The sequence below is a fragment of the Tripterygium wilfordii genome, chromosome 12 (assembly GCF_013401445.1).
Source record: "Tripterygium wilfordii isolate XIE 37 chromosome 12, ASM1340144v1, whole genome shotgun sequence".
Taxonomy (NCBI): Eukaryota; Viridiplantae; Streptophyta; class Magnoliopsida; order Celastrales; family Celastraceae; genus Tripterygium; species Tripterygium wilfordii.
The window spans coordinates 519,538-652,022 of record NC_052243.1 but is presented as its reverse complement, the minus strand read 5'-3'; the positions used below and the strand labels follow the sequence as shown (position 1 = coordinate 652,022).

At 37.3% G+C, this 132,485-nt stretch overlaps 26 protein-coding genes, 2 long non-coding RNA genes and 2 pseudogenes across 49 annotated transcripts in view; 13 read left to right on the top strand and 17 right to left on the bottom strand.

The window, feature by feature from the left end:
• LOC120010303 overlaps positions 1-445 on the bottom strand; it is a 5,689-nt pseudogene extending 5,244 nt beyond the window's left edge.
• Positions 1-1,706, bottom strand: part of LOC120010301 (disease resistance protein RPV1-like) — a 4,891-nt gene extending 3,185 nt beyond the window's left edge. Inside the window, exons 1-4 of one of the 4 annotated variants that reach the window (XM_038861067.1) lie at positions 1,598-1,706; positions 818-1,312; positions 541-719; positions 1-450 (exon numbers count right to left, since the gene is read on the bottom strand). The exon at positions 1-450 is cut by the window's left edge and continues 377 nt beyond it. In XM_038861067.1, the coding sequence (XP_038716995.1) occupies positions 1-450; positions 541-719; positions 818-1,293 (1,105 nt within the window). In that variant the 5' untranslated portion in view covers positions 1,294-1,312; positions 1,598-1,706. The other 3 variants (XM_038861064.1, XM_038861066.1, XM_038861065.1) reach the window with 3 other exon arrangements.
• Positions 1,707-3,791: 2,085 nt separating this feature from the next.
• On the bottom strand, positions 3,792-6,524 carry LOC120011166 (probable WRKY transcription factor 21). The gene is made up of 4 exons (XM_038862234.1): positions 6,369-6,524; positions 5,201-6,249; positions 4,978-5,103; positions 3,792-4,249 (listed from the first exon to the last, which is right to left on the bottom strand). Exons 2-4 carry the CDS (start codon positions 5,968-5,970, stop codon positions 4,105-4,107), a joined length of 1,041 nt encoding a protein of 346 aa, XP_038718162.1. The 5' UTR covers positions 5,971-6,249; positions 6,369-6,524; the 3' UTR covers positions 3,792-4,104.
• A 7,254-nt stretch (positions 6,525-13,778) lies between these two features.
• Positions 13,779-14,937, top strand: LOC120010203 (PRA1 family protein F2-like). Its single transcript, XM_038860925.1, has one exon. It carries the CDS (start codon positions 14,002-14,004, stop codon positions 14,596-14,598), a length of 597 nt encoding a protein of 198 aa, XP_038716853.1. The 5' UTR covers positions 13,779-14,001; the 3' UTR covers positions 14,599-14,937.
• A 1,865-nt stretch (positions 14,938-16,802) lies between these two features.
• Positions 16,803-21,760, bottom strand: LOC120010382 (E3 ubiquitin protein ligase DRIP2-like). The gene is made up of 8 exons (XM_038861162.1): positions 21,565-21,760; positions 21,210-21,371; positions 20,640-20,739; positions 19,772-20,105; positions 19,191-19,633; positions 19,018-19,068; positions 17,847-17,919; positions 16,803-17,343 (listed from the first exon to the last, which is right to left on the bottom strand). The coding sequence occupies exons 2-8, from the start codon at positions 21,322-21,324 to the stop codon at positions 17,167-17,169; spliced, it is 1,293 nt and encodes a 430-aa protein (XP_038717090.1). The 5' UTR covers positions 21,325-21,371; positions 21,565-21,760; the 3' UTR covers positions 16,803-17,166.
• A 2,475-nt stretch (positions 21,761-24,235) lies between these two features.
• LOC120011299 (probable galacturonosyltransferase 6) lies at positions 24,236-31,307 on the top strand. Of its 5 annotated transcripts, none has more exons than XM_038862383.1 (10): positions 24,236-24,640; positions 24,998-25,032; positions 25,500-25,544; positions 25,653-25,803; positions 25,901-25,980; positions 26,971-27,209; positions 27,427-27,784; positions 28,913-29,434; positions 30,343-30,650; positions 30,801-31,307. In XM_038862383.1, the coding sequence occupies exons 1-9, from the start codon at positions 24,529-24,531 to the stop codon at positions 30,616-30,618; spliced, it is 1,818 nt and encodes a 605-aa protein (XP_038718311.1). In that variant the 5' UTR covers positions 24,236-24,528; the 3' UTR covers positions 30,619-30,650; positions 30,801-31,307. The 5 variants fall into 5 exon arrangements, with proteins under 5 accessions (XP_038718311.1, XP_038718310.1, XP_038718312.1 ...); XM_038862382.1 differs by having other exon boundaries at positions 30,750-30,934; XM_038862384.1 differs by having other exon boundaries at positions 25,503-25,544; positions 30,343-30,934.
• A 133-nt stretch (positions 31,308-31,440) lies between these two features.
• LOC120011300 (photosystem II reaction center W protein, chloroplastic-like) lies at positions 31,441-32,109 on the top strand. Its single transcript, XM_038862387.1, has 2 exons — positions 31,441-31,634; positions 31,711-32,109. The coding sequence occupies exons 1-2, from the start codon at positions 31,544-31,546 to the stop codon at positions 32,013-32,015; spliced, it is 396 nt and encodes a 131-aa protein (XP_038718315.1). The 5' UTR covers positions 31,441-31,543; the 3' UTR covers positions 32,016-32,109.
• Positions 32,110-32,521: 412 nt separating this feature from the next.
• LOC120011506 (DNA-directed RNA polymerase III subunit RPC8-like) lies at positions 32,522-35,884 on the top strand. Of its 4 annotated transcripts, XR_005471039.1 has the most exons (9): positions 32,522-32,761; positions 32,889-33,025; positions 33,116-33,211; positions 33,333-33,420; positions 34,001-34,085; positions 34,206-34,269; positions 34,348-34,437; positions 34,624-34,738; positions 35,476-35,671. XR_005471039.1 is itself a non-coding variant. In XM_038862632.1 (8 exons), exons 2-8 carry the CDS (start codon positions 32,915-32,917, stop codon positions 34,678-34,680), a joined length of 591 nt encoding a protein of 196 aa, XP_038718560.1. In that variant the 5' UTR covers positions 32,522-32,761; positions 32,889-32,914; the 3' UTR covers positions 34,681-35,469. The 4 variants fall into 4 exon arrangements, 3 of the variants coding, with proteins under 3 accessions (XP_038718560.1, XP_038718558.1, XP_038718557.1); XM_038862632.1 differs by lacking the exon at positions 35,476-35,671 and having other exon boundaries at positions 34,624-35,469; XM_038862630.1 differs by lacking the exon at positions 34,624-34,738 and having other exon boundaries at positions 32,527-32,761; positions 32,904-33,025; positions 35,476-35,884.
• An 84-nt stretch (positions 35,885-35,968) lies between these two features.
• On the top strand, positions 35,969-40,631 carry LOC120011502 (annotated as a pseudogene).
• A 235-nt stretch (positions 40,632-40,866) lies between these two features.
• Positions 40,867-43,535, top strand: LOC120011504 (phospholipase A1-Igamma1, chloroplastic-like). The gene is made up of 2 exons (XM_038862627.1): positions 40,867-42,382; positions 43,193-43,535. Exons 1-2 carry the CDS (start codon positions 41,094-41,096, stop codon positions 43,434-43,436), a joined length of 1,533 nt encoding a protein of 510 aa, XP_038718555.1. The 5' UTR covers positions 40,867-41,093; the 3' UTR covers positions 43,437-43,535.
• A 993-nt stretch (positions 43,536-44,528) lies between these two features.
• Positions 44,529-49,293, top strand: LOC120011501 (F-box/LRR-repeat protein 17-like). The gene is made up of 11 exons (XM_038862626.1): positions 44,529-45,346; positions 45,910-46,011; positions 46,551-46,695; positions 46,826-47,010; positions 47,233-47,337; positions 47,443-47,540; positions 47,664-47,884; positions 47,976-48,042; positions 48,172-48,257; positions 48,604-48,699; positions 48,945-49,293. The coding sequence occupies exons 1-11, from the start codon at positions 44,739-44,741 to the stop codon at positions 49,008-49,010; spliced, it is 1,779 nt and encodes a 592-aa protein (XP_038718554.1). The 5' UTR covers positions 44,529-44,738; the 3' UTR covers positions 49,011-49,293.
• A 1,154-nt stretch (positions 49,294-50,447) lies between these two features.
• On the bottom strand, positions 50,448-53,165 carry LOC120011505 (auxin-induced protein AUX28-like). Its single transcript, XM_038862628.1, has 5 exons — positions 52,771-53,165; positions 51,491-51,723; positions 51,251-51,386; positions 50,862-50,923; positions 50,448-50,767 (listed from the first exon to the last, which is right to left on the bottom strand). Exons 1-5 carry the CDS (start codon positions 53,013-53,015, stop codon positions 50,730-50,732), a joined length of 714 nt encoding a protein of 237 aa, XP_038718556.1. The 5' UTR covers positions 53,016-53,165; the 3' UTR covers positions 50,448-50,729.
• A 6,778-nt stretch (positions 53,166-59,943) lies between these two features.
• Positions 59,944-61,286, top strand: LOC120011318 (auxin-induced protein 22D-like). The gene is made up of 3 exons (XM_038862404.1): positions 59,944-60,468; positions 60,585-60,881; positions 60,982-61,286. The coding sequence occupies exons 1-3, from the start codon at positions 60,284-60,286 to the stop codon at positions 61,052-61,054; spliced, it is 555 nt and encodes a 184-aa protein (XP_038718332.1). The 5' UTR covers positions 59,944-60,283; the 3' UTR covers positions 61,055-61,286.
• Positions 61,287-62,940: 1,654 nt separating this feature from the next.
• Positions 62,941-68,754, bottom strand: LOC120011118 (transcription factor UNE12-like). The gene is made up of 6 exons (XM_038862174.1): positions 68,244-68,754; positions 66,654-66,773; positions 65,996-66,061; positions 64,662-64,727; positions 63,855-63,932; positions 62,941-63,770 (listed from the first exon to the last, which is right to left on the bottom strand). The coding sequence occupies exons 1-6, from the start codon at positions 68,571-68,573 to the stop codon at positions 63,540-63,542; spliced, it is 891 nt and encodes a 296-aa protein (XP_038718102.1). The 5' UTR covers positions 68,574-68,754; the 3' UTR covers positions 62,941-63,539.
• Positions 68,755-69,100: 346 nt separating this feature from the next.
• Positions 69,101-72,398, bottom strand: LOC120011119 (sec-independent protein translocase protein TatB-like). 2 transcript variants are annotated; one of them, XM_038862175.1, is made up of 8 exons: positions 72,297-72,398; positions 71,872-71,932; positions 71,671-71,792; positions 71,272-71,401; positions 71,107-71,165; positions 70,806-71,004; positions 69,992-70,104; positions 69,101-69,907 (listed from the first exon to the last, which is right to left on the bottom strand). In XM_038862175.1, the coding sequence occupies exons 2-7, from the start codon at positions 71,930-71,932 to the stop codon at positions 69,995-69,997; spliced, it is 681 nt and encodes a 226-aa protein (XP_038718103.1). In that variant the 5' UTR covers positions 72,297-72,398; the 3' UTR covers positions 69,101-69,907; positions 69,992-69,994. The 2 variants fall into 2 exon arrangements, with proteins under 2 accessions (XP_038718103.1, XP_038718104.1); XM_038862176.1 differs by having other exon boundaries at positions 71,872-72,050; positions 72,297-72,390.
• A 172-nt stretch (positions 72,399-72,570) lies between these two features.
• LOC120010138 (tryptophan synthase alpha chain-like) lies at positions 72,571-75,950 on the top strand. The gene is made up of 9 exons (XM_038860844.1): positions 72,571-72,937; positions 73,042-73,188; positions 73,275-73,340; positions 73,857-73,965; positions 74,412-74,488; positions 74,777-74,854; positions 74,988-75,065; positions 75,554-75,613; positions 75,703-75,950. Exons 1-9 carry the CDS (start codon positions 72,749-72,751, stop codon positions 75,835-75,837), a joined length of 939 nt encoding a protein of 312 aa, XP_038716772.1. The 5' UTR covers positions 72,571-72,748; the 3' UTR covers positions 75,838-75,950.
• A 650-nt stretch (positions 75,951-76,600) lies between these two features.
• Positions 76,601-79,142, bottom strand: LOC120010139 (V-type proton ATPase subunit F). Its single transcript, XM_038860845.1, has 5 exons — positions 79,010-79,142; positions 78,652-78,732; positions 78,298-78,379; positions 77,737-77,819; positions 76,601-76,958 (listed from the first exon to the last, which is right to left on the bottom strand). The coding sequence occupies exons 2-5, from the start codon at positions 78,712-78,714 to the stop codon at positions 76,794-76,796; spliced, it is 393 nt and encodes a 130-aa protein (XP_038716773.1). The 5' UTR covers positions 78,715-78,732; positions 79,010-79,142; the 3' UTR covers positions 76,601-76,793.
• Positions 79,143-79,325: 183 nt separating this feature from the next.
• Positions 79,326-84,224, top strand: LOC120010677 (light-inducible protein CPRF2-like). Of its 2 annotated transcripts, none has more exons than XM_038861470.1 (6): positions 79,326-79,766; positions 79,953-80,043; positions 81,464-81,674; positions 82,487-82,562; positions 82,662-82,787; positions 83,927-84,224. In XM_038861470.1, exons 1-6 carry the CDS (start codon positions 79,398-79,400, stop codon positions 84,101-84,103), a joined length of 1,050 nt encoding a protein of 349 aa, XP_038717398.1. In that variant the 5' UTR covers positions 79,326-79,397; the 3' UTR covers positions 84,104-84,224. The 2 variants fall into 2 exon arrangements, with proteins under 2 accessions (XP_038717398.1, XP_038717397.1); XM_038861469.1 differs by having other exon boundaries at positions 79,328-79,766; positions 83,624-84,224.
• Positions 84,225-84,315: 91 nt separating this feature from the next.
• LOC120010675 (histone acetyltransferase GCN5-like) lies at positions 84,316-92,257 on the bottom strand. 2 transcript variants are annotated; one of them, XM_038861467.1, is made up of 13 exons: positions 91,586-92,257; positions 91,231-91,295; positions 90,950-91,030; positions 89,871-89,942; positions 89,398-89,566; positions 88,695-88,738; positions 88,375-88,474; positions 88,055-88,123; positions 86,970-87,063; positions 86,667-86,785; positions 85,015-85,108; positions 84,680-84,821; positions 84,316-84,579 (listed from the first exon to the last, which is right to left on the bottom strand). In XM_038861467.1, the coding sequence occupies exons 1-13, from the start codon at positions 92,216-92,218 to the stop codon at positions 84,513-84,515; spliced, it is 1,749 nt and encodes a 582-aa protein (XP_038717395.1). In that variant the 5' UTR covers positions 92,219-92,257; the 3' UTR covers positions 84,316-84,512. The 2 variants fall into 2 exon arrangements, with proteins under 2 accessions (XP_038717395.1, XP_038717396.1); XM_038861468.1 differs by having other exon boundaries at positions 86,970-87,024; positions 91,586-92,256.
• A 1,557-nt stretch (positions 92,258-93,814) lies between these two features.
• On the bottom strand, positions 93,815-96,072 carry LOC120011282 (DJ-1 protein homolog E-like). The gene is made up of 4 exons (XM_038862360.1): positions 95,764-96,072; positions 95,013-95,474; positions 94,565-94,927; positions 93,815-94,100 (listed from the first exon to the last, which is right to left on the bottom strand). Exons 1-4 carry the CDS (start codon positions 95,941-95,943, stop codon positions 93,915-93,917), a joined length of 1,191 nt encoding a protein of 396 aa, XP_038718288.1. The 5' UTR covers positions 95,944-96,072; the 3' UTR covers positions 93,815-93,914.
• Positions 96,073-98,567: 2,495 nt separating this feature from the next.
• On the bottom strand, positions 98,568-99,773 carry LOC120010954 (protein ELC-like). Its single transcript, XM_038861915.1, has one exon. The coding sequence runs from the start codon at positions 99,616-99,618 to the stop codon at positions 98,638-98,640; it is 981 nt and encodes a 326-aa protein (XP_038717843.1). The 5' UTR covers positions 99,619-99,773; the 3' UTR covers positions 98,568-98,637.
• Positions 99,774-102,177: 2,404 nt separating this feature from the next.
• Positions 102,178-104,526, bottom strand: LOC120010953. Its single transcript, XM_038861914.1, has 3 exons — positions 103,411-104,526; positions 103,120-103,312; positions 102,178-102,913 (listed from the first exon to the last, which is right to left on the bottom strand). Exons 1-3 carry the CDS (start codon positions 103,813-103,815, stop codon positions 102,369-102,371), a joined length of 1,143 nt encoding a protein of 380 aa, XP_038717842.1. The 5' UTR covers positions 103,816-104,526; the 3' UTR covers positions 102,178-102,368.
• Positions 104,527-109,011: 4,485 nt separating this feature from the next.
• On the bottom strand, positions 109,012-112,155 carry LOC120010956. Of its 2 annotated transcripts, none has more exons than XR_005470957.1 (3): positions 111,206-112,155; positions 110,942-111,097; positions 109,012-110,208 (listed from the first exon to the last, which is right to left on the bottom strand). It is a non-coding gene; the product is annotated as an uncharacterized LOC120010956 (long non-coding RNA). The 2 variants fall into 2 exon arrangements; XR_005470958.1 differs by lacking the exon at positions 110,942-111,097 and having other exon boundaries at positions 109,012-109,995; positions 110,114-110,208; positions 111,905-112,155.
• A 163-nt stretch (positions 112,156-112,318) lies between these two features.
• LOC120010926 (histone H2A variant 1) lies at positions 112,319-114,366 on the top strand. Its single transcript, XM_038861857.1, has 3 exons — positions 112,319-112,420; positions 112,765-112,891; positions 113,765-114,366. Exons 2-3 carry the CDS (start codon positions 112,778-112,780, stop codon positions 114,059-114,061), a joined length of 411 nt encoding a protein of 136 aa, XP_038717785.1. The 5' UTR covers positions 112,319-112,420; positions 112,765-112,777; the 3' UTR covers positions 114,062-114,366.
• A 1,111-nt stretch (positions 114,367-115,477) lies between these two features.
• LOC120010929 lies at positions 115,478-120,350 on the bottom strand. 2 transcript variants are annotated; one of them, XR_005470955.1, is made up of 4 exons: positions 120,230-120,350; positions 118,723-118,861; positions 118,215-118,292; positions 115,478-115,796 (listed from the first exon to the last, which is right to left on the bottom strand). It is a non-coding gene; the product is annotated as an uncharacterized LOC120010929 (long non-coding RNA). The 2 variants fall into 2 exon arrangements; XR_005470956.1 differs by lacking the exon at positions 118,215-118,292.
• LOC120010925 (beta-carotene isomerase D27, chloroplastic) lies at positions 115,654-119,422 on the top strand. The gene is made up of 7 exons (XM_038861856.1): positions 115,654-115,937; positions 116,018-116,157; positions 116,821-116,913; positions 117,309-117,370; positions 117,630-117,736; positions 118,737-118,829; positions 119,079-119,422. Exons 1-7 carry the CDS (start codon positions 115,685-115,687, stop codon positions 119,117-119,119), a joined length of 789 nt encoding a protein of 262 aa, XP_038717784.1. The 5' UTR covers positions 115,654-115,684; the 3' UTR covers positions 119,120-119,422.
• Positions 120,351-121,429: 1,079 nt separating the features above from the next.
• LOC120010924 lies at positions 121,430-124,514 on the top strand. The gene is made up of 3 exons (XM_038861855.1): positions 121,430-121,696; positions 122,363-122,786; positions 123,420-124,514. Exons 2-3 carry the CDS (start codon positions 122,388-122,390, stop codon positions 124,155-124,157), a joined length of 1,137 nt encoding a protein of 378 aa, XP_038717783.1. The 5' UTR covers positions 121,430-121,696; positions 122,363-122,387; the 3' UTR covers positions 124,158-124,514.
• A 152-nt stretch (positions 124,515-124,666) lies between these two features.
• On the bottom strand, positions 124,667-127,705 carry LOC120010927 (guanine nucleotide-binding protein subunit gamma 1-like). 3 transcript variants are annotated; one of them, XM_038861859.1, is made up of 5 exons: positions 127,328-127,705; positions 125,592-125,644; positions 125,304-125,348; positions 125,125-125,216; positions 124,667-124,779 (listed from the first exon to the last, which is right to left on the bottom strand). In XM_038861859.1, the coding sequence occupies exons 1-4, from the start codon at positions 127,454-127,456 to the stop codon at positions 125,132-125,134; spliced, it is 312 nt and encodes a 103-aa protein (XP_038717787.1). In that variant the 5' UTR covers positions 127,457-127,705; the 3' UTR covers positions 124,667-124,779; positions 125,125-125,131. The 3 variants fall into 3 exon arrangements, with proteins under 3 accessions (XP_038717787.1, XP_038717788.1, XP_038717786.1); XM_038861860.1 differs by lacking the exon at positions 124,667-124,779 and adding an exon at positions 124,862-125,001; XM_038861858.1 differs by lacking the exon at positions 124,667-124,779 and having other exon boundaries at positions 124,862-125,216.
• A 214-nt stretch (positions 127,706-127,919) lies between these two features.
• LOC120010661 (ammonium transporter 2 member 5-like) lies at positions 127,920-130,908 on the bottom strand. Of its 2 annotated transcripts, XM_038861454.1 has the most exons (3): positions 130,201-130,906; positions 128,687-128,972; positions 127,920-128,608 (listed from the first exon to the last, which is right to left on the bottom strand). In XM_038861454.1, the coding sequence occupies exons 1-3, from the start codon at positions 130,786-130,788 to the stop codon at positions 128,061-128,063; spliced, it is 1,422 nt and encodes a 473-aa protein (XP_038717382.1). In that variant the 5' UTR covers positions 130,789-130,906; the 3' UTR covers positions 127,920-128,060. The 2 variants fall into 2 exon arrangements, with proteins under 2 accessions (XP_038717382.1, XP_038717380.1); XM_038861452.1 differs by having other exon boundaries at positions 127,920-128,972; positions 130,201-130,908.
• A 1,401-nt stretch (positions 130,909-132,309) lies between these two features.
• The window catches only part of LOC120011304 (peptidyl-prolyl cis-trans isomerase CYP63-like), a 5,613-nt gene continuing 5,437 nt past the window's right edge, over positions 132,310-132,485 (bottom strand). For all 4 annotated transcript variants that reach the window (XM_038862390.1, XM_038862392.1, XM_038862393.1 and 1 more), the window contains exon 14: positions 132,310-132,485. This exon is cut by the window's right edge and continues 493 nt beyond it. The gene's annotated coding sequence lies outside the window, so the exon portion shown is untranslated.

The following is a 132,485-nucleotide window of genomic DNA, read 5'->3' as shown; positions in this document are numbered from 1 at the left end:
CCTCACTCTTTCCAAGTAGAAAGGAACCCAAAACTGTCACAGCTAAAGGATTACCATTAGCATACTTTATCACCTTGTCTGATAACCATACATGATTAATGGGAGGACGTTGTTCTCTGCAAGCATATCGGCTAAAAAGACAAAGTGCTTCATGGGAATTCAATCCTCTAACCTCATAGATCTGATCAACTAAATTCTTCAACACTTGCTTATCTCTACTTGTTATGATGAATATACTTCCTGGACCAAACCATTCAAACTTTCCAACTAAATGTTGTATGTGTTGAAAATTGTTCACATCATCAAAAACGACAAGTACCCTTTTGTGCTGCAATCTGTTCCTTACAATAGGAAGTCCTATATGAAGAGCATCGAGATTCAGATTATCATCGTTCAAAATTGCAGAGAGAAGTTCCTTTCGTAAATTTTTTGGACCGCAATTGTGTGATTCTTCTCTAACATTGTCAAGAAAACAATATGCATCAAATTGGGGATACACTTTGTTGAAAAAAGCTTGAGCAAGAGTTGATTTACCCATACCTCCCATCCCCCAGATTCCTATGGTGTGAACGTCTTTGGAAGATTTACTCATTAGCGATTCAATTTCTTGAATGCGTTCATTGATTCCAACAAAACTATCATCATTTCCGCTCGAGGTTAATAAACCAAGTTTGGCTGAGACATCTTTAACAATCTCGTCAACAAGTGTAGCATCAGGGCTGAGAAATATGACAAATAAAATTCCAATTATTTTTCGTGAGAAAGTGAAAACTCTAAGAAAATAGCAAAGGGGATTTGGTTTGCAATGAAAGGTTACCTTGTGACATGGGAATCCCAGCCAGATAAACCAGCTGCTTCTTTGAGTGCATCCTTCCACATTGATATCTTGTGAAAGTTCTTCTCTGAATGTTGAGCAAAAGCCTCCGCAAAGCTTCCTGTTTGGTCACGTACAACTGATGGATTAACATTATAGAAGACTGGTACAACTATTTGCCCAATCATTCTTTTGCAATCGAGTATCTTTACAAGTTCATCCAGACACCATCTCGAATTAGCATAGTTTTCGGTAAAGAGTACTATGGACAGTTGCGATTCCTCAATTGCTGTTGGAAGTGCCTCTGTAATTTTGTCTCCTCTGTTGAGATGATGGTCTATGAAAGTTACAATTTTGGCTCGGGACAAAGCAGCATGAAGATGACTAAGAAAGTTCTGACGAGTGTCATCACCTCTGAAACTAATGAAAACATCAAACTTTGGTTGAGGAGGAGGATGTATGGTAGAAGAAGATGCCATTTAGTAGATTGCTCTTCTCCTGAAAATAAAAATGAAGAGTAACATATAACATGACACAACCAATTCGAATCCAGCGCAGAATATGAAACCCGCCTAATCCGCGAGTCCGATCTCAAAATTAAACCCAATTTCAAATTCCAAAATGGAAGTCACGAATTCAGATCTGAATCGGAAAAGATAGAAGAAAAACACAAATTCAGATCTGAATGGAAGAAGGTGGGAAGAGGCATGATAACAGAGACTCCATGAGAGAAAAGGAGAGAGATGGATAGAGAATAAGATAGAAAGAAGAATCGAGACTTACCAGAACTGGAGTGTAAAGACGATCCTAACAAGGTGATGATGAAATGGAGAGGATTGTTCCAGGGTTTTGAGAGATTTGTTTTGTCAAGACGAAATTTGCGCATAACTGTCATTTACATGGGCCGGGCCGGGCCGTTGTTTTAAACTAATTAAAATTAGTCACCTTTAGGGCTTACCCGTTGAGGTGTTCAGGGGTATTAGGTTGGGAGGTAGTGTTCGTCCCGAACACCTCTCGACCCTTAACCGTTTCAAGCGTTGGGACTGTTGGGACAAAACTTCTCTATTAGGTTATATATAAAAATCCTAACATCTCCCAACCCCTCCCAACCCAACACCTCCCAACCAACACCTCCGAACATCCCAAACGGACAAGCCCTTAGTCACATCCTTTTTTTCTAAAGACACTCCAATCGAAGTTGATCATCTCTTATAAAAATCAATTGATGGGGTGTCTTTAGAAAAAACCGAGGTTTGACTGAAGCTACCTTAAAATTATTATAAACAATTAACAAATGTGTAGTTATGTGGATCCAATTGTGTGGTAAACTTGAAATAACACAAATATTAATATAAGCACGATAAAATGAAAATAATAAATTAATATCACCACCCTCCATTGCTAGTGGTAATTTGAAGTTGTTGAAACTCCCTGTTAAGTATTTTCTATAACGAGAATGGGAGGTAGCCCGTCCAGGATCTTGAGGTTCGGGGTTGCATTCTCATTAGAAATGTTAGGATTTTGGAAGTTTTCATCCGTTGCGATGGTCTTCATGTCCCTCTGACATGGCTTAGTGTGTGTAGCCTATGAGCCTTTAAAAAAAAGTATTTTCTATAACTATTTCAAAAAAGTATTTTCTATAAAAAAAATCACTCGTTATTAAAATAAATTAATTGGTAATATCTATTAATTTATTAACAGTGACAAATAAAAAAACAATTAATATAATATAATATACAAGGGGAAACCGTCATTCTCCCTCAAAATTGGCTAGCTTAACAAAAAAAGAACGAAGATTTGGTCATAGAATTCATCAAGCGCTGGATAGCGCTCTATCAACTTTCAATAATACCAAGTCAAAGATGAACCGAATTAGACAGATAATGAGCTAGTATATAAAGACATTTTGTAATAAAACCAAGAACAAGTATGTATGAGCCGAAGTAAGCAATGTAAAGCTAGTATCAAATTAAGCTTAGCACGTACGGGCCTGACGACTTGAGTTTAGATCCGTATAAGATGTGTCCTTCTCGTTAACTAAAAAAGGTTTTGGTATATCACCTAAAATAACATATAACACGGTGACAAAACCTTAAATAACCAAATTAATTATTGACCAACCAACTCGCAAAGTTTTAACTGCCAATCCAAGGCAAGTATTGCATGATACATTTTCCTTCCTTTTGACCTTATTTCAAATTGTTTCGTTGAAGCATTACTCATGCTTATGGGGCCTGCCACTCAACCTTGGTTGTTGCTTATTAAAGTAGATAACTACAAAAATTCTCATACAGCTAATAGAAGAAGACAACTTAGTCCACAGAGAGAATGTCTTTTGCATGATTGTATTGGAAATCCGGAAAAATGGTAATAGATGGTAATGGAGATCCAATAATGAAGAGATTTGTCAAGGCAATGTTGCCCATGTTTGGTCTCTCTTTGAAGTCACATGCCTTGCTTGCAAAACCCAATTTATGGATCTTCCATGATTTCCAAGTCAAACCAAGAAACAAAAGCAGCAAAAACAACTGTTATTGTAGTAACAGCTTCTACCCCTCCTTTTGAGACCTCAATTTGCCTCTCCACAAGCAAACAAAGAAGATATCAATCAACATTATGCCAGGTAGATCGATTATATACAACCCTACTCAGGCATTACAAAGAAGCATGACGGTAGGGCCAGGAAGTGTGATAAGTTCACAAAATCATATGATTTTAACAAGGAAATATCCCACTTGATTGATTCAAACTCCCGACTTCGGACATAATATATCCAAGTCTGGAGAGATAACCAACTAGGCTTTTGCAGAGTGATTCTATATTCCTATACTCACTTTGTGTTGTGTGTAATGGGTTTCTCAACAGACGGCATTAGATATGAGATCAGATGCAATAGCTAGTGATCAACGCCGGTCAGAGACAAAATGCCAGCAGAAACCGACACCCAAAAAAAACCCTAATTGACAGTTAAAAACGAAATCACATTGGAGGCAGTGAATTAATGAAACCAATCTAATGCTTAAAGCATTGATTTCCATGGACGATCCCTTACAATTCAACACCTCCAAATCCACATTGTTCTTCGGTTCATTGAAAGGCTTTACACCCACTTGCCAAACAGTTCAAAAGGCTTGGGAAAGCAAACTTCCAAAAGCCAAAACGCTCCTACTATATGTCATTCTCCAACTATGCAAAAACAAGTCCAGGAGCCATTCAACCCAATCACAAATAAGGATGACATAAATTGAACAAGGGGGTTGATGTTTTTTTCATGAATCTCTTCTCGAGGTTTATGTTGTTGCAGACTGAGAAGGTAACTTTGGATGGGTATGCTCCCCTTCATAGGTCACAATAAGCATGGACGGGTCTTCCAAGCACCGCTCTACATGCTTCCTTGCAGGACAACCTCTCATGCTGCTACATTTATAATATCCCCTGCAAAAGTTCAGAACCAAATCATCCCCAGAACTTACACGAAAGTCAAGAATAAGTAATTCCATAAAAAAACACCACAGGAAAAATGAGAAATGATAAAGCAGAACTATACAAAAACAAATGTTACTGTTTCGAATCAAATGGGAGACACGGACAATTGCAAACTTATAGCCATCCATGATAAATGGCTGCTAGAGAAAACCAACTTCATCTATTTAACAATTTCTTGCAACTCCACGAAAATAATGGAAAGAACATTCAGCTAGCTCTAATACCACCCAAAAACAATTTTGTCACTCTATGGTAGCAACTATTGCATCATTGATATAGTAGCTAATTACATATCATTGCTCGAAGAGGTTCCCCAATACAAAAACTATTAATAAATTGTCGTACGCATTAAGTTTTAAACTGACTATAATAAAGAAAGGTAATGCCAGCATATTCATCCATTCCAGTGCTTTTGAGAAAGAATGGAAAGTAAACTACACAGTTCACAAAATAAGGAATGTCATCCTGCAATGATTATTCTTATTTGAAATGACTAAATTATTTATGCACGTCAAACTGCAAACATGCACATAAAAAATCTGCAAAGCGAATGAGCAGATCTACAGAAGCAAATATAAGATGATTCTTAATTCTTCAAGCATTATTAACAAACTAGTCAAACATTCTTACACCAGAACAATCTATCAGTGTATCAAGTAGGGAAAACTTAAGGTTACCTGGGGTGAGGAGAACCCTTTATGGGCTTCTGGCCATATTTTCTCCATGAATACTCATCAGGTGGGATATCCGCAAGTTTGTTGCTGATAGCAGGTACCTTGATTGATCTCTTTACCCGATGTTTCCTGTCAAAAAGCATAACCAATTAGAGTTCTTGAAGATGAAAGACCATCACAGTGACAAACCGACAATATGAGCGGTGGACAAGGGAATCCAACCAACCTCTTCTTTGAGCAGTGACATCTACTGCTGCTTCCGCATTTCATGATTCCATCCTCTCCCTTTCCAGAACACTTCCTCTTGTATTGCTGTGAATTCTGGTCAGAGGCACGATGTGCCTCCATCATGTGGAAGGCACTTCCATCCATATTAGCCACACTACCATCTATGCTTAAGGAAGATATGAAGGACCTAGTGGATGACATCGTGGGTGTGCAGCTAGAGCTATCGAAATTCAGGTTTATGCCGCTGTTACTCCTACGAAACATCATCTCAGCTTGTTGTTTCAGCTGCTGCTGGTGAAGTTGCAACCTTTGTTGTAGCTGGTGTTGCTGCTGGAGGAAGTTATACTGTGATGGTGTTGTCTGTTGAGGAAGTTGGAGAGGACTTTTCCCATTTGAGCTCAATTCCAAAGTCGGGTTTCCCAAATACAGAGAGTTCTTAGCATTTGAGCCTAATTCCTGAAGTGGATTCTCTTGAAAACTAGACTGAAGTAACTGCAGAGTTTTGGACGGATGGTCTGTTCTATTCTGTGGATAATCTAAGAGAATACTCTTGGGACATGAGTTTGGTAACTGCTTGAGCTTTCTGACTCTTGCATGACCTAAACCAGTATTGAGAAGAGAAACAACCTTCTTAAACCTAAACACAGCCTCTCCAGTTTCCAGCATTAGATTTCTATACTGAACCTGATCTTGGGGCAAAGTTAACAGACTTAACACTCTGTGGGAGCTCTCCACAGCTGCCTTGTTAGCTTCTTCAACCTCTTCCATCTTACCCCAAAACGCCCAAAGCCCTAACTCCCAAACCCAATACACCCCAAGGCCACACAAACCATAAAACTTGAAATATCTCAGAAAATCTTCTAGCACGAGTATAGATCTTGCAGATAAATCAAAATACACATGCGCTCAAAATCCCGTGTTTCAAAACACCCACAAAATCCAAAAGGGCTTTTTTGTTAAAATTCGAACAAATTCAACATCTCAACATTCAATCTACCAGAAATAGAGCAGACCCAGGAGATCAGACCCAGCTGGGGTATTCTGAAACTGATTGAGAAGGGGGGAAAACCCAATTAAGGATAAGAACAGATAGAGTTATTTCATTACAGAACGATCAAGATTTGGGAAGGGGGTGAGGGGAATTAAAAAATGACTAAGAAACAGACCTCTTCAGACTTTGGAGCTTTCAAGTCCTAAACTTCTTCGTCCACGGTTTGGCGATTGAAAGGCGTGAGATAGAGACTTTAAGCTTGGCTTGAGAATTCACACACCCATAAGAATACAAAGCTCTCACCTTTATTTTATTTTAATATATGTTTTTTTCCAAAGAGAGAGAAACCCACCAAGAATTCAAGAGAGAAACAAAGAGAGAAAAATTATAATAAATGTATTTAAACAAACTGTGAAACAGAAGCAGCTTCAGAAATGAAACTGCCGTCTCTGTCACAGATTTGAGGGGGTGGGTCCCATGTTAAAGACTCTTGTTTTCCACTTTTCCCTTTTTTCTTCCCTCTCTCACTGCTTTAACTAATTAATTAATTAATTAAATCTTTATAATATTTATTTTATAACTAATTATTTACTATTGCCAAATATGCTTATAATAGGTTATTCTTTTCTGTTTAAATTAATTAATTATCTTTGTTGATCTATTTTTGACATGGTAATAGCTATAATTTCGTGTCTTTGATTCTTTTCAAATCGGCATTTGGATTGATATGCTTTCTTTAGACATAAGTTTTTATTTGGTAATAATAGTTGTTATGAGTTTATAAGTTGTAAAATAAACAACTTATAGACGGTGAAATAAGTTGACTTAAAATAACTTATATGATGGGGAAAAATAACCTTGAGGGTATGCTTTTTATTTTAACATTGTTGATCACGTTTGACGTCGATGTTAGCCACTGTATCTTATTTTGGTGTTCTTTTGTGATCGATAAAAACTTAGTAGTCATGTTCTTTTTGTATAATTATAACCTATTATGCCCAAAATTGTACTAGATTAGACACGATATATTTGTTAGACAAATTAGTCGGGGTTACATTTTTTTTTTTAAAAAAAGGTATATTAGATTTTGAAAATTGAATAATTAAAGCATTAAGTTTTTTATTGAGTGATTATTAATGAAAAATTAGGTCATCATAATTTGAAAATAAGTCATTGACCATATGAGATTATAATCATTTTGGTATTGGTGAAATTAATAAAATTAGCATAAGAAATTTAGGTCTAATGTACTCTATTTACATATACAATGTTAATGTACCGAATAAAGCAATACACTCGAGACAACGCGCGCGCTCGATTTTATTCCAATTTATCCAAATTAAAAATAATATTTATGGAATTCTATATATACTTAATAATTCCTTACAAAACATCCAAAAAATCACTTAACCCAAACCCTAACATCGTATTTTTTATGTCATTGTTCCTATTGGATACATTTGACCGTTTAAACAGATTTGAAGAGTATTTAAACTGGCCTTTATTATAGATGATTACTAGAAGATTCAATTTAATGTGATTATATTACTAATTTTAATGAGAAATATTAGCATCTTATACATTGTGCAAGTGACAAGGAATAAACTACTGAACTAGATCACAATGAACATAAATATAATTCCATTAATTTTTTTAAGACTAATTCGTGTTTAAGGTAAAAGAGTCGAGTGTTCGAAAAACTCTGTTATGGGATAGACAATGAAAATACTTGATCAACGAATCATTGAAAGGACAAAATGATACGGGTCTTGAACACAAAGTGTGGATAATATCTTACGTGATTTGTGGTTTGGGCTAAAAACATTTATTTCATCTCTTCCTTCTACTTCTCTCTAAATAGTGAGGCAAAGTTTCTGGGAAAGAAAATGCTGGAATCAACAAGAGATGAACTAAATGGAAAATCGATTAACAATAACCAATCCAATATAATATAATAAAATAAATAATTATTGTTAGAAGAAAAAAACCGAAGAAAGGAAATTAATCAAAGAGACTTGACCAAGGGGTGGGCCCCACACATCGACGACTGAGGAGTATCGAATCCAATATAGCCGTTGTTTCTAGTTATCGAACGAGAAATCGACACGTGGAATGCACGAACATCCTAATGGGACACGTATCCCAATGCGGTGGTGCTTTTGACTGCTAAAGTTCTTGGCAGTAACTGACTATCTTGCGCCGTAGAAACACTGTACAGTCGAGTGACTGACAGATGGTGGGATCCACTGGGTTCCGCTGCCGTTGACCTTTTAGCCACTCTTTTTCTCTAATCTCTATCGGTTTTGTCTGTGTGTGCACTTTTTGGTCCTCATATGTCCAATTAATTTCATTAGTTAACGACAAAGGTTAATGATTTAGGATTAAACATTGGACCAGCAAACTTGAAAATGACCAAAATTCCCTTGTGCATTGTACGTTTAAATATTATGTTTAAGAAGAAAATAAATTTTTAATTTATAAATAATTCAATTAGTCATCATTTCACTCCAAAGAACCTCATTTTTTGGATAAAGTATTTTGACCTATTCCAAATGGTTCTTATTGGGAATTGATAAGATGAACCAAAACAAACTAGATGTGAAACATCATGGTTTGTTCTTTTTTATAATGTTTGTAGCTTCGGATTATAAAGTTGGGTATGAAAGTGAAAAGTTTAATTATAACGACATCGGTATAATTTAACGGTGAATTTTTTTGGGTCAAACCGTGAAGAATCAAAAGGTATTGAGTTTGATTTTTATTGAAATACCGTTGTGGATATGTGTTGAGTTTTGACATAACTTGATAAGTCGTCAAGTGTGTAATTTCTGTACACACGAATCTTACGAACCGAGTTTAAGTCAATATCAAATGTTTAAAAAATAATTTTACATGTTATCATTCTCAGTTTTAAAAGAAATCGTTCTTGTTCATTATTCCCCAATTGAGTGTGATATAAATGTGTCCGCAAAAATCTCCAACATAAGATGCCTTCCAACTCACATTACGCCTTACTAATTAATTAATGAATGCTTTCACTCGTGCAAAAAAGAAGAATGAAATGATACAATCATGAGAATACAAAAGTGGGAAATTAAAGCAAGCATCGAAGGAGTATATTTCATTTATAGAATGTAAAGAATTTTATGCTTTACAATGCATGTGTTTAGCTACCTTTGGAGTTTGGAATATGATGTGTAAAAGTGGGAAAACCCAGCCTCTTTTAACCATAAACATGCATGAGTTCATAAATGCATCATTCTTCTTCTTTCTTCTTTTCTCTATTTTAAGGTCCGTAAATTATATTGCAGGGTTGTGTGGACAGTAAATTATGCCCTGGCTTCACATTCCATGCATAATTGCCTTTTCTTTCCTAAATTTGTCTGTACTTTTAATGATTGAACCCATCATCTCTTTAATGAACTCCAACAAATACTTTTATTTCATGAATTATATGGGCTATCCTACACTACAACTTCCACAGTTCCACTCATATATAAATCATTCCATTTACTTAATTTATTTATTTTTTAAAATTTATAATGTCTTTGTATGTATAGATAGCGTAATAACCCGTAACCCTAGTAATAATTTATCCCTTTGAGTCGGCTCACACTAGTTAGCAAAATTTTATCTTCTCAGATCTAGCATCAACCTATACTAGTTTGGATTCAATAAAAACACTTATTTATTAGTCATGAAATTTAACCTATCATATATCGTATTTCATGTATTCCCCTAAGTGATGTGGAACAAAAGATTTAACTCGTTCGTGACTTGATAGCTCGGCCAATACTACCAAGCTTACACTAGAGCGCCCACTCGAACTGAGTGTTACATATAGTATGTGTGGTTCAAGGACTCCCACGAGGTTTCAATAAATTGAATAAATGATTTTCCAGAAAAAATAAGTGACACGTACTACGAGTAATTTGTGAGGCACAAGTTTGTCTGGAATATATGTATATATGTAGAGTATAAAATCTCCAGATATACCTCCATTAATGAGGGAGTGGTACTGCTGGTTTGATTGATAGAGACATAGAGTTGCCCCACCAACCTAGAACACATGCCTCTTTTGTATTCTCTTCCCTGTTAAATCCCACAACCACAAAACACATTGTCCCAACACCCAACAACTAACAACTGTACCTTCCAATTCGATCTCTTTTTATTCTGAAAGAATATTTGCCCATGCATGTGCCCCTTTTCTTATCGTTTTCAAAATATATATGTTTCTTTTATTTGCCGAGACAAATGTTAAGACTCAATAATGTTTCACATCCGTTGAGTATTGGTAAATTCGTGGGGTTGAGAGAAACAAATCCGTTAGGATAATCCAATGATTTTACGAAAACCGGAATTCTAAAGCAAATTTAAAAGTGGACAATATAGTTAATTACAGGTCTCGAGGTTTGAATTTTTAATAGCAAAAGGTGGTAGAATTGAATTTCAGTTGCTTTTCTAAGGACATGGATTTTAGTATTTTACAATTCAACCTTTTTAATGAGTTAAAACAAAGCAAACCGATTGAACAAGTAGAGTGCCAGTCAAACACACAATAATTACATGTATGGGTTCAGGTAAGAATCAAACCTTCCAACTAGAAAGAGGGGAAAACTCCCTCTCAAGTCTTAAACGTTAATATCATGTATTGATTACTAACTGACCTAATAATTTTGACTGCCGATTAATGTGCCTTCGATCGAGTTTAATTTGGTGAATGAATGAGACCAATTAATTAATACATCTTACATGATTGGTCAATTAATTAAGTTCCCGTAAGGCATCGGACCAACCAAGTAATTAATAGTGCCAATGATGGTGTTGATCTTGTGTTAAGTAATTTGTTAATCATACTCTTCCACCATTGTTAAATCCTCTCCGGAGGCATGAGCCCACACATAAATTTTTTACGAGCTTGCCCGACATGTATGATTTATATAATTGGCAGGCCCTATGGATTTACCTTGTGCACATCTTTAAAGATAGTGATAACTTGTTTCTAAAAAAAGAAAAAAGAAAAAGAAATTAGTAGCGGGTAAATCGAAATAATAATAATAGTGGTGGCTAACTCAACAATATTGTTAAGAACATAAAAGTCTCACATTGGTTAAACATAAATCTATCAATGAGTTTATATGGACAAAGCTCATCATTAACAAACAATTAGACATTTTTTTAGGCTTAATTTGTTGGACTTGAGAGGAATAAACTTATGAAAATAATTCGATGTATATATGCACGGAACTCAGAATTCAAAAACAGACAATATAGTGTACTTTTTAATTATGCATTCAAACACCACTAGTTCACGGGTTACAATTAATTTGACCATTTGGTCATGGGTGTTGAAACTTCAAATGCAGAGGAGAGGAGATAGTATTCTAGTCAAAAAAAGAAAACAACCATTTTGACTTTCGAGTCCATTTTTTTTTTCCTCGAAAATGACATATAATCCATCTATTTGATAGCCCATGAAAGTCCATCATGTTTATTTCCACTCTTTTATCTCAAAATCTATTGTCCAAAATCTATTGTTTTTTAAAACATGATCTATGATTCATTATTTTAGTTTTGAATTCATTGTTTTTGAAAATTCCATTAAAAAAATAATGGAATTAAGATTTACCTAATAAAACTCATATACAATAGATCTTTTTAGAAAGAGTATTATGCGTTAATTTTAAATCTGTAATTTTTTTTAAATTTAACATGTATTTTGAAAATTAAAACTTTTAAAATTTCATTTAAAAGATTTGAACTCTCATATTTTATTACTATTATGGACTACTTAGCAATGCTAGCATTATTGTTTTTTCCCTGGCTTGCGACGACCGGCTTTCAGCCGTTCACATCACTCAAATAATTCCAAAAGGGCCAGGACGGAGTCCCTGATATTGGCCTCTCTGACTCGTCCACGATGGACAATTCTCACTTTTTCTGTTGTAAAGCCCAGAACCAGAAGGAACTCTGTTTTTTAAGTGAGGCCCAAATGAATTAGGCCACAAAACCCAATCATCAATAAAAATTCAGAGGCCTTGTATTTGGACCCAGGCCCAAAAGCCCAATTAAAGCAACTTTGTTTTTTTATTGCCCTAGACCCGAAAATAGGCTGGTTTTTGCCTTCTCTGACAATCAATTCTATATGTGCAGATCTATAATCTATTACAGGCCAACGTATGCCTGGTTTGAAGAAACAACACTCTATCCACAAAAAAAAACTGCCAACCACTCCCCTTTCAGAGACTGCTTTATCCGACTCGTTTTCACCTCCATTTACATTGTTCTAGTCACACCTGTGGCTGCAGCCATGCCATTGTTTGGTGACTTTGTGTCTATCTATCTGTGGAGCAATTGGGTTCGCTGCATTGGGCTTTGTTTTCCTAGCCATGGGCCAAGGCATACCTTAAATCTGGAAGAATGCCCAGCAACACCAAACTTTATGCGCTAATTGCAGCTCCTTAATGTTGCTATAGCTTCTTGGTCCTCCACAGCATTGGCTCAATCAAGACATGAGTTCTTTTATGATATGTAGGAGATCCACAAAAAAAAATTATGGTAACCGAAAACAATACCAAACAAATTTGTCATTTGACTAATTTACACGAGTTTAAACTCGAGTCATTAGTCCCGTATGCATAGAAATTTCCACTTAACGATAAGATAAGTTGGGCCAAAACTCAACGCGTGACATCCCGATTACATACAATTTGGTCATAGAGAGATTCACCAACTATATTATCACCCAAGTGATTGTAGAAGATCAAAAAATTTGTATATTAATATGATACATTTTTGTTAGATACTAATTACTTAAAGCATTCCGTATAAACAAATGATTAAAGTATTAAACATACAAACTTACTTTTTGAACATCCTATATAAGTCTAAATTCATATTGTCAAGTATGTATGTACAGAAATCTCTCAAGTCTCAACGATATAATAAGTTTGGCTAACACTGAATGCGCGCGCACACAAATATCGCTCCCTAAGGTATAAAACACTCTTTTACTTGGTCATCATTTTCATTAATACGAAGATGGGCCGCATGAGAAGCAAACGTGTCAATCACTACAACACAAACATTAAAAGGCTAAAATTAAAAATGTGAGATTGACTTGTATACTATTTAGAAGTCTTGCTTTCACATGGTTTCATTGATTTGCATCCCAAAATACCATTTTTATAGATAAAAATAACAACGCAACTTTTGGTTTTCATGATCACCACTCACAATACCTCACAATCATGACATTTTAATTCATGATTCTTTATAACAAATGGATTATTTTTATTAATTATACAAGATTCTCCAATGAAAAGTCATTAATATGTTTTTTTACGGTATATTTTTGTTTGAAACAAAAATTAAATTGAACGTGAAAATAATATAAAAATTCGTTAAATATAAATTCGAGCTATTTTATATTATATTCAATTTAATTTAATTTTTTTTAATAAAAAATATATACGATACAATTCGCAAATCTGAACAAAAGACATTCATAATCACCATTGTTTTTAAAAGCTCCCTCTGCCCCCGCGGAGTAGCGGACCCAGTTAAACGTCATCGTATTACAGACTTCTGCGGCATTTCCATCAACATAACGAGCGACCTATCAGAGCATGTGAACAGTGAACTGTTAAAAGCTCCCTCTGCCCCCTTTCGCTCTGGCTCTTCAGTTTCAATTTCATACGGAATTGCGTTGGAGATACGCAGAAGCTAGGGTTTGTTTCGAGATTCCACTTGGCTTTGACTTAGATCCTTCAAATCTTGAAAAAACTCTGGGAGTCTAGTCTCCAATGAAATCAACTTCTTCAGCCCCCTACGGCGCCATCCCCTCCTCCACAACTCCTCCAACCACCACCAACTTCCTCACTCGCGCCACCGCCAACACCAGAGCCTACTTCGCCTCTCGCCGCCAATGGACCGAATTCTTCAATCTATCCTCCTTTACGCGTCCTCACTCTTTCGGGGAGGCCACCGTACGATTAAAAAGGAATCTGAACTACTTCCGCGGGAATTACGCCATGATTATCCTTGGCATCCTCTTCCTTAGCCTCCTTTGGCACCCGCTCTCGTTGATCGTCTACATAATAATCTTCGTCGCTTGGTTCTTCCTCTACTTTTTCCGTGACGAACCTCTTGTCATCGTTGGCCGCACTGTCGACGATCGCATCGTGCTCGGCGTGCTTTCCGTGGTGACCGTTGTGGTTCTGGTCTTCACGAGCGTGTGGCTTAATGTGCTGGTTTCCATCCTCATTGGGGCTTTTCTTGTCGTTTTACACGCCGCAATTAGAGGAACAGAGGATTTGTACATGGACGACTTGGAGGGGAGCGATGGAAGGTTGTTCTCGGTTTTGGAAAGCCCTACACGTGCCGGATATTCCCGCGTTTAGTTGATTCTTGAAGCGAGCCTCTTGATGCCCAATTTGGATTTGGTGAATGTGTAAGTAGTTCAGGCTTTTGAGTGATGTATTTGAAGGATCTTCTTGAATAGTTACAGCAATTCACACTGGTAAAATAAGATCCTCTATTTCTCTAATTCACATTTTCCTTCTCTTTTTTTAGCTTATAATTTTGATTTGCTGACACTAAGAGCTTTCTTTTCTTTTCTACAATATGTTTGTTGAAGTGATAGTCTGAGTTGAATCCATACAGGTGCTAGTTTATGGATGAATATCTTGTTCTTGTAATGGCAATTCGAGATTCAAGCATATTGTTTTTTGATTTTGCTCTATATTTGTTTTCAATGAAGCGTGAGTTCATCAAAGTTTATGCTTGAAGAGTTGACTACTACTGTTGGAGTTATGTCTATGATGTGGTTGGTGTCCGTCCTTAGTTTGTTTTTTAGCATTGGTAAAGTTTATAGTTGATTGGCGTGTCCATGATCTCTGATCTAGCACTGGTTCCTTTTGATACCTTGATGTTACTTATCTTGATGGCCTGGTTTTCCTTTCATTCAATTCAAGTTTAAGCAGAAACTTATGCATTCATACAATTTGTTACTGGTGTTTGAAGTCACTTTGGAGAATATAGTGAGGCAATCCATGTAGATGTGGAATAGTGAAATCCAGCCATATCTAGATCCATTCCTTTGACTGTCCCACACATGTGTGGACAATGGTCATGACTGCTCAGAATTTATAGTTGCCTAGTTGGGATGGTCCAATCTAGATGTGCGCATTTGGTTACACCAGTTTCTGTGGATATAAAGTATTAGAACTATATAGCTTATTTTGCTATCCCCCAAAGAATTGAATGGAGAATGGGGTCGTCATTGAAGATAAAGGGAATGCAACCTTTACCCCCATGTGAGGAAAAGACTTTGAAGTGGAAAAAAGAGTAACATAAGATGGAGAGGAGCAAGCATTATTGCTATCACCGGCCATAAAAAATTAAATGCTTTTGTACACTGCCATCCTGTCTGTTGTTTGAGGGCCTACAAAGCTTTAGTTGGTATTTACATGGTACATGAAAACTTTTTCATCTCTAGCAGATCTTTGTAAGTTGGTACTGATTGTAAGGATTTGGTATTGAATCGGTGCAAGCATATTATAACACTTGATTTAAGTTTTTTGGGTTATGATGAGTTGATGACTTCATTTTGTTCTCTGCATATTCCAGACAGAGATTGGAACTATGTGAGCTAGATGAAGGCTTTGTATAATAATTTAAGGATGCTAAAAGGGACACAAAATAAAACAGTAATAACAGTATAATTTTATAAAATTACTGATAGTTCGCTTTCGCCTAGTGGTAGATCTTTCATTTTGTATAATCTAGAGATTGCTGGTTCAGATCGTATAAACAATCTTTCCGCCTTTCATGGATAAGGCTGTGTACATCTTCCTCGTCTGGATTCTGTGGCCATTGTACATATTTTTATACCAAATGTTGTTTTTGTATGCAATAAGTGAGTAGATTTGGTATTGCCTATCTATAACAGAAGCTGTTTATAAGTATAGTTTCTAGTAATCTTCCCATCATTCTTCCAGCAGTAGTGGCAAGTCCTATTTCATTCAATAAAGTTACATTCCAGGTACTATTCCGTGTAATGCAGGCTCACTGGTTTGTGAGAATTGCTTGTACTTCATGATCTGAGATTTTATTCTTATAATTATGTTTAGAACCAAAGGGCAACGGATTATTTGAACTGTATGGAGGAAATGCGTTCTTTTCAAGATTTCTCTGTCCAGAAGTGTTGACAGTTCCATGGCATACATTGTCAGTCAAGAAACTAATGCCTTCTTTGAAAATCGTAACTTTCAGTATTCTGTTGTGAATTTGTTTCATTGCATGCTTGAGTACACGAAGACTGGTTCACCAATCTCTCCGGACTTACGATGTGAAGAATCATTGAGATTGAAAGTTCAATTTTAAACTAATGCACTTATTTTCAAGTGGTTTGCGTTGGACCTTCAAGTGGTTTGCGTTGAACCTTACACCGTTGGTAGACCGTTGTTCTTATCTATCCGTATACGTTATATATGCTCACATCAAGTACGGGTCTATGCTTTCCATCTTTGGGTTACCGACATCGTACCCACTCCCTCAACCTGCAAACTCTTATGGGTTTTCAAACTGAAGAGTACTAACAAAATGAATAATCCAAAGTAATTTATTGTTTTGCTAGGAAAGATAATAATACAACTTGGGCTTGTATACAAGCCGTCTAACCACATGTACCCAAGACATGTGTCTCAATCCAATTCCGGCACATTTACAAAAATTGCAATAGCCAAATCTTCCATGGAAAAGTATTGGAAGATACTACCTTTTATGCCCACAACACAAAACTCCCTGCTTTGCTACAAGGTGTCTGCAATTATTTGTACATGAAACAAATGATCAGTCATAGTCTATATATATGACTATTGTAAAAGTCCCTCTATATCAATAAGGAGTTTTAGAAAACTATAATGGTAACTGAAAAACTTGAGATGGTAGAAATATAGAGGATTTCGTCATTGACTTCCCGGGTTCTTTCGAGCATATGTCAGCACCATCACAAAGTCCCTGGCTGAGGAACCAATAGTTGCTGAGGATCGCTCCGGTGTTGATGTTGCTTGCAACCACAAATCGATTAGATTATGAAGTTGCAGTGAGGGAACTACCGTTTGTCCCATACATTTGATCTCAACCTGCACATTTGTTGATAAGAGACGAAAACTTAGATGTAAATAATGAAATTTTACTCTGATTATACTAAATTTAGTAACAGATGCCAGAGGAAGACAAGTGAGCCCGTTTCAATATTAATATACAAGATGCCTTCTGTTGCGATTTCTAAAATGTGCAAATAAAGGACCAAGCTTTAAAAAATCTTCAGTATGTTCAGGATACCCATATTGCAAGTGAAAAAATCATTAGACGCGACATCATTTCTTGGATGTTTAACAGCTCAGTGAAAACTAGAGGATGGATGCCAAACGAAAAAGAGAGCATTGCGCGTGGACATTAAGGACAAAAGAATTTGCCACTATTAAATGGATTTGATAGCGCAACATCCTTCAACAAGAGCTGATGGAAGTATGGAATCCCAAGGTCATGTATTATGATACATTCCAATCAACACAGCAGCATTTCAAGGAAAAATATTCGCACAAAAAAACTAATTTTGGGGAGAATTATTGATGGATCATACCTCAGCTTCACTGGTGAGATCTAGTTTCTTCATCAGGTACTTTTGGATAAAAGAGACGGGCATATTTCCATCCCTGTAACAGATTGAATTAGATGCAACATAATATATCAAATAAGAAGTCAAAGAATATCTTCCACTTCAACGAGTGACAAAAATATTAGCCTCTCCTACCCTAAATTCTGAATAAGCATAAGTTTTGCATGGTATCAATCGACTAGTTAATAAAGATACTAATTCTGTCACATTCTCATATTTCCAGTGAGCATTTTGAAATAAGTGGCTAGTAATGAGAAATTCCTGCCAGGGATCAACGACCATACAATTTAATTATACAAGAGATAGTTCCTTTCAAGATGCCAAATATAGAAAGTTCAGCTAGCTCTAGCAGATCACATTATCTGGAATAATAACCAAATCAAGGGACATTTAACGTAAATGGCACTAGACAGAAGAAGAGGGGGAAGAACTTGTTGGGACCATAGATCCTCAGCTATTCAACCAGAAAATAAGGAAACAAATCATACCGAGACATGCAGGTTTAACTATTCTGCAAATAAGTTGGTAATGACATTGGCTTATCAGGCCACCTGCCTCATCATGTCCCTAGTTAAAGTTTTCAAGATCAACAAAATAACTTGATCCATCATGACAAGTATGAAGACTGTCGCATCGGACCCAAGATAGGATTGCAACGATGTTAGGTAGAGCCAACATCAGATTGGAATTTCCCCAGCCAAGACCATCCCACTTCAATCATCAAATGGTGTTTTTCAAGCATATACCAATGATGTCCTTCGTCCATTTTAACTGCCTCAAACCATCTCCTTTACAGTACACCGTTTTTTATCACTCATCCACAGGATAACTAGCACTTTTAATAGAAGACCATCTTCGATGGTTGTTTCATAGCCGCACCTGAAATTAGTCTTCCTAACTATTCATATTGCACTGCTTCTGTAACATTCACCGTAATATACTAATATGTTTCAAGCATATTTAGCATGGATCCAGGAAAAAAAATCACATATACAATTAAAGCCAATTTTCATAAATATTTATTTCAAACAATGACTGAAATTAGTGAATAATGTCTAGAAAGTACATTTTTTTAAAAAAAAAATTCAATGGAAAGTCCCTACAAACTAAAAAATTGAAGCAAGAAGAAACATACTTTATTCTTAAGTAGCTTGCTGGAATTTGAGGCAAGAATGCATGTCCTTTCCTGAAATCATTGAAATTAATCGGTATTACAAACAGAGGCAGAGTAAAGCATCTAAAAAAATTCATTCAGTTATCAGAGTTGTTTTCTTTTTAAAGTTGAGAAGTTAAAAATCAAATTCTCACTGATCTTCAGAGGCTACTAGCGAGAACCAAACTGGACCACTTCTTTTTTCCTGCCTTGAACTGGCAGCATCAAGTACAGCTTGAGATGTTATTCCCGGGTCTCCTGGAGCAACTGCCCTTTTCCGGCGAATCCTGCGCAGCTTTTTATGTTCTACAGCTTCAGAAGAGGCAGGAAGAGCATTATTCTTCTCCTCCTCAGCATTTGCATTGTGTTTATTTTCTTTAGTTTTGGTTTTACGAACTCGACCTTCGTTGTCAGGGAGATTCAAAGATTCCAATTTGGTTTCAGGTCCTTGAGAATTAGATTTAAAAGACTTGCTTCTATTTGCGACTTCCACCAAACAATTTAAAGGTTTCCACAAATCCAATTTTGCCTCCGATGAATCATTTTCATCCTCTACTTTAGGGCTTACGAAATCTCTACGTCCAGAAGAGGAAGAACCCTACAACAGTTAAACACAGAGAAAATTGGAGGATGCGCACAACATAAACTACGTGGATCGAAGGATAGAACCTCATCACCAACGAATGTAAAGAAAGGTCTGTCCAAGCACAAAGAGAAACAAGTTAGCTTCTTTTACCTGTCCTTTGTTATGAGTGAACTTTTTAAGAGTTTCGGGTGAGCTAGAGCCCATTACATGTTCTTCTTCTGAATATTCTTCTTTTTTAGGAAACTTATCAATTACAGAACTGGAACCTCGTAAAGCTGCAGCCTTCCTTGTAATAGTTTTTGTTCTTTTACCAGTTGTGGCACCCCGGGATGATACTTTGGGAGTACTGACCACCAAAGATGAGAGTGATCTCTCCTTTCTTCTAGCTGGCAATGTTACTTCAGGTGCAGATTCAGGTGCATTTACCTTCTTTCTATTGTACGGGAAAATTCTGGTCCTCAAATCTTGCAAATTGTGGTCTGGCCTGATTACATATATGAATAGATATGCCTCAGTCCTTGCCAACTTATCAACAGAGTAAATTTTAACGCAATCAAAGTCAAAGCAAATCCTCATAATAGCCGTGCATTTTTCCTGTACCCTCAAATGAGCAGAAATTAATCTGTTTTGGAAGGGTAAATAGAGACTGAATAGCTTTGGGACGGCATAGACCAACATTTTACAGCAGCATTTCTCATGGCCAAGTAAATCCAATGATTATAATTTCAGTTTATCTCACCATGCACAATACTTGGCATAAAATCAATCAAGCTAATACTAGTTATTGAAGATTACAATGGAGTTTCACTCACTATGTGCAATATAGCAAAACTGGACAGTTATAACCCCAATACCCATGCACAGCAAATGCTGTATTAATCATGAAATCTGAACGTCCCTAATGCTAACCTGAAATCTCAATTTCAACAAAAGTAATGCCAAACAAGACCACTTGCTACCATGGCATAAAATATGAAGCACAGACTTGCACAGAAAGATAAAGAGAGGAGGATTTTACCTCAATTTCTCCAATGGCACACAACCCAGATCAATGTTGCACACTGGGCAGGAATCTAATTCCTCATCTGAAAGCCTGTCATATATGCACTTCCTGCAAACTGGATTAACACACATGACAAAACCCATTAGACATATGTCAAGTATAATTGGTTCAAAAATACTTATCAGCAAACCCAGCAAAATTCTACTGTCAAAACCATTATTAACTCTTCAATAGCTATAGCTATGATAAGAGCCATATCTGAAAAGGTATAGAACAAACCGCTCCCCTCACTTCAGCTAGACATCTTCAAGCATGGAAGAGAGAGTGACAGACTGTGCTAACATGATATTTTATGCCTATGCTATCCCAATATTTTAACAAAATGACCAGGTCAATATCAACTAAACCCAGAGAAGAAAACACGATAGAACGACAAATCCGATCGCCATACAAATGCAGAAGCAGTGATGAAATCAAAATTTGAAGTATCTACATCATATAACGAAAGAATTAAAAAAAAAATATACGTCCACGGACAGATTGAAGTGAAATGAAACAGAATTTTATGAGAGCAAGAGTACTCACACGTATGGAGGCATTCAGATATGGTGGTGGCATCTCTAAAGAGTTTATTGCAGAGAGAACAAGTCATGCATGCCGCAATCGTGTCCCTCTTCACCTTCGCCACCAGATTCGACATTTCTCCTTCCCAAACCCTCTACCTTGCTCACGTGTCCCCACACAGTCCTGCATGTCAAAAACACATCATGAACACACACAGAAATTCACGTCCATTCTTGCGTTCTTTGACTGCATTCAACACCGTAACAGACGAATACCACAAAGAAGAACAACACTAGGACAACTCATGTATGTAAGCAATAATCTAATAGTAGATGGTGTGTGTGTATATATTGATGGATAGAAGAGAGGGGAGAACCTGTCGATGATTTCGCGAAGAGTGTAGGAACAAAGCTTCGATTTTGGGAGATGGGTAGTGGAGATTTGTAGGGAATTGACGTGGGTTTTTGCTGGATTGAAGTGGGTAGTCGTGGATGATCCAAATCAAGCCACAGAGAGAGAGAGACAGAGAGTGGGAGAGAGAGGCCTCGACGAAAAAGAGCATGAATCAGGAACACCCCTCCCTTTGTTTTTGTGTTTACTCCATTTCAATATAGTTTTTATTTTTCATTTTTTTAAATATAATTAAAACGACGAGTTCAACTTCGAACAGCTATTAATTAATGAGATTGGAAATATTAAACTAAAATATAATAAAGGAGTTTGCGGACTCAGATCATATGGTTTGAGATAAAGTCCACCAGGGGCGCACACGGAACCAAGATGTGCACCGGGTCAGAGACTTGTGTGTTCGCGACGACTAGACTCTATGGAAAGTGTCTTAACGCGCGCATCCCTGCACTTTAGCACCGCTGTACTTTCTTTTTCTTCCTAAATAACCTACATTCTTGCAATTCCTTAAATAGGTCCACAAATTCCTAAACCCTATATTAAATATTTTTAATATGGACTCAAACCCGGGCTGTTAGACCGACGCACACATGATTTTTTCACCTAACAACATGGTAAGTTAGGTCAAAACACAGCGCATGACCAAAAAAATAATGCTCACAATGAGAATCAAACTCATAATCTCCCGATTATATACAATTTGATCTCATATGGATTCGCCAATTAGACTATCATGTAAGTGATTCAACAACAACTATATACGCTAACACTAAAATCTCAAATCTACACTCATGCAAAGGTAGATCTATATAAACATTGTTCTAAAATGCTTTTTTTTTCAATAAAATAAATAAAATAAAAACGTTTCATTTGGTCAAACGGTCGACCCAAACATTTTGTTGCATGAGATCAATTGACCTTTAATCACTATTATATAATCTCCCCTAATTGCACATGCAAGAGAATTATAAAAATCTAGCATCTAAATATATAAGAACAAGGGGAAGTATAGAAATATATATTTTCATGCATGACCCTATTTTGACTAAAAGATTAATTTGTGTTTTGGACAATATGATCTCAACAAGAAAAGTTCCTAATATTACCAATTTCATAAAAGGGGCAATCTTGATCCTTATACACCTTATTAGTTATTACAAATTATATATACATAATACACAAAATGTTATTACAGTACTTGTTTACATTCAATGTATATATCAAATGCAAAGGATCCACATATGATGACTTCCATAAAAAGAGATACCATAATCCAAACTTCCCCCATTATCAAGTTAATACATTGAATTATTCCACTTGTTCAATTTATACATTTTTATAAAATATGGTCGAGGTTGTTGTCGAAGATAATACTCTGAATCATTTGGATGATAGCTTAGTTAGTGAATCTTTGGGATCGAATCATATAGACTTGGGAAGTCATGAGTTTGATTTTCACTAGGAGCATAATGTGGCCATCCATATGTTGGCCTTTGTCCAAATTACCATGTCGTAAGGTCAAAAATTTATGTGAATCCAGGTTTGATGATCCGAATTTAGGCTCAAGCTATCTAATGGACAAGTTTGTCTTGTATCATTTTTGGATACGAAAAAATAAATAATTGTGATTTTTCTTGACAACGCATTTACTTCGTAAAAGGTCAAAGATATTTTCCTTCTAATTGACTAGGTGGAGTTGGGCCTAGATCTGAGGTCCGGCAGAGAATAAGCTCAAGTCCATCTACTTTCGATACTGGATTTGAGAGCCTCTCCGGGCCCCTCTCCAAAGGCCCAAACTCCTAAAAGAAATTTAAAAAACAGAAGGAAAAAAAACCCACTGAGGCACTAATGCAGTGATGCATCCACCACTCAATGGCACCATGAACAGGGTGTCTTCCAATTTCTAAATGTTATTATAATGACTTTGACTAACAGCAATTAAGAAATTAATACACCACACCACTCCAGTCTTTGTCTTTCCACTTAGAAAATCCACCCAAGCAGCACTTTAAAACCAATTTTTAAACTTAAGCTTTATATCATAGATAGTGAATTAGTAACTGATATACTATCTTTAAAAAAAAACTGATATACTATCTACCCGATCCGATGTAATACATTCGGTGTCCGTTAATGCCGATAGTTTTTAGTTTGATGGGTTTGTCTGAATGAATTTCATCAACCCATTGGATAGGAAAAATTATCGTTGATTGCGGTACTCTGTATTGATTTTTATTAATGCATTCGGGTTTTTTTATGCCACGCGGCACTAAAATGGAAAAGTGGACCATCGGAGGGTGAGTGTCATGAAAATCAACGGCCATTAATGATCGATCTCATCTTCGACTATGTACGTGTTTGGCAGTGCGTTTGCACTGCGTTCAGTTGCAACACACCTCACAGCACCACAGTTTTTTGTGACACGCCAAACAACTTTTGCGTTTCAACTCATCTCACAGCACCACAGCTTTTTACCTCACAGCACCTCACCACACCTCACAGCACTCCCAAACGCTTACATATATATAGTCCAGGCAGCACCTCGCCACGTGTTTCTCTTCTCTGATATCAAAGCGCGTCCATCCTAACGTATATAAATACAGTTCGAAATCTGAAAAAAGCAATAAATTACGAAAAAAAAAAAAAAGAGAAAGAAAGAGAGAAGAAATCCTTAACGTATTCGGATGATGCTCTCTCTAAATCTGTCTCTCTTTCTAAAATTGCCGTTGTCTATCTAGAACTAGTGCAGAGGGCGAAAGGAGAACCTCTGAAACCCTAGCTTGTGATTGCTTGCGTTTTAAGTATCGGATCTATCTCAATTTGATTCCATGCCTTGTGCTTTCTGGAAAACGACTGAGACGAGTGAGTGAGCGAGTGGAAGAACCCTAAGGAGTAAGGATTGATTGATTTAGTTAAACTGTGTACGTTATTGATGAAACAAGTTCTTCGGTGGCAGAGGACTCTGATCCTCTCTATGCTGTCTTTCACCGTGCTTGCTCCTCTCTTCTACGTATCGAATAGGCTCAAAAGCGTCAATTCCATAGGTATATTTTTTTCCATATGCCTCAACGTGTATGCATGTATGGAGTATGGATTCATGTGTTTATCGATTGATGTGTAGCGACAAAGGGAAATTGTATGCGTTATAAAACTTTTTGGATTTATGTGCGAGAATGCCAAGCATAGAGATAGATTGTTTTTTACTGTGATCAATTATCTGAATATCCTTCTAAGTGAGGGATTTTGCTGTGGTCACTGCTTTTGTCATCTGCACTTACCGTTTGTTTGTATTATTGTTTGTAACTTGTAAGTTTGTTTTTGTACTTCATTGTACATATGTTTTCTTTATAGATAGATTGATATCCTATTTCCTTTTGGAATTTTTCTATTTTTTGTTTCAGGCCGGGACGCGCTTGTTGAGGATTTGTCTACTATTGTATGTATTTTTCTCTTCAATATTAATTTTTCTTATTCCCTTTTGGATGGTAGAACTTTAGAGTTGTAGGGTTGGGGGGTGCAACGTAGAGGTCAGAGTTTCAGTTTCTAAAAGGGCCTCTCCACATATTATGTGGGATAAGGTCTGTGAACATCTTGTTTGTCCCGACTAGGCTTTGTGCACAGGTGTTGTTTACCTTTTCTTTTATAGTTTTTTACTCCCTTTTGGATGGTGGGAGAAATTGGGAAAAGAATGGATAACGAAATGGTGATTTTTAATGAATTTTAGTTGTGTTTCTCTCTTTCAAATAGGTGAACTGCTTTCTTTGGCTGAAAAATAGTTATGGGTGGTGCTTGGTTATTTTGGTCGTTTTGTTAAAGCAAAGGTTTAAATATATAACAAGTCATACCTTAGAAGATGTTTGGTTTTTTTATTGGTGATTTGAAATGAATTCTGCCTGTTTGCAGCAGAAATATTGGACCGATGCTGTAAAACTTAAAGCGATTGAGAAGGTAGATTATACATTTATACTTTATTTTGTTTCCCAGGCTTTCCTTGCATTTATTTTGATTCTATTTTGCTATTTATCTGAGTCAAGTGGGGTCTGACTTTTGGTACAGGAGTGGAGTGAACGCTTGAAAGAGCCAAAACCAGTTGTTTATGAAGACAAAGACTTAGGTTCTTCTGTCAGTGACAATTCCCTTGAGGGGAATAGTGATTCTACAAAATCTAGAAATGTCAGGGGCACAGCTAACATTTTGGATATAAATGGTAGTATTATAATGTATATGCAATTCTTTGCGAGTCTCCAATGCTCTTGCAGTTTGTTGACTTCTGATTTTTCTTTTTGTTGTATTTTATTTCAAAGTCTCAGGAGCTAATCATGAAAGAGAACAATATAATCTGAAAATTCAGACCATAGCAGTGCCAACCAATCATCATGAAAAGGTAATCATTTCCATGGATTATTTATAGTCATCCTAATTGTTCTAACGTGGAAGATGGCAAAAGTTGGTTCCAGACTGAGGGGGAAGCTATCATGTCATTGTATTTATGTTAGATAAACCAGTCAGAATGATGCACTATGAGTTATAAGTTGTTTGCTGAAATATTGTCTTACAATCACGCGTCTAAATTAGTCATGCAACGGTGGGGAACTGATGATTGGTCATTCGAAGACAGTTTGGTTTGGCTCTTAACTTTTGCAAAATATCTAGTCTTGTTAATGATAGGTAACATTTGCAAAAATACCATCTTTCAACTATTATGTGGAGTAAGGTCTGCGTACATCCTACCTATCCCCGACCCCACCCACTGTGAGAGCCTTGTGCACGAGAGTTGTATCATCTTACAATTGCATGTAAAACTGAGATTAATCATATGATTGGGCCATTTTTCTAATTGTATTTTGAATCACAGTACTGCTTCATTATTGAGGAGTAAATCTTAGTATGGTAGTGGCACACATTAGTAAATATATAATTAGCTGATTTAGGTAAACTGTTTTGACCTATTACATGAAGGTTGCAGTGCATATTGATAATAAAAGAACAGAAAACCATGGAGTGGTATTTTTATGTGGAGAGGTGACTTGGAACAAATATTACCTGTTGTTATAGACTTATAGTATTAGAAACCGTGACTTGGAACAAATATTACCTGTTGTTATAGACTTATAGTATTAGAAACCACTTACCATTTTAGATAGCATGAGATTTCAATATACATTTTCAGTCTCGCTAGTGGTTGTTTTTTGGTGCGGTGTCTGAATTATGAATATATGTGCTACTTACAAAGTACATTAACGGACTTAAAGGATCCATCAACTTCTTTTTTCCAAAGTACCTTCATTGATTTCTAAAGGCATGTAGCCATTCATATCTTACATTTGCTGGGACTCCTGGTTCCAACTTGTGTGGTTGCTAATATTGGTTTCAGTTGCAGGAGCAATCCAATCAAACAACAGTTCTCCAAAAACACGACACGCAGTCTCAGTTACTGGGAGCGGCGGATGTGAAAGTAAAACAGATTAGGGACCAGCTTATTAGAGCCAAGGCTTACTTACATTTTGCACCACCTGGCAGTAATTCCAATTTTGTTAAAGAGTTAAGAGTGAGACTTAAAGAACTGGATCGAGCTGTTGGTGAAGCTGCCAAAGATTCAGATTTGTCTAGAAGGTACCTGAATCACTCATGTTGTTTATAGTAATACAGATATCTGTGAATTAGGAAAAAGTTGGAAATCAAAATCAAATTCTGTTCAGTTAGTAAGAATATAAGGATAGTTTGTGTATCAGTAAAACTTTTTGAGAATGAAATATATGCCAAGGATTGATTTTAGGGGAAAAGAGCAAAAAGTACTTTTTCTAAATCTTAAGACCAATTGAATTTACAGTGCGCTGCAGAAAATGAGGTCCATGGAGGTTTCCTTATCCAAAGCCAGTCATGTATTCCCAGACTGTTCTGCCATGGTCACCAAGCTCCGCACTATGGCTTACATTGCTGAAGAACAGGTTCAGACCCATAGGAATCAAGCTGCATATCTCCTTCAGCTTGCAGCAAGGACTACTCCAAAAGGTCTTCATTGCCTTTCTATGCGACTGACAGCTGAATACTTGTCCCTGCAGCCCGAAGAGAGGCAGCTGTCTAACCAACAAAAATTCTATGATCCGAATTTTTATCACTATGCTGTCTTCTCTGATAATATTCTGGCTTGTGCAGTTGTTGTGACCTCCACTGTATCATCTGCTATGGTAAGCTGCAAATATAATTATTATTGAATTTATTTCCTGGCTTATTTTGAGGTCCTTATTACTTGCATTTCCTGTGAGAAGATCTGAAAGACACCCTTCTGCACCAGTTATATAGTGTTGCACATTTGTTATCGACCCATACAATTGTCTGGACACAAATTTGCATGCATCATAATTAATATGTATATTAGAAAAATAGGCATCTTGTAAAGCACATGAACATCAAAAGCTTATGCTTATTGGCAACATTATGGGAATGAGAACTGGTATGTTAAAAAAATGTTTTGAGAGAGGATGGAACATTCCTTATACTACGTTTGGCAACCATTTCGTAGCAGGGATGGAATTCTCCATGTGGATTCTTGTTGGCCATAGGTTACGCTCTATTGCTTTACTCGCTACCAATCAAATATTGCCCATAAACTTTTCTTTTTCTTTTTTATATTGTCTCTTCTATCCATGTCGTTTTCTTTGCCTTATCCGAATTGAATTCTATCTCAATTTTTCACATTGGAGCCTCAGCAATTCCACATTGCACATGCCAAACTATCTTACCAATTTTCAAACTTTTTCCTTCTGCGAAATCGAAAAATCTAACTTGGATTCTACTATTTTCCTCATATGATACTCCAACTGTGGACCTCCTCAAGCTAATTCCTCAAAGATTTGTTGTGATCGTGATCTAGGATGACCACTCAGTTTAGTCAATCGCCAATATGCCTCAGAGTTATAAATAAACCCATAATCTTATTGTTATTATTCTGTTGCTTGAAATATGATAATGAGCATTGTTACTGGTGGCATTTTTCTGACTTCATAATGGAAGAAAAGTTCTATGATTTTGTTTGATGACCACACATCTAAATGTCTAAATTTTCTTTGTTAGCCTTTTTGTTTGGAAGTCTTGGGAGAGCTGCTTTACAATTTGGAATTTAGCAGTCTAGGCAGAGGGAAAATCTATAGCTGTTTTATAATCTTGGTGCTCAAAGATTATCCAATTGTTGACACATACTAATCTTCTTGATTGTACACCTTCTGAGTCATGCTTCACAATTTGTTCGTCATTCGATGCATCACTTTTTCAATTGTTCTAAGAAAACCTAATATTTATTTCTTAACTGTTTGCAGGAACCAGAGACAATTGTTTTCCATGTGGTGACTGATGCTCTCAACTATCCGGCATTCTCAATGTGGTTCTTGTTGAATCCCCTTGGCAATGCTACGGTTCAGATTCAGAACATAGAGAATTTTGAAGGGTTGTTGACCAAGCATGATTCCATGCCTAAGAGGCATAACTCCAAAGATCCAAGATATACTTCTGCTCTGAACCACCTGCGCTTCTATCTGCCTGATGTCTTCCCTCTACTGAATAAGATTGTGCTATTTGACCATGATGTGGTAGTGCAAAGGGATCTTTCTGGACTTTGGGGCATTAATATGATGGGAAAAGTAAATGGAGCTGTGGAGACTTGCCGGAAAAGTGAAGCTTCTTTTCGAGGAATGGATATCCTTATTAATTTTTCAGATCCATTGGTGGCTAAGAGGTTTGATGTCAAGGCATGTACATGGGCATTTGGGATGAATATGTTTGATCTGCATGAATGGAGGAAACACAATCTAACTGCAATCTACCATAGATATTTACAACTGGTAATGGAATTTCTTTTCTTTCTTATAGCGGCTTTTGCTGGTTGATTTATCATTATGTGCAATTTTTTTTTATTTGCTCCCTTTCCCTGATGTCACTCATTTTATTATAGCCCTTATTCTTCCTGAAGATGATCATGTACTGGTCAAAATCTGTGGTTGGGAAGGTCATGAATAGCGAAAAATACAAGAATTTGATCGAATATTTATAATAATTCCTTTGGATGGTGAATTTGTGTTAAGGAGGGTGAAGATAGAAAAAAAACTTGGTTGAAAATTTGGAACCACCTTGGTTTTTTCTTCTTTCAAAACATTATCCTGACATTTGAATAATCGAGTCATAGTCTTGTTGACTTATAGGGTTTTACTGTTTGCTACCATTTCTGTTTTTAAAAACCTAATTTGAAGAGCTAAAATAGAAATAGTGTATTATTGGGTGAGATTCTGCTTGATTGACTTATGATAGTTATCCTTTTCTAAGTCTCTTCAGACGTCACAATTCATTGAGAACTGTTGTTAAGCCGCAGAATAGGAAACTCGTTGTCTTGTATCAGAAACACTTGTGTTATGGGCAAAATAATATTTTCAAAAGATATTGACCAGAGAAGGCCATAATAACATGCAATACTCTTGGTACTATAACTAATTCAAGCTGGTTTAATGGTTTTACCTTTCTTTACTTTTTGGTCCGGTAGTGAAAACTCGCCTGGTTTTGTTTTTGGTTATCTTAATCAATACGCCATCCACATAGCTGAATGTGTTAATATGAGAGGCTGCTAGCTACATAGTGTGCCACATTTGTCCTAGTTGTATGGCAGTGGCTACGTGAACTTACAATCTTCAACAATGTCCATGTGTTTTATTTGTAATGAATTTTCTATTTGTTGATGCATTTTGTGGTTTGGCTTCAGGGATATAAGAGGCCGTTGTGGAAAGCTGGGAGCTTGCCATTAGGCTGGGTCACATTCTATAAGCAAACAATTGCTTTGGACAAGAGATGGCATGTTCTGGGCTTAGGTTATGAATCTGGTGTCGGACAGGGTGACATCGAGAAGGCAGCAGTTATACATTACGATGGAGTCATGAAACCGTGGTTGGATATTGGCATTAAGAAATACAAGAGTTACTGGAGCAAACATGTCAATTACAATCACCCTTACTTACGACAGTGCAATATCCATGACTAATCGAAAAATATGGTGCAAAATCATTCATACATGTTAGTTGAATTCTAGGAAGGAGTGTCTTCTCACATGATTCTTTGATAATTTGTCCTGTATATTTCATTAATATTTTCTTCTCGGCCATAATTTTGTAGGAGATGAGTCAATTGATATTAAAAAAAAAAAGGTTTTGATGGATATTGCAGGACTCTCAGTTCAAGTCTGTACATAACTTCTCTGGACTCTTACATCTTGGGACAGTCTCCGGTTACAATTCTCTACTAATTTCTATAGGGAGGCGGTTCAGCTGCTTTCTGTGGACTGTTGCCCTGTTGAACTACTTGAGCGAGACATTTTGTTTGAGTTGAGGCGATGCCTTTCTGGTCGTTAGGCGAGGCATTTTAAAGGCAATTTATCGACATATAGTATTTTTTGACGATGTTGTTTGTTTTCCCAAATAAGGATGTCAATGTATGTACGCCCAAGTACAGTATTATGTGGTTTATTTCCGAAAATAATCTCGTCTTTCTCACTTGAATTCTTGAGCACCCAAGTGAGAATAGATTGTACTTGGGTACTCAGCGTTTCACCTCCAATAGGTTAATTTTTCACCTCCAAGAGGTAAATGATTCAAGTGGGGAGGTGAGATTATCGTGAGATTATTTTCTGAAATAAAATACAAATACAGGATATATTTTGTGCAAATTTCTTACGGTGGGAGGTGTGCTTGTACTTACGGAGTGGATTATATGACACGTGGATTAAACTGGTTGGGCTAGTGTGGATAGAGGATCATCTGGAACTATGACCAACCTATCCTTGTGGTGGTGGTGCATTAGGCAGACTGAAATATCAATCTCCAAAAACACTCCTCTCATTTAGCTCTCAACATATCTGGATCATACAGTCTTCATTTCCAAGTTACCCATCTGCCTGATTGAAGCAAGAGATGGCCTCCATCACTGCCCCCACATCAATAGCTCATGCAGCTCTTCCACTCAAGAGGCCCATGATAGCCACATCATCCTCCCCTGTTCTTGGTAAGATTTTCTCACTTTAGTTAATTGCTGTAAAATTCTCTGAGATTTCATCAACTTATGGGGAATATGGTCACAGGGTTGCCATCAATTGGAAGCAATGGGAGAGTGAGATGTTCAATGGAGGAGAAAAAACCTTGTCTGCAGTCAAAGATTGGGATGAGTGCATCATTGCTTGCTGCAGCTTATGCTGCAACCATGTCTAACCCAGCTATGGCTTTGGTGGATGAGAGGATGAGCACTGAAGGAACTGGACTTCCTTTTGGTTTGAGCAATAACGTTCTTGGGTGGATCCTTTTTGGTGTTTTTGGCCTCATTTGGACTTTCTATACCGTTTACACTTCCTCTCTTGAGGAGGATGAGGAGTCTGGATTGTCTCTTTAATTCAGCAAAATCTGCCTTCTTGTTGATCTTAGACTTTTATGTTTTGAAGGAATGTAATATATGCTTTGGAATTAAACTACCTTCCCTTTCTCCAGTTTGTATGCCCAATCACTTAGCTGCCCCCTTTTCCCTGCTAGGTCTTCTTGAAATTCATTGTGTCCATGGCATCAATGATCACCTTGAAGCAATTTTTATTATTTTGCATATTCTGGTGAGACTTCGATTTTTCGTGGCCAGACAAATTTAAGTGCGCACAAGCCTGTCTGACTATCCGAGAGTTTAGGCATATATCAATGTCAAATGGCAATTTTGCAGGTCTTTTAGTAAAAAAAAATAGAAATAAACATTTCTATCAAATCTTCTCTTCCGAAAATTTGTATTAATTTAAATTTATTTGATTTAAACCTATTTAATAAAATCAAATAAGTTTAAATCAAATATTTGGAATCGCACAATTTATTTTCTCAAAGAGATTCAAAGAATCAAAGTTGAAAGTACCGTTAGTGGGCTTGAGCAGTTTCAATAGTTGGGCTGCACAAAAGGTCCGTCGATTGAAAGATCGTAGGCTGTGAGCCCGCTTGATGTTCTGCGTTCTGGAAAAAAAAGCGCAAAGAAAGAAATAGGAAAAGAAAAATCGTTACGGAAAAACGGAGGAAGCCGAAGGCGACGGAGCTTCGCTTTTACTGTGCCGAGGACAGTGACCGTGCGGCGTGAAGCGTACCGATCATTCGACAAACTCCTAATCGGTGAGTGTCCGGTTTCATGCATTTTCTTATTCATATTTTCCACCGCCGGTAGCTCTCCAGTTCTCTCTCTTATTTCCTTTCATTCTCGTACATTTCTTAAGTCACTGCGATTATGCGTTGTTTTTAGGGTTCTTTATTTTAGGGAAGGTACCGATGTTCAATCTTAGCCTTATTGAGCACAAGCTACGCTTGCCTCCTCATCTTCTTAGCCTTCCACTACAAGATGCCGTCAAGTCAGTGCTTGAAGATCTGTTCTTAGACAAGGTTTGTGTTCGTGCGTGTACATGTGAATATCCTAATTTTGTGTCCTGATGAAGAATGTCTGAGAACTGTTTGATGGTGTTTTTGATGAAGGTTATTGCGAATTTGGGGCTTTGTGTTTCTGTTTATGACATCAGAGACATTAAAGGTGGCATTATCTTTCCTGGAGATGGCGCTTCTACATACACGGTATATTGGAACCATAAATACTTATGCTTGTGTATTTGCCTTATCAAAACTCCATAGCAATTACTGATCAGCCATCAAAATCTTATCATGAATTTGCAATCTAATTATCCTGTTCATGTAGGTGAAGTTCAGGTTGCTTCTGTTTCGTCCATTTGTGGGAGAGATCATAACTGCTAAACTAAAAGAAGCGGATGCTAATGGTTTACGCTGTATGTATCAGAAAAGCTTCTCACTTTGTTTTATCATCGTTTGGCCATTATTATTATCATCAAAGCCTTTATCCAAACAATAATCTGGTCATACTGTAATAATATGTAAACTTTGGCTTTCTCATCTTGTATAAGTATTGTGATTCTCGAAACATCATGGTCCTTGTGCATTCATTTGTGGTTTCATTTAATCCTATTGTTTGATGAGTTTCTCCTGGTCACTTGATTTTGACTATGTATGGTTTGTGATGCTGATGGAGTGAGCCCTGGTTTGATGTAGCTAGTCTCATTGTTCATCAACTCAATAACTTCAATCTGAAACGGGTTCAATGCCTTAGTCTTTGTTCAAAGAAAAAGCCTCATTTTCCCTGTCAAAATGACTCGAGAATGAACAATATGGGCAGAGTTATTGAGCTTCAATTTTTTTGGGGAGATCATTGTGCTTGAAGTTGTTGTATTTCTAAAATGGAAATCTGGAGGTGTTTCTTGATTAGTTAGGTGGTTTAAAGCATTCTTTTTGAGTCAGTTAGTTATATAAACAAAGTGTATGTGAAACTAATGCTGAATCTGTCATTGCCAGTGTCCCTTGGATTTTTTGATGACATTTATGTCCCTGTTCATCTTTTGCCAAATCCATCTCGCTTTGAGCCTGACCCACATAATGGGTAAGTTTCAGCTTCTGGTTTAGTTTACTCCTCTATAATCTTACACCAACTCATTTAACCTAAATACTTTTATACATTTCATTATTAATTTTATTCTTATATTCTTTTCCTATGAGGTAGGTACCAACCTATGTGGACATGGGAATTTGATGGTGAAAAGTTACCCATTGATGAGACAGATGAGGTTTCTGTTATGCTATTCTTAATTGTGCAAACATCTAAATTTACAAACATTTTTTGACTTTAGGTTTTTAAATGCCAGATTAGGTTCAGAGTTCATGGGGTGAACTATCCTTCAATTCCACTTGAGCAACCAGAATCTTCAAAGCCATTTGCACCTATGGTCATTACTGTAAGTCCATCATATGAACTTCAATTTTTGGATTAGTAAAAGGCAATTTAATAGAAAAGACATAGAACAACAGCCTCTGGTACAAAAGATTGATACAGAGACAATATGAACGTTACATGACTTCTTGTGGCCACTGGATACTATATCACCTTGTTTTGATGGGCATACTTATGTTGAGTTCAATAGCAAGGCCCAAGGAGATATCAGCCCCTAAACGTGTTGTTTTTCCAAGATGTGACCTGATGGCTGCACACTTACAAATACTGCTGTAAATCTTTGCATGAGTTCTGCAAATGAAACGGTAAAAGTCCATATGAAGGCAGCATTAGAGCAATTTCCCTTGGTAGAAAATTCTAAATATCTGGTTTTTCATATTTTATAAGGAATATATTTGCACTCATTGTATTCAAATATTGATTTTTATTTTTGTTTGCCATGAGGATATTTCTCCTCCCACAAAAACCACTGTTTGTAGATTTTTTTATTGCACTTTCATCTTATCATGTATGCTCGGATGCTCCTCACTGAAATGCGGACCTCAATTTCCAAGGCTGATTTCACATTATCAGTTTAAAGGTCATTCTAATCGGTTTAAAGGATTGTTTGGCGTTATGATTTTGGTAATCATAAATCTAATCCAAATGTTCTACTTATCAATGGAGTTTTGTAGATAAATTTAGCGAGTCTTATATGATAAGTTTGAAGTTTGGATTGATTGCTTTTGCTCTCATGATCAAGCTTTTTTAGCTGCATAGTTGTGTTGTTGGAGATTAAAAAAAACTCTATTTTCGATATCCTTGAATTTGATTGTTGAATGATTTGTTGGAATTGCTCTATATACAAAATAAAACAATTACAGGTACCCCATTCTGACATCATTGCAGTAGAATAATATTGAGATGGAACTATGGAAGCACTCCTTGCATTTCTATGACATATTCTGCTCGTTTGCTGATAGAATCAAATTACGAGCTTTGTTTGCTGTATTGAGAAGGCAATTGCTTACTCCTTAATAAATTTCTGATTCTGTTACTTCAGGGATCTCTTGATTATGATGGTTTGGGCCCCATGTCATGGTGGCAACAAGCAGAAGAGGTGGATGAAGAAGCTGCATGATCTTCAGCTTTCAAGCTGTTAGGAGAGCCAAAGAAGAAGAGTTTGCAAGTTTTCTAAATAGGAATTGTCATTGTAGCATCACTTTTCAGTCCTTATATTGAAAAGTCCAATGGGGTAATTATGTCCAGTTAATTTCTCTATTCTTCTCAATGGAAACCACCATTACAGGAACTTTTTTGTTATCAAAACCCAATTTGATGTATTCATTGTAGCACCCCATACATCTGTCCGCGTGGGCCAGTTTGAGTATACCTAAGTTCATATCGAATATTCAAAAAGTAGATTTGTACATATTGATATTGTTATCGAATGTTCAAAAAGTAGCTTTATATGTATTGATATTGTTATGGATTTTTTTTTAAAAAGAAAAACCAAATTGAAACTGCATTGCCAAATTTTGAAAATGAATTATTTATTTGTTAATTCATAGACATTTTGTCCACTGTACTTATCTTACTCTTCCTCATCCTCATCCAACGGCCCAGAAGCTTCCAATCCCCCAAAGCAAAAGCTATATATTCAAATTCTCTACCAACCAAACAGAGAAGAAGCCAGAACCCACAAGCCATCACAACCAAGAAAAAGATATGCTCACTCCTGTTAAGACTACGAAGCTCACCTCACCAAGCTTTCACCCTCTCTACGCTCCCACTCCCTGTGTCCTCACCTCTCTCTTCATCGTTTCTCTCTCTAAGTAAAACCGTATACCCTAGCCGCCGCCTTCCTCTATCTCACTCTAGACAGCAGCGCCGCCAATTCGCCGCGGTTCTTGCGGAGTCCGATAATGGCGCTGAGTCTGCCCGAAGATACGATTTTGATCTGTTCACTATTGGCGCTGGCAGCGGTGGCGTCCGTGCGTCCCGCTTTGCCTCCAATTTGGGGGCTTCCGTGGCTGTCTGCGAGTTACCCTTCTCCACAATCTCCTCAGAGACAGCTGGAGGAGTTGGGGGAACGTAAGTCGATTGGGTTTTATATGCTCCTATGTTTCTGTCATTTGCTCTGTTCGCTGCTGTTGATACTCCTATATTTATTCTGGAGTTTGAAAATTATGGCTTCTTGAAGGTTTTTATGCTCCTTATTAACTTATCAAATTCTTTAGCTTCATAAATCCCAGTCCTCATTCAAGATCCATGCCCGTTTTCTTTTCTGTTAGCTGCATTGTGGTGGTCACTTGATTTCTGTTTCTGTTTCTCTGCGATCATGAGAAACATTTCTCTAAGAATTTACTAATGAAGGTGTGTGCTTCGTGGATGTGTCCCAAAAAAACTACTTGTGTATGCATCAAAGTATTCTCATGAATTTGATGAGAGCATTGGTTTCGGATGGAAATATGATACCGAACCAAAACATGATTGGAGCACCTTGATGGCTAACAAAACTGCTGAGTTGCAGCGCCTTACAGGTATCTACAAGAACATTCTAAAGAATGCTGGTGTTACACTCATGGAAGGCCGAGGAAAGGTGGGATAATGCATAATTGTTTATAATTTAGTGTTTTTTCTTCTTGAACTATGTATGCAATGCCCTTATTGGGTTGAGATAAGTTAGCTGAGTTGAGGGAAAACTTCTGCAGATTGTGGACCCACATATTGTTGATGTTGGTGGAAAACTATATTCGGCAAGACACATACTAATTTCAGTTGCAGGACGGCCCTTCATGCCTAATATTCCAGGAATTGAATATGTTGCTGCTCTTGATTTGCCATCAAGGCCTGAAAAAATTGCAATAGTTGGTGGTGGTTACATCGCTTTAGAGTTTGCTGGCATCTTCAATGGTTTGAAAAGCGAGGTCCATGTATTTATTCGACAGAAAAAAGTTTTAAGGGGCTTTGATGAAGAGGTGAAGAAATGTGAAAGTTGCGGATCACTTATTTAATATATTAAGCAGACTAACATTTAAATAATATACAACCTTATGCCTTTTTGTTCATGTAGATCAGAGATTTTGTTGCAGAGCAGATGTCTTTAAGAGGAATAGAGTTCCACACAGAGGAGTCGCCTCAAGCTGTTCTTAAATCATCAGAAGGTTCTCTTTCATTGAAGACGAACAAGGGAACAGTTGAAGGCTTCTCACATGTCATGTTTGCAACTGGACGAAGGCCTAATACTAAGGTTCACATTTATTCCATTTTGGTTGGCTCCGTTCCATAAAAGCTTGTGGCTCAGACACATTTCTTTGGTTCATGTGGATTCTCCATTTCTGGGAGCTCTGGATACCTAATAATACCAACTCTTATAATTTAAAAGCACCTATAGTTTCTGTGCATGAAATAAAAAGGATAAATCAATTGTGAAGTGAATTTAATGAGAACTTCTCTGCAATGCACAATTTGGGGTTGGAGACGGTTGGAGTAAAAATGACCGAGAATGGAGCAATTGAGGTTGTGCCTTCATGTTCCTCCCTTTTTTTGGTTTCCTTTGCTATACTTTTGGTCTTTAATATTTCTTACAAATTCTTTTTTCTTTGCTATCTCCCCAGGTTGATGAATACTCACGCACATCAGTTCCCTCCATTTGGGCAGTTGGAGATGTTACAGATAGAGTGAATTTGACCCCAGTTGCTTTGATGGAGGGAATGGTATTGGCACACACTATTTAAGAATGAGCCAAGAAAACCTGATTATAGGTATGTCACAAATCTTCTGATGATCCCATATTTTTGGTCCATTTGGGGGGGTTTTGGTACATAAAATATGTTGTTACAATATCCATTCACATGGGTGGCATTATCCCAACCAACTGTAGAATCTTGTAGAACCCACATTTTGATAGTCCTGAAGCATCGGTTGACAACTTGTTGTAGATGCAATCCAAGCCTTAAAGTTTAATTCAAAGTTCTAACATAACTATGTAATCGAGCCAAGATCAATTGTGTGGTCTTTGTCCATGCTGTTTTTTACTAATTAATAAAAGTGAATATTCTTAACCAGGCATGTAGCTTACACTCTCTACAATATCAGTAACATGATTGTGTAGCTATCATCTCTGTGAAATTGTGAATTGATATACAATAATACGTGACCTTTATATTCCCTTCCCCCCTCCAAACAGGGCTATCCCGTCTGCTGTATTTTCCCAGCCGCCAATCGGACAAGTTGGTCTTACAGAGGAACAGGTGACAATTCATTTGGCATGATTGCAATTTGGACAAGGGGTATCTTTCATTCATAATTTTTAAAGGTTGTTTGCAGGCTATACAACAATACGGTGACATCGATGTCTATACAGCAAACTTCAGGCCTTTAAAGGCCACTCTCTCGGGGCTTCCAGATCGTGTCTTCATGAAGCTTATAGTCTGTGCAATGACAGACAGAGTTTTGGGATTGCTTATGTGTGGTGAAGATTCGCCAGAAATAGTGCAGGTTTCTGCCTTTGCTTCTCACAGCTTTCATTGAAATTTCTTCCACAAGCTTTCTTATTGTTTATTGTCAATTACATAGGGATTTGCAGTCGTGGTGAAAGCTGGTTTGACCAAGGCAGACTTTGATGCCACAGTTGGGATTCACCCCACGTGAGCTGAAGAGTTTGTCACAATGAGGACTCCCTCTCGGAAGATTCGGAAGTGCCCTGCATCTGAGGTTTGTTGGGAACTTAGAAGCTTTTTGCTGATTCTGATCTCATGAATTGGTTGAAGCAAAATGCAGCCACTTCAGCTCGTTCTCTGTCTTTTGTTTTGCCCCCACTGAAATTCAATGACTTTTATTGGTAGCCTGTCAACATGCCGGCGTTTAAGCCGGGTAATTACATAATGTCTGACCCAAGTAACTGAATTAGTGGAGTATGCCCAGATATATGCATACTACCCGGCCTAATAAGGACCCGTTGAGAGGCCTACTTTATGTAATGCTTATCTTTCTTTTCTTTTTTTTGCTTTGTCATTCATGGCCGCTGCTGGAGTGTCTGTTGACGTGGAGTCTAATGTTTTGCAATAATTTTCTCTGGCTTATTTTAGTCTTAAGACAGCTTACTAAGTATCTAATTGGTTACAATATAAACTAGTTATTTAATGCTTATCTGTTTACGTTGTTAATTATATTTCCCTGTTCCAGGAAACACCAGATCATGAGGTTAAAGCTTCTGCTGGAGTATAGCGCGGATACTGCCTGCTGTGCTGCATTGTCAGTCCTTTAAGGTGCAATCAGCTTCATTTATATATCTTTCAAGTTTCAATACATGCCTGCAACATGCCAATACTGTTAGTAATCATTTTTTATTTTCTTTTCACAAAAGATACCAGAAATCATCATCACTATTCAACTTTAGCTGTAAATGCATCAATTGAAAGCTCGAAAATTTGTGCTTTTTGTAGGCCAAGAGTTGTTATTCAATACATTGTTTATATCTGTATATATCTGAAGCTCTTATTTCCATGCCTGTGCAAGTAAGTCTTACATCACTTCTCTATACTTATTTTCTCAACCAATGGGGCAGGTTTTCAGAAATGTGAAATTTCTGGTAAAACCGGATGTGGAATGGTTGATGGAATACAATGTTTGATACTTGACTCATGACATTGGTTTGAGCTTTTCTTGAGGGATATAGATTAGTATGGCAAAGGTGTCTGATTGAAGCCATCTATAGTCATAACTCATAAGCCTAGTGTGGTGGTGTCAAAACTAATGGTCCTTTTCTTTTGTCCTCTTGTAATTAGTCATGTAGTATTGGGTATGATGATGCTCCCTAGATTAGTGACAGATTTATTGTCAATCATTTTTTTTTTATCTTTAATATCCTCATAATTACTGACACAGAAAGGTTAGAACTTTTGTTTTTGTTTTTACTTTTTTATGGTCCGACCGGACCATCTTTATAAGAATATCTTCTTTTCTTTGAATCAGGTTCTTTCCTTAATACTGCTCTCTACCTCTCAGTTCAATACATGATTATTAGTAAATCTACTTTCGAAAGATTGTCTATATCTATAAACTAATCACATTCCGAGATAGGGATACGATATCGATAGGATGCATCCAACAAACACGTAGGGAAAGCCAATTATTTTTTTCATATGGCTTTCTGTCTACTGTATCTTCTTTTTTTGTGGTTACATGCTATTATGCCTTTGATACGATCCAAGCTTGGTCCATATTTTCTAGTATCGGCATCAAAAATCTCTAGCTATCTAATTCAATTATTCAATCAACAATATATTGTAAAATAACATTTACAGTCTGGATCAAACGAACCTTAAATGATGATTTAAAATGTATTATTGAGTTTTTTGGATGATGTTAATAATGTTAAAATATAATAAATTTTAAGTTAATTAACGTGTTTTATTACAAAAAAAAGTAAATGAAGGCAAATGACGTATTTCCCTCGAAAATGATGACATCAAGTATGAAAGTCGCCATTGCTGACCAAGACCACCCTCACAACCATGAACCAACCCAGACTCGACGATAGTACCTCGAGAATCACATGCACACTAATCTAATATAATTTTTCTGTACATAAAAACGCACGAAAGCTTAGGACTAGCGATTCAGCAGCCTATAACTTTCTAGTTAATTACCTCCTCTTCAATATTCACACAAACCATGGCTATTCCTCTTCCTAACGCCCTCCTTCCTCTCAAACACGAAATATTCCGATCAAATTCTTGTTTACCGGTGACGCCGGTCCGACGATTGGATTCTCTCAACATCTCATCGACGACGAGGAGTATTACAACAGCTGCTCGAGTCTTGTCGAGGACTAGCGAGTCTTTGTCCTCTATTATCACTGAACTCGAAAAGGATCAAAACAATGAAAACCTGGAAAAAGAAGATCATGATGACGATCAAACAGAGAGACAAATTGCTGATGTGTGGAGAGAAATCCATGGACAGGATGATTGGGTCGGGTTGCTTGATCCGATGGACCCGGTTTTGAGATCCGAGTTGATTCGGTATGGCGAGATGGCTCAAACCTGCTACGACGCGTTCGACTTCGATCCGTATTCAAAGTACTGCGGGAGCTGCAGATTCCCTCGCCGGAAGTTCTTCGATTCGCTCGGGATGTCTCATCTCGGATACGACATCACCAGATACCTTTACGCGACTTCGAATATCAACCTCCCTAACTTCTTCAAGAAGTCACGTTGGCCGAAGGTCTGGAGTAGGAACGCGAACTGGATCGGGTACGTTGCGGTATCTAACGATGAGACCTCGAAGCGATTAGGCCGCCGCGATATCACCATTGCTTGGCGGGGCACGGTCACGCGGCTTGAATGGATTGCTGATTTAATGGACTTTCTCAAGCCAATTTCGTCCCTCAAAATCCCCTGCCCGGATCGGACCGTGAAGGTCGAATACGGGTTCGTGGATCTTTATACTGACAAGGACGATTCCTGCCGGTTCTGCAAGTTCTCTGCCAGAGAACAGATCTTGTCGGAGGTCAAAAAACTTCTCGATATGTATCAAAATGAAGAGATCAGCATCACCATCACCGGCCACAGCCTTGGAGCTGCGTTGGCGATTTTGAGTGCGTTTGACATCGCTGAAACGGGCGTTCACGTGTTGAAAGACAGTCGGGCGGTGCCCGTATCCGTGTTTTCGTTCGCGGGTCCTCGGGTCGGGAATGTGAGGTTCAAGGAGCGTATTGAATCACTAGGAGTTAAAGTGCTGAGAGTGGTGAACGTGCATGATATGGTGCCAAAGTCGCCGGGGTTTCTGTTCAACGAGCAAGCGCCGCCGATGGTGATGAAGCTCGCGGAGGGCTTGCCGTGGAGTTACTCGCACGTCGGAGTGGAACTCGCTTTGGATCACAAGAACTCCCCGTTTTTAAAAGAAACGGGTGACCCGGTTGGTGCACATAATTTGGAGGCTCACTTGCATTTACTTGATGGGTTAGTCTTTACTCAAAACTCCTATATTTTATTTTACTAATTCATTTTTTATTAAGGCGGTCATATTTACGCACTTAAAATTTTTCATCAGATTATAAAATAAATTAGGTCAAAATTCAATACGTGTGGGCATACAAATACTATTGTTAATGAAAATCGAACTTAACACCTTTCGAATCTATACAGTTTGTGCCACCCACTCATGCAAATCTTATTTATTTTGAGATTGCATATAATTGTAAATAAGTGTGTTCTACGAGGTAATCAAACTAATTTAGTTGCTAAAGATGACGAGTAGTTGCAACATTAAAGAGAGATAGCTATAAAAGTTGGCATGTCATGTAGCTTGATGAGATGTCCCAGAATTGATAAATTATTTGGTTAGACTTTTTTTGTCACATATAATATAATAATGCACAAAGTTCTCATCAATTGTACATGAGTTGTGTTGATAAATGCGCCCATGTTTGTTATTAGTGAGATGAGCTTTCCCAATAAAAGATGTGAAAACGACTAGCTGGACTTATCTTTAAAACAAGTAGAAGTGTACAACCCATGTTTGGATGATGATGAAGTCAATTGCCAACTATTTTCTTGCTATCCAGTTATTTGATATCACAAAAAATGTACAGTTGCGCAAAATGTTTGGAAGATAAAGCTTTCAAGACATCATGTGTGTTAATCGCAGTGTTTGGAATAATTGTGACAAAAAATATTGCGATCCTTAATATTCTCGTTTTCTTTATTACAAACTGTTGTGCAATGTAGGTTTAGCAGTTTGTTAAGAGGGTTTTTTTTTTTAATGTGCAGATATCATGGAAAAGGGCATAGATTTGTGCTGTCAAGTGGAAGGGACCCAGCATTGGTAAACAAGGGGTCTGATTTCTTGAAAGATCATTACTTGGTCCCTCCATACTGGAGACAAGATGAGAACAAGGGGCTTGTGAGGGGCAATGATGGCCGTTGGATGCAGCCTGAGAGATCTAAACTTGATGATCATCCTTCTGATATGCACCAACACCTCATCAAGTTAGGCCTAGCTTCTCGTCAGTAGAAAGACTTACCCCCTCCTTTCTTGCTTGTATTATATGTTTATAGAATTCACCACAACTATGTGCTATATATATATATTGATGATGTTTGTTCTGCATAAGCCTCGCTTTTACTTCTTTTACTCTTCGGAAGTTCATGAGGAATTCGGTATTTCGCATTATCGTATAATTTTACTTTCAGAACGTCCTCCGGGCCCTGGGGAAACTGATGATTTATGGGCCCATCTTATTTAATTATGGGCTTGTTCATCTGCCTGAACATGCATAGCTAGCTGGCCCAGTTCATAAAAACTATAATATTTTGGGCCTTCGATGAATACAATATATATTATTTATTTAATCCCTTGCTCTCTCCACATCTTTGGTTGTTGGGCAGCAACATTTGCGCTTGGTTGTCTTTTTGACTGGTCATATAAAAATGTTCTATATACACGAATTTATAAATTCGATCAAAACATTTTGTTAACAATTTAATAGCTTTACTTCCCCCTTTTTTTTTTGTTTACCAAATCAATGGTCCAATTTAATTTCAATCTATTATTTATTATTTAGAGGTTCATGTATCAAATAAAATATTCATATTTTTATTTTTTTCATCTCTTTCAAATATGAAAATAGATAGTCATACAAAACAACTTTATTAATTCAATATTAAGACTTGTATTCCACTTCTCTTGATAAATATTTAATCACTATCAATTAATAGGGTCATTTTTCTATGATAAAATCGTGTTGGTCTTAGACCCGGAGCGGACAAATCATTAGAAGTTGTTTGGATTAAATTTATGCTACGCTTTTACGAGTATTAGATTACGTTCATGTATGAAACCAAAATATGATTGTACATATTATTGTAATTTATTTTTATTTGGATTTGAAATATTGTTAAGAATTAAATTTATTTCCGATTACAGTATGTCTAATTCAATAATAATGCATTATTAGAAATACACGTGTGAGTATCCAGAAAATAAAAACAAAAAGAGGAAAACTGGAAAATCAAACAAAAAGGAAAACGCAGATTTGAACACAGACGACATCTTTGTTACCTTCTGACGCGCCAATGAAGGGTTAACCCGGTAATTTCAAACAAACCAGCACGCTCCTCCTCATTATTTTCCTGTTTTCACTTGAAAACCAGGGCGCCAAAGCTGCTCAATCTCCCGCGCCATGGCTACCAAACCCTCCCATCCTCCCTCTATCTATCCCCTTTAATTCTCCGCCTCACATTTCTCGCTCCCTCTCTCCCTCCTCTGCTTCTCTCTATCTTTCTCTCTCAGTCCGTCTTTCTCTACCGTATCAGTATGCACCGCCAGTCCCATCTTTCCCCGTCCGGCGCGGCCTCTCCCATCCCGTTCTTGGACTTCAGGAACTCTAAGAAGAACCGCGGTAGCTATAATTGCGGCAGATGTGGCCTTCCGAAGAAAGGCCACACATGCCACATCGGTACCCCGTCGAACTCCACCACAATCACAACGGCTACGCCAGCTGACTCCTCCGCCGCTATAACATCCTCCGCTTCTTCAGTCCGGCCGCCGCAAGCTCTCCAGCGCCACACAAACTCCAACCTCCGGAGGCGGGCGCTGTCCTTCGACGATATCGATTTCCAGTGTGAGTCCCCGACGACGGACATTGATGAGTTCGCGATCTCGATCCAGGAAACCGATCCGGATCTGTCGAGATTGGGGGGATTACCGATGAACTGCCTTTGGGAAGTTCTGAGGAGGCTTCCTCCGGCGGATCTGTCTTCGGCGGCGAAGGTTTGCACGGGGTGGAGGGAGACGGTGAGGAAGCTGTGGAGAGCGGCTGAGGAACTCAAGCTTAGGGTTCCTGCTCGAGCTCAGCTCGGGTTTTCTGGATTGGTCTTGCAGAAGTGTCCAAACCTTGTTAGGCTCACACTTAGAATGGAAAGGTTAGGATCTCTTTTGACGGACTCTCGCTGTGTGTTGCACTCAGATCTAGGGTTAGATAATTTGACGTGAACGGGGTAAACGAAACACGATCAGGAGATATTAGATCAGATATGGAATATTATTATGATTACTATAATGATATACCAGTTGATCTACGAATAGAATTGAGAGATGAAAGAGCTAGCGTTTGATTTACAATAACCTAGGGAATGGATGGCGGCACTGTTTGATTAGCATATTAAAATTTACTTGAGGTTCAGAATTATATCGGAGCATTTTTGCTTTGAGATCTCACAGAAATAGTGTGGATCTGGGCGATATAATGCCATATATTATCAAAAGAAACAACCGTGTAAGAAGAGTTTAGACTACAAATCAGATCCAACTCTGCAAAAAAATTTAAAATAAAAAGATCATCTTAACATGTAGGATTAAGAACAAAGAATCACAAATCAATTTGTTTCAAATAGTATTTCCGGATCATTGGACAGATCGGAGATGTTGTTGAAATTGATATTTGATATGATCTCAATTTTTTCCTCCTGTTTGTTGATTATTGCAGTGATGTGGATGCTACAATGTTGGCTTGCATTGCATTTTCTTGCCCGAATTTGGAGTTTATGGAGATCTCTACTTCTCATAATTCGGTCAACCGGATCACTGGGTATGATTTATATTTTACTGGTTCCTGTTTGCACAGATGCTATGAGACTCCGTTAGTGTTTATTTTGGGGGATCTGCATTTCTTTCGTGGGCAGATTTGCTAATAAGTATTTTGGTGTAAGTGATGTGCATGTTGTCTATAGAACCCTACAAGATGACTTTGGTTATGATGATGATGATGATGCTGTCAAAATAGGTGTTGATTAATATTTGATGTTATATGAAACTGGTATGGTTGAGAGGAGCACGGCTAATTCAAGTGGTGAAGCTCCTCACCATTCTGCCTAAAGGCAGGGGCTTAAATCCCCATCCCATTGCACAATTAAAACGACAAATAAAAAGAAAAAAAAAACTGGTATAGTTGGTGCAATTCTGAGCCAAGTGAATGACTCTTATTCTGTTTCCTTGTATTTTTGAACTTGTAATTCCCTGGGTGATGTTGGTTTTTGCTATTTATTTGTTTAGTAATCTGTGTGAATGTTGAGAAGAGGTGAAGTTTAGAAATGTTGTTGATTGATTGAGGGTGTCCATTATATGCAGAGATGAACTAGGGCGTTTCGTTGTTGATAAACGATGTCTTGCAAGCCTTAAGATGGAAGGGTGTACAAACTTAGGGGGTTTTGCCCTCTGTTCATCTAGTCTTTCTACACTTTGGCTCGCGGACCTTCATTCTCTCGCTAAGATGGTAGTTATTCTTTTGCCGTTATTACAATGGACTGATATTTCTTTATGTCTATTCACTTTTCTCTCCCTTGTAAAATTCCATTGGAAGCTTAGTGAAGTTCTTTTTGCTTATCTGAGCATTATTTTTGTAGGTTTTTAACTGCCCCAATTTGAAGGAGATTTCTCTAGATTTTTCTCGCCAAGAAAATGATAGTACTGATCTTATTACAATGGTTGATGGTTTGGGAAGGACATGCCCAAGATTGCAAAACATACACATTGCATCAGATCGTCTTTCTCATGCCGCTGTGCTTGCTCTTACAGCTGCAAACCTAAGGTTTGCAACACGGTTTTCTTATCTGGCATTTCCCATCTTGTGCACTTTATGAATGTAAATTGTTTTATGGTTTTGTAAATAAAACATTTCCAAACAGTATTAGCTCATTTCTTTTCTCAAATTGCCCTGCTCTTCTGTTAACCTAAATGATATTATTGAGGGAGACTTGCTGCTGAACCATGATTAGTAAGTTTGATCACTGCTTGAATGCTCCATTTTCAGGGGGTTGCGAATGCTTTCACTTATTCTTGGATCTGAAATCACAGATGCATCTGTTGCTGCCATTGCTTCAAGCTATTCGAAATTGGAATTGCTTGATCTGAGTGGGTATGTTGTTCCTATTTTGTTGGCATGGGATGATTTGATTTGTTTCCCTGCCTGTAGTCTAACCTTTACCATGATCATATTGTTATCTTTACTATCTTGCTTCAGGTCAAGTGTCAGCGACAGTGGTATTGGGATGATATGCAATGTGTTCCCTGCAACATTGTCAAGACTACTAATTGCTCTTTGTCCAAACATCACATCAAGTAAACTCCATACCTGGACTATACATTGACGGCCTTAAATTTTTCAAACTGACTTGAACATGTTCCTAGTCATAGTTTTCTATGAGTTTCTGTTCATTAATTAACCTTTTTTTACCCTCTCAGGTGGCGTTCAGTTTGCTACTGCTCAATTGCCCCTTCTTGAAATCATGGACTGTGGAATGACTATATCGGATCCAAATTCTCAGTATTCTTCAACTGAAGAAAGCAATGAGTCTGAGTTGCAGTTATCATTTAACAAGAAGCTACATCTTATGTACCAGAAGCTCATCATCAAACATGGCCGGTTAAAAAAGCTCAGCTTATGGGGTTGTTCTGGCTTAGACGTGAGAATTTTCTTTACCATAACAGCATAACAGTGTGCCTGTTTGATTGGTCTTTCTCTCATTGTTTTAAGTATTTTTAATCTAAATGCAGGCTCTATATTTGAACTGCCCAGAACTCAATGATCTGAATCTAAACTCCTGTACTAATTTGCATCCTGGTATATGATTTATTTATTTTTCTGCAGTATATGATTCAATATTTCAATTGTTTTATCCTTCGTGATGATTTGTTAGAGCACTCATAAATGTTGTTTTTCCAATGTATTCTACTCTTTCTATTTGCACAGATAGATTGCTCCTACAGTGCCCCAGTTTAGAGAGTGTGCATGCATCAGGGTGTCAAGATTCCTTGATTCTTACCATTCGTAGCCAGGTAAATAGTTTATTCCTGAGTATTCAACTGTTTATATTTTATTGATGTGCTCTGTGGTTGAAGAATTATTAACAATTGCAGAGTTGACGAATTATACAACTGGTAACAATATGAACCATGTCAAATAATATATATCTGTGTTTAACACAAAATATGGTTATCTCGATAGAGCATTCTGTGATCCTTTTAAAGCTATGTTTGCTAGTTCTGGGGCGCTCTTAGGGGAGATTGAGTGGTAATTAAGGGTAACCTGTTCATTCTGTGATTTTAAATAGATTGTGTTATGCAATTTTAGAGTTTCTTGCTCATATCTCTTTCATTTCCATGTGTTTACATATGCTTGCAGGTCAGAAATAGTTTTGACTTGGAAAACCAGTTTCCACGTAAACGTCTCGCTGATGGTTCAAAGAGGGTTCAAGTTCCACATTTTCTTTTTCAGCAGGTAAATTCAACAGTAGACTCTAGTACAACATATTTATGATTTTTTTTAAAAATGCATTAGTAGCTGTATGTGTTGTTTTCGGAGGTTTGATTTGAACAAAGTATGTTAAACACTTTTGTTAATGCACTAATGACTCACATATACATCTTTGTAACTTCGTTAAAAAGAGCTTATGGAAATCTGCTGATGCTCGCTTCACTTTTGAAAATGCAAAAACTATGATTACTGTTTATTCCTCTTTACAGACTTTTGATGAAAATAAGAAGCGAAGAAAGATGGAGACTCGTCACTGTAATGTGCTTGTGGACTGATCAAATGACGCCATTCTTACCTGTATCTTTTCGTGTAAGTTCCCATAGGCTGTGTACCTTGTGGATCCAAAATACTTGTAATTGCCAAGAGGGTGGTAGAATTGCCTTTACCTCAGCAGCATCAGCCAACTGTTGTTCAAGCACAAGAGAAAGCAGAAAGATGTCAAATGTTGTTTTAGTTCATTGCATAAGCAATACTATGATATAAACTATGGACTTTGAAGTCCCGATTAACTATTCTTTTCTTGAATAAAAGGTTCATGTCTTGTGCAATTTCTTCCAATGCTGCTGTTGTGCGGCGGCAAGCCTTCTCAGTGCAGCGACTGATTACAGTACAGAATTCACTCCTGACTCTTGGTAGTGTTGAATTTTTCTGCTTAAGTAAGATTTATCATGTGAAATGTGAGTTATGGTTGATGAATTGGCTTTATTATGTGAAATGGCAGTGTTAGAGCAGTCTGGACTGCATAGAGCATGTTTTTATGAAACTATGCATGAAGCCATTGTAAGGATGGTCCGAAGGAAATCACAAGCAGAAATCTGAAATCTTATCATTGTCTCTTGAAGAGAGTTTGATCAGCGAAGCCCTTGTAATTCGGGGGATCATGCTAACTCCGTTCAAGCCCATATATAGGGTTCCATTCAGAAATTTAAAATATTTGATGACAAATTTACCTTTTGTTTTGAGGAAAAAAATATTCCAAAAAATTTTAGGTGCAATGGTATGGTCATGGGACCAATCCCATGAATAGGGCTTTGCTTTCAGACAGATCAGACACAAGATTTTGAAAGAGAAATGGAGTTAATGTTTAGGCCCATGTTGCTTCATAACCTAGTGACATTATCAATTTCATATTAGCAATTGCCAGCACAAATCATTAATTCACAATTAACACCAATGGGACCTAAATCAATGGTCAAACCCATGAAAGCCCATGTTTGCATATTAAAGAGACTCTCGGTTTTGCTGCCTCCACTAGTTTTTTTCTTCATTCTTCTTTCATTGTCTGCATTAATATAAGGAACTACCAGAATATTATTATTGAATACGATTTGTTTTGGTAAAAATGAAACGGACAAGTTTACCTTGGACAATTGACATAGGCTTAAACTCGGGTCGTAAAACTCGGGCGCATAAAAAATTTTCAACATGGTAAATTAGGTCAAAACTTAGTTCATGGTCATAAAGATATTGCTCATGGTACGAATCGAATTCTCGAGTTGATACGGTTTTCTTTATATATTATTAGATACAAGCAGCAATAATGCCTCTACATCTACAACAGAAACTAACAACAATAAAAATAATCGACCAACCTAAACAAATGGGCATGAGTTAATGCTCCATCAACCAAGCACATGATATTGTTCCTTGTCCTTAACAAGTTCATGGAACATCACCCATACATATCAAAATACACAGCTTGAAACAAAGAATCCGATGAAGAAATAATTAGAAGAAAAACACAACTTTGATTATTACAATTGTTAGAGACAAGCCATTGGCAACTACTAAACAAAGCAAGACATATTGACCAAGTATTGGAACTTATATGAAAGAGTTATTAACTGTTTTACTGTTCTCATATGGTAATAATTACCAAGTATCTCACAATGTGACACATATCATAAAAACATAATACACAAACACCCTGATCAATACATATGCATATACTGTATCGCACATGAAAGAAGCTGCAGGTCTTGCTGTTCATTGCCCTAGCTTCTGTTCTTGCACTTCTCCATAGCTCTTGGAGCTGATCAATTAATCAATGAAGGTAAATAAGTTCCAAGCATTGAGGAAAAATACCATACTAGATTAACAATTTATGCTTCCAAATGTAGACTTACCAAGTCCAATTGCTTCCTTTCCTTTCATAATTCGGAGACGCTTGCATGATTCAACAAACATCCTGGTCCAAATGCAAGAGTATTAGTTAACAGTAATTGGCTTAAAATAAAAAAATAGGATAGCCTAGTTGGCTATCAGCTTCAGCCAAAGACGTATGCTTGTAAGGTTTTCATGGTTCGATTTCCAGTGGGATCTATCCTTATTCTATTTTGCATTGGGTTTTGACCCAATTTATTTATCGGCAAGTTGTGTGTGCGATCTATTCAGTCTAAGTATTTGACTGCCCAAAATAGAAAAGCTCGGTGGTGTCGTTGACAGTTATAAAAAGAGAGTAATTGGCTTAAATTATACTATTAGTTATAAGAGAACAATTAGAGGGAACACTTACTCCCATGGAACATCTCCAACAAGCATCCAATCACCATCTTTGTCTTCATAAGTTGGTACATAATCAGAGCCATTGAGGAGATCCATCAGCTTGCTCTCATTCATGAAATCCTTCATTCCATGTGGTCCACAATTACCTACATCAATTATCAATCCACATAAATTAACCTAATTGAAATCATTATACTTTAGTAATTCAATTAAACAATATTAAATAATTAACAATACATTATACACAAACCTATAGTACTGAAGGAACTGAACATATTTCCTAAGGCATCAGAGAGTTGTTCATAACTCTTGTACATCTTCAAGTCCACCTTGCGAAGATATGGTGCACCGTCCATGCTTACCTTCACGAAAGTCGCTCCTGTGACCTTCTCGGTCTTCTCCTTATGATCTCCGGTGCTCTTTTGGACGGCCATCAGGTTCTTTCGGAATGAACGCACTGGTGGCCAACCCACAACCTGTGCCCTACATTATTATTATTATTATTATTTTATTTGGATAATTAAATCCAAGTTATTTGACCATAAACAAAAGGATATTTTTCTACACATTTCAAGGGTAAAAGAAAATAGTTCAGAAGATTTACAATTCAATAAATTAAGAAAAATTAGAAAGATTGAACAAGATGTGAAGTTAAATTACAATATGTGGGAAAATTCTATTGAAAGTCATGATGCAATCAAAAATGCAACATCAAGGCTAAACCTATGTTTAAGTCGTAAAACACATGAAACTGAAAGTTTGGAATCCACCAGAGAGAGAAACAATCTCAAATATTTTATAAAAGCATAGTATGATCTCTAAGGTGATTATAACCCTAATAAATAAGAAAAACTAAGACAAAAGGAAATTACGAAAGTATCTAAAAATATTAAAACAACTATGTCAAAACAAGTCAATCTATCAAATTTTGTGCAATTCCAGGCTCGTGTTCGATCCTACTAGAATGTATTCTTGTAATTAAGAGAGTATAGTCCTACATCAGATCCAAACGTAGAAGAAACTTACAGAGGATCTAGTTAACAAGCGTGTTTGTTGCCACCCATTTAATTACAATAAGAATCCTAAGTTCGATTTTTTATTTTATCATGTCCTAACAAAGATATATAGAATATTGAAGAGATTACCAAAAAAAAGTAATGTAAGAGAATTTAACAATTGACAACATAAAACCTCAATTTGTTCTTAATTCTCACATATATGCTTGAATCTTGGAAAAAAAATTAACAGCTTAATTTGAACAACAATCAAGTCCCTAGTTTCATTGAAGTTCTTGGCACTCTTAAGTCTTAAGCCAAAAGAGATAGGGAGAGAGAAACATATAATTAAGGACACTAAACTCCCTCCAACTCTTTCTCTTTTTCTCTCTCTCATGAAAAATTATGGTAACCTAACCCTAATCATGCCATCAATATGCACCTCATCATACAACCCAAAGAGACCAAATAAAAAAATCAGAAAAAATCATGACAGAATAACTAGATATAGAAAAAAATATATATGCAAACTTACTTAGCTGGAGGCTTAGCTGGATCAGCTGCAGAGAGAAGGTTCTTCTCCACAACATTCTTTGCCTTCTCATTCAGATCCTCCCCGGACGCCGCGGAGTCCTTGGACGAAAGATTGAGCTTCAGATCAACCGTCTCAGAGAAGCCTCTCTTCCTTGCCATTTCTCCTCCTTCAGTATTAACTTTTCCTGGCAGCCCTAGCCTTAATTCAGTCTCCTCAAACCCCATCTTTGGCTTCGCTATTTCCATGAACTTGTTCTTCTCTTATTCTTCAGTACAGAGAGGGGGAGAGAGAGAGAGGGATTTTTGTTTTGGTGCTTGAAATGGTTTGTAAGAGAGAAAGTGTGCTTATCTTTTGAAATAATAGCAGTAATAATAATGTGAGAGACGTTTGGGGGAAGAGTTTATGTGTTTGGGCTTAGTGGGTATTAATATACGGATTAAGGGGGTACTATTGTATTTTTAATTATTTTTGGGTAAATGGGTTGGCGACACGTGGCAGGTTGTGTGAACTGTATTTTCCAAACTTTGCCTGGATTGGTGACGACATAGTGATGGAATCTTCCTATGATTGTTTTGTGAATAGAGAGAGAGAGAGCTAGTTTTTTGTGGCATCAATTGTGCCCATTTTCAGTATTATCATTGGGCTTGATGACCCACCTGAGTCATTACAAAAAAGGTCACTGAAAATGATTTAGAACATTTTGAAAAAATATAGAAAAGAAAAAAAAGATTAAAAACTTAATTGAATTTATTCTTAAGTGGCAAACCATTTTGATGTAGAATCATGCAAAGTTTATGGTTCAATTTTTTATATCTCCGAAACTCGGGTTTGTCAAGTTTGCATGTACATAAAATTTTCACCTAATAATATAATAAGTTTAGACAAAACTCAGTGTATAACAACAAAAGTATAGCTTTCAATGGAAATTGAATTCAGCACCTTACGGGTCTATTTCAATGTTTGGTTCACGATTATAGTTGTAAATGTGGTTTATAATCGTTTAAAATGTATGTTATGCTATGTACAACTGCTTATAGATCCTAATTAAGTAGCCTTAACATTTGCTTAATTTATAGTTACACAGAATAATCTTGGACGGCGTTCTAATTCCAAGTTTTGCGCTAATTAATTTCCTTGAAAGTTCACAACATTACATTGGATCGGCATGTTTATTAAAGAATGCACTTTCTAGGTGGACTACTTTTGTAGCACAACCAATGTTATCCCAATAATTAATTAGGACTTGATTATGTGAGTGGCTTGTAATAATTACTTGGGATCCTCATATCGATTTTATCAAAATGCTTTGCGACTATCAAATCAAGCCCACTTTTTTTTTTTTGTGGATTGGGGAGAACCAGTACACTATGCGCGGTTCCCCCACCAAAAATTTTAGGAAATTTTTTAAAAATCATAAATGTATAATATTTTATATAATGAATCCGACGAAATCTCAAAACATTCAATGTTTAAATCTAATAATATCTCAAAACGATCGCATTGAATTTGATTTGTTTCGAACGGAAAATATATTATTGAATTCGTTATGTTAAATACTACGTAATTATGATTTTTCTAAAAAAATTTAGTGCATAGTGCACATTGGTCCTCTCGAGATCTGTTTGTGTTAACAAGATTTTGAGTCTCTTAATACAAAATCCGAGAAATATTAAGCCAAATATCCTAGTATTAATACCCCAAATGTTTGTAACTATATTTCCTTTTTGGCAGATAAAAATTTTAAGAAATTTAGGTACGAATATTCTCATAAATATATAGAGACACATATATTGTACAAGAAGGGTTGAATTATGTATGTAGGTATATAGCACCAAAAGTGGTGTTTCTAAAAACATACACAAACACAAAAAGTAAATGTCGAGTTGTGTGTGTAAGGATAGACTACATCCAAAAATAACGTACAAAAGTAGAAACATATTTGTGCAATTATTTGAAAGCCACTGCCAACTCCTGTTTTGACATTTTGTTATTATGGCTATATCTAGCTAGAGAGAGAATAGTCTAATTTGTTATTTTTTGGTACTTAAGGGTTACGATACTCAAAATCAAGAGTTCAAAACAATCACGTGAGAAATTTCTTTGTGAAATCTTGGTTTAATGGACCTGTCCCACTTCCTAGACTCTATCTACATGAGTTTCAATCTAGTCTTAATTACTTATCGTCAGCGTGATACAGACTGTTCTAACATGTTAGAGGTTAAAAAAGAAAATAGATCTTGCTTAAGACATATGGTTTCAAATATGTGTGCGGTTCTAGCTTGCTTGTGTCATGTTGGCCTTGAATTGCATGCACCCACATGCATGCCAAGCTCTTTTCTTCTTTTTTTCTTTCTTTTTTGCAAAACAACAAATTAAGCCATGAAATTATACTATATATACGTGTATATGTGAATTGGTATCTTTATAAAAATATAACGATTATAACTTTGCCTATTTTCGGGTATATTAATTTTATTGCAAACCCATTTACGCAAACATTGAATTGTGCAAAATTTTATAAAATTATATATATTCTTCATTAGTAGCAAATTTTATCATCCTTTTCAACTATACCGATATGTTGGGTATCTATAGCACATTAATTTTTCTCCTTTCACCACTTATTCATAGAAAAATAAGCTGAAAAAGGGAGCTTTGTGTTGCTTAATTGACATTGCAACCATCTTGAAATTCTGCAATAATGGAAATAGCAACTCCAATTGTCATCTTTATATCTGAAATTCTTATTGGATGTATGCATATGGGACATTCAATAACGAGATACATATGTAAGAATGTAAAAAAATAAGTTCGCCCTTCTCTACCCACGATCATAACGTCCCAATTCCACGGTTGGAGATTGCTCCCTCACTCACAAAATCCAACACTTCCACTTGACACCTATGTATGTAATAATAAATAAGTTTTTCCAAGTCTCTCGATAAATCTTCTAATATTTAGGGATTCATTTCTAATCAACTCGATGATTCGGGATGACCCCAAACTGGTTCTAATCATGCACATATATTTCAAAATAAGATACATATATATATATATATAGAAAAAAAATCCTACATTTATAAACAACATGGTCAACTTCCACTTGAAAAAAAAAAAGAGAAGGAAAAGAGCGCCAATGGGGACAAGAAAAAGGAGGTGGGTCCCAACAGTGTAAAGAAAAACACGTGCTAAGATTCATTCGTTCTGGGCATGTGAAGTTGTTTGGTTTGGGGTTGGTTCCGTGTCTCCTCCGTGTCAAACCTCTGCCCATGTGCGCCGCTGTAGGGCATCCCACTTACAGGTGTCCCTCCCCCTCTTTTTTATTTTCATTATTTATACATTTAATTATATTTTTCCACCATGTATCCTTGTATTTATAATGTATCAATTCTTCATAATCATCCGAATCTTTATTCGAAAAATTTAGAACTGACTATACGAATTTATGAAAAAAAATCATTAGATCAAAGTAAATCCAATACATGTATTCGTTTCCGACATTCATTTCCATTTACGATCATATTTACATTAACTCATATTGATTTCTCTTATATAAATTCTCTCGATTCACTTGTAATGTATCGATTGACTAAGTGAAATTATTTTATGTAATAACTAATAACTAATTAACTCTTTTATATGGGATTACTTGTCTATTATATTGACACCTGTTTGCCCACAGAGAATGAGCGGCAGGTCTTACACTTCTACTATTATTAATTGTGTCTAAATTGGGCTAATGATTATTAATCGACCATCATTAATTAATTATCACACAATGTTCCCTAATTTTTCTTTTTACTTCTTTAATTATATAAATCATTACAACTCAATGATTACTGATCAGAAATATATATTCATGGATGGTGGTTAATCAGGATATATATATATATGTCAAATGGACTTAAAGTGCACATATTATAGATTCTTTGCGTCTGTTTAGCTAGGGTAAATTACTGACCTCTGTAACAGAAGAGTTATCTATATCGAAATAATAATCTTGCCGATCTATTAACAACACGTAGGTCAATGTCAGGATAATCAGTAATCTGTCAAAAAGAAAATGGACAAGAAAATGTGGATATACTTGTTGATAATGGCCTCTACAGCCAACCAATGAAATGAGGGATGGTCCTAATAAGGTTTACAATTAAGTCGTTTTCTGATGTAATTGAAGGCAAAACCTATTTTGCATGTACTCTCTTTCAAAGAAAAAATGGCCAGCTTTTGCCTAATATTTTTCACACACACGTCATTATAGTTTCAATAGTGACACTAATGAATTCAGTTATGCAAAAAATTAAATGGGCGTTAGATAATTTTCATGTTATTTAGTGCTGTGGCAAAATATTTAATTTGTCAGGCTATATTAATTATTCTATGGTCGACATTCCTTCGAAATGTTCCATCAAAATTAATTGTAAACGAACCCAATTGTTATTTAAGGCAACATAAATATATATACACGGTTGTTCTCATATGCGGACCTCCGTAAATATTAGTATAGCTAGTAGTCAAGTTGTGTGGGCTGCACTATTTCAGTCTCTCAGTTTCATCTATTTTAGGTTTCAGCCGTTTGATTCTCTGTTTCAGACGTTTGATGTGGATGTCTGTATACGGACATTCGCACCTAAGAATCTTTCTATATATATACATACATATAATGCATGTCATTCGTGTGAGATGGTAAAATTATTGAAAAAACGGATTGAGAAGAAATTAAATTTGAAGGGAGAGATCAAATTTGTGTGGAAATGGTTGTGGTCAACAAGTCTTATGTGTGGAAATGGTTATTGCTAATAATGGAGTGCCAACCACTCAAACAACCACCATAAGGGTAATTGGGTCAGTCTGGGCCTCTCTGTTTGCCTCATATCCTGTCCTGTCCCACTGATACTTGGCATTGGTGGGCTCGGCTTGGTTAATACTTGATAACCACACCACCTATGGAGAGACTTTCGACTACTCTTCATATTTGGGCCTTTGCCGACATACAGGGGCCCAATACTACAAACTCAACAGTAAAAGTATGACTGAAATTGATTAGGACAAAACAGTGGTTGGGGCCTGTTGTTTGGGTTATGGGCCTTATCTTATTCCAACAAAGTCAAAGTCTAGTGACACGTGTGAAAGACCCACATCCTACCATCAGCATTTAATAGCTCACACGAGTGCGATCATCATATCTCCTCCTCATGAGCATTTATTATACACAAAAGCTGGTAACTTTTTATCCCTCACAATTATGTCACAATAATTTTGGACGTGGAATTTCAAGATTCCAAAATCTCGATTGGCCCAATTAGTTTTGACAGCCCAACTCATGTAGGCCTCACATAGCCGGTCAGCCGATGCACAAATGTCTTGGTTACATTTTTAAAATGTAAGAATACCTAGTTATTATTTTTCGGATGTATAATAACTCACAAACTACATGTATCAGTCAAACACACGAAAATTCTATATCCAAACTTGTGGTAGGGATATGAATCGAATATAGCTCACTCTTTTAACAATACATGGTTCTAAAAAAAATTAGGTGGATCCATAAAGAAATGTCAAAAAATTAAAAAAAATTGAGAGTGTCCAAACTCCATACTCCGAAACACATGTACCAGTGAGATCTAACAAGGTTGGCAGATGAATGAATGCCATGATACAATTAATATTGTTTGGAGAAGAAAAGGGTAGTGGAGCAGTTTGAATTGTGTCTCGTGTGTTGGTACCCTAAAAGGCAAACCTAACTTGAATATTCGGGTCTATTTACGTTGGCACCAGCAAATATTGTTGGCTCTAACTCAATATGCACGGGCATGGCTTCTGTAAATTAAAGTTGAGCTGGCCAAGTTTTGATGGCTCGTTTTGATTGAGATGCATTTTATTAGAACTCCACATACATGTCAACAATAATGTTCGTTTTGGGTTATTTTGTTCCCGTGAATACATCAGACCTATATGACTTTGTTCATGCGTAACCTAACTACTACAAGTCGAACCCAATTCATTGAGTAAGCCTAGCTACTATGGGTCAAAACTCAATTAACTAGGTTAGTAAAATGCTTTGTTGGTGATAATGAATGTACTTTACCCACATATATCATCGGTTTGGAGTTGCCCATTTCACCGCCAAAAATAATCTATGCTAATTACAAGATTACCAAATAAAACTGTTTTATAAACCTCTACCTTTAGAGAGTAGATAGATTGTTGGTTGTGCATCACAATTTCATAATTAATTCTTGATGATATATTAAACACAACAAATATAATTTTGACCTTTTTAACATAAAACAACACTATATAAATATATCATTTGTACATTAAATATGAATCTAGACTCAAGTTATCCTATCTTTAGTAATTAAGTCGTATTGAGACGTGGGGAGCCTCGAAACTTTAAAGTTTGAATGAATGCATGAAAGTAAGCATTCAGTGTTTCCTAAACATATGTTTAATCAAGGTAAATGCATGCATCATCTTCCATTACTGAGTATTGAAAATTATTATCTTAAAATTAGTTCAATTAATTCCTCTGTGAAATCCTAATTACATTATTGATGCCACATGAATCTCGAACACATAAACCCAAGGATTATACAGATTCAATGTTACACAAGTACCAAAAGAATTTTCTATATTTATAGTACTGATGTATAAATAAATTCATTTTAACATTTAATCACGATATAATTAATTAATGAAATTAAAATTAATACTTAAAATAATATGGTCAAATGTGTTAGTTAATAGTGACAGTTATCAGGATCAGTTAACCAGAGTCAGACTATCAATGCATCCCATGAAGTTAATTATTTTATAAAAATTAAAAATAAAGGGAAGAAGGCCAGAAGGGCACATGCCCATGAACAACCCACGAGCCAATCACATGTCTATGCCATCTCCATCAACGACCATTAAAAGTGGGACCCAATCCAATCACATGGGTTTGTTCCCCTGATCGAACGCTCCACAACATACCTACCAAGATCGCATCTCAGCCGTCCATTGTGGGACCCAAACCAATCACATGGGATTGTTCCTCTAATCCTACGCTCCATTACACCCCTGCCAAGATAGCATCTCAGCCGTCCATTCCCTGGTCCACAGTCTTCGATACCCGTCGGTAAGCTTGTCCTTCTCTGTCCCCCTCACTGAGTACACCAAACTCCACGGTGCTCCTCATGTGACCGGCAGCAATATCTGTCACTGCCCCTAACTTTAACGATCCCTAGCCCACGCGCCATCGCTTAGGCACCAGGATTCTCACCGTCGGATTAGTTATCAGTCAAGCGCGTGTTCGATATGCAAGTGAGATTAATTCATTCCGATCTCAAATTCTCAATCAAGGAAGTCCCATGCACGAGCAGAACTAGTCACCCAGATATTGTCCCCTCAATGAAACCCACCTCTATAAAACTCTTGTGAATCACATCATTCTTTCCCATCAAACGCCAACAGATCAAAAAATTCATCTTTATCCGAGAAAACCCAATTGGTTGAAGATTTGAAATCAATGGCGCAATACGAGAAGGATCTCAATCTGAAAGCAACTGAATTGAGATTGGGATTACCAGGAAGCGATGAGCCTGAGAAACAATTGTCTTCAAGTGTAAAAAGTAATAAAAAGAGAGTCTCGCCAGAGACCTCTGAAGACAGTAGTGCCAGCGTTGTCAATCGAGACAGAACTCCTCCTGCAAAGTAAGTAGAGAAAACCCAGAAAGAATTGATGCGTTTTTGTTGAATTAATGGGGGGTTTTATTTTTATTTTTATGTATGTTTATTGTGTGCTGATAAGGTGTTTGATGAAATGTCAGGGCACAAGTAGTGGGATGGCCACCGGTTCAGTCATTTCGCAAAAACAGTTTGAAGAAATCAGAGAAAGAGGCTGCTGGGATGTATGTGAAAGTGAGCATTGATGGATCTCCATATCTTAGAAAAATAGATCTTAAATTGTACAAGAGTTACCCAGAACTCTTAGAGGCGTTGGAAAACATGTTCAAGATTAAGATTGGGCATTATTCAGTGAGGGAAGGCTACAATGGATCTGAATATGCTCCTACTTATGAAGACAAAGACGGTGACTGGATGTTGGCTGGAGATGTTCCATGGAAGTAAGCACTCAAATTTCTCTTTTGGCTTCGTAGAAAAAATTACAATCAGTGTTTTTTTGCATGAAACTCACATAGGTTTTTTGTGATCTTGTGTTAACAGTATGTTTATCAACTCCTGCAAAAGGCTACGAATCATGAAAGGATCAGAAGCCAGAGGCTTAGGCTGTTTGTGAAGACTACAGAGAGTCTGATCAAGGAAGATAGTTTTTGAGCTCTTAGGTTTTTTTTTCTTCTTCTTCTAGCTCAATGAAAATACAGGGAAAAAGTAAAGAAAAAAAAGGATTTGTTGAGATCCAATTGTACAATAGAAAAATACTTTTACTTCACTGTATGTTATAGATTGGATACATATCATTAATAATCTTATATGAGGACCAGAAAATAAATGGCTTTTGTTCTTGTTTAGATTTTACATAGATATGATTGAAGAATTTGAATCTGAAAGAAAAATGGGTAAGTTGTAATAGGAAGCCCTGGCAATCCTGAACTGTAAAAAACATTCAATAGAAGATAAAAGAGAATGTTGTTGGCAGGGTAGATCCAACAACAGTCTCTCCAACACCACTCCTGTAAAGCAGCAGGAACCATACAGAGACCCATATCGCTTGATTAAGAGGGTAAGAAATTACGAAGCCATAAAATCATCAGCATACATCCTATTGTCCTGATCATAAATACATCCTATTGACCAATTATATTGACTGCTTGTTTCGATTCTCGTAGATACATCGAATTATACTCACGGATTTCTTCCTCCCAAGTTATTAAGTTGGGAAAAGGCTTGCTTGTTTGTTAGGGATGGACTTCGCCTATTAAAAAGTAAAAATCCATTGGTAGATTTGTGTCTAACCAATATGAGACTTTTATGTTCTGAACAATAACTTGTTGGGATTTCATCCAATGTGGGTTGTTCTTACCTTCAACCCACAATGCTTCTCCATTGTTCACTTCACTTAGCTTCGTTACAGTACTGCCGCTCTGCTCGATGAAGACGATGACTATAAGCGGAGGTGAATGTTGATATTTGGTCTCAAAAGAGCCCATCGCACTGAATCTCCATCTTAGGCCCATAATATTTGATGGGTAAAGAGGCTGGCAAGTAATGGCCCATTAATAAGCCCAGACTGGAACACTATCCAACTCGAGACCAGTGCATTAGTGGGTAGTGGCCCTTAATCTCCATCATAGGCCGAAAAAGTTTCGTGAGTCAATAGCTTGCAAGTGAATGCCCATTAATGAGCCCATAGGGAAGGAAATACTATCCTATACCAAGAGCATTGTGCGCTCCCAGTACTACAGTTCTTGATGCGGATCTTGTCGATCTTTGCTACAATGTGTTACGCTTCTGTTGATCACAGTTAAAAATGATCATTCCATTGAGTGTTAATAACAGCAGAGCCCATGAGAATAAATGGGCCTGTTGCCCATTTGATTGTAGTAACTCGGCCCACGGTCTTACTCCAAGGTGCCGAAGAGAACCTCACAAGAATAAGCCCAAGTAATGTCTGTGCCCTGTCGGGTTATCACAATATCATGGACTAGGTCCATTCTAGACCCAATTCAATAACTCGACCCAAACCAAAGATCCGCAAACTGCAAGTCTGTACCCAAAAGGGTCAAAGTTCGCAAACGCAATCAATCTGATTAAATTAGATTGGCATGTTATGAAGAATGAAGAGTTCGGTAGCCACTCAGAGTTTATATTAAAACCTTTCTAGTCACACCATACAAGCTTATTCTAGACATCTACAGGATCACGCGCACAGAAATTACTACAGACACAGCAAGTTGATTCTTACAGAGACTAGGGCTTCCTAAAACAAACCGACCGGAGTTTCTTCATCAGGATATAATAGTTACAAGGCTGATTGCGGTGGTCAGGTTCTTGTTTCTATTCTATTTGGAATCAGAGTTGGCACAAGTGGGGGACACTAAACTAAGGAAGAGCCCGTGTTGAACGCAAAAGTTAGGCTAGTCCCTCTACACACCAGCCCCAGAATGGAACGCATCGCATCCATCACTACCAATCTCTCTCCAATAATATTTCGTCCAAGAATGATTAAGGAAAAAAAAAGTCAAAAAATACTTTTCACACTCGATCCCTTTAAACAAAGTAGCACTATCATATGGAGTCGGACTAAAAACACCCAGCTTTGTCAAACAACCAACCATTATCCATTCTACCTCTGCATCCCATTGGCTATGAAATACAATATTACAATATTTATACCCTATATGGCTATATCTATCCCTTTTAGAAGGTCCCACAAAGCACTTACCAAAAACTAGAGCCTCCACTGCAAAAGTGCTTCCATCATTTTCCACTACCCCCACTAGCGATACAATGAAAAAGCAGAGCATATCAAATGTAAGCTTTGACAATTCCTCCCTCCTTTAACTGGAACTTGTCAAGACATAAAGGGCCTGCCTACATTTTTTTTAAGCATTGACATCGATACCTGTTTTGACAAAAGCTGGAAAAGAGAGGCAAAAGCAAGAACTATGGCATCTGACTTTGATGGCATTTGAAGGAAAAAAAAAACTAATCTCGTGAGGTTGAAACGAGACAAATTGAGAGGGGGGCCCCATACCATTTTAGTGGCTACTTTTGGGATGGGACCACGGGATAGGTACCGACCACCGAACCATGGAGAGGTTTTATGAAGGGGGGTTTGTTTCCGGCTTCACGATGTTGGAGGTATCCGGTGGTTGAGTATGGTAAATGGCCGAGGCGAGTGAGATTGGCATGATGCAAAGAGCCTTTGATTGAAGAAATTGCATTGCAGCGCCAACGTTTTCTTCCATGAGTTTAGCTACTTGACGTTCTGTGCCGTCGTTGGACCACTTCTCCCAGGCTGGTTGGTTTCTTCCACCTTCACCTGATTCATCCTGATAAACAAAGAGCAAGCTTAATTACCTTAACATGCAAGGGGAAAGGAACAAATTGTCCCTTAAAGAATTTGTTGTCAGTACCTCTACTGATGACAATGGGATATCTGTTACAAGTGGTGCCACTGCGCCAGCTCCGCCCAATCTACTCATGCTCAAAACCTGTTAAGTAGGAGAATATATTATGGATTAATAAACTAATATAAAGTTCAACAACCATACACCTTTCATTCGGACGAAGATGTTCAAATATGGGTCGAGAGAGACTCCGAGTATGCAATTAAATAAAAGAGATTTCTTGAAACTAAATATTGTATCGTATCTAAGGTAAGGTAGTCTAACTATTCAATTATCAAGGTAGCAGAGGCCTTGGTGGGGGTAGGCCTTGATATTACATTAAACCACATGGTACAAGACCAATAGTTATCATAAATTCATAATACATCAGAAAGTTGTGATATTAAAAAGCAATCACACTAATAGTCTCCAAAAAAAGGGATAGTGCTTCCAACAATAATTGGCATGTGGATATCTGTAAGTGCTGCGAAATTCCACAATCAATTATGTTAACTCTACACCTATTTCTTAAGGAAACAAATCATCATAAGACTTTGTATGGACGGGATGAAATTAGACTTTTTGAACTATCAGACACACTTCAGGAGTCAATAAATTTTTAAATGGACTATAAGTGATGATTGCACAAATTAATGAGGGAGAAATTAATACAAGTGTAGCTTTTCCATCCAAAAAATAGAAGCCTTTTGCTTTAGCTTTTATAAGGAAGCTGGCCATATAAATGATGTAGATCCTACTATACTCTTTCTAAAGATGTATGCGGATTCATAGAGCTAGATAGAAAAGGAAAAACTGGCTGTCAATCTGTCATACCTTTACTTGGAGTCTTAAGAACTTCACATAATCCACAACTTCGTCAAGCATGGCAGCTCTATCTGTCTGCAGAAACATAAGGGGATATCAACGTAAGGAGGAAGTGCCGATTCCAGTGAAACTTTGTTAGAGCTAAAGCAAGTCATCAAGTTAGACAAATTAACCACAAATCACCCATTGGTTAAATATATTCCAACAACAATGTTCTAGAGTTCCATCATATGCCCAAAATTTGAAATCCAGATTCCAAATGTTATACACACGACAAACATTAAAGAAATAGTTTTTTCCCCTCCTGTAACAAACTTCTATACATTAAAGAATATAGTTCAACCAATGGCATGTGTTCATCTAGGTACTTAACAGTTGTCATGAGGGCTCAAAGATGTCCATTTATAAAAGAACGCAAGGACCAAAAGTTATCCTTAACAGTCAGACATAGAAGCACAACCTATAAAGATTGCACTGAAGTTGCATTTCATATATTCCATTTTCAGAAGGGGAAATTCAAAAAACTTGAGGGTGTTCTTTCTTCTGAAGAAATGTTAGTCGAGAAAAGGGTAGTAGGAAATACTGAAGTTCTTTATGTTGATTTGTTTATAATGTATTCTGGGCATCTGAAATAAGTGAAAGATGATGCATGTTTAGAGCTTGATTCATTGATATCAAGATCAGAAAGTCCACTTGCACTATTTTAATCCTGGATATTTCCACATATCTCACAAAATATGTGAAAGACGGACCAATGAAGCTCAGATATCAAGATATGAAACTGAAAAGTTCTACTATTACAAAATTTACAGATACTAAGAAACGAGCATATGGAAAAAAATCCCAGCAGCCAGAACAAAAATTGAGAAGTTTTATGTTTTTATAGGTGATGGGGCAACCTTGGTGATACCATACTATGCCACAGCATGGCAGTAGCTATGTTCCAACAAGCACTATTAGGGACCAGTGGTTGTCATCCAGCAGAGACAACAACTTCTGAGTGTCTTTGGACCAATACCAAGCCAATAGAATTGATAGCAGCCAAGGACCCAAGGACTTCGTTTTCTTTCACCAAGGAGTTGTTAGGATAAAATATTCCAAAAATAAATGAATGTTACAACCATTTATCTTAATCCATCAGGAAGCTCTGGTTTTCCCTCTTTCTGTCGCTATCAGCAACGAGAGGGAAGGATTACCCAAAGATTTTTTGTTTCTATAATTAGTTAATTAGCTTCAACATAAAAGACAGTATGAAAAGCAGAATGGTTTGCATATTTAATTCAGTAAAAGGAAAACCCATTTCATAAGGAAAAACAAAAGAGAGAAGTCATCAAATTGCTAACCTTGTTGACACTAGGAACAAGTTCCTGCAGCGCCCTGATCCTTTCTGCTATTCTTTCTCTGCGCAACTGTCCATAAGAAGATCAAGGATGATCATGCAACAGCAATGAAGGAAGAATATATAAAGTTAATCCAAAAAGGGAATTACAGAAAATAATATTTTCAGGGTGGGGAGTTGGGGGAGAATGGAAGAGAAAGATGAAGAACGAGTAAATGGCACCAAGATAAAATCTTCTGATATATTTCACCAACACAAAAGTCTGTCTTTATTAATTGGAAATATATATATATATATATATATATATATATATATATATCCTTGTAATAAACATTTTCCATGAGATCATGTAGTGAAGGATAGTAGCCTATTAAATCCATTCAAAAAAAAGTAGTAGCATATTAAATATTGCACTTTATTCTCCACAGCATATGCATGAAATGGAGCCAATTCATTACTAGGATTGAGAATACAAAATACTCAAAAGAGGAGGAAAGGAAGAAAAATGGTTGAATTATTGAACTACTATAAGATTTCCCCATCGATGAGATGTCTCTTAACTTGAATTTCCTAACAAGACTTGGTATATTGAAAACAGGATGCATGAAGACAAGATCTATTTCTAATATTCATTTTCTTGAGTTGCATTAAATTAAGTTTACCCGCTCAGCAATGCTGTGTGGGTCTGTGGCCTGTCCTCGTCTAGCTCGAACTCTTGGGCGCATTGTTGGTGGATGTGGTGCTACAGCCATAGTAGTGTGAATCGGCTGCCCTTGGAAAACCTGCAAAAGAGAAGGCAATTTCATTACCAAAAAAGAAACCACCAGAGAGACAGGGCAATTTCATCTGAACTCTGAAAGGCAACCCAATTAAGGGAGGAAAGTAGGAGTATAAGCATTGCAACATGTTCTAATTGCAGATCAAGCTGAAAAAAAAAGTTCCCAAAGAAGGAGATAAGAAGATTGGGGAGGGGGACAGGGGGAACATTAAGATACAAATTTCATAGACTCTAGCAGTATCATTGCTAAGTTCAGAGAAAATCTAAATCCAAAGAAAATTAAAGTTACGTGAATAATAATCCATTGAATTAGACAAGGGGAAAAAAACTATAAACAATGTTTTGCTCCACAAGTTCAAGCAATTGTTGAGATGTTGGAATATCCACCATGATTTGACAATAACAAAACCAGATCAACAGAATAAAAAATTAGAAAAATACAGTTTCTTACTGTGAGTAAAGAAGTAGAAACACTTCTCTAATACTAACAAACCTACACACAATAAAGACAAGAACTAACCAAAAAATGAGTACTCCAGACTTTCTATACATTTCGTGTTTAGCCCCAATGACAAACTTAATCAACACAATTTTCCAATTAATGAACGGCTAAATTTTCCTTTTTCTTCACATTTACAGATATCTACTTTACTTTGAACTGATTCTTTCTTCTCCTTTCTTCCCTTTAGAACAAATTCAACAGGGATGGTATGAGTACTCCTATCCGCTGTTCTTGAAGTAAGTACAAGAGGTCTGATTCGATATTTCTTACGAATTGACTTATTTTCTTTCTTTTTTGGTTACCTTACTCGCATATGCATAAGATGAATCCTGCCGGCAGAACTGTAAGTTAAATGATGTAGCAGATAGGATAAATGCCTACAAATTACTTGCTAATTCTATACAACCCCAAACCTTTATAGGAAAAACATTACTGCCACTTTATGGCAGTCACACTCACCATCTTGTTTTGCCTCTTTCTAATTATTTGCACCAAAAATTTGCGAGTGAGATAAAATTTAACAATTCTATCTCCAATTATTACTTCCCATCTCTGAAACATACCACAGTGTGCCTCTTGTATGCTTTTCCTTGTCACAATGCGTAACTTGGAACCTCCCCGACAGATCATTCCAAACAACACCCTTATCTAAGTTTCTATCCTTTGTCTCTTTTTGCCTTGTCTGCTCAGTTATAAGAAGACACATCCAGAAGCATATCGACCACTATAATGATGGACACAGTTGTCCTGATTCCAACAACGTCACAAAAGTACTCACAGAAACAGACATCTGTTAATGTTTTCAAAATCCTTCCGTAACCAATTTTTTTTTTGAGTGAGATGACCACGAAAAAACAATATATTAAAAAATATACGATTTTAGTACTCATTTTCACGCCGTTTCTATTGGTTTCCTTTCCGGCAAGCAAATATGGAAGCGAAACTGAAATAAATAATAATTCTTTGACTTACATTTCTTCCGGAGGAAGCTCTACCATCAACGACTTCGTCGCGAAACCGTTTTCCACTCCCAGAGGCGTCCTCGGGCTTCAAAAACCCTCCTCCTCCCCCTCCTTTCCCTTGGTCCAAGCTCAGCCCCAAAGGAAACACTGAACCATGGTACGCGCCACCACCAGCAATGTGAGCTGAGCCGTCTCCGGAGCTGAGCTGAAGCATCATAGGCGGAGGAGCTAGGGCACCATCCGCCCCGGCCAATCCGGCCTCTCCGGTAGCAAAGTTCGGGAGCCCTAGAATTTGCTCCAGAAAATCATCGTTGGGGGTCTCCGAGGGGTTATTCGCCATGAGTTGGTCTCGGCCGAGTTAAAGAAGAGTCCAGTTAGCGAGCTAGGGCTCCGAAAGAGCATCTACATGCAATTAGTTTAGAGAGAGATTGTTGGCTCAAAGTTCGAACTTTTGGTTTGGCTTCGCTTTCTGCTGAACCAAAGAAGGAGAGAGACAGACAAATAGCTTAAAGAGGGGACGAAAACACAGTGGCTTTATGCCTGCTTAAAAATGTCATATTTTGCGTAAAAGGGGCCGTGTTTGTCGATAATTACATTTGTAACCAATTTTCAACATGTTCTCATACGACGTCGTTTGCAATCTGAGCTGCTTTATCCGATGTAGGCAGTGGGGTCCCAGTATGCTGATGTCAGCTGACGATATCATTTCCAAAAAATCATAAACCATGTTAAACAAAAAAACTGTTCTGTTAAGAAATCATTATTTTAATCGATATTAGTTGAATAAGAGAATCTATATAAATCGGACATTTTATCTGTATTTTAAAGAATATTAAGATAATCTACAACGAAATAGATTACCAATTATTGTTGGGGATCTATGCATTCTTAATAAATAAATAAATAAGCCCAAATTTGAGGTGGGTTGATTCAATAATTGGAGGCAATACACCATAACTCACTTGGGTTCTATAGTTGACTGAGCAAGAAGGCACTAATGATCAACCCCTACAACTTTACTGGGTTATGGGTTGGAGGTGTTCGTCATATGGACCACCAATCTCCCTCCATTCATGTTTGGATTTACCAGTGCTAGCTGCGCGTTAATGCACTCAGTTCTGCTCCTCCTTTGACATATTGCCAGACGTAGTTATCAAGTTCGAGTTCAAACCTGCACTCAGCAGAAAAGCAGAGTGTAAATTGATCAATGGGCCAGTAATCTTTTGTTTATGGCCATCATTGATTCGGCAGTCACACCAACACTGACCATTTGACGCTTCTATAACTAATAAAACTGTTTTCCAAAGTCTGTCCGGCAGAACCAGCACAAAAAGACTCTGTAGTCTGTCCCGTATAACAGCATTTCCTGAGACCAATGCATGACTTTGTGATGCTGATTGCAAACGCCAACACGGTTTTTCATAACACAGAGCAGGATGCTTAAGCACAGCACATTTACAGGTAAAGCTCATGCTTATGCAAACAACCCTCACTAAGTTCGTGTTCATAGCTTCACGTGTGCAAGTGATCCACGCATTTCCGGAGTTCTCTGTATAAGTATAACTCGCCAAAGTGGCAGACAGATTGCTCTCACTACCCATCACAAGCAGCCATTTTTTCGGAAGGAAACGGTCAAGGAACTTGGGATCATAGGAATTTCGTCCTTCCACGTATCTGGAAAATCAAAAAATATGGTTAATGGCTTTAGAGGACTGTTTACAATCTGAGGAATAAGAGGCTGGTAGAATAACTTCTTACCATTTATTCATATTTAATTTGATTCTGAGGCTGTGAGAAAAATTCTTTTGCAGTGTGCGCCAGCTCTGCCTCCACTATAGCTTCCAACACGAGGTCAGATCCTTTTACATCATCTGCCACAAGATACATGGGATGTTCTTTCAACAATCGATATAATATGCACGACAAAGACACTTGAATATGTAAGACACACAATATTCTCATTTCATAAATCTCCAGCACACACAAAATATGTTTCTTCTATAGCCAACAACGTCAACCACGACCAAACCAAATTTTGGAACAAATGCCAAATAGAAAACCTAACAGAAATAAACAACAAAAATATCAAATCCTTGACCAATACACTAAATAATCAAATTCAAACAATTTATTTCCAGGTATAATGTTCCGTTAATTTTTAAACTAATATTCAGGTTTCCATAGGATCATCTTCCCAGTGTTCTAGAAAAAATAGCTATCTGGAAATTCAACTAATTTTAAAACACCCTCCAAACCTAATTTTTCTCATCCACTTCCCCCCAAGTCCTTAACCGTATTTTCTTGCCCGTGTTACTTCATGCATCTCTTTCTCATTTAGTTCCCTCTGCCTCCTCAGAGCCATTGAAGAGGGCTAATTACTATAGCTGTTAGCCACACCAATCAACATAATAACAAACCCTGATGTCCAGATTGCAGCCATTTGTACTCCCGTGCACCCCCCTGATGTATTTGCAGTCTGCCCCACACCAGTGTAGGAACTGGACAACTATCTAGAAGGCATCACATCAACACACACTCTAAGACAATTATTGAACTTTAGTAAATATCATACCTCTGCGCTTGGGTAACAGCCCAGTACTTTCAGCAGATACTGGTAAAACAGTGAGAAGATCAGATTCAGTGTTCAACTTCTCCACTTCCTGACTAAAATTTGTTGAACCAACCTTTAAGGCAGGGGATTCAGCCAATCTTGCAAAAGTAGTTGCTTGGCTGTGCATATTACATGAATTTGATGCTGTTGGACAGCAATCCTGGAACCACAAAATAAAGAGTAATTGAATCGGACACAACATACAAAATCTCAAATGCAAAAGTTTGATGCAAAACAATATTATAGTTTAATCGCACTACACCTGAGAAATGGTGGGCATTGATTTATCCTCACTAGGAGTTTCTTCAGACACCATGTTGCCTAGAAAAAGAATACACATATTAGAATTCACTGAATGCGGAAAAGGAAAAGGAAAGCAGCAAATGTGAACACCAACAATAGGCTTATAAAAGTACCATGGTCCTACCAGAAGAAGTATTGTCAAGATTATCCACTAGTCTCCTAGTCATTGGACCAGGATTCATGAAAGACACGCTTCTAATTTCATGTCTAATGGCTTCTAATTGTGCCATTGTATCCTGAAGTTCCCTGTGAACCTGGAAGACATAAAAACCATCTGAAAAAATATAAAGGGAGTCGTCTTAGTGATATACACTATTGTTTTGTCTCTTCATTCTAAACCCTAACACATGGGTTCATCAAAGGGCACCACGTTATAACTAATTTCCATGAAGATCAAGGAAAATAGAATGGGGAAGAACTATGGAGTTCTTATTGTTTCCCTTGATAAAATGAATTAATGAAGAGGTCATCTTATTAATGAAAAATAATTATGGAGGGCATAGATGATTAAATTGTTATCAACCTGGCGAGCTTGTGATTGTTGCATAACAGAGTCAAATTGGCCACGAGCCAATTGGACATGCCCAATGGCGGCGCCAGCTAATCTCCCTGCTGTTCTGGCAATTATTGGCAAGTCCTTGGGTCCTGTTGAAAACTTGAAATATCAAAACGTAATCTACATATGAATTGATGTGCTTATATATAAACACACGAAAAGGATTACCAATTAGAGCAGCGGTAGCTCCAAGCAAGAGAAACAGCTCTCCATATGAAATCCCAAACATCTGCTGATTTGCGGGAGATTCAAGTCAGGATCATCACAGTTACCACGGGTTATGGCTTCTCAGAGAAATGCCAAAAAGATCCTACTCTAAAAATCCATTGACAAAACTAATTTGGATACTGAGAAAACAAAAATTATTTAATTAGTTGATACATTCAAGAGACAATGTAGGTTCTGTCTCAAAAACAATCGTTCGAGAATGCTCCGTAGAACTTCTTATAACTCAACAGATTCCAGCTTCAAACAGAGGCATAGAATACCCTCGAGACTCATATCATTACTCCAAACCCTAATTTCTCCCCATATCGAAATTCATCACAATAGCTGGAATTGAAACGGAGCAGAACACATAAGTATATTGTTACCTGATGATTGAATGATCGAGATTAGCAAAATCCCACCGTTATTCCCGAAACCAAGTAATAAAGCAGAGGATGAGAGCTGTAAGCATCCTACTTGCTGCTTCGATAGTCCAACTAACAGGCATGACTTTTGATGGGCTTAGGCCTGCCAGAGAAGACGATTGTCTTTGTTATGTTGGGCCTTCCTGCTACCTAATATGGGCTTTCAAAAAGCCCAATGATAGTAAGGATACGCTGCAAACAATAATATGCAATTATGCATGTCTGTAGTGTACCAACCCCCGTCTCCCAAAATGGAAAAAGAGGAATGAAGAACGCTGCAAACACTCCACCAACCCCAAGTCTCCCAGAATGCATAAATATGGCGTCGCACACCGGGAAGTTGAGTAGGTGACGGAGAAGGACGCTATTCAAAACCCTGAGACTCTGAAGAGCGATTGAAAGCCGTGCGTCTGATGGCTGTTTCATTGAAAGCTAGTGGCTTCCTTTGTTTGAAGAAAGCTGAGAGCCAATCACCCGTTCTTTTTCCCTCTCGGAAGTCCTCAGTCTCCATTGGCAAGCGTTTCACGCCAATGGCTGCTCTTACCGCCGCCCCTGCTGCTGGTATCACTGAGACTTTCACCAATTTGAGAAAGCAAGGCAAAGTAGGCATATCTCTACGTTGTCTTTTTATTTATTTGCGTGATGTTTTGGACGATTTGAATTGAAATTGCATTTTTGAATCTATTGAAAATCTTTCTGTGTGAAGGTGGCGTTGATTCCTTACATCACCGCCGGTGATCCTGATCTTTCAGTTACCGCGGAAGTACTTAAGATTCTGGCCTCATCAGGATCAGATATAATCGAGCTAGGTGTTCCATATTCTGATCCTTTGGCGGATGGTCCTGTTATTCAGGTTAGTTGATGAAGTGATGTGGCTCGTATGCTGATATTGAGTCCAATTTTGCAAATCTCTCTCGGTTATTCTTTTGTTTGGTTTAGGCTGCTGCTACCCGTTCCTTGGCAAGAGGGACCAACTTGGACGCTATTCTTTCAATGTTGAGGGAGGTATGATATGAATATGATCACATAAAAGCCTAGATGCAGTGATAAGATGCCGTCTTTGATACTTGGAATTTATCTAAACACAGTGTTGTATCTCTGACTGCCCAGATTTATCATTTATTGTCATACTGATCAGTAGTGATCACTACTATAAGCAGTATTCGTAAATTGTAATAGTACTGATGTTATCACTTCCGTGACTAATTGCTTGAGTTTGAGTATTCAAACTCACAGTCAAGGCCATAGAATACCTCTGATCTATAAATCATTTCTATCATTCACTTAGATTACTGCATTTACAAAAGAGGCTGATTCTGGACCTTTCATCCGTCTCTTATTATTAGCTCAACTATTGGAGTTTCGCCTAACAATCTGTGCATCCTTTTCCCCATAATTTAGCTCAGCATCTATATATAGATGTATGTATTAATAGGTAAACAAGCATGATTGATTACCTATGCCGCTTTTAATTTTTCAATTTTTTGCTTAAATGTTCTTAGAAGTTATAATCAATGACAGGTGATTCCTCAAGTGTCTTCTCCTATTTCCTTGTTCACATACTACAACCCGATTCTTAAGCGTGGAATTGACAAATTTATGTCGACTGTGAAAGATGTTGGTGTCAAAGGTAATGTGTAATTTTTTGCTTTGCACAACCTTTAGGCTTTTCTCATGCCCCTAATTGCCAAACATTATGTACTCAATTTGGTGAATTTCCAAATAGTTAGGTGAAGGTGGCATGATTTACTTGCACAAAGATATAGGTTCACAACTAATGTGTAATGTTTTTTTTAATATTTTAAGCTTTGAACCTGTATGCACATACCCTTCACCTCCATGACCATGTGAAGGATGTGTTTCATGTCTTGGGAAAAGGCTCTAATGAGACATGGTGGTTGGAAGGTTCTAGAAGCTTGGCTTCTTGAATTGGGGTGTAAGGTGGGGGACCTTGAGGAATAAGGAAACCTGTGTGCAGTGTCCTACCGTAAAATAAGATGGGTGGAGGTTTGCTCATAGTTTTCCCATTAATAATTATGTTTTGATCTATAACCATAACTCCATGCTTGTTTGCAGGACTTGTTGTCCCAGACGTTCCTCTCGAGGAGTGTGATCATTTGAGAATGGAAGCCGTCAAGAATAAGCTTGAGCTGGTATTTTTGTTTTCTTCTTTTCAGGATACATAGGAGAATCTTCTCAATCAGGCATTCTTGAATCTCTGCTACTTTCCCCCTCCCCCTCCCCCTCCCCAACATTACAATTCAGAAAAAATTGAAAAAAAAAAACTGCCAAGGAGCTCTGCTACCTGTCTATGGCCGAGCAAAGCACGTTATTTTTGTGATTGCGTTGATTTCATGTTAAACCTTATGTAGTGACTCTTAGTATGTGCTTTTTAGTCAACATCTTCTGATTCTACTTATTCGCATTACTGTTGTTGTAAGGTGCTGCTCACAACGCCTAGTACTCCGAAAGATCGAATGAAAGACATTGTTGAGGCATCAGAAGGATTTATCTATCTTGTAAGAGCAACTTCCAAAAGTTTTATGCTCATCATCTTTGAACAGTTGAGATTTGTGAATTTTCCCCTCCCTCAACGTAAATGGTTGAAAATCTTATTAATACATATTTTTCAATGACTATTTTGCTGTGTAGGTGAGTACACTTGGAGTTACTGGCGCCCGTGCCAACATAAGTGGACGGGTTCAACATCTTTTGCAGGAAATTAAGGAGGTCTGGTTTTCTGTATTCTGAACTTATTCTATTAAAATAAGGAAATTGCCTAAGCACTTGACATGATATGAAAATTTGGTGAAAAAATATGGTGGATTACTTTCTTAGTTGTTTGAACACCACCAAATCCTCCACTCTATCTGTCCTAATAAAACAATCGAAATTGATGGTCATGGAATCATTTTAGATGCCTTTTAAACCTGAACTAGAAACCTATAATTTTGAGAAATTTTTCTGTTCTGATTTTTCTTAGTCACATAGATCTCTTCTTTTTAATTGCAGTCATTTCATTTGTTCCATAGACATTAGGTATACCTTTTTCTTGGGTCACCTAGTTGTGTTGTTTGTGTTTGCATAAATCTTCCACTTAAAGGTGCATATTAGATACCCATTTCACAGAAGATTCATATCTGGACCGAATAACTGACACACGAAAATGGCCATTATTCCAAGAACATACATCATGCCTTTGATCTTCATCATGACAGGCGACAACTAAACCTGTAGCGGTTGGCTTTGGCGTATCCAAACCCGAGCATGTGGCGCAGGTTAGCTTTCTATATGGTTTTTAGCTTCGATGATTATTAGTTTGTCATGGTTCTAGCTCTATATTTTGCTCATTGTAATCTTGCTGCAGGTTGCTGGGTGGGGAGCTGATGGGGTGATTATAGGCAGTGCAATTGTGAAGCTGCTTGGTGATGCAAAATCCCCCGAGGAAGGTTTGAAGGAACTAGAGACTTTCATGAGATCCTTAAAATCTGCACTTCCTTGAATGCATGCATCGTCATTTTATAGAACATTTACATCTGTAACCTGTTCCTGCTGCAATCCGATGAACTTTTTATGTATTAATCAAAGTCGTGAAATAACAGTAGCTGTTTCTTCTGGGAGTGTACGAGATGATACAAATAACCATCCGAAGCCCTAACCCTCTTTAAGGCAATGCAACTTCGCTCGACAGATAGACGTCACACTGATTTAGTTGCAAGTCGGCTATCAATTGATAGAATAAGCACAAACACAGGATGGTGTGTATACATACATTATAAAACCACTTGGTGATAGCCTAATTAATTATCTTGCCAAACTTGGACACAATAGATCTCAAGCAACCACTTGGTGATAGCCTAATTGATTATCTCTCCAAACTTGGATGTAATAGATCTCACCTAGGATCAGTAGTTCAATTCTAAGTTGGTGCCACTCTTTCCAAGTGATTTGTGTGAGACCTCAACCCAACTAACTTGTCATAGTGATTTGCATTAGACCTCGGCCCAATTGATTTGTCAGACAAGTTTCGCATGCCTTAACCTGACCCGAGTTTAGGCTTAAAAATGAGACTGATTTCTGCATTCAACCCCCCATCTAACAGTATGCTCTGCTAGTCAGTTCCATTGTTTTGCATGTTCCCCTTCGCTGCTCCCCAACGAAACCTCACGAAACATAGATCACCAAGATGGCATGAACTGATTCTAGCAAATCAAAGTCGACTACACTCATTGTTCTCGACTTTTACTTATTCCAGTACCTCGGGAAAAAACATAAAGCTGATAATACAATAACAGACGAACTGTGAATAATAAAAATATGGAGAGCAACTTTGGCGGCGAAAGAAGAAGATTGAACAATTTCACAGTTTGCAGTACAGAACGATAAAGAACCAAACAAATTATAAATTATGTTTAGTTTTCTAGAATCGCATGCACTGCGTGCATACCATATTAATACTCAGCGCCTCCCAGATGCTACTGATTCAGCAGAGAAGAGGTACTTAACTCGTGACAGAATTGAATCATGAGTTGGATCATAGGGATGGTCCTTCGAAGGGATCTCCAAGATCGCCGGTATTGCCTTGTTATAGCTATCAACTAAAAACCTTATCATATTAGCAACCTGAAAATTAGATGATAGAGGTTTATTAGACAGTTGAGTAAATCATGGGAAAAAAGAATATGTTTATGTCTGCATTGGTTATCATGATGAAATGAGAGAGTTACAATAACAAAAATCTTGTGTTGTATCCAACCAATATCACACTAAAGTAGACCTAGGCTGTGTACGGAAAACAACAATTGCAGCCACCCATATAGTAAAAAATGTCTAAGTAGTCACGAAGAGATGATCAAAAAGTCAAAACAATAGCAGTGGAAGGAAAAGGCAAGCACACACGGCCATCCCATTTCAAAAGTACATAGGACTAGAAAATTAGATATTAAATAAAATTGCTGATATGGAAGGAGAGCACTCTCAAACTAACTCCTTGATGTCATTAGGACATTTGGACAAGCTTTGCATCGAAGGACTAATACGGCATTGCGAATTGCTTATCGCATAATATCTCATTCTTGTATTACTATCCCTTTTTTTTTCCCTCACTTTCTTCTTATTGTCGTTCGTCTCATCCCCAAGCAAAGTAGCAAAGCAAGTGTTACTATTAATGTCTCATCCCCAAGCAAAGTAGCAAACCAAGTGTTACCATTAATGGCAACATGCGGTTTTTATAGCAGCTGGATCCTGATGTTCTAAGAAAAGATTCATTTACATCTTACTACAGCCATCATAGGTATGTACAAATGTTCATCTGTCCAATCCACAGAAGCCTCTTGCACAAAAATATGAGAGCTTAACTAATTCGGTGTATGAAATAGGGTGCAAGCAAGGAACAACTTACATATTGGCTTATCATAATTACTGCAATATCTTCCCTTGCTGTGAACTCTTTAAATGCATCTTCAATTTGTTTCACAGTAGTTTCTGAAAAATTAATTGAGAGAAGAAAAAAAAATCAATAAGCAACCAAACATACCTTTAGCAGAGATCACTCTAAAAACGTCACATAAATACATAACTCCTTCCAGTAATAAGGAGAAAATAATTGATTTAGGATCTGATAACAACTCCTTCCAGTAATAAGGAGAAAATAATTGATTTAGGATCTGATAAAAAAATGTGTAAGCACAGAATTCCAAGCTGTTTTACATGCAAGTTTCTTACAAAAGACAGTAAGAAATTATGCTTATGCTTAATATGTGCCTGCATCCGTAGGAACTGAAACTCCTATCAAACTCTAAAGCGATTTGAGAAGAAATCAAAGTATCAAACACATGGTGAACCAACATAGTCGGAATATATCACAAAAACCAATTACCATTATCGGTCATGATCAATTAGGGAGCTTAATATGAGCCACACAATTTCAAGACAGCAGACCATACAGAGTTTGAGATCATACTTGAGTCCACAATAAGGTAATTTGTCTTTCTCCGCAAGTCAACATTACCCACCCCTGCAAGCAGAAATCCTACAATGGTGTCCTGTATTGAATGATTTACTCGTCACAAAATTTCACAAATAACACAACAATTCTAATAGGCAACCTTACTGTCACATATGAACAAGCATAAAACTAGTATAAAAATACTTTTTTCTTTCATGTTATCAAGAAAATAACAAATCAAATGCAGATTAAACTTGAAATCGCATACAATAGCGTTTAAGCACACAGATGGTCAGTGGCAACATCTTAAGTAATCGGACAAGTTTTCTGCCATGAACTCATTGATGAGTGATGACCAATGTATATTACCTCATCTGCGATCATTGCAACAAGAGCTGAATTTTTCTGCGGAATCTGGGCTCTTCCGGCCATTGAATGTGAATTATACAGCTAGTGATGGAGAAGAACAGAGACGCAATAAAAACTATTAGACAGAGTTCTTGCTTAAGGTATAGATCGAATGAATTAATACTCGACTTCGAATTAGGGTCAAAAAAATTCATAAGAGTAATCAAGAAAAAGTAGTTCGTTTAGCTTAGTTCTAATGGAACAAAACTGATAAGTAAAAAGGAGAATTTCCTAACATCAAAACTTGAGCGAGATCGATCCTTGACTATTCAGAGAAAAACAGATAGAAAACAAGGGAAACCACGAGAAAATAACATACCGAGAACGCAGTGAAATCTGGGCTGACGAACTGCGGAGAAGAAGATGAAAGGATCGATTCAGAGAGGTACAGATCAATTCACTTCGCTCCTTCTGTTTTGCTTAAATTGATTCTTTTATTTGTTATATTTTCTCGATTAATTGGAGATTGAGCCCATATGAATATGAAAGCCCATTACGGCCCATTGGGCCTACAAAAAGTCAGATCATAGTGGCCGTCAATGTCTCAGATTAAGTAAGTCTTGAAAGGGATCATTGTGATAGTTCGTGCAGACGATTATTTCTTCAATCAAAACTACCAAACAACGAAGGAAACCCACTGGCGGAAGCAATTGTCAGGAAAAGGCAAGACGGAAATAGGGGAGAGAGAGAGAGAGAGAGAGAGAGGGATGAACAGATTGTTCTCGGTTGGTGATTTATCCGACTCGTTCTGGGAGTCTCCGGCGCCGGGGATGCACCGGAGCGATTCGGAATGGGCGTTTGAGAGACTTCTGGAAGAGGTTGCTTCTCCTTCTCTTCCGCTTAGCAACAATGATGCTGGTGCTGCTCCGTCTGCGGGTGTGCTACCGTCGAAGCCCGCGGAAGGTAACAATGATGACGTGATCGAGATCGAGATCGAGCTCGAGAGGAAGTCAGCTCCTGCCCCTCCACCGGCGCCTGTGGATCACGCTCTTGAAGCTCCGAGCGATTCCGTTGAGTACCGCGCATATCTCCAGTCCAAACTCGAAATCGCCTGCGCCGCTGTTGCCCACTCTCGGGTAGTTTTTTCTCCTTATCTTCATAGTCGGATATGTTAGGACACTGTGATGTGAGCCAGGAATTAAAGTATGGTTTACTGTTTATAGATATGATAGGAGACAAATAGTTGGGAATGGCCATTTAAATTGAGAATTTAATGGAAGTCTGTGTGCTTTTTTTTTTTTTGTGTGTGTTTCTGTGTGCAGGCGTCGTCTATGAAGCCTGAAGGTCTTTCAACATCACCTGAAAATCAAGTGCAGGCTGCAGAGCCTTCTCGGCTAGAATCCCAAGCCAATGGTACGGCTTGGCATTTTTTTTAGGCCATGAATGAGTTGAAATGATTTGCTTTATATACCCTGAGTTATACTTTTACTACATTGAAATTTAAGGCTGTCAACTTTGCTCCTTCCATAATTTTTCTCAAGGGATATGTCCTCTTGCGGATGACAGGTGCTATGAACCTTTAGGATTTTGACTGTTGATTTATCCATGGGAGTATGGTGTTATGGAATGGACCCATCATTCTTCATGTTATAATCACACACTTCCCTTTTATTTTGCAATGCACTGTCCTTTTTGATGGGAAACTATATTGAGTTTTTTAAAATTTATTGTGACTTCAAAAAGCTTGATGAGTAAGAAAAACCTTTCTTCATCATTATTTAGGGTCTTTTTAAGATTCTTTTAGTGTGCGAGATGTGGAATATCGGAATCTTAGGGTATTCCATCGATGACTGGGGATTAGTAGAACTGTTTTGCTAGCAATGCCATTCAAACGCTAATAATACTTATCATATAGAATGGCGGGAACTGAAACATGGTCTGTTAATTGTCCATTACTTTTTCTCTCTAACTAGCCAATTATCATTGGTTCATCTCTCTCCCCCTCAATGTCATCTTCAATGAAATCCAGTTTTTTTGTCTCTTTGGTGCTGAAGGAAGGAAAAGAAAAACCCCACTGTGGCTCATGTCTCTATCATTATACTACAGAAGCTGTTTTGCATAAGCTGACAACAAAAGAAGTTCTAGTTACATGCATCTGATCCTCTATCATTGTAATGCACATTGCACAAAGTTTCTAAGACTTCTTGTGTTTGTATATATATTATAAACATATATATGTATGTATTGTATTTATGTTTTTTTGAGGAATTGGTGGAGAGGTTGGCATCCAAAGATGTTTTTTTATATATAGCATGGTTATTGACTTGGTGTTGGAGAATGTCTGCCATTAAGATCTGAACTTGTGCTGGCAAACCTTTGATGGGCCGCATACTTGTACTTATTAGCTAAAATGATCTGTCATTTTGTGCTCTTTTTGTTGCTCTTAGTAAAATGTTTATTAGCGAAAATCTTGTTTAGCAATTGCAATCTAGGCATCCTAGGCCGAACCACAGAAAACCATAGAAACAACTTCTACGACTCAAGGTAGGTTGTGTACATCTGCCTTATCTAGACTTTGTTTGTAGTGGCAGGAATCTTATGCTCAAGAAAATTTTCTTTTCTACACACACACGTGCACATAGCGGACAGCATTTTCCAACAAAGCGCATGGAGTATTAATGATGCAATTTCTTTGGGAATTAGTCATGTTAATTTGGGAGTTTGATCAACCATTGTCTTGGTTTCCAACTTGTAATGACACATGAAAAAAGTTCATTCCAGAATAAGTTTCATATTTTATGCAGGCAATCTCATATTTGTTTACTCATCATAGGTACTGGACATGTTCTCATGATGGAACAAAGTAGGGCCAATGATAAACCAACGGGTATTGCTGCCGTACCTGCTTTGCAAAGAAACTTGGAGGTACTACCGGCGCAAGCAACTAGTGGGTCATCAAGGGAAGATTCAGATGATGATGAGTTCGAAGGGGAGACAGAAACTAATGAAAATATGGGTCCTGCTGATGCGAAACGTGCAAGAAGGTAACCAGACATACCAGCATTATGTCTCTTATACACTCGTTTGCTTTGAAAAGTTTATGCAAGAGTGAGAAGCTTCTTTGAAATTTTTTCCCTTTGTTTTGTCGGTATCTATTTTTGTCAGTTAATCTTATGAAAGGTTAATATGTACTTACTGTGCTCTTACCCGACTAATTCTTGCTGGTCAATTAGTGCAGTGCCTTGATGACATTCAGAACTTTGTGTTCAAACAGGAGGAACATTGGTTGATAGCTCTATGTACTTAGTCCAAACAAGAGCAACTACGCCCTAAAAAACTTGATCTTGGCAATTGTCTGGAATCCAAAACAAAAATATGGGTGGAAATTCATTTGGCTGTTAGCTTTTAGGAATTTTTTTTTGTAAAACTGAAATCTACTTTTTATTTTCGAAAACCAAAACTTATAAAAGGTGTTGTGAAAAGCTTATAAGTGTTCTACCCCTCTTGGCCAAATGAATTTTATGTTTTTTTTATAAAAAAAAAACAGGATTCTTGTATTACAAACCCAAATCAATTTTTTACCACATTTTTATTTCTTAAGTTTGTTTCCAAAATCTAAACTCAAAATTCGGTCTTTGGAAACTAAAAAAGAACAGAATTTCCAAACACCCTGTTTTTCAAACCAAAAGGTTTCAACTGTTTTTCCTTTACTATCTCACTAGATTTGCTCTTAGAAGATATTTGTTTATGAATCATCACAAGCTCACTGTTTGCGAGTTTGCATACAACTGCTAAATACTCCCCTGCCTCCGAAAATTGGAGAAGGCATATTAATTTTTGTATGTTGGTGGCTCAGGATGTTGTCGAATCGGGAGTCAGCTCGACGCTCTAGAAGAAGAAAGCAAGATCAGATGAATGAACTAGAAACCCAGGTTTCATCTTTGCCTTGTTTCTCTCTCACGCAGACACTTGTCTCAGCAATTTTTTCCGATGTTTAATAATTAGTGAAGTTATTTATGTGCTTTTTATAGGCTGGTCAGCTAAAGGATAAGCACTCTTCTTTGCTGACTCATCTAACTGAGGTGAACCAAAAGTGTGACAATGCTTCTGTTGAAAATAGAATTTTGAAAGCTGATATCGAGACATTAAGAGCAAAGGTAAGTTTTCAATTTGTGTATTTTTTAGTGATCTGATTTTTGATGTGGTTAGTTAAACATATGAATCATTTTGAGAGTTTAGCAGTGCCTTTGTGATTTATTTTAGAGGACTGGAAAACAAGAACTCTTAATTTTTGGGACTTCAAGGTTTCTGAAATAACTAAACATGTGAAATTGGTTGTCTTTCTTATAATGATTCTTTATGTGCTTTTCTATGTTAGCATACTTGGGGATATATTCAGATTTCTGGTGGAGTGCTATGATTAAAACTGAAGTTATCGCTATGGTTGCGTGAAAATGAATAACTTTATTGTATCTTGTATTTGGGCTTAAGTCGAGCTTGATCTTTTATTAAAATGAGAAGTTATAAATATGACATGGACTCTCAAATCAATAATAAACACATAGTAGCTTACCAAAAAAGTAAAATAAACATAGTAGTTGTGTACGCTTGATGTCCAGAGATGTTATACAAATGACCTTGGTCAGTGTAGTCACCTAATTTATGACAATTCTTGAAGTTTCTTTATTTAGACAAAGAATTATAATTGTTAACTATTTAAATAAACTACTGCATTGGTAAAACGACTCTCGTGCACAAGGCTTCTGCCGTGGCGGGGTCGGGGACGGACGAGCTGTGACCTCTAGGTTGCACCCATGCAACTCTACTATTGGGTCACCTCTGCCGCTTTTAGATAACTACGGGGTTGATGACATTAAGTGTAACTAATTTGGTTGTACCAAGCTTTGTGGAAGGCTGTCCATGTGTGTATACTATGTAATCGTTGCAATATCTAGTTCCATTGAACAAGTATGTTATATGATTTTTCTTTTAGGTGAAGATGGCTGAAGCCTCAGTTAAACAAATGACAGGGGTGAACCCAAGACTTTTAACGATGTCTGGCCTACCAAGTGCAGGCATGCCCTTTATTAATAGTCCTGTGGATACATCTAGAAATTTTGTACAAATGCAGCCAAACCCCAATCAATTCCTCCACCAGCCAGCCCCAAATGTTTCTAATACAACTCTGCATAACCCAAAATTGAACACTGGCTTTACCAACACCACCCCGGTTCCTCTAGTCGAAAACCCCCACAATGTTGTGGCCAATAATGTTGGTTGTATTCCTCCTGTGCAGCCTTTGGCAAATGAAGCAAATGTGATTGGAATGCCTTTCGTGCACCAAGGAGCAATTGATCAATTGCAGAAGCATGTTGGCTCCATTGTCAATCCAGGTGGGACTTTACCTGATTCGGCTTCATCGCATCCCAATTCCATTGGAAATGGGAAGACCGACAAAAAAAAACTAAATTAGGCAGCTTTTGTTTCTTGTTTTTGGTGTGATTGAAAACGTTACCTGCTGTTACAATTTGCTTATTGAGTTCGGTCATGAATTCTGATGGATACCAAATAATCATCACCACTTTGCACACTCACCGAAAGATGTTCACATTCTGCAAAATAAATGACTGCAGTGATTTCGATCTTGCGTTTGAGAACACAGTCGCGTTAGAAATATTCAGCATATGCTCTGGTCGAGTGTTGTATCGCATAACCAATGATGTATACCTTGAACATATGTGCCTATCCACACTGGCTAGCCCTCAACTATTAAAGGGATGATACGCTATAAATATCTCAAAAAATACTATAATATTTTCTTCACATCCTAAGAATCCGTAATAACAGGCAAGAGAGATCACGGTTGGCAGCCGTAGATCTAATTACTGCTGAAGTTTGGCACCCGACTGCAATACTGACTGAACTTTGTTCTGGAAGTGAGATTCCAACCTGCCAGCAGAGGTCTGAGGTAAGAAAAACTGACAATTTGAAAAAGGGGAGGGGGGAGGGGTTGGAACAAAAGATAGGGGCATGTAATGTATCAACGTGCCTGGTTGAACATTTATAATATATGGTTTCAGGTGAGTTATAAGTGCGAGCGTTAGTAAACATTCTCTTCGCATCTGCTATAAACATCTCAAATGTTATGTAATACTGCTCTGACTCTACCCTTTTGGACATTGTCTTCAAATCTGCCACATAATCATATCAAAACATCAAACATGAGATATTGTATGCACAATGGCACAGCACAAAATCCTCTAAAGATTCTCCGTAAGGACCTTTTTTATAGGTCATGTTCCTTTTATAATTATAATTATTAGTATTAGTGCAAGACGGGACTCCAACCTAAGGAGTAGGCTACCACTATGCAAAGCAACTTACCCACAGGATCTTTGATGATGTCATAATAATCAGGGACATCTCTGGCATCAACTGGTTCCTTGAATGGCCAAGCATCAGCATGGTCGAACATTGCCTGGGGAATCAGATTTATGGGTTAAGATACATGGTTCAGAGAATCACATTCTCCAAAGGATATAACTGCTAAAATCAGATGAAATAAACTAAAAAAATAGTTACAAAAACATAATATGAAAAATAACCGATGCCACATATTTACAATTTTACATGAAGTCCACAGTTTGTTTATACATAAGTCCACTTGTTTCTTACGCGAACAATCCCCTTGATGCCCTTTGCACATATATATTCTTTTTTACTCCAAAAAAAAGTCTTACTCGAAAAAAAAGTTGGAAAATGGTTAAATCTGCTAATCAAACTGGGCTGCCCATATTTGCATTTGGTTTACTTTCTTGATTGTTATCATATTTCTTTTTCTGGATAAAAGTAAAGTTAAGAGTCATGCAACCAAAGTTAATTAGTATAAAAACATGAGATAGAACCTAGAAAACTCAAAATATCATGCCCCCACAGTCCTGTAACATTTGTATACTTGAAGAGTAAGTACTACCCATTTATCAGAAAAAATGAGGAAAAGAAGACGATTTGACAGAAGCAAATTATGACAGATTTGACGTCCCAACCATGCTTATTGAAAGATAATAATGGAAAACTTCTAAAAAATATATATAACAAAAAATTGACTGAGGCATGTTTGTCAAATCTGAAGCAGCAATAGCCAATAACGAGTATGTTGAGATAAATATAAACAAAGAAAAACTATTTAATGTCTTAAGAGACGATCACCTTTCAGTATATGTTACTTTCTTGTTTCATTATACATCGTTGACAATATCAATGAGATTCTTTATATTAATCTACAAAGATATGACATGAAAATGTGTCATATCAGACACAAGGAACTCACTTTCCCGGTAAAATTGAAGGCACTAATTGAGTCGACCTCTATATCTCGTGCGGGAATACACCACTATGGAATGGTTGGCTACTAAGAGACAAAGAATGAGTGTAGAGAAATTATTATGTTGTGGCAAGGCAATGCAAGAAAAAACCATGGATGTTCTTCAGTAGGGCTGAAAGGATGGCATCTAGTCTCATTGAGAAAACCGCCTAAGATGGTAGCAAGAGTCAAAAAAAATCCCAAGTAGAAGACCCTAAGAAGAGAAGAGGGAAACCAGAAAAAGATATGGATAGGAAATTCTTTGGAAGTAGATGAAAAGTAGCTCTAGAAGGAACAAATGGCGAATTCAAAGAGCCAACACCAGATTGTTAGGGATAGAAGCGATGATGATGATAACTGAAACTAGCGCGCATGTTATGAACATATACTTGAAAGAAGAAACTTGATTTTCAAAATTTGGCAGTTCTTAGGAAAACCATAGATATTTGGTTTCTTACTCTTTTAAGTTAATAACAAATTCCCAACTTGCAACTGCAAGAAGATCCTGCCAAGCTTCTCTGCTTTATTTTGCAGAATTCTTTACTAATCCTATTAGACTATTATTAATTAGTATTGGCATCAATTCAATGAAAATGCAGTGTCAATGAAACTTAGCCACTAAGACCCATTGGAAGACAAATCAAAATCAAACAGTAAAAAAATTTGCACTTGCCTTGAGAAGTGAGCGCATGACTGCTGTCAAATGTTTTAGACTTGTGCCACTATCTGTAGAAGCATTTAAAGTCCTAAACCGCAAGTGACCATATTGATCTGGAGTCCACCCAGCCTCCTCTGTAAGCAAATTAAGCAGAAAATTCTGATTAACACTGAGAATCTACCAACTGCGGTTTTGTCAAATTATACTGATTCAACCATTCATAAAAGAAATAACAGAGAAAATACAAAATTTTGGTACAAATACAGAGCTAAGATGAACTCAAACATGCAATAATCTGGAGGGAATTTTAGTACTCACTCAAGCCCATAATATCGCCAACTTTGATGATTTTTTTAGGGATGCCAGCTTCCTTCTGAATCAAACAACGTACTTCATTATAATCAAGTTCAACCTTGAAGCCATAAAAGCAAATCATATTGAAAAATGGAGCAACTTGGATCAAGCGGAAACAAATAATTATTAAAAAAGATAACAGCAACTTCAGGAAACAGACATTTTATGAATAACAGGGAAAAATAAATAAAAATCCCAACACCCATGAACAGAACTGATGAAAACAAATCCTCACGAGAGTACCTTATGGAATATATTCTTAAAAACTGAGCTCTTGGTAGGAAGCATATATGAAATTGATTACACAAATGATGCTGATTCTTTATCTGGAAAACCACCGCCATTACAGAAAAGAATGGTCCTACATTTTTAGCATGCACAAATCATCTTGTGGTCATAGAAGTGGCCCTTGCAAAATTTTTGTAGTAAAGCTTCTTCTTTTTTTGAATATTACATGCATCAATTGCAGTTTCCCGCTTTCGTAAACCACCTCATTTAAACAACACCAATTGGGATACCAAACAGCTCCAATCATTTCTACCAAAGAACGATGACAAATGACCAAAAATGTGATTGTCTATAGAGCTAACATGGAGAAAGAATAAATTGAAAAGGTTGCCAAATTGTTGTCAAATATCTCCAGTTCCCCGTGCAGAGGTGTTGTGCTCTCAAATGGTGTGGTGACCCAAAGTTCCGTCCTACTGAACTTGAACCAAATGTTAAACCAACATCACCTGTTCATTAAAAATGTAAAGCTTGCTACAGGGAAAGAAAATAAGATCTATAATATCTTAAAGAGCATCGCAAATCAACAATGCACATTTTTCATTATTTTGGGGGGGGGGGGGGGTATCCGAACCAGTCCTTGGGAAAAGTGGTAAGGAGCATGACCACTTCAGCTAGTGGTGCTCTTAAACCTTATTTGTGATTTCTGACATTTGATTAGGACACAAAAATGCATTTATGAGCAGCATATCATAAAATCTGCATTTAGATTATCTACTGCCATGTGATGCTAAGTTTTCTGTATGAAATGTTGATCCTATTACCTTCTGAAAATCAATTCCGGGGTAAACAATGTGACAGTTGGAGAGCTCTCTTATCTTTTCATCGATTGCCTAGCATACCAACATCACAAACAAAAAAATGTGAATAAAAAATGACCTAACACCGGCAAAATTAAAACAAATTCACTTGAATACTCATCATAGCTGGTATCTAAGCTTTTAAGAAGTGCGTAAATTTGGACATGTGATGTCATATTTATATCATATCTATTGTTCTCAAAACACAAAAATTCAAATATCTCAACTAAGGGAATAATCACAAGAAAAAAGGTCGCCCAATAACAGATCATAAATAATTTTACCTCCCTCTGACAGCGAATCATAGTTGATAGATCAGTATACGGAAGCTTAGGATCAATCTTATACTCCATCAGGATAACTCCATCATAGTCCTTGATATACCTGGATTTGCAATGAATTACAAAATGCATAAGAGCAAGATATATGATCGAACCATTAGTTCAAAACTTCATTACTCTCTCCTTCATGTTATTTTCCAAGTAACCCCCCCCATAAAGGCATAAATACACTGAGGTGAAACAGTCAAAGGGGAAATTACAATATGGAACAACAAACCATAAGAGTCTTCTAAATTACAATAGAGGTTGTGTGGGAACAATACCCATGCCATCGATCTTTCTCAAGATAAATCTCCTTGGTAAAACCCTACAAGTAATTAGAACAATGGGCAACTTAAAATCAAACACAACGACGCACAAAAAACATCAGAAAGAGCAGTTGGCAAGAAACTACAAACAAAATATTCAAAAACAGAGATTTAATATAGTGGTGACAGAGATAATGACTACTAGTATCTATAAAAAAAAAACCACAAAACATTGGGCCAACCTTGCAGAGTAAAAACCAGATACTAGCACTAATGAGCCACTAGTATCATTTTGAATCCAAGATGTGCCCAAGCGAGATTGGAAATTTGGATCCCAAGACCTCAAGACCTCAGTCCCATCCCCATTCCAGAAGCAAATGTGTGTCTTATTATACATCATATTTTCTCCTTTTGTTTCAGAATGGGGCTGGCATGTGGTATCCAACCAAAAGCAGCCAAATTCTATTATTCAAGTGATCCAATAAAATCTTCCATCTCAATCAACAAACTTAAGCAAAAATCAAAACATTCTCAAGGATACAGAACAACAATCCACCTAGACCATGAATAAGGCACCGCATGACTAATAGTCTTCCTCATGGAATCCAAAAAAAAAAATTAAAACTAAGCAAAATGTTTAGCTTACTGCAAGTTTATGCTAACAACCAATGAAATCACAAAACCAGAAGAAAGCTGTGCCGAAAACAAATTATCAGACCTGTTTAATAAAATAGCCAACAGCATTATTGTCAGCATATGTCAAAAAATGTGTTAGCCCATCAACATCACGTGCATGTTGTTTTAAGTGATTCATCAGCCTGGTGCCATAACCTTTGACTTGTTCATCGGCTGTAATCGCACAGAAAGCAATTTCCCCAAACTTTTGGCTATGCACAGAAGAAAAGTTATTATTAAAGAACGTAAAAAATGTCTCATGCAATGAAAACATATATCATCTACTACTTTGGCTCTTGAGATTCGCCAAACACAAAATCTTCACCCATCAAGGAAAAGGCTTAGTGAATGAGAGACAGGTGTCCTAAAGCCAATTTTTCCCGCTCTTACATCAGCACAGAAAAAAGATGAACTAATTAAGTACAATGTTTCAGGCTTGTAAGTAATCAATATCATAACAAGACAGAATAAACAACTGTTACAAATGACGTGACGATAACACAAGCAAAAAATTACCTGATATATGGACGATATGTGATGCCACCAACGACCTGATTATGTCTGATAACCATAACGGACTTATGGCTTCTGCGAGTCAGTGTTAAAAGCATCTGTGAATATTTTTTTGGGCAAGAAATATAATTTATTAAACGGAACTTTAAACTTCGTCGAGGGGACTGTTTTGAAATTTTCCAAAGGGATGTTGATGTCCTATACCGTACATGAGAACCGTTAATTTAGGTTCGAGATAATACCATTGCAACTTCTTTAGTAACTGGGAAACTCTAGTCTTTTGCATAAGGGGGTTCTTTCTTAAAGTGGATCTTAGTATGTAAGTATCTATGTCAAACTTGCAAGCTCTTAGTTGCTAAGCCTTATTGAAAGTCTTGGTAAGAAACAAAGTTACATGTCTCCCTCTTTGCTTCTCTTCCTTTAATTTTGCATTATGTCACCTTCATTACAAGTAATAAAAAATTTTTGAAGTCATATTCTACATATCATACCCAGACCCGTTCACCAAAAAAATTCTTGTAAGCAACAAAAACATCCAAACAAACTCTTGCACTCCTATAAGAATGCAATCCCTAGACATCGACAAATCTGTCCCCCATTTAAATTAATTTTGCTCCAATTTATTTTACCTATCATTACACCACTGGTACCCAGAGACCAATAGGGACGCATTTTAGCTACCTCTTTGTCCATTATAAACCACTAGAGAATCTACTTAAAAGCCTTCATTTCATTTTCACCCACTAGCATCAATTGTCAAAAAAACTAAAACCTATCGCAATGCTAATACAGTAATAGTGTAATACCCACATTTGCCATATCTTTCTATTGCAATTTGCAAGTTTGCAACACAATCTTAAATGCAAGCAGGATACCCTAACACCTTACTCACTCTTCTGATTAATTGGTTTTTATCGACGTCACAACCTGAATATTTCAGAGGAATGGTTACATTTTTGCTTTTACCTTATGAAATTTTGAATGGAATTGGAAACTTTAGTGCATAATGACACTTCCGGAAATTAAAGAGAGGAGCGAATTCTGTTTATTCACAAAAGTCTCATTCATAAACATAAATCTACCTATCCATCAGAAGACGGACAATATACACCTTTGGCATGTTAGGTAGCTGTTTCCCAAATATATTCTTCAATCCGATCAACCTGAGAATTAGAAACCATTTCAGAAAAAATGGTAAAACAACTCCAATGCACATAGCACTCAATTTATATTCATGTGACAAATATACAGCTGTACTAAAGTAGTTTAGGACGAAAAGAACAACACATCATAGACATTATATGAATTTTCGTGAAGCATAACAGACACAGAACATAATAGTTAACAAAAGAGAAAGTGATACCAAACCATATGATCATCAATGCCATCATTTGAACAGCATACAAACTTGAGTTTTCCTGCTTCCTCCTGAAATTTTGAAGGAAAAAACGCTAATTATCACTTCCATTACTCAGTGCCAGAAAAAACAAAACAACTATATAACACGGAAAAACACAGATAGACTATGTTAATGCAACAAAACTTTGACACAAAAACTTAACTAATATTTGATCTTTTAAGGGACATTTTTTGTCATGCCACTAAAGACACGAGGTAGAATAAAAACATATTAACACAGACGATATAATTTTCAATACTGCGACAATGTACTGCATAAAAACATATTAACACAAACGCTAATTATCACTTCCATTAACCTCTCTCTTCAAAGTCTCTTCTCTAGCGCTGTAAGCTCCACTTGTCTGCAAATTCTCTGTGAATATCTTTGTGGGGTCTTCCTTCACCATCATCCCTGTTACCGCGCTCCCTGCCGTGCCAGCAGGCCCCACAGCACCCGTCCCAGTAGGCCCGCCGTCCTTAGCGCCATCAGAGGGTTCGATCTTTATCGTAGAACTCTCCGTCTTGATCTTCGTGTTCCTGGCGGAAACGCTGCCTGTAACGGCGGTGGAACCAGCAGCGTTGTTTGCTTCTAGGCGAGCGGCAGTAAAAGTGCGCATGGAAGAGTCATTATCAAAGTCATCGTCGTCGTCGTCCACGACTGCATCCGCTTCTGAGTCGTCTGCATCGGAGTCCGAGTCGGCCCCGCGAGCAGAGATGCTTTCAAGGTCATCATTGGAAGTGAGGGCTCCATCGCGCGTGTCGGCGGAGAATGACGAGGGATGGAATGAGGAGGAGGGAGGGGCATGGTCGTCAGATGCCACTGCCGACGCCGCCAACCTGCGCTTGTGGAGAGATGATGTCGCCGAAGCTGAGGCCGAGTGGGACGGTGACTGCGACTGAGAGCTGCGGGAGCGGTTCGGTGCGGTCAGATGCGTCGAGTGAGAGTCCATTGAGTTGTCCCGGTAAAGATCTATAGGCTAATGGCTTTTGTAGATTTTTTTTGGCCGGGAACGATACCCCCGCCCGCGGGAAGGAGATGGGGTTTATGTCAGTTCGGCCCAGTACTTTTAACGGGCTAAGGAATAAGGATTGGGTTGGATTCAAATGACAGAGTGCGGGCCTTGACCCATAGCATGTACAACATTTCAAATGGGTTGGATTCAAATCTCTCTCCCCTCTTTTTTTAGGGACAATTGGGAGTAAGAGCACTTTGGACAACTTAATTGTAAAAAGGTCATGAATATTTTTAAAATTGTAAAAAAGTACAATTTAAGGGTAATGTGGTCAACTGACTTAAGATATTTTTTAATTTATTCCTACAATACCCTTCTTCTTCTTCTTCTTCTTCTTCTCCCTCCAACTATCTAACTCTAGTGTGTCATCTCTTTCTCTCATTCTTCTCTACTAAAAGTTATCTCCTTCTTTCTCTCCTCCTCCTCCTCCTTCTTCTTCTTCTGGTTCTCAATTTGAATTTGTTCTTCGTTGCATTCTTCTCCGTTTTTGGCCGAGTTTCTCCTCTCTTCATCGCCTTCTTCGTCGTTGCTCAATCTGGACTGCGTCGAGTTGCTCTGCTTCGTTTTTGACAGATATGGACTATGCTTCGTTGTTCAATATGAGTTGTGTTTCATTTTTTTGCAGATCTGGACTCTGATTCGTTTTTTGCAGAGATGTATCACTATAGTATCAATATAGTATCAATATAGTATCATCAGCACCAAAAAACCACTAAAATGATACAATTAAACCAGTATGCATACTTCATCTTCCTAATTACTTTTCCTTTCTTGATTTTCTTTTCTTGGTTACCTCTCATGTTCGTTTTGGAAAAACATTTACAAGTGCAGAGATGTATCACTATAGTATCACGAACACCAAAAATTCATTAAAATGATATAATTGAACTTGTATGCATACTTCTTCTTCCTAATTACTTTTCCTTTCTTGGTTTTATTTTCTTAGTTTGTACATCTCTTGCTCGTTTTGGAAAAACATTTACAGCTGCAGAGATGTATCACTATAGTATCACCAACACCAAAAATCCACTAAAATGACATAATTAAACTAGAAAGACATGTAATGCAATCAAATTTACATTCTAACATTTATATCATCATTTTATGAGCAAAATATATAAATTGAACATTAAATTGGATCTTCTATTTAAAAGTATCACTATTGTATCACAATTCGTGGAGAGAGAAAATCAAATTTGAGGTTATTTTGGTAAAAGATTATCCCAGTGTACTTTTTTAAAAAGATGTTTTAGTGATTGCACTTTTTTACAATTAAGTATAATCTAGTGTACCGGCTTCCAAAAGTCCCCTTTTTTTAACTTCTCAACTGCGTAGGCTCGATCTTAATGACCTTCCATATATAGCATAGGCACATCATACTGCACGATAAATATCGTCGCACATGGATGGAAATGAATGGCCAATTGAAGAAAAATTTTTATGACATCTTCATTAATTGATCACTCAATAATACAGAAAATAAGAATGTAAATAACGTAGCATATGCTTTTGTAATTAGATATCATAAAAATATAAAATTAAGAGAATTTTGAATCTTCAAATTGTTTTTTTATTTATTATTTTATTGTAGCGAGAATTCAAAAGATAGACTTCAAGACATGTAAGTAACACTTTAAAACACAACAGACAATCCAAGCACCCCACTTAATTGAGAAACAAAATCGGTAAGTGCAAGCCATCCAGTCGCAGTCACTAGCTTGCCATGGCTCACACAGCCTTCTTCGATGGACTCTCCTACTTCTCCACCAGCCAGTTTGACGATAACCTTCATTCCACGACTGCTTGCACACTTCTTCCCCTAATCAAATACGTCAATAACAAATTACAAACACAAACAAAAAAAAAATCAAAAAATTATGAAAATCCCAACACTATGATATTCCAATCAACTCAATTGTTGAGTTTGACACATGTGAGTAAAGTGAATTTGTAAGTTTCGTAGCTCTCACATGATACACATAAAATTATATGCACACAATTCAATAATTGAGATAACTAAAATACCTGTTACTGAGATCTCTATCATAACTTAAAAAGAAATCATATTATGTTTTTTCCACTGTATTTTCCTTATTGATGGCTGGATTTTGCATTTTATGAAAAAACCCAACAAGTTATTAATTTTCCATGTCAGGGAGGAGAATCAGATTCCCCTCGATTATGGGCCGCATTTTAGTACTTCTTACTTCTTATTGGGCATCCGTCTTCATGAGTAATGGACTGAGGCCCAACAAGTGAATTTTGTTTGTGGACTTTGCTTACCTTGAGAACACCAGCAGCAGCAAGAACCCATTGGCCTTGTCCAATACCTGCAATCACTTTGCCTTTCTCTGCAAATTCCTTAACCAGAGAAATCACCTTCTCATCGGAGACCAGCAATTCCGGCGACCTTCCTCCGGGAAATACAATACAGTCATACTTATCAACACAAACATCACTCCAATTGGCATTGACATAGAAGTTATGTCCTCGCTTCTCGCTACAGATTTGTCCTCCCTCATCATCATGAATCGCCGTAACACACGTCTCTGCGACGGTTTTGGTCGGAGAAACTGCATCGACCCTGCAGCCCAAACCTTGAAGTGCTCGGAACGGTACATTTATCTCATAATCTTCAACATAGTCCTGTAACAAAACAAAAGATCGATGCAATTGAAGGAAGAAAGCTGAATTAGGGGGATGGAATTGGGGTTTTTTGAACTTCAATTACCGCGCAAATAAACAAGACTGAATTCTCTCTCGTCCTGGAAACTTTGGCCCCGATTGAATGAAGCAGAAGCTTCAAGTACTCTCCATGGCCAGGCCAACCAATCGAGCTTATTAGATTCCCATCTTTAACAGTAGCAGTGATGTCACGAACCGATGAGACTCCTGGCTCCTCCCACCAAACGCCGCCGGCGAGCTCGATTACAGGCTTCAAGCTTGTGAATGCAGTGCATTTCTTGCTTTTGAGAATCCCCGCTGCAGCCAGCAGAATCTGGCTATGACAGCTTGTGAATATCGGCTTATCTGCCTCCGCGAATATGTTGACGATTTTCAGGACCTTGTCGTCGTCACTTAGGAGTTCTGTGAATCGTCCTCCGGGAACGATGAGGGCATCGTAGGATTCTGGTTTGACTAGGTTGAAATCTGAGTTCAGAGTGAAGAAGTGGCCTGGCAACTCTGTATATAACTGAACCAGAGTAGAAGAAACAGAGTAAGCAAAAAGTCTGACTAAATCAAAAGAAGGTTAATTTCACGGAAAATGATAAACACGTCAGCAATTGATATCCTACAACCCTAAATTCCAAATTCCAACAATTGATATCTCAGCTGATAAATCTCATCAGTTGTTATCTCAGATATCCTAACTACTATGTTATACACAAATGATTCCATATAAATTCCGTGAGATATGTGGGATAATTGGGATAACTATTGAGATCCCTATCCTTACAGTAATTTCACATAGACAAGATTACCTCAAACCCCATGAAGTCATGGACGGCAGTGAAGCACTTGTCGCCGGGACGCTTGTTGGGAGAGACGCAATCGACGCGAACTCCCAAGGACTGAAGCAGAACGTAGGGCACCATCACCTCGTAGTCCTCCATGTAGTCGCCGCATATTATCAGTGCTGATTTCTGTGCAATTGAGGCCATGCTTGTGTTTCTTTGCTTGGATCACTTGCTTACAATATGGGGGTGAAGTATGTAAAATGGTGTCGTATTATTATATAATGTTGAAATCTATGTCTTTTTGAGTTTTTGAATCGGGGTAGGTAGGAGCTAGCTATTTTTTACGTGTCGTGTGTCAAATTTGTTTAACAACACTACTTCGTGGATATATATAAAAACTGTGTTTGGTAAGCAATTTTAAATAGCACATCAATATTCTCATTTGAATTACAATTAATTGAATTAATTTTAGTATCGAATTAATAAAATTAATTACTAAACAAAAATCCAATAATTCATATTAACTACAAAAAATATATCATAGATATAAAAATATGTAAGAAAGTTTTATCAAATATATAACTTTTATCTGCAATTTCAATAATCCATATTAACTACAAAAAAATATATCGTAGATATAAAAATATGTAAGAAACTTTTATCAAATATATAACTTTTATCGGTAATTTCATTTAGATAAAGTTATTGACCACATTGATCAAAGTCCAATTTACTTGAGTTAGGAAATATTTTTGTTGATATGTAAGGAAGTGAGTTTATCTTTATAAATAATGATTGAATTAACTTAATATTATTAAGTCTAAATATCAAGATGCTAGCTCTCATCTATGTTGTACGTTCTGTTGGGAGGTGGAGGAGACTCAGTGGTTAAAGAAAAATCTGCATGTTGCCTTGTATAACTAATGTGTAATGCAGCTCGTCGAGTCTTATCAGCTCTAAATGCAATTATGTTTACAGAAGATCAGATGCTGACAACAACCATACATACGGGAAAAAAATGTCCTAGCAAGGCATTATGATAAACTCACCTAGAACAGCTTTCCAGGTTCAAAAGTTATCACCTTAGGAAAATGACAAAAGACTGACGATATGAAGAGCTAGTTGAGACTGCTAGAACTTCATGCATGCACAAGTTGACACACCTTGAAGATTCGCGGATGAGCGAGGACAGACCAGAGAATTAACACACATGACAAAGTATTAAAAGAGAAAACCAGCAATCAGCTTTAAATTGAATGTGAATTTACAGCAACACGTTCGTATATATTCCACACCAGGGACTGCCTCTGATGAACTTGTATCTGACACCACCTCTAAGCTTTCCTACTTAAATAGAATTGTGAAATAAATATGGCCCAACGAAAAAAATGACTTTTCATATGACCTGCGAGTCACATCTCTGTAAAACTATAATTTCACATCGGTCTAACATAATTCAACCGAGTAATTTATAAGCGAAACTTATTCCCTTTGACTTTAACAACGTGTTTTATGGGCTTAAGTATTGTTGTGAGATGGCCCATGAAAAACAAAGCATTTGAGGACCCGATGTATTTAAGTGAACCGGTAAATCCAAAGAGACAATATTATTATTGATGTGTTTAAGCTGATAATTTCAACATCATGTAGTTATGTAACTCACAGTACTCAATTCAATGATGAATCAAACCCAAAATCTCAACAGCCTATTACTCAAATTCCAGAAGAAAAAAAAAACAGTAGTCCTAATAATAGGATATCTTGTGGTAAATATTGCAAGACCCAAGTTTTGGAAAAGCATAACAAAGGAAAAAGAGTAACAGAAGTTAATTTTGAATTAATATGTTCTTAAGAGTGATTGAAACCTTAGACAGTATAAATTCCATACCTAGGAACTGTCTGTCTTGAAGTTATACCTGACAGGATATCTACATGTTCCCACTTTAATGGAATCATGAAATAAATTTGGTCCAAAGAGAAATGTATCCTTCCATGCATAGGGACTTTTAAGTAAAGCCAGTCTCTCAAAAAAATTGCTCTGACGAAGAAATTGCATGCATGCATGCAAGAAGCGAGAACAGGTTTTGGATGGTAGAAATTTAAGTTGACCGAATTTAAGAGTTCCAACGACTACAATGGGGCATCTGGTTACCTTTATAGAGTGAAATGAGGGTGGTATGAGAGTGAGAATCACTTATTTCTTTATTTGGTTGATTTTGAAAGGGTGAAATTCAAAACTCATTCAACTCTCATTTCATTACAAGCTCATAAAAAATGGTTAGAATGACTATTCCTTTTTGTTTATAACGTGGAACATATTTAGCTAGCTAGCTGTCCACCAAAAAAGTGACTAGTAAATCTCGGGTCACATGGAATACTCGACAATTTTCATGAACTAGTTGAAACTTGGGCTGAGGCTTAGTGCAGGAGATGACGCAAGGTGACATTAGCAAACACTGAACTGAACAAGGGTATGTCCATCTCGCAAATTGCGATAATGAAAATACCCATGGGACTTGAACTCATGACATTCCGTTTGCCGGAGTCACTGCTGAGGGAACCACCGAGCATGGGCATGGAAGACGCCCGGAGAGAGGCTGAGATGGCCATGTTTGGGGCGGTTGATGATTTGTCGCAGTTCTGTAATTCGAACTAATCTTTTCGTTGGATAAAGTGCATTGCTGATATTGAATGGTAATATTATTCCTCCAATGATCAAGAATTTCGCATGCCGGATTGGATAGGACTAGACAATTAATAGATTGGGATTAACAATAATACACTACAAATCTGAAGCAAAAAGCATAAGAATTTAAGCAAATATGAAATGAACCTAATTAATTAATTTCCTGTACACGAGAAAAAAAGAAAGCACAGTTTTCACACCAAATCTGTGCATTAATGAACTACAGGAGAAGCTCCTAGCTTCACAAGCATGGCTGTACAGAAAAATTGCTCTCTAGCCAAGACTCTCACTTGCTTAATATAAGCTTCAAAGCTCAATACTCCTCCTTCGATGGCTTTCTCTAAAGAATATATCAAATCATCAATGGCCATACTTGCAGCCAAGCAATCAATCTTCATTTTCGACTCTTCATCCACCCCTTCGAAGGCATCCTCTGTTTCATCCCCTGTAATTCCATCATGAACTCTCAACCAATTCATCACCACATCGGATTCCATCACCAAATCTTCCACTCTCCTCTTCAAAATACTTCTCTCAGTCTCAATTTGATCAATCAATGAATTTGTGGTTTCAACTCTCTTCGCCATCTCTCCTTGCAAATTCGACAGTTCTTCGATTTCCTCCTCTGTCTTGGCCTCCATGAAAACCAAATCGTAGTGAACCATGCCTGCAAGTCTATCGAGAGCCTCCCTTTTGGAAACCATAGAGGGGTGACTGAAGGTCGAATTGGTCGGAGAGTAAACCAAAGGATGGTCGATTGAGAAGAGATTGACAAGATTCTTAACAAGTTCGACGAGATTGCTTCGCGGGTATTGCCATGTTTGAAGGTAAGGAACAAAGGTTGCTCCGGAGGACGAATCAACAAAAGGGTGGTCGCGATGAATCGGAGAATCGAAGCTTCCCATAACAAACACCATAGGAGCCATGGCAGGGTAGCTTACATGGACCCAAATGGTGAGTGGAATTGGAGGCGAAACAGAGAGTTTCCCCTCTGCTTTCAGTAGGTTCACTGTGCTTCCATTGTTGTGGATGAAGGAATCCATTGAAGGACTCAAAGAAGGGTAGTTTTGGATGAGTGAGAGGATATGGTTGCGAATGATCCATTTCTGGTTTGGGTCTGTGTAAGACAGCTCGAAGCTGGTGTTTCCATGAAGTGCAGAATCAACAAACTGGGTTGAGAAATTTGACGCCATTGATGGAGCAAGCAAGAACAAGATATGGTCAGCTTAACAGTTTGTTGTAGCTAATTAAAGAAGAGATTGTGTTTGATGAATTTATATTAAAAGGAGCTACATTAGAAAGTCAATTTTGGAAAAATTTTCTATTGGGGTTTAGTTGCTTGGAAGGTTTGTACTGACATCAATGGAGGTTTCGTTAGTTGCCAAATCAAATGTACAATGTAAGATTCTAGGAAAAGTTCTGAGAAGTTTCGGTCTTCTCCACTCGGAGTGTGTCGGCTTGAGTCAATGGCCCAAACTACTACAATTGGGCCACAGTCCGATGTTCATAAAGGCCCAAACTACTACAATTGGCCCAGAGTCCGATGTTCATAAAGGCCCGGGATGGCTTGAGTAAATGGCTTTAAATTCTGATGCACCAATCTAGTTCAAACATATTATAGTGATATGGTTCGTTTTGGGCCAAAGAATTGCACGGATTTATTCTCCAGGATAGTCTCCAAGGTACTTAAGCTTAGAAAATGCATTAATTTTGAGTGGAACTAATATTTTGTTCATATATCACTCGATTAAATTACATTAATCCGATATGAAACCACCAATCTGACAATGGGCTTGTCCAAGTTTTGGATTTTGCCTTGATTGCTACTACCACTAAATTAATTACAATAACCCATCTCAAAAGAGACAAGACTCTCGTGCCCTTTCCACCGACACAGCCCTCTTTCATTTGCTTCTCCATGGACAAAAGTGAAATAAAAAAGGATAAAAAATGAAGAAGCAATTCACGAGATGTAATATTTTTATTTTTTTTTTTCTCTAGCATGGTTCCTCACCAAAGTACGAAGTCCAGTCGTGGTCCCCTACTTCTATTTTAAGGTATAGAATATAACCTTTTTTAATTGGATTATTAAATGCCATAGTTTAGGGAACCAAGAGTTTGGACTATATGGGAGCCCCTCTACTGACAAAGATTCTTACTTAACAAAAATATATTTATTATCCTTGAAAGTAATTATGACGTCAAATAGTAGAGTAATTAGGCAGGCACACCAATTTCGACCATTTCAACTTAGGTAATTAGGTAGGTAGTGAAGAGCATCATATTGTGGTGGGACAGTAACTTTATGGAGAGTGAAACTTTTTTTGTTAGTCAAAAAGTAAAAAGTGGTGGAGGTTACTTTTGATTTGTTTAATGGGCTTATTTTTTCAAATGGGCCTTCACAACACGGTGATGTAACGAATTTCCGCATATTGCCTCATTAAATTCAAATTAGTCCCTTTCCTTTATCTTTTTTTTTTCCCCTCCCAACACCCTGTCACATTGAATTCCGTCCTATATGAAAAATCTTACACACATGAGCCCCTCAATCTCATATCTATCAGGCAATTATAGAGCCTTCGGGCTACGGGGATGACTTCAAAGAAATTTATTGGGTTTGGGGTTTAATCTAGGACCTCTTAGAACTTGATGTGGTTTCTAGAATTTATGGTTATGAACATTTGTAGAAGTTATGTTGATTATTTTGTTGAGAAACAGAAAACGTGAGTTAGAATGGCTTGCAAAACCAACCAATATAGGTGGACCTAAGTGCACTTATCCTGTAAGACCCGAAGGACTGAGACACGAAAGAGATAGTTGAACAAGATAGATTATAGATTAGGTGGGAGGTTGTTATCTTCTCTCCCAAGTAAAATAGTAACCATTATGAACCAATTTTTCAAATAAACTACCCTATCTATCTTAAATTCTTAATGTCAATCTGTCTGGGCCCACCGAAGCTTTTCATTTTCTTTTCCTGGAATTTGAAAATCAAGGGAATAAACTATATAGAGAGAGGGATAGCGTGAGAAATAATATCTGTTTCAATAAATTAATTAAAAGTAACGTCATCTTTCTCAATTTCCAAGATAAATATAAAAATAATTATTTTAAAAGACATGGGTCAGTACCAGACGCAGAAACGACAAATTTTGGCGCATGTTAGCGAAACAAACGAAGGAGAAGCTGTCGGGGCAGAGAGAGAGAGCGAGAGACACACCAATTCATAGTCCAGATTTTACTCCAGAATCGTGTTTTATCTTGAGCTGAGATGATGTCAACCGGAATTATTCTTCTCTACATATAATTCTATGATTTTTTTTGAATAAGATATGATGAATATTATCTAAAACATGTCCACCCAGAATCTGCATTTTTGACAAAATGGTTTCCAGGAGATCAACAGTCTACTTCAAACCCTTCTCACAAAAGAAAAAGAAAAAATTAGCAGTTCCCTTCAAACTCAAAGTAAACTCATTACAAACTATTGACTTCAAACAAAAGTTTTCTACTTGATTGAATTTTGATTCAAAGGAAAGAAAGCAAGGAACTGGGTCAAAAATTACGACACAGAGTTGGGTCTAGTTAGATGGGGAGGCAGATATGTATCATCAAATACTGTTTTCCTCGAACATAAAAATAAGGAACAGATCAAACAAAGGAAAAACAAAACACACGAAGGCTTCAAAAGATTTTGCACACATACGGGAAATTTGGGAAGTTGAGGAACTAACAAAGATTTAAGGCCAAAATTTGCAACTTGGTCAGACTCTGTTCTTATTCAACATCTTATTGGTATTACTAAATCACACCCTTACACAAAAAACAAGCAGAGGGGGATTTTCCGGAATTATGTCAGTTCTAGTTATATCCATATACAATATACGAGATTTGATTCTCTAATTTCCCCAAATAAAAACAAGGGGAAAATATACCAAAATTTTTAGGGCTCGTCTTCAATCACTGAAGCCAAACCAGATCGCACACTCTTCGACTTCACCACCGCCGGCACTATACGTACTTTCACCACCGGTACCTTCTCTTCCTCGGACTTTTCATCTAAAGTAAACACAGATTCCTCTGATGCAGTCCCTTCCTTCGTATTCTCCGCACAGCCTGGATCAACGATGCCGGTGGTTGTAACAGCCGGAGGCGGCTTCTCCCTTTGAAACTTGGAATCGTCATTGAGTGCGGGCGGAGGGCGTGCAGTTTCGATATTAGGGGAGATCCATTTAGCTTTGAAGTAACCGGCTCGTCGCCACGGCGGAACGTCCATTCCCTTCTTCTTCAAGCTCTGTTTTGCTGCCTCCGCAGCGACGGCGATGATCCTTTGGAGACGATCGGCCTTGCCGACGAAGATGTAGGGCAGGGACTGGAGGACAATTTTGTAATTCTTGGTTGATCGAGCAATCTCAAATTGTGATCTGAAATCGATGTCGATTAGCAACCTCTCGCCCTCGATTATCACGTCTATGTATTCATACTCGCCTGCAGAAAAGTTATAACCATCAAGACTGGTTATTTCATATACTTCCATCATCTTCTCATCCAACGAGCAGAAGAACGGATAAAGATATGCTTGCAATTGCCTCTAGAATCGTATTTTTATTAATTCTGATAGAAATGACTCTTTTTTTCTTCAAGAAACAAACATGAAATTTGGATTTCTTTAGGGATTTAGGGAGAGACATTACCGGCTGGATAAGAGGGGGATTTTTCCCAGCGAGATTTGCAGACAGCAGCGTCGTATCCAAGAGCCACCAATCCATCAGTGACAACCTTCCTGCAGCTATTATCTTTGCACTTAGAGATCTTGTTCTTCTCAACGATCTTGGCAGTGTCAGCAAGCAAATTCCTCTCACAAACACTGGCACAAAGGACCAAATTCTGTCCATCAACACAAAAGCACATATTTCAGATCCACGAAACTACCAGAAACAGAAAAAAAAATTTTGAAACATTCTTTCTCTGTAATCCGTAACTACCTTGAGGATTTCACACGCTTCGCGAGAGGAAGAAAATTTGGATCCATCGAAAGAGTCCAATTCATCCTCAGAAGTATCGCTGCCGTTACCGTTGAAGCAATTGCAACGGTTGCGACCATGCTGCACGCCAGTGGAGTTCTTCTCGTTGCTCTCCTCGATGAAATTCTGCACCATCTTATCCAAGCACACCGAGCTTGGCTCGAACTCGGATAATTCATTTGACCCGTGTTTGATCAAATGTGGCTCCTCTATGGAACCGGCCTTTTCTGCAACAGAGTTTCTCAGGAACTGGCGCTCGAACAACCTCTTCAACCGCGATTTCACCACCGGCTTCACTGGCTCCGATAGAGTCGGTTCTTCTAGTGCGTGAGAATCAACCGGCTGGATCTTCATCGTGAAAGGCATGATCGGAGAGATCGACAGCAAAATACACTGATAATATGCGTCAATTACCCTCCATCCTTGAAGCTTCCTCGAGTTGAGCTACAATACTGTCAAATTAAAATCTAAACTACTCTATTGTTTTTTTTTCTAGACTTTCTTGATTCTTCTCTTCAGCTCAAGAAATGCGATAATTTCAAAGAAATCTCAATAGGAAATGAGATGGAAACAACAAAAAAGTTATCCGTCGACAGTCTACACATCAATCGAAACCAAAACAGACACACGAGACTCAAATGATAACTCGACAACACTCCCTTCTCTCCAGAGATAAGCAAAATAGAATCGACACAGGAAACGAGGCTCTCTGGTTTAAAAACAAAGCGTTTAACCGAAATTCAAGACTCTTAAGCTAAAGTAGGTACCTTTCATCTGCGATTATTTTATAATATTTGGCTTAATCCTGATAGACAAAACACGGAATAACTTCGAAGCTGTGCCAAGTAAAAAGGTAACTTTTGCTTAGGGTTTCCAGGTGCCGCTATAGTTCACAAAAAACGCGACGAATCGAGAACGTCACGTTTTCGCTTCGGGAGTACAATCCACAATCGGCTTCCGGAAACACCATTCTTCCCGGATTTCAGTTCTGCTTCTCTCTCACCGATGCGATCTTAGAGCGAGAGAGAAATAAGAGGTTTTCGTTTCAGCGTCGTTTTTGGCTTTCTAGAGAAGAAGATAAGGAAGTAAGCGAGAGGCTCCCCGGTTTTATAATGGTGGTTGGACTGTAGTGGCTATAGCTGAGTAGGAAGTTTTCGCCACGTATGCATCCTACGTGGAATCAGGGTACAGTCTCCTGGGAATGGTTACGCGGTGCCACGTTATCAGAATATCTGCCTAAACTTTTATTCCCAAACCGCCCTTCAACAGATGGTCGTTTCAAGCCTCCACTCAATGAGCAACTGCTCAAGGCTTTCGTGAAACGTCCTTCACGATCGTCGCGTGGGAAACTTCGAGAAAACCAACCCCCTTCAGTTCAGGTTAATTTTCGTCTGGTTTCGTTGATTTTACGAAAATGTCATTGTTTGAAATATAGCGAATATACTGGCTAGATTAATTACAGATAAAAGGGTATTATTGTCATTGACATCTTTTAGACTTCCAAAGGTAAATATGCCCGTTCTTTTGTATGGAAGTTGGGAGGATATGATGGGTTATTGTCGCCTTGTTGGACGAAAATGCCCCTATTTTGTGGGCCCTCTAAAGGAGGGGAAGGGGACATGAGGGTAATTTAAAAGAAAGAATGGTGGATGGGGTAGGGTCCATTCCAGACTCAATGACCATGGAGTACTAGTCTAGCTTTGGTATGTACTATAGTTGATGCTTTCAAGGGTAAATGAAGCTTCAAGAGGAAGTAATGGATTTTCCGTTTCTAGCTAGATATCGTCATCAAGGACACGTGGAGAGGCACTCCATAGAGGGGTCATATTGCGCTTCTTGGATTCAATGTGATGGAGCCACGTGTTACAAGTTACCGATGCGTTTGACCGTGTGTTTTCACTTTCGACTTGACGATAATGCACTCGGATAAAAAATATTTGACCAATTGTTGCGTTACGATATTATTGACGTAAGTTCGAACAGAGAGTTACTTTCATTACCGAAGTAATTCCGTTGATCACATTTTCTATTTATTATTCCATTTATTCTTTTCAATTTTTTCCTCAAATCAATTTTATTAGGTTCATAAAAAAAATCAATCTTATTATTTTTTTAAAATTAATTAATGTCAATAAAAAAAAATCCAATTCTCTAATCACAGTTTTAAAAACTCGCTGCTTCTTAGCACGAGTTCCAAACACAACACCGAGCCGGACCCACGACCACTCGAGTCACCGAAGACGAAACGTCATTCAGAATTCAAGTCCGTCGTCGTTTCTTTAGATGCTACTATGCTAGTACTACGATACCACTTTTGTCTCCGCCTTGGGCTGCACTCAACGTTTCTAAAGGCCTGATGGTTCTGCACCTCTGTGGGCCCCATAAGGATCTCTATGTGGCCTCCATTTCAGTCTGTAAGTGGGCTTCCTTCATAGTAAGCTAAAGCCCATCAAATCCATCTTAGCTTTTCTATCCCACCTAATTTTGTTGTCAATTTCCAAGTCCTGTCATCGGAGAATTTTGAGGTACTAAAGCGAAAGGATCCTAGTCTTTTTGTAGAAATATCGGCCTTTTTCTAAATTTCTCTTGGTTCTAGTCTTCTAGAGAGAAATAAAGAAGTAAAAATATTAGGGATCTCAACAAAAAACATCATAATTATCCCAATAGTGGATATTGTTCATTGATTAGTGTAAGTGTAGATGCCCATAAAACATGATGATTGAACAAGAGAATAACATATCTATTATTTGTATGTTTTTTATTGAGATCCCTATCACTTCTAATAAAGAAGATTAAGGAGGTGGATAAGATGTCAAATCTATGTTAAATGAAGGCCCATCACATTTGTAATTAAGATAGATTTTACACCAAGTTAATATTATGCCATTCATAATGTAAAGGCTAAGGCTAGGCTATTTACGGTTTCATGAGTTATTTATAGGCTCCATTTTTATTTTGTTTCTGAAAAGGAAAAAATCCATTTTTGTCTACGATGTTTTGTCCTAATTACATGCCACATTTGGTTTATAGGTCATATAATTGAAAAAAAATATTTTGGTAATACCATGATTGACAATGCAGTGTGCTCGGGTTTGATGGTCTAAGTTTAAACGCATATTAATAGTGTGTTTAAATTGAGAGATTTTGGAGAAAGAGAACAGAAGGGAAGGAAAATGAATATTCCCTTAATTCTCTCCAAATCCCTTCCTTTAATAAAATCTTTATCTCAATCCCCTTGAAAACCCTCTTCTTAATTTTTTTTATAAACTATCCAAACAAGGGAATTGAAAGAGAACTCACTTTCTCTTCCATTCCACTCCCCTCAAATCCCTCAATATAAACACACTATAAATGTTTAAAAATCAAATTTGTATAATGTCGTTATGGGTAAAAAAAAAAAGTGATTGATAATGCAGTGTTCATAATTTAATCGTAGCATTTGAACTATGCAAAATGTGGGATTTATTGGTCAAAATTGTTTAATCACATACTTACTCACAGTGTCACTATTTGTTTCTATTGAAAATATTATATACCTTAGGGCTTAGCATTACATGTTTAGTCACAGTCAGGCAATCCCCCCTCTCTCACACAGTCTCTTACAGATTCAAGCCTATGGTTTTTATATTTCTGTTGGCCAATGTTCATCATGACTCTTCATCTTTTAATGTCCATACTCTTACAGTACTCATAATCGGGTAACTGGAAAAGGAATCTCTTGCATCACCCCCCTATCAAATATTGCCACGTAGAAATTGAAAGCAGAGTGCTCCATCAAGCCCACAGATCTAGTTACTCATGATTTAAAAAAAAAAACAAAAAAAGTAGCATATATTGTGGGGTGTGAGAGTTGTTATCTTTTTCTTAGGTATCTTTTTAGCAGGGATGTTCATGCCCCATGCTCCATCCATTACTTGTTTCTATTATTCATTTGAGGGCATATACATATGTGTGTGTGTTTTTTCTGTATTGGCTTTTCTCTCTTTTGTTTTCTCTTGACTTGTGAAGCCCAATAAAAGCATCTCCAGACCGAAACGTAATGTCACAACATATTCATGAAATGGACTTTACTAACTCCAAAGGAAACACAATTCCCACTTTCACTCCAAATCTCCAATGCCCTTTTCTTATCATAATTTCTTTCTAGAATAAAAGTGGCCTCGACGCGTTTCTAGCTTTTCTAAGTTATTATTTAATAACCGAGAACGATATTATACATTATCATCGGACATTAAATATTAGCCTAAATTCAAATCATTAAACTTGAAAGCTGAACGTATGAACCACAAATATATTACTTTCAATAAGAATCAAACTCAATATCCTTCGAGTTTATATAATTTTGTCCAACACATTTGTAGCTAATGATATGAAAAGGACCAGAAACTATTGCTACTTCATGTGAACTTTTTAAAAAGTCTAATCCTCTTTTTTTTATCCCATTTAATTAGGCAATTTGATCTGTATCAGAATAACTTTGCATTGATCAATGCTTCCACAGGCATGACCAAATATAATGAAGAACCATGAACCTTTTGGCTCATGAAATTTGTGCGTCTTTAGTGCTAGGGGGTTAACAAACATATCTACAAAAAGGAAAGCTTGACCTCACAATAACTAAAGCAATTGAGGTCGAATTGTTTGGTAAAAGTCCAGTATTGAAGGAAAGAATGAAGCTTGGAAAAGCAAACTTAAGTCATACTTAACTGTCAAAAAAGCAACCACATCAAGAAGACAGAATCGTATTGGGCTTTTAATTTCGACAAAAATGGTAATAAAAAACTTATATGATTGCCTCCTTTATCTTCCTCAAGGCTCAACCAATTTCAAATTTGGCAAAACAAAAAAAAAATCTGGAATCGACATATATTGGCAGACTACCCCCATCCCATAAATAATGGACCCATCTGGTGCACCAAAAAATTTTAAAATTTCTGAAAAAAATAATAAATGTGTAATAGTATTTAGCATGATGAATGCAATGGCATATTTTTTATTCGAAATAAAAATCAAATTTAACATAAAAAAGATGACAATTCTAAACCATAGGATATAAATTCAAAACATTCACTGTTCGATCACAATAAATTTGATTTTGGTTTGGAATAAAAAAATTCCATCGGATTCATCATGAGAAACACTACACATTTATGATTTTTTAGAAATTTTTAGTTCATTGGTTGGATCACCAATCCCACATCAACTCATAATCTAAGGACAAATATGTGTAACATGGAAGACCTTGTCTCATCTTGAGAAAACTAATTCGTAATGAAAAATGCCAAGACTCACAAGGAAAAACAAGAAGATTCAATCATGGCTCTGCCAATTCCAAGGGCATTGAATTTGGTTTACAGTATGTACCTCCCTATCTCTACCTATCAGTTTCTTCGAGAATATTAGAGTTCCAACAGATTTAAAAAGATGAATGATCTCCTTGTTACCAATAACATTATTATCAATGCCCATCACCTTCACAATCTCATTAACTATTGATAACAACAATTCCAAGCATTACCTCCTCATAATGCACACCGAGGCACTGAGCCACCTACTATGAAAACAAATATATGATCAAATTGACAACAAAAGCAACAACCACCACAACCGCTGCAAACAACGTATTACATACTATAAACTATAAACATCACATCATTGAGGATTATCAACATGTTTTTCAGACAAATGAATTATGATATGGTAAGAAAATACAATTGCAAAGCATTATAGCAGTTCCTGGAACGTAAAATAACATTATAAAGCAAACCAATTATCTGTCATCGATGCATTGGAATCCTAGTTGAACACAATTCCAATATATGCCATTGAACAACAGAAACACACAAAAAAAACCCCTCAAGTTGCCAATGTACTATAAATTATACTCCAAAGACCTCACTCTTCATATAATCAATTTCTATAGAATAAAAAGAAATATTTTTTATAGATTAGTTTTTGGGGGTTGGGGGATTTGGAATCAAGATTTCATGGTCATGGGGTGGGAGGTTTGCCATTGAGGTAAGACTTAACGCCCATAAGATGAAATCATATGCCTTACAATTTATGACCAATAAAGACGCATGTATTCACTGACAGAAAGAAAGAGGGAAACCAAAGATCAACGAGCCATGAATATGCAAATACAAAAGTGCATGAAAACACATATTTTGACAGTTCCTTCTTAGAGATAAAATAGGGTCCAATAAATTATGGCATGCACATTTTCAGTTTTTCTCAATTATGTAAAGATGGATAAAGGATAGGGTAGAAGTAGGTTGGCAACCAGCGTAGTAAAACTCTATATAAATGAATCCGATTAGTTTTCTCTTATGAATTCATGTAGACAACATCAAAATGTTTAGGATAAGTGCTTTGGTAACAGAAGCCTAAAAGGAAAGGGATGCTTACCCATATTTGCAGCAGCATAGCATATCACCTACAAAATCTCAACAGATAATGAACAGAAAATATTGACATTCCTGAGGACAGGAGATGCCATCGCAGGACATCGATCCAATGTTGACTCACCAGAAAAATACAAAACTTCTGCACAAAGTCCAACCAGCTTTTGAAATATCAGAAACTTCAGCTTAGTATAACTAGCTGGGAATACGGTTTAAAATGGTAAATACTAACAAAAAAACTAGTACAAAATACATCTTACCTGTTTGGAGATTGTTACAGAAGTAACAGAACTCTTTAGATGCTTAATGACCTCAGCACACTTTACAGGCGATACAGAAGTAAAATCAATGCTTTCTGCAATATATCAAGTCAATATTACAAGATATGCAGCTATTAAATCAGTGGATAGAACGTGTCTCGTAGCATTTCTGGCAAAAATTGGAAGGCCAAGAGAAAAAGCTTCCAATGAAAAGACTGCAGCCAAAGGTCCACATGAAATCAAATGAAATTAACGCTATTGTAGAATACCATGTAGTTCTTTCAATAAAATAAAAAATCTAAACCAAAGGTTATGGAATTGAATTGATTGGCTAACAAGATAGTTGTCTCTGAGGAATATGTTATCCCATTCCGTTCAAAAGTTTAAAATCAAATGATGAAGGAACATTTGCAGTTAACTCATTATTTGTGATATGATCATTCAAATTAAACAGTTCTCCGAAGGGGGGGAAAAACTCCAAGTACACTTAGAAGGACAGAATTGAAGGAATAGAGAGGAATTAATTCTTTGGACAACTCATTCTGCCAACCGGGAAGATATGCATTTCCCCTTCCTAAGATTAGACATATGATTATTAACTCCAAGTACAACTCATTCTGTTTACCGGGAAGTTATGCATTTTCCCTGTGGTTAATCAATTCACCCTAAATTTTAAATTATCAGAAGTCAGAACAATGATCAGAAATACCAGAACCCAAAAGTGGCTTCTCTTTTCTCCCCATGAGACTGCAAAGGGAAGATCTTATATAAATCTATGGATAAAAAAATGAACCACCTTTTAAGAAATAATAGGAGGCATGGCATTACATTCACAAACACGACTCCCATTCCTCCAGAAAGTAAGATTAGCATGTAGATCTACAGAATGGCAGATGTGTTCAGGACCAATTGTCATCATGACTATGTATCTGATCATTCCTCCATTAGCAAGGAGTTCATTACCCACTCCGACATCTGTAATCTCTGATCACAGTTAAAAAAATATGCACAGAAATTCAGCAACAATGCAAAAAAATCCATCATATTTATTATCAACGGAAAAAACATAACAATGTGGAAACAGCAGGGTACCTCTCTCACTTCATATCCCACTTCCAATATTTGTTGGACCTATGAACCTCCCTTCCAAGGAAGAGAATCTGACTGCCTAACTTGTGCAAGACTGGCTAAATTTCTACTAGTGGCAGAGTACTTAAAAAAATCTCATAGAGGTTTACAGTGACAAATGCATGGTTTATCTATGGGAAATTGAATGGAATTGCTTCCGTGACGTTGAAAACAATGCAGGATAAAAATTGGCTGATGAGCAGCACTCATGGTGGCAAGTCATGAAATAGAAGAGGTGGTGATTGAAGTTGAGGCGGCGGTTTTGGCAGTTCAAATTGTCAAAAATGGTAAATAAACCCGCAGATCATTAAACCAGCGCTGATGGAGGGTAGCATTGCAACCAGACACAATTACACAGGGGAATCCCATAATCTTATTCATCCATAGAAAACTTGGATTGAACCTTACTTGGAAAAAGAAAATAAAAATATAAAGAACGTAATACCAACACTGATGTAAATCACATTTCATCAAGTCAATTATGAATTGGACAATCTGCATTTACAACATACGTAATTCATGCAGCTGAATCCGGTAAGATATATTAGATTGAACAAATTGACGCATTCAACAAAGAAATCATAATCCAGTTCTGGAGAAGGTGAATCACAAGTACGAACGCTCAACGTCTAAAATAATAGGAGTAAAAGTTCTAACAATAACCTGAGGTTTGGCTGAAGAGGCTCCACCCGTGTGGATCTCACTTGCTTTGGTATCCATCCTTCATCAATGAAGCCGCAAAACCTTTCTCCTCCATAAACCTCTTTAGCGTGCCCTAGGGTTCAAACGAAGTTCGAACCAACAGATTCACATTCATTCGTTGATCGGACTCAACGGCGGTGTATGTACATCGGAAATTGGTATCCTAAGCAGCGAGTTAGCGACAAAGGGGAAACATTGTTAGAATACTCGGAATTCCATAATAAAAATACACAACCGGCCATGTGCGATTCAAAGTAACAGGACATACTGGGTATTGACCAAAAAGAACAGCTCGCTTTCGTAAAGTAAGAAAAATTTTGAATTCCAACAGCTGTAAAAATTTGCCACCTAAATTCGCCGCCATTTTTATTTTCAGGCATTTCAAAACTCCTCCACATTAAATAACGCTATTCAAAACCCCTCTCTCTCAACGACTCCTCCACAATTCTCTTCCCGATTAGGATTCAAGCAGCTCAGGTCTATCTCTCTTTCCCAACTACTCATTTCGTTTAATCATCTTTGATTTTGAGCTTTTGGGTTTTTCTTTTCATTCTTGGCCTATATATTCTTTTTTCTTTCCTAGATTTCTTTGTCTTCTTTTGGATAATGCGGTCTTCTTCGTGAAATTTCTGAGAAAAAAGCTTCATAGACTTAAATTTCTGTTAAGAATTTGACAATTTTGTTTCATATACTAAAAAATTGATGAGATCTGCTTTCCTAGAAGTCTTTCTGTTGTGATTATCCTCATAATTTTAAAAGAATCGTGAATACTGACGCTTAAATCTCATGTTGCTCACATGGTATTAATTTTGCAAAAACAGTAGGTGAAGAAGGATGGCTGGAAAAGGCGGGAAAGGGCTTCTGGCGGCCAAGACCACCGCAGCTAACAAGGATAAGGACAAGGACAAGAAACGGCCGGTTTCAAGGTCATCCCGTGCTGGTATTCAGGTAATATATTTTATTTTACGGTTTTGCCCTTGTATATCACCGTCCTTGTCAATATTCTCCTTCTTCCTAGTTTGTCGTATATATTCAAACATGTACAAAGATTAACGTGAATATGTATTTTAGATGTGATGGCATAGGATGGATTTGTGTAGTTTATATGTTATAATGTAACAGCCCGCATTGTCTACTTTGAATCAGCCCATATTGACTTGCACAGCTTTGTTTTCATCGGCCTAGCACCACTTGAGCTGGATACTATATTTTATTCATTGGTATGCTTATCCTATACAACACAAAATGATAAAAGAGAACAAGTGTATGTGAATCTGCATAAAATGCGAGTAAATTATAATTAATTTAATGTTTGTAGAAATAGACACTACAAGTGCTTGATTGTATTGTTCTTTTGCAGTTCAGATAATCAATTATATGATAAGTGCTCACCTTTTCCTGATAGCAAAATGGCTTGTACTTATGTTTCAATCAATTAGACCTTTTGATGGATTTTAGGTTATAGAATTCGATAATTACCTGAACTTGGTATGTTTTTGTTTGTGGTTTAGTTGCCTATCAAAGATTATTACTCAACATGAATTGTATCAAAATAACGACACAAGGTGAATCAAACTATCCTTTATTTTATGCTTTACTTCTAATATGTTAGAAACCCATAATTTTGATATATCTTAGTGGAATGCATCAGTACTAGTTATACTCTGATGTCTGTCATTGTGTTTACATTTTGACACAAACATTGAAAAAGATCAACTTTAATGGACTTTCTTCTTCTTCTTCTTCTTTTTTAAAATTTTCCCTAGAGTTGATTCAGTATTTGTTGATCTAACCACTGTACTTTCTTGCATGGGAGTTCAGTTTCCGGTGGGTCGGATTCATCGGCATCTAAAGACTAGGACTCAAGCAAATGGAAGGGTTGGAGCTACTGCTGCTGTCTACTTGGCTTCAATCCTGGAGTACCTGACTGCAGAGGTGCTTGAGCTTGCTGGAAATGCAAGCAAGGACTTGAAGGTGAAGAGAATCACTCCAAGGCATCTACAGCTGGCCATTAGAGGAGATGAGGAGCTTGACACCCTCATCAAAGGAACTATTGCTGGAGGTGGTGTGATCCCTCACATTCACAAGTCCCTCATCAACAAAACCTCCAAAGATTAAGTTGTTAGTATCTAATATCCAGTAGTGTTTGTTGTGTGATACTAGTATATTTGTTAGGGCAGTGGTGGATTTGCTCAGCTTTTGCTAGAACATCTTGCGTAGGAAAATGTGATATGACTACTAGGATTTGTGATTATAGTTGGTTTCCATGTAGGTATGCTTCATGCTTGTTGGATAGTTATATGTTTTAGTTGCCTAGTATCTTAGCCTCTTTTCTGTTATGGTTGTAGAATTCTCCTTCTGCACTGCATCTTTGGAATCTAGAATTGGTTTTTATAAAGTTGACGTTGCTTGCATGTTTTGGATTTGGATCTGTTCATTTCCCATTATTTTAGCTTCTATGACACTGCCCCAGATAGTTTGAGAATGTAAAATCTCTTGTTTCGGATTCTAAAATATAATAGTTTTGTTTGGGGCTTTTTTAGAAGGGCAAGGGTGGAGTAATTGAATCCTGAACTTTAATGTAAAGGATGCAATCATTTAAGCCAATAAAACTGAGAGGGCTAAATACATAATTATGTATGGTTTGAAATTCTGCAACCATCTTTAATCAACGTTTAAACTATCATAGTTAATGTTACTGTATAAATTATCCATCAAACGGATCCTAAATTTCCTTAATAATGTTGAGCTACTTTTTTGATATGATATGATGAAGTCGAGAATTCAAGTGATCTATTAGTCTTGAGTCATGTCTCTGCAGGATGACGTGGCTCAACCAAAAAATTATTTAGCTCTCTAAACTTCAATTGTTCGATCTTCGATGATGTATAGATGAGGTGATAGCTCCGTATGTTGTCCCATGTCAACTCTTGATTTTAGGCTTAACATAATCAAACATCATCATAAAGTCTTGCTGCCATATAAATTGATTGATTGGCTATATCTCTTAAATTATATATATATAATGAAATATTTTAAAGAAATACCCAAGGACAAATAACTAAAAAAAGAGGAGCAAAATTCCATATTTTTAATTTCTTTCCAAGCGACAATTTCGCTTTTTGCAAGTCTAATGTACAAATTTTGTATGTGAAATTTGGTATACAAATCAATGAGTGAATACCCATTTTGGTCGTCGGCACAGTTTCTCAATTCGGTCACTCATTATTCAAATAGTGAGAAGTATTTAAACAATTGGTAATGGGTGATCGAGTTGTGAATTTTGGAAACTCGGTGACTCAGTTGAAACGAGTGCAATCTTTTGGTGAACAAAATAGGTATTTACTCATAAATCACAAGAATCATGATCTAATCCCTCAAAAAGTAAAAACAAATAAATAAATAAATTGTTCTAATTGGTACATTAAACATGATGTGATGCATTATATGTTGATAGACACAGGAATGGCCGAGCGGCACCACTTGCAGAGAGAGGGAGGGCTCTATGTGTCTCCATACTCAAATACAAACAAATAAAGCTGGAAAAAGCATCTTATACTGCATAAGAAGGCCAGTATTCTGCATTTGCTACACTCCAAAAAACAGGATCTTAAGCATTTAGCCTCCTCCCAGATGCTCTACATGCACTTTTTTGTTTTTACCACACACCCTATCTCTTAAATAGACACAGAGAACATTTCAAACCTCAATTTCCTTTTCCCTTCCCACAAAAGCATCTTCATGGAAGCCAAGCTATTTACACAGAGCAGGATCTCCTTCACAACTGGTAATCGCCGGAGATGCATTCGTAGGGATGAATACTCACCTGTTCTTGCAGTACTCACCAGGCCATCTGAAAATACAAGCCAAATAACCGATAAGTCCAGCGTAAAACAAGCAAATGACTCCGCAGGAAAAACCAGTGTCTACAATGATAACTGGTTCGATAAAATGGCCATAAACCATCTGTCCAAAAGCATACAAGCTGTAACAGGTTCCTTATCTTTAATTTGTTCAATTGGTAAGTGTTTTTTTTCCTTCATTTATATTTATAAGCGATGAAAGTATATTCAGGGATAAGAAACAACAAGACTGGTTTTGAGAGCTTGGTGGCGGCAGCAACTGCTACGTACAGGAACTTCAATCCAATCCAACAACATGAGCTCGTCATTCAAGCTCTTGGGCTGGCCTTTCCAAAACCAATCATGACCATGGCAAGTTTATTGTTAATTTTTCAGTTCTTGTTCTTGTGTTTCTTGTAATTGTTTCTCTCATCTTCGTTTTTCCCGCATAAAAGAACTAGAGCAAAGTAATCCATACTTACAGACAAACCAATGGGACCCATATTTCTTTCTATATGCAAGAGGACTTGATTCTTTTCTTGAATTTTTTAACATAATGAACAAGGAATAGGTTGTGAACTAAAACAAGGGAGACTGCAAGCCTTAATGAACAGCCATGCCAGCCAATATGTATAAGATAAAAGTAAACGACACCCGTGCACGAGACTTTCGCAGTAGGTAAGATTGAGGATATGCAAGCCGAACGCAGACCTTGCCCCCACATAATATATTGAGGGGTTGTTACCAAGTACTCAACCTATGCCCTTTGAGTTGCACCCCTATAACTCTACTATTAGGCCACACACAAAAACAATAATTGGAAAATTCCATTTCAAACCTGGCCGTAGGATCCTATTCTGCAACTTTCTTATCATACTCTCTTTCTGCAACATTGCAATTTCATGGGGTGCTTTAAAGTTTGTCCTTAATCTCTCTCTTAACTCTTTCTTTTTAATCTCTCGTGTTCACAATATTTGTTGCAGTTTGTGTGTTTTATTTAACAATTGAGTCCTGATTTATGATGATCAATAGCAGATAAGGACAATGCTACCCAAAGCCCAATTCACAAGGGAGTTTTTCGCTGCCTTCACGACTGTATTTTTTGCTTGGCTTGTTGGACCCTGTGAGGTAAGCAAACTTCCATAAAATATTTATGGACATAGAAAGAGGGCAGTATCCCTTAATTATTTAAGGGATAATACTTATTGTTCTTGATTGCTAGATGGTCAAGATCCTCCAACTCAGACGATGAAAATACAATTTCATAATAGCCAATCTAGAACCAAGAGGACAATGTGAAACTCAGGAAATGGTGGGGGTGTGTGTGTAGGCTAGAATCCCACCAAATATTTTTGCAGTAATTTCTACACATTTCCATACATTAATACATAGGCATGGATACATGCATAATTGCATATGCTGAGTACATACACAATATAGGCATGCATACTCATGCATTTATAACATGTTTTACTGAAGTTTCAAACGAAATCTAAAAGATTGAATTAATTTTATTATGCTAGGTGCGCGAATCAGAGCTCAATGGGGAAAAAGAAAAGAATGAAGTCTACATAAAAAAGTGCAGGTAACAGAACCCTTCAATTCTTTCTTAATTTTCAATCCAAAATGGGGTCAAATCTAGCCAACCTAAGACACATTATATACCTAAAAACAATGTGCACCAATGATTATGCCGCTTGCATACAATTCCTTTCTCATTGCTATCATGACTAATTATAGTCACTATAACCATAATCATTGTCAAAATCACTTTTGAATACTTCTCATTGCCCTTAGTATTCCTCCACATAACCCACAACTTTTTTCCTCCTAAAACTGCGCAGGTTTTTAGAAGAGAGCAATTGTGTTGGGATGTGCACTAACCTCTGCAAAATGCCTTCTCAGACCTTCATAAAAGACAACCTGGGAGTGTCACTCAACATGGTTCCCAGTAAGTACCTCCACTAAATAACTATTTATATAAGAATTATTGCAAATGCCTTTAGACAGCCTGCATCATAGTGGCTAGATTTTTTTTTTGGGTAAGTATCTTAGTGGCTAGAAGAAGGTGATCACGCAACTTCATCCTCTAGCACATATTTAGTGCAGTAAGGTTTGGGATGTATGCTTAAATTATCTAGGATTAGAAAACTCATACCTATTGTTAGACAAAATACTACTTTCTTAGTTTCTAGATAAACTATCTTAAACATTTTTGGATGGAACAACAATGCATATCACCATATTAAATACTGGCTTTGCCAGGAAGTATGATTTCTTATTCTGGAAAGGGTCTACATTGTGATTGAGCAACTTACTCATATTGGAAACAACGAATAACAGTTTCCTCATAAAGTAAATGGACTATAATCAGAATGATTAAAAATCAAGAAAATGGAAAAGATCTATACTTCAAAGAGTAATTATACCTGCAACATAAAGTGGAGGCCATGCTCATCATGTAAATGGGGGGCCCCATGCACAAACCACATTGCAAGTAGACTCATCTAATGTCAGAAGATAAATTCTAGCTTAAAGATTAAGACAACATCAAATGCACATTAATTATAATAACATGGCACAATGCCTGAAGTCCAGACCAAAATTAAACATATAAGATATCATGATTAGTGCCGTGTAGTCCACCATATTGCTGGTTGAAAATTGAAATACACCGACTTTCATCTTTAATCTTTTTCATACGACTAATTATTCTTATTTCGCCTACCTCATATGTAGTGTGAGCACAAGTATCTAAATTTCATTTGTTAAAGGCACTCAAATTAAATCTCTGTGGCATTTTCATGTGCCAATATTTAGTTGGTTAGCAAAGCCCCACGATATATAAATACTCCACCATCGATCAGTTTAGAGGCATTGTATGAAAGTTTGGAATAATTCCATCGATTGAATAACATTTGACCAACTATAGAGTACCTTCTGATTTGCAGATTTTGATGACATGAGTTGCAAAATGATATTTGGTCAGGATCCTCCATCACTGGCAGATGATCCAGCATTCACGCAGCCGTGCTATAAACAATGTAATGCTTTAACATACTCCTTTACCCTGAAACTTCATTCAATTAATTCCTTGTCAATTTCCTTCATAGCATGCCACTCAGTGCACTTTAAAACTCCATTTTATCTCATGCTGTCAAAGACACAATTCAGTAGGTGGCTCCAGAGAGCTTTTGAGTGCCAAGTGAGCAGTTGAAGTAAATTTGAATATGGGTTTTGAATTTTATCGTCAAACATAAACTGCTTGACATAATTGCAAATTGTTTATGTAGGTAAAGTAAAACAAAAGCACAGAACGCAGTGCCCTGGTTGATGTTTGAAGATGCAGAAAAAACTCAAAAAGGGATTATTGGATATCCTTCTATACGGACAATTAACCTATCAAATACTTCTTTCTTACTGTTTATAACCTAGTTGGCAAAACGACTATCTGCAAGTACAGCAAGATGCACACACTTTTGCAACAAACAAATTACTTCTTAGGTCAGGCATCGACAAAACCAATTTGGGTTAAATATCAAGTCCAGGATGATGCTAAACCATACAGAGGAAAGTTGTTTGAAGTGAACAGAAAGTAGATTTTGACGATACAAGGGTTACATTCCTATATGTGCAATGCATTTCAGCTGGAAGCATAATTATGTAATTTAACAAATCAAAATGGTATTTAAAATAAATTGTAACAATCTTTGAACAAAGAAAATTAGCTATGTTATGAGGAATAGAGGTCTTTTGAATGAAATTGTGCAGGGTTCAATGGGAGCAAGAGTGGACCTCTTGTCTCCCACTTTTACTTGCTCTCAAATGACCAACCCAACATTCTCCCACTGTCTATTATATCTTAATGAGATAGGGACCGAGTAATCTGACCCACTTTCAGCCATTAAAATGTTCAGCACAAATTGGATCCATTTCATAATAATACTTTGAAGGCTTTAGGGTGTTCAAAGTTCAAACAGAAAAAAAAGAGTGAGTGGAAGCACAAGAGGGCTAGAAAGTGGAATCTTTTCTTCATTAAAAGACATCGTTTGGATCTAAGCAGCAATGGAAAAGCAGAAAATAAGAAAGTAGCAAATTTAGTGGGGAAAAATACCAGAAACAACTGTTGTTTAATCTCTTGACAAAATTACAGAAATCCTTTGATTCGTTTCCATGGCTACACACTGAAACATCATATTTTGGTGAAATTCACATGCGTGGCAATCAATAAAAAACCCAGATGACTAGATTGCAAACGTTCAACACAAATTGAATGGTTGCTTCGCGAACCAACCTCAGAAAATTATCTACATCTTCTAATATACTGTTTCAACCCCTGAATTGCATCTAAGCTCTAAAAGCAGACTACCAAACACAAAATTACAGCACAAAAAAAAAAAAAAAGCAATACCCATCTAATCACGTGAAGAGAAACTAAAAATACCTTCCAATGCCTGGCCAGAACTTGAAGGCAATTTTTTTTCTCTAGGACTCTCTTGTTCTACGTATTTATTTGCTGTTATTTTTTTTCATCCGTAATGTTTGCATTTGCTGCATGCGAGTACGGGGTTCGGCCGAATTGGAACAATTCGGTGAATCAAGCCTAGTAAATATTGCTCGATCTTTGGGCCAAATTGGAACGGTTATGTACTTACGTTAATTTCAAGATCGGGCCCAATCTTTGAGTTTTGAACTTTTAAGGATTGGGCCGCTTAGCATGTTATGGGCCCGCTTATTCTTAATCCAAACGAAGTATACTTGTAAGGCCCATAACAATTCCCATTAATTTTATACCTGTTCGGCTAGTTGGATTGGATTGGGATTCTTCAGTGAGGTTTGTTATATGTTGAGAATTGAACAATCTGAAATTACATATGACCAAAAAAAGTTGGAAGATAAAGACAACTAAAGCCAGAATCTCGGATAAATAAAGAACAAAAAAACAAAGCTGGGTTTTGGGGATAAGGATCTCTCATATTCCATTCCTTTTCTTGTCATGGTCTCGTAATCCTTATTTTTTTTTAAAATTGTCAAAAACTATTGTATATAGAGATGTCTTCCTTTCTTCTTTTTTTTTCCCTAACCATAATGATATTATACAAATTTATCATTTAGATGTTCGATATGAGTCTAAATTAGAGCCGTCAAAGTCGCATATGAATAAGTTTCTCACTTAATGACAGGTTAAACCGTTAAATTGAGTCAAAGCTAATATGTGTCTATATAGATGTTGCTTTTAGTTATAATCGAACGTAGTATCTTATAAATGAATATAGTTTGGCTCAGAGAGAAATACAAAATCATACGTATTTAAAACAATTTTTAATGGACATTTTAAAAAGTAATGATATATACCAACTTCATAAATTAGGTCTCTTCAAGCCAAAGAGTTGGTGTAGTTACACTTACATACGCATCTTTATCATATTCTTAGATAAGTTTTGATTTCATGGAGCCAATCATTTTTTTTTTGAATTAATTTCGACTCTAAAGTTTCAAAATCGTAGTGTTATTTTTGAAACATTTAAAAAAAAATACTTGTAATGAAAGCGAAAATACCAAATTAAGAGAAATTTAACAAAAATTTGTAAGAGATAAAAAAAAATACAAAAACATATTATTATTCAATTATTTCTTGTGATCTCCTTCAAATTAGGTTGCTATGGGAGTGGTGTTAGGCTAGTAATAAGAGAAGAAGTGAGAGGATCAAACATGAATGGTCCAATATGATTCATAAAAGAAGTCATTGCGTGATAATAATACCCAACTTGAAACGGGTCTAAGTTTACTATCAATCGAGTTAAAAAGCATTTAGAGAAATTGTTTTCAGAAGAACAGACGAGTTAATTTGCTTGAAGATGTGGTCATAGACACTACACAACAAAGCTGCGTCCCTTTCGCTGGGTCTCAGGTCAGTAATTAACATTCTTTATTTCTCAATTATTCTCCTTTTGTATTTTGAATATCATCATCGTTAAATCTTCTTTTCATCAGGATTCTTTTGGGTCAGTTCAGTTTTGACATTTTTATTAAAAAAATTTGTTCAATTTGATTTGTGTTTAGTTTCTTGGTTGAAATCCATTTATGGGTATTAATGGAGGAGTGTTGAATCATGGATGAACTGATGTTTGAGTAACTTTAAGATGTTTGATTATTATTCAGCTGGTTTTGATTTCTTTTGTGACTGACCACCTGCTGTCAAGAAAGCTGGTTTTACGGGTTCTTCTGGGTCTGATTAAACTTTTGATGCTATTTGAAGCTTGGATTCTTTCCTCTTTATAATTGGACTTCCTACAATGGCATATGCTTATGGACTCCAGTTTTTTCATCTGGATATGGTGATAGATTTGTAATATCCATTGCTTGCCTCAACTCTGTAATTGTTGGGAATTTCTCTAAGTGGACCCTTGATATGATTTGATTTCTGCTAGACCAGTTGACAATTCAATTTCAATTTTGGAAACTTCTTTACCTTGGCATTTCGTGGTTTCATAGTCGTGGGTTCTTAGATCTGCTGTAGAAAAGTGGGATTCTCTGATCATTCTTAAAAATTACTAATTCCCATATGCTTTTTCAGGTTTAAGCTTAAGGGTAATAAAATCATGAAGTTGAAGGAGAGGAATAAAGTTGAGGTCTTAAGGCAAGAACGTGAGCCTTGTGGTTCCTGGCATCCGGGTATTATAGTTTTCGTGGATGGTGATGACTATGTTGTAAGGTATAGATTCCTCACAGACCAGAAAGGAACGCCGGTCATGGAGAAGGTGCAGGGGGTGGATGTTAGGCCACTGCCTCCACAAAAGATGGGGAAAAGATGGAAGGTTGGTGATGTGGTTGAGGTATTTGAAAAACAACGTTGGAGGGTTGGGAAGGTGATGAACATGTTGGCGAACGATAGATTTGTTGTGAGATTGCACGGATCCATTCATCTTAAAGAATTTCATGGATCTAATGTCAGACTTCGCCAGTTTTGGGAAAGTAATACATGGTCAGCTATTGGGAAGGTGAGGGCATCTAGTAATTTTTCACTTTCGGCATGCCGTTTATGATTGTCTGCATTGCATTACATTTCCATATAATCGATCTGATATCAAATTATCAGTTCTTACAAAAATAAAAAAAATCGAAGTTTGCCCGTAGTGAAAGGGGATTAAGATTCTGTGAGATTTTCTTCTTTTTTCTTGGCGGTGATTTGTTGATAGATGATAACTTGAGAAATTCCATGTTCTTGTGTGTTTGGTAATCTTCACAGGGTTTCGTAATTATGATATTTTGTTTTGTCAAAGAATGATAGTTATCATTGACTGAACTATCTTTTTTTCTTATAATATTTTGTATATATTTCTTGGCAAACTTATGATGATCTGTACGCCACTTTTTGTTTGAATACAATCGCAGCATCTCTTTGTATGATGCCGGTCCTTTTCCACTGCGAGTCTGAGTCATATGGTGGCCAGATTTCTTCTCTTCTCTCAGCACTTGTGTAGTCAAGTAAATACTATGTTTCAATTCCCTGTTCCAATGTTAAATTGTGTTTTCTCTATATATTTTTAAAAGGAGTATACACGTCGTCTCCGTGCCATTTGGTCAGACCATCTTAGATGTAAGACTAATGTATTCAGCAAATGCGGTTGCAGGTCGCTCAAAACAAAGAATTTGCAAATGGACGTACAGGGAAAAATCGTAAAGGTGAATATCCATGGTCAGGAAAGAAAGTCTTAATGGGAGACATGAAGGATGCCTGTGTCCGTCTCAAAATACATGATCCAGTAAGAAAAACAAAGAGAAGTCTTGAGCCATCTTCCGGGGACCTGCTTGTTGGAAAAAGAAGCAAGAAAAGAAAATCAAAGCAATATACCGGAGAGTGTGATTGTCCTCTATTTGACATGGTTGATAATATTCCTTCTCAGACTGCAGGAGTCGAAGAGAATTTCAATAAGGGGTTGATTGCTATGGATACTACAATGGGTAAAGCAACGACCAACAGGTTACATGCTTCATCTTGGCCTCATCGATCTATGGATAATGATGGTGAATGTTCTATTGCTAGTTGTAGTTCTAATGATTTTGATGGCCGTAATAATAGTTCTGATAAATTATGGAGTAATGGATGTGAAAATTCCGATGCTGAATCATCATTTCCATCTCTGGCCAGCAAGAAACAAGCATCCTTGTTAATTGCAGAAGAACTGGAATTTGACATTCATAAATTAGAGCTTTGTGCTTACAAGTCAACAATGCATGCTTTATACGCTTCTGGTCCTTTGAGCTGGGAGCAAGAGTCTCTTCTTACGAATCTTCGCCTCTCTCTTCACATTTCAGATGAGGAACATCTGCTCCAAGTGAGACTTCTCTTGTCCGCTCAAGCTCTGTAGATTATAGTGTTATTTTCTTTACCCCTCCACTTGCCTGCTTGTACTTGTGATTTGTAGGCTGACCTATAACAAAAACGGAACGGGTGTGGCTCTTCCTGCTTGTTTTCATACAACTTCATGGAAGCTTTGACAGCCATCCTTAAACATTGAAGTGTACATAGATGTGAATCTTTCTTTCTTTCTTTTGTGGGAAAGAATTGAACTTTGGTCTTTATATATTCTCTAGATGAATTTGTTAATCACTCATCAGATTTTGTAAGTATAAACCACCTTGTTCTGCTTGCTTTGGTTAAGTCTCTTGCTTGAAACTGATGTTCTCAGCATACTGATATTGAAAATCTTTCTACATTGCTCTGTTGTATTTGCATCACCTATCGGAGTTAAGACTGACAGTTCCATGGATTCGAACTCTGAACATTCACCTTAAGCCTTTATTGACTCATTTTAGGCGTTGAGACGGATATCCATGGAGGATTTTCTTAAGTATGAGTGCTGGAGAATCCATGGCACCTTCTTAGCTACACCTCTCTCTTATTTGTGTTCCCCTCTACCCGACGTTGGACAGGTTTTTAAAACCTTTATTCATTCTGGAAACAGAATTCATAATCGTCTATGGTTTTGCATGACGGAAACAGAAATCATACAACAAATTAACCAAAAGGAAGGAAGAGTTGGATATTCTAAATGAACAGAAAAGGTAAAAGTAGATGAAGCCAATCTGCCTTGCTTGGCTTGGGGATGCAAGTGTTATCTTTTCAGAAGCTCAGGATCTAAGTAGCAAATGTATTCAATTAAACAAATCTCATCAAGAACGATCGCGGATTGTACGATCCTTGCAATTAACCTAAAAGCAATGGTATTATATGCAATGTAGGAATCAATTGAGTTGGCACCAATGAAGTCTAACACGCTAATTCATCCCCTGCATAAATGTATTTTTGAAGCCTAAAGCAGCAACAAATCTCACCACAATTTTAGAGAATCAAGCATCTGCATCCTTGTAAATCCTGAGGTCCTTCAAACCATCGATCCCATTCTTGGTTCACAGGGCCATTTGTTCTGTAATAGAATATGTCAATCACTGAGCATTAGAGATAGAAAGCTGCATTGCAACAGCAGAAGTGTCATTGAGAACATTTCACTTACAAAGGAACTAGAGGATCGGGTATAGTCTCGATCCTGCGAAGCAACCTGACACACCAAAAAGAATAAAGTTTAGTCCTATTTATTCATTTTATCTGATAAGATATGCTAGACACACTTCAACCATCATTTTTCCAAAATTTGTTGCAAAGAAATGACATGAATCTCAGTGACTGGTTGCTGAATGAGCAAGCCAACGGTATCCCAATTTTCCACATCAATTTCCAGAGCTTGTTAGGCAAGAAAAACTTCAGGCAATTGCTTTTATGCTTTAGGTCTTAGCTTACTCACTCCTCACACATGGTTGATACATTGTCTATTCCCTGAAGCTCCCCCAATCCGTCCTGGAGATTCATGATAACATTACATTAATAAAAAAAAAGTAGGAAATGCGTAACCAAATCTCAATTAAGTGTATGCCAACAGAATAGTGATTTCATGCAGCAGTTATGTATATCAAAGTAGATGATAGCAGTGAAATATTATTATTGGCATGAATTATAAATTGTATCCAATATCTATGAATCTCCAGTGAACTGAAGCTAAATGCTGGATAACATTGAAAATTGAAAAAACATAGGAAAACAAAATGGGCGTTACTTTACTTCCACGTTCTTTCCAACTTCGAAAGATCTTTAGAAGCATATGCATGTGAATGTAGGTGTAAGCAAGTCTCAACCACTCTGGTCCAAGCTCATCCTGATGGGATATAGCTAGACTTTTGAATCTGACCGTAAACTAGTCAAAACCACTAACAGTGAAATTACGGACTTCATTCTGATCGACTAGTTAGACTTATAATCCCACATAGCCATGCAGTTTATAAGAAAAGTCCAAGCTTCTCTCAATCAAATAATTTTCTAGGCTCAAGTACCTTAACGTGAGGCCTCCCAGAGAAACAAAGTTGCGTGGACCTGCTTATCCCTTGTTCCAACTTAAAGGAATATCCATCACATCTACATATTTTTCTTAATTGTTTGAAGTGTCTGCATCTAAGCAAAAGTCAATGGAGTACTTAATCATAGATGGTTGTCACTGTCGAAGAGGTTGGTAGTGATTCACCAGAATAGTGACTGTAACATCTGAATTGAAGAAGGTGTGCATAGTATAGAGGTGGAAGTGCTCTAGCCACAGATCTGGCTAGCTATTTCAGGATGAAAGTCGTACAAAATCTCTGGATTATTCTCAATGTCAGTCCAAGGATTCAATATTATTAACTTGGTACGACATAGTTGAAGAGTCAGTGGTCATCAGTACACTATGACACAAAAACTAAACGTCCAAGAAGCCAAATTAACAAGAAAGAAAGAAAGAAAGAAAGGTCAAGATATTTCTAATGCCTTCCCTAATGGACTAATAATTCAAGTGGAAAATCATCTCTCGGTCTCTCCATTTCTCACAACTGTCAAAAAAAATTTAAAATTCAACAATTTCTTTGCAATATCTTCCCCGAGTCAATGAAAGTAAGAAGAAAAACTGTTTGTTACGAACGAGGAAGTTAAGAAATCCTTCTTCAGGAGCCGCCGCGTGAGTGTTATTGGTCACAAATTTAAACTGGATGCCAATAAGGAACTCATCAAAATAGGTTGAATCTCATTGACATGGTAAGGAAGAAGGGGGGACATGCTCAAATTAGTATATCAAATATTATTCACAATCTTCACATTGACCCTCAATTAAATTTCCATCAATTTAAACCCGCAACAAATTTTCTCAGATTTCTTCAGTAAATGCGATCCCAGTATATTGCAATTCCAGCACAAGCTTGACATTCACAGCAGAAAACAAGGTGGTACTGATTCAGCAATAATGTAAGATCTGGATACAATCATAAAAGCCCAATCTAAAACTATATTTCAAGAATTTAGAAGGGATAAACTAGGCAACTCAAAGAAATAGACATCAAAATCATACTCTTACTAAAGCACTTTGAAATGCAAGAATCATAGCATCTCAACTAAGCTAGAACGAGCGTAAAGAGAAAGAAATTTTGAAGTGTAAATAAGAAGAAGAATAACGCAGCGAACCTCTAAAAACTTAATTTCTTGCTCGACGCGGTTGAGTTCTGCGAGAATACGATGCTTGCCTCTGGTATCAGCTCCTCCTCGTCCAGCAACCACCTGTTCATCCACCGACGACGACGTTTCAGACTCCATCGCTGGATCTCACTACTTCTACATATTTACATGAGAGCTCCGCAACAACAAAAGTAGCAGATTATATTCTCAGGTTCTCAGCTTCCAAGTTTCTTCAACTAATTGAAGCAGCAGCATCCACAAAACCACGGATCTGATATTGCTAGAGAGAGAGAGACCGTACAGCCTTTTGGTTGCTCTTTTTTTCTTGGCGGAAAATCGAATGACTTTTCCACTCTCCTGATCTCCTCCAACCTTTCCACAAATCCTCCCTGATTTTCCAGGAAAAGAATAAGAAAAAAATCCTTTTTGTTGTTTTCAAATAATTCCCTCCGTCTTGTAAAGTGGGCCGCCTCGTTCGTTAAGTTTTCGGGCCGGCCCGCAAAACTCATTACCCCAGGCCTGAATCTCTAGGGTCTGGCCTAGCGGGTGAGATCAGATGTGGCTAAGCATGATTCCAAAATATGTTATTTGTATAAATTATTCATAATTTCATTTATTAGTTAACACATTTCTTACGATGCAGCTCTTATTACAGTAGTCCAGTGTCAAAGTCAAGCCAAAAGCTCAATAATCTCCTATAAATAAAAAGGGAAGACCGACTGAATTCACAACAGAACCCAAATCAAGCCATTTCAACTTCACTTTTCGAGGCCATGTGAGAGAACTCTTCAACACCATAAGTCGAAGTGTGCTTCGACTCGAACTTCTCTCCATCACCCCACAGAGCATAAGCTTCCTCTCCATGAATCGCATCATCTCCAGTTTGCAATTCATCGTCACTCAATCGCAGCGGAACAACAAACCTGATCAACAAACAGATAAGGCTGGTCGTGATAACATTGACAACGACGATAAACATAATCCCCATCAATTGAATGCCCATTTGTTTGAATCCAGCGCCGATATGACCACTCTGGAGGCCGTAGCCGAGGCCGATGTAGTGCTCCCAATCGTCGACCGAGTAGAAGATGCGGTTGAGCTTGGGCTCGGCAAAGAAGCCGGCGAGGATGCCACCTAAAGATCCGGCCACTGCGTGGGTGTGGAAGACGGCCATGGTGTCATCGATTTGCTTGAGTATCCAGAGCTTCTTATGGAGGACCATCATTGTGTACCATGGGATACTGCCTGACATCATTCCCATTATAATGGCTGCCCATCCTTGCACAACACCTGTTCGACAAAAGTCCTCGGAGTCAGTTAAAGGTGTATATTTCCATTTGCTCACAAGCAGATAGATTGAATTATTACCTGCTGCAGGTGTAATACAAACTAAGCCAGTGATCATGCCCTGTGTGGCACCAATTACAGAGGGTTTTCCAAAGAAGAGAATGTCAAGGAGCAGCCAAGTGAGCAGACTGGTGGCAGTGCACACGTGGGTGTTAAGGACGGCCAGAGATGCGTCTGTGTTGACTGAATAGGGACCACCGCCGTTGAATCCACTCCATCCCATCCACAGTAAGCCCGCTCCTGCCAGCATCAGCAGGATATTGTTTGGTGGGAACCTCTCTCTGTCCTTGTTTGCCCTTGGTCCCACCTATATTTTTCATTTTGCCGCTTAGAGCACATGCAATGGTTTAGCATTGTTTGGGATAACAAAACATCTTGGGACATGTGCATATGTGATGTGACAAGGAATGAAAATGTTTTCTCTACAATGGTTTAGGTCTTAATGACTTCACTTGTGCCCATTTCTTGAAGTATTCAATGCATGTGGGCCAGGTTTGCTCTAAACGTAAGCCAGTATGGGAGCAATCCAAACACCATTCTCTCATGCTTAGCCCATCAAATTTGAGCTAAGAAAAATATATTGTTAGAGCACATGCAATGGTTTAGCATTGTTTGGGACAAGCAAATGAGCCATTGGTTGAGTGGTAATGACTTTGCATGTCCCTGACTGAGGTCATGGGTTCTAGTCTCACCTCCTCCGAATATTTACAAGGAGGTGTGTGGGCTTCGTCTGCCCCTACGTGGGCTAGATAGTCTGCCCCTGCGTGGGCTTGATTTGTGCCTCCTGCGTGGGGCCTGTTGACACCTGTACTTTCAGAAGCTTGATCTGGTGGTGTGTCGTATATTGTGTTTGTACTTGTACTCAAAAAAAAAAAAAAAAAAGCATTGTTTGGGACAACAAAACACCTTGGGACATGTGTATATGTGACGTGGCAAGGAATGAAAATGTTTTCTCTACAATGGTTTAGGTCTAATGGCTTCACTTGTGCCCATTTCTTGAAGCATTCAATGCATGTGGGCCAGATTTGCTCTAAAAGCAAGCTAGCATGAGAGCAATCCAAACACCATTCTCCCATGTTTGGCCCATCAAATTTGAGCCAAGAAAAATATATTGTTGTAGTGCAAATTGAGTCCATGGCCCAACAAATTGCTAATCTTTAGGATCCATGGGCCAATAAAACATGCCCATTGCATGTGCTCTTATAGTGCAAATTGAGTCCATGGCCCAACAAATTGCTAATCTCTAAGATTCATGTGCCAATAAAACATGTCCATTGCATGTGCTCTAAGAAGACCGTAGAAATCGATTGATTGTCAAACTCATCAATTCATCAGTTATTTTCAAAAAAACTATCGATAATCGAACAAAATAACTGCCAACAAAAGATTGATTGATAGGTTAAATTAGAAATCTATCGTTTGGGGAAGGAAAGGAAAAAAGTTATATTTAACAATTTATTGCGCAAAAATATATTTATTTGAGAATACCAAACGCAGCCTTGAACACCAAATAATCAAATGGTTAAGATAATTACCCAAAAAGCCGCAGTGAACCCAGCCACACCAGAAGACAAGTGAATCACAAACCCACCCGCGTAGTCGATAATACCCTTCTTAAACAACCACCCTCCCGGACACCATATACTGTAAGCTCCAATCGTATAGGAGAAGGTCAACCAAAGTGGCACAAACAACATCCACGCATGAAAATTCATCCTCCCAAGCAAAGCCCCAGCAATCAAAATCAACGTTATCGCCGCGAACACGAACTGGAAGTAAACGACCGTCGCGTTCGGTAAATACCCAGCATAAGCCCGCTGCAGCAGAAACTTCTGGTCCAGCGACGCTTCGGGTCGCCCGAGTATTGGTATGAAGTGTTTACCGAATGACATATTGTAGCCCCACCCGACCCAGCAAACAAGCACGGCCGCAAAAGCGTATAGGGCCATGAAGGATGAGTTCACGGCCCATTTCTTCTTAACGATGCTCCCGTACAAAATAACCAGGCCCGGTACGCTCTGGAGGCCCACCAGAGTCGCTGCTGTTAGCTGCCACGCGTTGTCGCCTTTGTTCAGCCATTCTGGGCTCGCCGCGTCAGGTGCTAAATTAGCCGGCAGCGACATTTTGGTTTATGAAGTAAGGATGGATTAGACGAATTGAAATCATGGTGGTTCATGATTGTGGGTGTATATATAGGCGGAGATAGCGTGCGGAGTGGCTTCCGAAGCCGCTCGCTGTGAATTGCCTGGGCTTCTACTGGTTTCAGTACTACAGCTTTTGTTCTGTAGCCGGCTTGGTCAGTGAAGTTACTATAATGCCCTCTGGTATTTTTGTCTTTCAGTCATATTAAGGGGTTATTATGTCATTGCGTTCTTGTCATTTCTTGATACGGCGAAGAAAACAACGGTTACTAGACATGACAATGGAATTTCCGCCGAAAATATTGTTCTTGTTGTTCTGGCTTTTGATTGGTAGTTTGACAGACAAGTAAATCATTTAATTGTTAAATTATGCTCTATAGTTGTCTATGTATTTTACAAGAACTATGGAAGCAACGTTTATGATCGATTGCCAACTTCTTCATTGGTGGAATATAATTATTATAATGAAATAGGAATCCCATTGCATCTTGGCAATAGCCCTTATTGTTTCAACTTTTTGAGTTTTGTGTTGGGAAATTATTCGCATTTTAAATAATGACAATCCCGTTACTACAATGCAAGATCAACCATCTAAATTTAGTATCAAAAGGCTTTAGGAAATGTAACTATTAGCATAATACAACACACATAGAGTAATTGAAAATGACATCGAGCAAAGTCTTATAAAACATCGAGCCAGCTTAGCTGGTCACAATTTGGATACTCACCATCCCAAAATTAAAGAATGGTATAATTTGAAGAAGAATTTGAGAAATAAAAGGAGGAGGTGAGAGAAGTTTGGCTCAAATCCACTTTAGGTATTGTCCATGCTTTGGACCTACGGGCCACGTGATTTTGTATTTCAAAAGACATCTTAAGTGTTTGATATTAGGTTCTTACTTATAAACCACATCGTTGATTTATCCAAACTAATGTGGGTTTTTTTTTTACAAGTCTTAACAAAAGAGTTATGGGTTCGAGTGGAAGAGACGAGGTTATTTCCTGAAATAAAAACCCGGGGAGAGTTAAAAGCGCAAAATATTTTAACTAGATTGAAATGAGAAGGTAGGAAAATTTGATTTCTGCCTCCATAATAGTTTAGATTCCTTATGAAAAAGAATATTCAATCAGGTAATTTAGTTAAGTCTTAATGACGTTTGATTTAGGTTTTAGGTATCTTTACTTCGATGGAAAACAACCGAAAATCACATAATATATGTTGTTGTATGAAGATTATGCTTTAAGCCCTATAGGATTAAGCCCAAACAGATGATTTGGTTGGGCCTTGGAAACCCAGCTAAGCCTAGATGGTGGGCCACTTGCCAGCAATCGGTAACAGGCTTCTGGCCATAGTATGGGCCCGTAGAAACATGAGAAGGCCCAACCACCATCGTGTGCTGAGCTGTAGAACATGGCGAAGTGAGTGTGTGTTCGTAATTTATGTTCGTATCAATCTGTGTCTTCCGCCATGAAGATTTGTACCTAAAAAACACCGAGTCCTCAAAAAAAGGGAGATTTGTACCTAAAAAAAGTCCTCCGCAACGAAGGGTCCAACAATCTTCAAAAGGAACAGAGGTCTCCAGAGACAAGAACCAAAAGCTTACAAAAACGAAGTGTCTAAAAACAAGTTATTCAGTCAGCAGAAATGCAAAAGAAGTAATATATCAGGCCAAGCTAAG

What these genes read in the sequence shown, in the direction of transcription:
- LOC120011166 (XM_038862234.1), bottom strand. Translation starts at nt 5,970, where the DNA reads ATGGAAGAGGTTGAAGAAGCTAACAAGGCAGCTGTGGAGAGCTCCCAC. An exon ending in TGTCACTGCTCAAAGAAGAG is followed by an intron (nt 5,104 to 5,200) that starts GTTGGTTGGATT and finishes GCTTTTTGACAG; the next exon opens with GAAACATCGGGTAAAGAGAT. An exon ending in AAGGGTTCTCCTCACCCCAG is followed by an intron (nt 4,250 to 4,977) that starts GTAACCTTAAGT and finishes GAACTTTTGCAG; the next exon opens with GGGATATTATAAATGTAGCA.
- LOC120010203 (XM_038860925.1), top strand. Translation starts at nt 14,002, where the DNA reads ATGAAATCAACTTCTTCAGCCCCCTACGGCGCCATCCCCTCCTCCACA.
- LOC120010382 (XM_038861162.1), bottom strand. Translation starts at nt 21,324, where the DNA reads ATGTCGAATCTGGTGGCGAAGGTGAAGAGGGACACGATTGCGGCATGC. An exon ending in GTGCCATTGGAGAAATTGAG is followed by an intron (nt 20,106 to 20,639) that starts GTAAAATCCTCC and finishes ATATGTAATCAG; the next exon opens with GCCAGACCACAATTTGCAAG. An exon ending in ATCTCACCAGTGAAGCTGAG is followed by an intron (nt 17,344 to 17,846) that starts GTATGATCCATC and finishes ACAAATGTGCAG; the next exon opens with GTTGAGATCAAATGTATGGG.
- LOC120011299 (XM_038862383.1), top strand. Translation starts at nt 24,529, where the DNA reads ATGAAACAAGTTCTTCGGTGGCAGAGGACTCTGATCCTCTCTATGCTG. An exon ending in CAAAAGCGTCAATTCCATAG is followed by an intron (nt 24,641 to 24,997) that starts GTATATTTTTTT and finishes TTTTTGTTTCAG; the next exon opens with GCCGGGACGCGCTTGTTGAG. An exon ending in CAACCAATCATCATGAAAAG is followed by an intron (nt 25,981 to 26,970) that starts GTAATCATTTCC and finishes TATTGGTTTCAG; the next exon opens with TTGCAGGAGCAATCCAATCA.
- LOC120011300 (XM_038862387.1), top strand. Translation starts at nt 31,544, where the DNA reads ATGGCCTCCATCACTGCCCCCACATCAATAGCTCATGCAGCTCTTCCA. An exon ending in ATCATCCTCCCCTGTTCTTG is followed by an intron (nt 31,635 to 31,710) that starts GTAAGATTTTCT and finishes ATATGGTCACAG; the next exon opens with GGTTGCCATCAATTGGAAGC.
- LOC120011506 (XM_038862630.1), top strand. Translation starts at nt 32,915, where the DNA reads ATGTTCAATCTTAGCCTTATTGAGCACAAGCTACGCTTGCCTCCTCAT. An exon ending in AAGATCTGTTCTTAGACAAG is followed by an intron (nt 33,026 to 33,115) that starts GTTTGTGTTCGT and finishes TTTTTGATGAAG; the next exon opens with GTTATTGCGAATTTGGGGCT. An exon ending in ATGGCGCTTCTACATACACG is followed by an intron (nt 33,212 to 33,332) that starts GTATATTGGAAC and finishes CTGTTCATGTAG; the next exon opens with GTGAAGTTCAGGTTGCTTCT.
- LOC120011504 (XM_038862627.1), top strand. Translation starts at nt 41,094, where the DNA reads ATGGCTATTCCTCTTCCTAACGCCCTCCTTCCTCTCAAACACGAAATA. An exon ending in CACTTGCATTTACTTGATGG is followed by an intron (nt 42,383 to 43,192) that starts GTTAGTCTTTAC and finishes TTTAATGTGCAG; the next exon opens with ATATCATGGAAAAGGGCATA.
- LOC120011501 (XM_038862626.1), top strand. Translation starts at nt 44,739, where the DNA reads ATGCACCGCCAGTCCCATCTTTCCCCGTCCGGCGCGGCCTCTCCCATC. An exon ending in TCGGTCAACCGGATCACTGG is followed by an intron (nt 46,012 to 46,550) that starts GTATGATTTATA and finishes CATTATATGCAG; the next exon opens with AGATGAACTAGGGCGTTTCG. An exon ending in TTCATTCTCTCGCTAAGATG is followed by an intron (nt 46,696 to 46,825) that starts GTAGTTATTCTT and finishes TTATTTTTGTAG; the next exon opens with GTTTTTAACTGCCCCAATTT.
- LOC120011505 (XM_038862628.1), bottom strand. Translation starts at nt 53,015, where the DNA reads ATGGAAATAGCGAAGCCAAAGATGGGGTTTGAGGAGACTGAATTAAGG. An exon ending in CCAGCTAAGCCTCCAGCTAA is followed by an intron (nt 51,724 to 52,770) that starts GTAAGTTTGCAT and finishes ATAATAATGTAG; the next exon opens with GGCACAGGTTGTGGGTTGGC. An exon ending in GTTGGAGATGTTCCATGGGA is followed by an intron (nt 50,924 to 51,250) that starts GTAAGTGTTCCC and finishes CATTTGGACCAG; the next exon opens with GATGTTTGTTGAATCATGCA.
- LOC120011318 (XM_038862404.1), top strand. Translation starts at nt 60,284, where the DNA reads ATGGCGCAATACGAGAAGGATCTCAATCTGAAAGCAACTGAATTGAGA. An exon ending in GACAGAACTCCTCCTGCAAA is followed by an intron (nt 60,469 to 60,584) that starts GTAAGTAGAGAA and finishes ATGAAATGTCAG; the next exon opens with GGCACAAGTAGTGGGATGGC. An exon ending in GCTGGAGATGTTCCATGGAA is followed by an intron (nt 60,882 to 60,981) that starts GTAAGCACTCAA and finishes TTGTGTTAACAG; the next exon opens with TATGTTTATCAACTCCTGCA.
- LOC120011118 (XM_038862174.1), bottom strand. Translation starts at nt 68,573, where the DNA reads ATGGCGAATAACCCCTCGGAGACCCCCAACGATGATTTTCTGGAGCAA. An exon ending in GAGCTTCCTCCGGAAGAAAT is followed by an intron (nt 66,774 to 68,243) that starts GTAAGTCAAAGA and finishes TCTCTTTTGCAG; the next exon opens with GTTTTCCAAGGGCAGCCGAT. An exon ending in TCCCATTGTCATCAGTAGAG is followed by an intron (nt 63,771 to 63,854) that starts GTACTGACAACA and finishes TTTGTTTATCAG; the next exon opens with GATGAATCAGGTGAAGGTGG.
- LOC120011119 (XM_038862175.1), bottom strand. Translation starts at nt 71,932, where the DNA reads ATGTTTGGGATTTCATATGGAGAGCTGTTTCTCTTGCTTGGAGCTACC. An exon ending in AACAATCACAAGCTCGCCAG is followed by an intron (nt 71,402 to 71,670) that starts GTTGATAACAAT and finishes TATGTCTTCCAG; the next exon opens with GTTCACAGGGAACTTCAGGA. An exon ending in CAATGCCCACCATTTCTCAG is followed by an intron (nt 71,005 to 71,106) that starts GTGTAGTGCGAT and finishes TTGTGGTTCCAG; the next exon opens with GATTGCTGTCCAACAGCATC.
- LOC120010138 (XM_038860844.1), top strand. Translation starts at nt 72,749, where the DNA reads ATGGCTGTTTCATTGAAAGCTAGTGGCTTCCTTTGTTTGAAGAAAGCT. An exon ending in ATTTGAGAAAGCAAGGCAAA is followed by an intron (nt 72,938 to 73,041) that starts GTAGGCATATCT and finishes TTCTGTGTGAAG; the next exon opens with GTGGCGTTGATTCCTTACAT. An exon ending in TTTTGCAGGAAATTAAGGAG is followed by an intron (nt 75,066 to 75,553) that starts GTCTGGTTTTCT and finishes TCATCATGACAG; the next exon opens with GCGACAACTAAACCTGTAGC.
- LOC120010139 (XM_038860845.1), bottom strand. Translation starts at nt 78,714, where the DNA reads ATGGCCGGAAGAGCCCAGATTCCGCAGAAAAATTCAGCTCTTGTTGCA. An exon ending in TTGCAATGATCGCAGATGAG is followed by an intron (nt 78,380 to 78,651) that starts GTAATATACATT and finishes CATTCAATACAG; the next exon opens with GACACCATTGTAGGATTTCT. An exon ending in TTACCTTATTGTGGACTCAA is followed by an intron (nt 77,820 to 78,297) that starts GTATGATCTCAA and finishes TTAATTTTTCAG; the next exon opens with AAACTACTGTGAAACAAATT.
- LOC120010677 (XM_038861469.1), top strand. Translation starts at nt 79,398, where the DNA reads ATGAACAGATTGTTCTCGGTTGGTGATTTATCCGACTCGTTCTGGGAG. An exon ending in GATGCGAAACGTGCAAGAAG is followed by an intron (nt 81,675 to 82,486) that starts GTAACCAGACAT and finishes TTGGTGGCTCAG; the next exon opens with GATGTTGTCGAATCGGGAGT. An exon ending in TGAATGAACTAGAAACCCAG is followed by an intron (nt 82,563 to 82,661) that starts GTTTCATCTTTG and finishes TGCTTTTTATAG; the next exon opens with GCTGGTCAGCTAAAGGATAA.
- LOC120010675 (XM_038861467.1), bottom strand. Translation starts at nt 92,218, where the DNA reads ATGGACTCTCACTCGACGCATCTGACCGCACCGAACCGCTCCCGCAGC. An exon ending in GTCCGTCTTCTGATGGATAG is followed by an intron (nt 89,943 to 90,949) that starts GTAGATTTATGT and finishes ACTGACTCGCAG; the next exon opens with AAGCCATAAGTCCGTTATGG. An exon ending in GAGAAAGATCGATGGCATGG is followed by an intron (nt 88,475 to 88,694) that starts GTATTGTTCCCA and finishes TTGCAAATCCAG; the next exon opens with GTATATCAAGGACTATGATG.
- LOC120011282 (XM_038862360.1), bottom strand. Translation starts at nt 95,943, where the DNA reads ATGGCCTCAATTGCACAGAAATCAGCACTGATAATATGCGGCGACTAC. An exon ending in ATGACTTCATGGGGTTTGAG is followed by an intron (nt 95,475 to 95,763) that starts GTAATCTTGTCT and finishes ACTCTGGTTCAG; the next exon opens with TTATATACAGAGTTGCCAGG. An exon ending in CTGCTGCTGGTGTTCTCAAG is followed by an intron (nt 94,101 to 94,564) that starts GTAAGCAAAGTC and finishes GTATTTGATTAG; the next exon opens with GGGAAGAAGTGTGCAAGCAG.
- LOC120010954 (XM_038861915.1), bottom strand. Translation starts at nt 99,618, where the DNA reads ATGGCGTCAAATTTCTCAACCCAGTTTGTTGATTCTGCACTTCATGGA.
- LOC120010953 (XM_038861914.1), bottom strand. Translation starts at nt 103,815, where the DNA reads ATGCCTTTCACGATGAAGATCCAGCCGGTTGATTCTCACGCACTAGAA. An exon ending in AAGCGTGTGAAATCCTCAAG is followed by an intron (nt 103,313 to 103,410) that starts GTAGTTACGGAT and finishes GTTGATGGACAG; the next exon opens with AATTTGGTCCTTTGTGCCAG. An exon ending in ATCCCCCTCTTATCCAGCCG is followed by an intron (nt 102,914 to 103,119) that starts GTAATGTCTCTC and finishes ACTTTTCTGCAG; the next exon opens with GCGAGTATGAATACATAGAC.
- LOC120010926 (XM_038861857.1), top strand. Translation starts at nt 112,778, where the DNA reads ATGGCTGGAAAAGGCGGGAAAGGGCTTCTGGCGGCCAAGACCACCGCA. An exon ending in CATCCCGTGCTGGTATTCAG is followed by an intron (nt 112,892 to 113,764) that starts GTAATATATTTT and finishes ATGGGAGTTCAG; the next exon opens with TTTCCGGTGGGTCGGATTCA.
- LOC120010925 (XM_038861856.1), top strand. Translation starts at nt 115,685, where the DNA reads ATGGAAGCCAAGCTATTTACACAGAGCAGGATCTCCTTCACAACTGGT. An exon ending in CAAAACCAATCATGACCATG is followed by an intron (nt 116,158 to 116,820) that starts GCAAGTTTATTG and finishes GATCAATAGCAG; the next exon opens with ATAAGGACAATGCTACCCAA. An exon ending in GTCACTCAACATGGTTCCCA is followed by an intron (nt 117,737 to 118,736) that starts GTAAGTACCTCC and finishes TCTGATTTGCAG; the next exon opens with ATTTTGATGACATGAGTTGC.
- LOC120010924 (XM_038861855.1), top strand. Translation starts at nt 122,388, where the DNA reads ATGAAGTTGAAGGAGAGGAATAAAGTTGAGGTCTTAAGGCAAGAACGT. An exon ending in CATGGTCAGCTATTGGGAAG is followed by an intron (nt 122,787 to 123,419) that starts GTGAGGGCATCT and finishes ATGCGGTTGCAG; the next exon opens with GTCGCTCAAAACAAAGAATT.
- LOC120010927 (XM_038861859.1), bottom strand. Translation starts at nt 127,456, where the DNA reads ATGGAGTCTGAAACGTCGTCGTCGGTGGATGAACAGGTGGTTGCTGGA. An exon ending in GTATCAACCATGTGTGAGGA is followed by an intron (nt 125,349 to 125,591) that starts GTGAGTAAGCTA and finishes TTGGTGTGTCAG; the next exon opens with GTTGCTTCGCAGGATCGAGA. An exon ending in CCCGATCCTCTAGTTCCTTT is followed by an intron (nt 125,217 to 125,303) that starts GTAAGTGAAATG and finishes ATTCTATTACAG; the next exon opens with AACAAATGGCCCTGTGAACC.
- LOC120010661 (XM_038861452.1), bottom strand. Translation starts at nt 130,788, where the DNA reads ATGTCGCTGCCGGCTAATTTAGCACCTGACGCGGCGAGCCCAGAATGG. An exon ending in GGTTCACTGCGGCTTTTTGG is followed by an intron (nt 128,973 to 130,200) that starts GTAATTATCTTA and finishes TGAAAAATATAG; the next exon opens with GTGGGACCAAGGGCAAACAA.